This window comes from Equus asinus, chromosome 22 (genome assembly GCF_041296235.1).
Source record: "Equus asinus isolate D_3611 breed Donkey chromosome 22, EquAss-T2T_v2, whole genome shotgun sequence".
Lineage (NCBI taxonomy): Eukaryota > Metazoa > Chordata > Mammalia > Perissodactyla > Equidae > Equus > Equus asinus.
In genome coordinates, this window is record NC_091811.1 from 50,680,847 (window position 1) to 50,825,025 (window position 144,179).

At 39.9% G+C, this 144,179-nt stretch overlaps 7 protein-coding genes and 3 non-coding genes across 15 annotated transcripts in view; 5 read left to right on the forward strand and 5 right to left on the reverse strand.

Annotated features, from left to right (window-relative positions):
* The first annotated feature begins 18,671 nt into the window (after window positions 1-18,671).
* LOC106836866 (olfactory receptor 8S1-like) lies at window positions 18,672-19,607 on the forward strand. The gene has a single exon (XM_014850103.1). The coding sequence runs from the start codon at window positions 18,672-18,674 to the stop codon at window positions 19,605-19,607; it is 936 nt and encodes a 311-aa protein (XP_014705589.1).
* Window positions 19,608-35,067: 15,460 nt separating this feature from the next.
* On the forward strand, window positions 35,068-38,585 carry LOC106836865 (olfactory receptor 10C1-like). Its single transcript, XM_014850102.3, has 3 exons — window positions 35,068-35,183; window positions 35,827-36,633; window positions 38,423-38,585. The coding sequence occupies exons 1-3, from the start codon at window positions 35,068-35,070 to the stop codon at window positions 38,583-38,585; spliced, it is 1,086 nt and encodes a 361-aa protein (XP_014705588.3).
* A 5,005-nt stretch (window positions 38,586-43,590) lies between these two features.
* LOC106836864 (olfactory receptor 8S1-like) lies at window positions 43,591-46,271 on the forward strand. The gene is made up of 2 exons (XM_044756428.1): window positions 43,591-44,363; window positions 46,109-46,271. Exons 1-2 carry the CDS (start codon window positions 43,591-43,593, stop codon window positions 46,269-46,271), a joined length of 936 nt encoding a protein of 311 aa, XP_044612363.1.
* Window positions 46,272-51,622: 5,351 nt separating this feature from the next.
* Window positions 51,623-54,333, forward strand: LOC106836863 (olfactory receptor 8S1-like). The gene is made up of 2 exons (XM_014850100.3): window positions 51,623-52,395; window positions 54,171-54,333. The coding sequence occupies exons 1-2, from the start codon at window positions 51,623-51,625 to the stop codon at window positions 54,331-54,333; spliced, it is 936 nt and encodes a 311-aa protein (XP_014705586.2).
* Window positions 54,334-58,555: 4,222 nt separating this feature from the next.
* Window positions 58,556-92,650, reverse strand: LALBA (lactalbumin alpha). 2 transcript variants are annotated; one of them, XM_070494596.1, is made up of 4 exons: window positions 92,373-92,650; window positions 60,003-60,161; window positions 59,437-59,512; window positions 58,556-58,887 (listed from the first exon to the last, which is right to left on the reverse strand). In XM_070494596.1, exons 1-4 carry the CDS (start codon window positions 92,521-92,523, stop codon window positions 58,827-58,829), a joined length of 447 nt encoding a protein of 148 aa, XP_070350697.1. In that variant the 5' UTR covers window positions 92,524-92,650; the 3' UTR covers window positions 58,556-58,826. The 2 variants fall into 2 exon arrangements, with proteins under 2 accessions (XP_070350697.1, XP_014705618.3); XM_014850132.3 differs by lacking the exon at window positions 92,373-92,650 and adding an exon at window positions 60,491-60,773.
* A 13,615-nt stretch (window positions 92,651-106,265) lies between these two features.
* On the forward strand, window positions 106,266-110,283 carry LOC106836861 (lysozyme C, milk isozyme). Its single transcript, XM_014850098.3, has 4 exons — window positions 106,266-106,511; window positions 107,574-107,735; window positions 108,588-108,666; window positions 109,015-110,283. Exons 1-4 carry the CDS (start codon window positions 106,373-106,375, stop codon window positions 109,079-109,081), a joined length of 447 nt encoding a protein of 148 aa, XP_014705584.1. The 5' UTR covers window positions 106,266-106,372; the 3' UTR covers window positions 109,082-110,283.
* A 17,108-nt stretch (window positions 110,284-127,391) lies between these two features.
* KANSL2 (KAT8 regulatory NSL complex subunit 2) overlaps window positions 127,392-144,179 on the reverse strand; it is a 17,295-nt gene continuing 507 nt past the window's right edge. The window contains exons 2-10 of one of the 5 annotated variants that reach the window (XM_070494604.1): window positions 143,759-144,017; window positions 142,538-142,716; window positions 141,906-142,020; window positions 138,713-138,880; window positions 138,337-138,499; window positions 137,214-137,310; window positions 133,215-133,366; window positions 128,890-129,009; window positions 127,392-128,163 (exon numbers count right to left, since the gene is read on the reverse strand). In XM_070494604.1, coding sequence (XP_070350705.1) covers window positions 128,032-128,163; window positions 128,890-129,009; window positions 133,215-133,366; window positions 137,214-137,310; window positions 138,337-138,499; window positions 138,713-138,880; window positions 141,906-142,020; window positions 142,538-142,716; window positions 143,759-144,017 — 1,385 coding nt within the window. In that variant the 3' untranslated portion in view covers window positions 127,392-128,031. Of the gene's footprint in view, window positions 128,164-128,663; window positions 129,010-133,112; window positions 133,367-137,213; window positions 137,311-138,336; window positions 138,504-138,712; window positions 138,881-141,905; window positions 142,021-142,537; window positions 142,717-143,758; window positions 144,018-144,179 lie in introns of those variants that run through there. The other 4 variants (XM_070494602.1, XM_014850037.3, XM_014850036.3 and 1 more) reach the window with 4 other exon arrangements.
* Window positions 128,387-128,523, reverse strand: LOC123280037 (small nucleolar RNA SNORA2/SNORA34 family). The gene has a single exon (XR_006518547.1). It is a non-coding gene; the product is annotated as a small nucleolar RNA SNORA2/SNORA34 family (small nucleolar RNA).
* Window positions 129,822-129,954, reverse strand: LOC123280036 (small nucleolar RNA SNORA2/SNORA34 family). The gene has a single exon (XR_006518546.1). It is a non-coding gene; the product is annotated as a small nucleolar RNA SNORA2/SNORA34 family (small nucleolar RNA).
* On the reverse strand, window positions 136,991-137,125 carry LOC123280035 (small nucleolar RNA SNORA2/SNORA34 family). The gene has a single exon (XR_006518545.1). It is a non-coding gene; the product is annotated as a small nucleolar RNA SNORA2/SNORA34 family (small nucleolar RNA).

Here is a 144,179-nt window from a genome sequence, read left to right on the forward strand (position 1 = left end):
GGCTAAGTTTCTATACAGACCTAAATGATAGCTTGAAAGAAAAATTATCAGATATAAAAAATAAAGTTGTATAGTTACACTCCTGAGACTACAGGTTAAAAAATTAATACACAGCTCATCAAGCAAAGATGAGATGGTACTTATGTCATGCAGAGGCATCTTGTATTTATGGCCAAGAGACAAAGATGATGAACTTTCTGGTGTGCCTACAGATTATCAAAAAAAATTTTCAGTCACTGAAATCACTGAACTCAGCTGACGTGCCTCCAGAAGCACTTGAAGATAACATGACCTCCTGATTTACAGTAGGAGAAAGTTGAATACACGTCTGTATTTTGGGATTAGGCAGCAGTCTTTTACTTTAACCAAAACTCATGGTCCCTTCACGTCCTTTGCTCTGGTATTTTTACTTGAATGACTGGACATATTGCTGAGCCTTTTTGTGCCTTGGTTTCCTAATCTATAAAATAGGGTTGGTAATATTACCTACCTTGTAGAATAGTTGTGTGGATTAAATTATATCCTTATAGGTTAAAAACCTAAAACAGTGCTTGACCCATAATAATTGTTAATAATTATTCACTATTTTTTAAAACTTCTTAAAGAACATTTGACCTTTCCCTTTACCCATTTTTGCCAATTATATTTAGATAAGTTTACCATTCATCAAATATTGACTACCTCTTCCCTCTACCTTTAGAATTGGAGTATGCTTTCCCACCCCCACTGAATTGGGCTTGGCCATATGGATTGCTTTGACCAACGAAATGGGAGCAGAAGTGACAGTGTGCAAGTTTTAGTAGAAATTTTAAGGCATGTGCCTTTCCATTCACTTCCTGAATGCTTACCCTCTGCCACAGAAATAACGTGCTCTGAATAGCTACCAATCCTTGAGCCTGGGTACCAGAATGAGAGACATATAGAACAGAACTGAATCTGACCCCAAATGGGCTCAGTCAAACCACAGCCAAGCCAAGATGGACACCATATTCATGAGTAGGAAAATATTGTTTGTTCTTAATTCACTGAGGGTTTGGGGTTATTTGCTGCCCCAGTGAAATCTGATAAATCTAATATTTTCTCCCCATCTGACCCCCAGTCCTAATGCTGTTTTAGCTCCAAAATCTCTTAAGGGCCAAATCCAATAGTCTTTTGAAATTTCTATCATTCCAAAGCTCTCAGCTGTATTTGACTGTGGTGATTAGTACTGCTCTTTGGTCCCTCCCTTAACGTTGGAGTTCTCCAAGGTTCTGTTCATTGTTTGTGGTTCACCTCATTCTACTCATTCTCAGTGAGTACTCACACCCATTCTTCTGGTTTAATTTCCAGCCTAATACCACAACCCACATCTCTAGATCAGACCCCTCCCTAGAGTTTACTTCTTTATCCATCTGGATACCAGATATCTCTCTCTTTACATTCCATTGACGCCTCAATTTCAACAAGTCTAAAATATATTATTTTCTCCCTTAAGCTAATTCTTGTATTATTTGGTATCTCAGTCATTGGTGACACCAATTACCCAGCACCCAAGCTTAAACCTAGTAGCAATCCTCTGCTTTTCTTTCTCCCTCACTTCCCACACCAACTATCAAGTCCTTCCAACTTTACCTTCTAAATAGTTCTTGAAACTACCCAGTCCTAATTGCCCCTACTCTAATCAAAAAAAATTCCTCTTTCTTCAATCTCTTCACCCTAGTCGTTCTCCTCCTGCTTTATATCCCCATACACAGCCAAGAGTATCAATTTATACACAAATCTGACTATGTCACTTTCCCTTGCTAAAGAATAAAGTTCAAGTCCCATCTTGCATCAAAGTAGTCCCTGTGATCTGACCAGCCTATCTTGGTACTCCCTACCTCATAATACATAATTCAAAAGAATGAACTTCTTCCAAGTGGCATGCAATATGATTAGTGCCATCTTATTTATGTTAAATAAAAAGATGTATACATTAATATATTCTTAAACATGTGAAGTGGAAATTAGTTTCAGAAACTACAAAACTCAAGCAAGCCAATGATTAGAAGGGACCTAATCTGTACATTACTCAGAAGCCTATGATGGGACCTTGTTCAAATTAAGTAAATATACTATAGCCTGAGTCAAATATATTCACTTTCTCTAACACTTAAACTGGAAGTCCTAGAATAATCTTTCACTGGGAAACACTAATGCAGTGAATAATTGTCATGGGAAAATGCCTAAATGAAGATGATGTGGTCCAGCTCAAATATAAGTTCTCTTCTTCCTGTGTCCCAGCTTTGTAATACCTTTTGTTTTTCACAAGATTTCAGTGTTTGGCTTTTCCTGGGATCATTTTTACAAGTGTCATTACAATAAACTTGCCATTACTTGAGTGAGGTTTATTCTCTGAAACCAAACTGACTGACTAGAACATGCTCACATAACTTGCTTTTGGATTTGAGCATGAAGACCTTAAGGTAAACTTCAATCTCCTTTCACTTGCCTTTAGCTTTTTTACACTCATTGCTTCAAGTAAAAGAAAAAGAAAGAAGTGCTGTAATTTTTGTTTCTCTAGTTGGGAAAGAATGTTCGCTAGATAAACTCACCTTCAGATTTGCCACTTACAGTTGTCTATTTGTATGACCTTAAAGGAGTCTATTGGCATGACAATTATCTATTTGCATAACCTTACCACTTACAATTATCTATATGCATGTCTATTTGCATTAAAATGAGTTGAATTTTAAAATTCTAAAATGCTAAAAGGCAAAAGAAAAAAAAGAAAAACAGCATTAAGAATTGGTCAAGTCACAGAAGGATCGAAACCATCCATCATATGTGAAATCTAAATTTAGCAGTAGACATATTAGGCAAAAGCACATTTACATAAATGGGCTTTTCAGTGATTTGTCTTGAGGAGAACAGGTTAGGGCCAATTTAATCCTGGGCTGTCCACATCCACTGACTGGTTCCTTATGCTCTGAAATATTCTCTTTTTCTGTAAATGTGTAAAAGCAGTATCAGTGGCAGTGGCAGTGGGGTGGAAGCCAGACTTCAGGGTGTTGAATAAGTAGGAAGTTACAAAATAAAGCAGTTAATTCAGATCACACTGTCAAGGAGTTTAGCATTAAGAGAATGAAAGAGGAAAGTAACAAGAAATGGTGTCAAAGTGAGGAATTATTGTTTTTCATAAGAAAAAGATTTAGATGATGTCAGCAACATGGCAGAGAGAGATATTCCCTTTGTCTCGCCCCCTCTGAATTACAACTAAATGGACATTCTTTGACCAACAGAGGATACCCACACAGCACAACAGGACAGTTGAGAGACCCACACAGCTATACATCTGAAGGTGGATGGACTGGAACCCCAGGAAGTAGTGGAGATAGATGAGTGCATTCTTCACCCTCCACAGCAGCAGCAAGCCAAGTCCTGAAGCCTCACATAGCAGCTAGCCAACACTAAGAGGAAGGAGAGACAGCCCATCTTGCGTGCAAATGCATTCCCAGCATACAGGAGCACCCACCCTGCTGTGGTGGCCCTGCCAGTGGAAACGCTCCCCACCAAGTGGCTGCAGCTCAGCCCCAGTGAAGGAGCCCTACACACCAAGCACGGTGGCCAGCTTGACTGTAAGAGGAGGCAGGGGCAGCCCTCCTGTGTGAATGCCTTCAGAGGGGTAGCCCAGCCTGTGAGAGCACCCACTGCACCCTGGCAACCCTGCCAGTGGGAATTCTCTCCATTGTGTTGCCAGGCTTTGACCCAGGGAAGGCGCCCCACCCACCAAGTACAGTGCTCAGCAAAACCACCAGCCAGCACAGTGCCAGCCCATACCTGTGCAACCCAAACACTGAGCACAGAGGCACAGAGACTCTGCCCCCAAGAGAGCAACACACCAAGCAGCTTTGGCCAGCCTGTACAGCCGTACCTGCACAACTTTCAGCAGATGGTGTGGGATCAGAAACACAGCTCCTTCTTCCTACCAGTGGTGACAGGTGGAATCTGAGACCTGACACTATCACAAATGCACTGGCAAAGGTTCAGTTCATCAAACACCATGAAAAACTACTATAACACTTCAGAGCAGAAGGAAAATGACAAGTCTCCAAAAACCAATCCCGAAGTCACAGAAATTTACAATCTAAACAACAGAGAATTCAAAATAGCTGTCATAAAGAAACTCAACATGTTACAAGAAAACTCAGAAAGTTCAATGAGAATAAAATTAAGGAGCAGAAGGAATACTTCACCAAAGAGATCAAAACCCTTTAAAAAGAAGAAAAAACAGAAATTCTGGATATGAAGAACACAATTAATGGGATAAAAAATTATCTAGATTCACACCACTTCCCAAAACTGAATCAAGAGGAAATAGAGAACCTGAATAGACCAATTACAAGTAAAGACATTGAGGCAGTAATCAAAAACCTCTCAAAACACAAAAGTCCCAGACAAGATGGTTTCTCTGGAGAATTCTACCAAACATTCAAAGTTTAATACCTGTTGCTCTCAAACAATTCCAAAAAACTGAAGAAGACAAATGCTTCCTAATTCATTCTATGAGACCAACATTACCCTGATAGCAAAATCAGACAAGGACAACACAAAGAAGTAAAATTACCAGCCAATATTGCTAATGAACATAGACATAAAAATCCTCAACAAAATATTGGCAAATCAAATACAGCAATACGTTAAAAGGATCATACACAATGATCAAGTGTATTTATACCAGGGACACAGGGGTGGTTCAACATCTGCAAATCAATCAGTGTGATATGCCACATTAACAAATAAGGAATAAAAATCACATGATTATCTCAATAGATGCAGAGAAAGCATTTGAAAAGATCCAACATCCATTTATGATAAAAACTCTAAGTGAAATGGGTATAGAAGGAAAGTACTTCGACATAATAAAGGCCATATATGACAAACCCACAGCCAGCACCATACTTAACAGAGAAAAACTGAAAGCCATCCCCCAGGAACAAAACAAGGGTGCCTACTCTTGCCACTCCTATTGAACATAGTACTGGAGGTTTTGGCCAGAGCAATTAGGCAAGAAAAAGAAATAAAAGGTATACAAATGAGAAAGGAAGAAGTGAAACTCTCAATCTTTGTGGATGACATGATTCAATTTACAGAAAACCCTAAAGAATCCACCAGAAAACTGTTAGAAATAATCAACAACTACAGCAAAGTTACAGGGTACAAAATAAACTTACAAAAATCAGTTGCATTTCTATATGCTAATAACAAACTAGCAGAAAGAGAACTCAAGAATACAATCTCATTTACAATTGCAACAAAAAAATAAAAAATTATCTAGGACTAAATTTAACCAAAGAAGTGAAAGACCTATACACTGAAAACTATAAGGCATTATTGAAAGATATTGAAGACATTAAGAAATGGAAAGATATTCCATGCTGATCAATTAGAAGAATAAACTTAGTTAAAATGTCCATACTACCTAAAGCAATGTACAGATTCAATGCAATCCCAATCAGAACCCCAATGACATTCTTCATAGAAATAGAACAAAAAATCCTAAAATTTATATGGAACAACAAAAGACCCAGAAAAGCCAAATCAATTCTGAGAAAAAAACACCAAAGCTGGAGGCATCACAATCCATGACATCAAAATATACTACAAAGCTATCGTAATCAAAACAGCATGGTCCTGGCACAAAAATAGACACACAGATCAATGGAACTGAATTGAAAGCACACAGAAATAAAACCACACATCCATGGACAGCTAATCTTTGACAAAGGAGCTGAGAACATACAATGGAGAAAAGAAAGTCTCTTCAATAACTGGTGTTGGGAAAACCAGACAGCCACATACAAAAGAATGAAAGTAGGCCATTATCTTACATCATACATGAGAATTAACTCAAAATGGATTAAAGACTTGAATGTAGGGCCTGAAACCATAAAACTCCTAGAAGAAAATATAGGCAGTACACTCTTTGACATCGGTCTTAGCAGCATCTTTTCAAATACCATGTCTACCCAGGCAAGGGAAACAAAAGAAAAAGTAAACAAATGGGACTACATCAGACTAAAAATCTTCTGCAAGGCAAAGGAAACCATGAACAAAATGAAAAGGCAACCCACCAACTGGGAGAAAATATTTGCAAATCATGTATCCAACAAGAAGTTAATTTCCAAAATACATAAAGAAATCATACAACTCAACAACAAAAAAACAAACAACCCAATCAAAAAATGCGCAGGGGATATGAACAGACATTTCCCAAAGAAGATACGCAGATGGCCAACAAGTGCATGAAAAGATGTTCAACATCACTAATTATTATGGAAGTGCAAATCAAAACTGCAATGAGATATCACCCGATACCTGTCAGAATGGCTATAATTACCAAGAGGATAAATAACAAATGCTGGAGAGGATGTGGAGAAAAGGGAGCCCTCATACACTGCTGGGGGAATGCAAAGTGGTGCAGGCACTATGGGAAACAGTATGGAGATTTCTCAAAAAATTAAAAAATAGAAACACCATATGATCTAGCTATCCCACTACTGGGTATTTATCCAAAGAATATGAAATCACCAATACAAAGAGATTTATGCTCCCCAATGTTCATTGCAGCATTATTCACAATAGCCAAGATGTGGAAGCAAACCAAGTACCCATCAATTGATGAATGGATAAAGAAGATGCGGTGTATATATACAATAGAATACTACTCAGCCATAAAAAAAGACAAAATCATCCCATTTGCAACAACATAGATGGACCTTGAGTGTATGATGTTAAGTGACATTAGTCAGACGATGAAAGACAAACACCACACGATTTCACTCATATGTGGAAGACAAACAAACACATGGATAAAGACAACAGATTAGTGGTTACCAGAGGGGAAGGAGGTGGAAGAGTGGGCAAAAGGCGTAAAGAGGCACATATGTATGGTGAAGGATAAAAACTAGACTCTTGTTAAAAAAAAAAAACTGGACTTTTGATTGTGAGCACGATGCAATCTATACAGAAACTGATAAATAATAATGTACACCTGAAATACACAAGTTTACAAACCATTATGACCTCGATAAAATAATTGGGAAAAAAGTTACCCTGGTAGACAAACATAAAAAAATAAGAGAAAACAATTTGGCCATATTTATGTATGTAGAGGGAAGGCAATGCAGAGGGAGAAATGAAGATAGGGAATTGAGAAGATCCAATGGAAAAACTGCCAAGGAAGCACTTCATTTTAGGCAGGTTAAGTTCAATCTCTGCTCCTAGACTAATCACTGTGACCAAGAGACTTGGGTGCTATGATTGTCTACACCCAGGTCGTGGGCCCATCAGAGAATGGAGGCTGGGCTACCACAATTCAGGTGCACTTAAGCCCACAGGGTGGAGGTCATCCCTAAAACATACCCTTTTTTATCTTCACTGTTTTGACCTTCCAACTGTTCTCATCCCTCCTCCCACTCGTACTGCACTTTGGTGGGTTCACAGTGTTCCCCTAAACCTCAGTTCCCAGTGTCATAACAGCCGACTTGAGCATTAATGTTGATAAGTCACCCAATAACCTGATCTCGAATTTCTATAATGTCTAACTCTTTCCCCTGTTGCTCAACTTGATTTCGGCATCACACTAATAAGGTGCAAGATCTGATCATTCATTTTATCTGAATGCTACCACCACTGTTATATTTAATCTCTGATTGTAATCTTCTCTTCTCCCAGCTTCTCGCTTTTTCATTTGCACTGTGGCTCTCTAAAAATTCTAGTTCTTCAGTCCATGCCTTCATTCTATCCATCACTCCATCACCATCAGAGCTTCATTTTACTTCTTTCTCCCCTGAACCCATGGTGCATCGTTTTAGCAACGCTCACGTCTGTGCCTTCAGTGTCTTGCCCATTTGTTCTTTCATTGCATTCACAAGCCCCACATACTTTCTCCGTTTCTATATCCAGGACATTAACTTCCCTGGAATTTGGTTTATGCTTCAAACATAGCTTGACCCTCAGAATTAATATCCTCCTCCCTCCTTAAAGCTAACAAGGAGATCATAGAATATGATGTTCCTTTACACTTGATGAAGAATAACTTAACCATTTCCTCCATGCCCAAAATTCTATCTATATCTGCACATAACTTAAATACTTACTTTCAGTGCCAGTAAAAAATTCCATAAGGACAACTTATATACCTGGATGGGTGCGTATGTGTGGGTGTGTGTGGGTGTGTATGCGTGTATGGATTGTGTGAATCTTTTACCACCTCCTCCTGGACCTTGTTTCACCATTGTTTACCATTTTATGCTACATTTTTACCTTCTTCTGCCCTATAGGGATAAACTGTATCTATAGGCATAAACATTTTTCCACAGGTATTAACAAGCTATTTTATCCTATCTTAAAAAATAAAATACTTATCCTTCCTCAACTCTATTGTCCTCAGCCTTATCTCTCTCCTATTTCTAAATTCCTGCTCATCCATTCATAAAATATTGATTTACCATCTAGGACTGTCAAGATATAAAGATAAATAAAGACACAGCTTCCGCCTTCAGGCAGACTGTCTAGTGGGAATAACAGATGTATAAACAGGTAACTATATCACAATAGTGTAATTTTGTTTTCAGACTGTGTACAGGGTACTGCTAGAACTCAGAGGATGGGTACCTAACACAATGTGGGTGAGGAACTTCAAAAAAAATTTACATAAATCGATGGACTTAAAGTAGTGCCTCCAGGTTCTTCAGTCTTTATCATTAGTAACTGATGGCAGTTTGACAGTATTGATGATCCTTTCTTTCTTTAGTAACTCTGGTTTTGGATCCTCTGGATGTCACTCCTAGATTGAAAGACAACTCCACCTCAGTCTATTTGAAGTTTCTACTTCCTTACCACCTCTATAAATGATGCTATTCCCACAATTCTGTCCTTGGGAAACTTCTCCTTCCATATACATTCTTTCCAGGCATTATTTTATTCACCACCATGGTTTTCCAATAACCCACATGCTTATGACTCCCTAATCTATATCTTTAGTCCAGACTAACTTCCTGACCAAGACATACACATCCTCCCAGATGTTATACACATATCTCAAATGCATCATATACAATATAGAGTATATTTATTAATATCTTTACATAACAAATATTTATGAAAATAACTACCATGAACCAAGCACTCCATGAAACCTATCCCCCATTATGTCATCCTCATGCATTTTTCTCGTTAATAAGTCTGAAACTCTCATAGTCCTTCTGTTTGTTGCATATGACTGGTGGTGTAAATTAAATTATGAGTACCTCAAAAATTTATTGCATGAAAATCATGCTTTGCCACCAACTGTCTCATCTGACAGAAGTCACTTTTTTTCATTTAAAATAAAGTGCTACACCAAATCAAATGTTTTCACACGTATTTTAGCCTTGACTATGTTATTTTTTAAATCTTACATAAAATTATAAAATAGTAATTAAAGTAGAATTTCTCTGCATTAACTGGGGGCTTGAGAAGATGTAGCCCCACTCTCTTGTGCCCCTCTTTTACCTACCTACCAATAAGGCTGCACGAAATCCCTACTGCTCCATCGGTGGTCCTTTCTCTCATGACCCAAGCATGTCTAGTCCTATCCTGCCAGAAATGCTAAGGACTCTTATCTTATTTACACTCATATTTTACAGGTGCAGTGCCAGCCAAGGATTAACATGTTCCAAACACCACAGAATCATACTACATTGGCCTTTATTACAAGGAGTAATGTTTGCTTCCCAGAATTGAGATATTTATTTGCTGGCACACCATCAGATATTAAGCAATCAGTTGAGTCTGGATTTAACATCTCTCAAAGGATGACATTTACAGGAAACTGAGAGAGACAAAAGGCTGCTGGTGAATGCCACAGGTGCACTTGCCTAGGGCCATCCTCCTGGCTGCCCCCGGGGAGGGGTGCCAACTGGAATAAAGAGTCAAATGGCACCACACAACTCAGGCCATACATGGGACATTACATCACTTCTGCCAAAGGATGGGTTGGGAGACCCCTATTCAGAGGTCCCAGCACAGATGTCTCCTTCTCCAAAAAGCCCTCCCTGATCCCTTCCAAAGTTGGCTATAAGTGGGTACTGGAAAATGTACTTAATTAAAAAGAAAAAAATACCTGGAACCACAAAGATTGGGGGCCCCAAAGGAGAGGATGCCTGCCCACCCACCAGGATGGATCCAACTTCCCATGACACTGTGGATGACTCCTGTCTGCCCCACCACTTGGTATCCAGCCCTCTTGGGGAGAGAAGTCTGTTGAGAATGACTGTGGTGATCACAACAATGTAGCAAATGCTTCCAGAACAGCACTGAACACCACACAGAACTGAGGCATCTTCATCCTCACAACAGCCCACCCACAGGCTTCTACTTCACAGCTTAGGAGACTGGAAGGCTGAGAAACGAGGTTGCCTGCCCAAAGTCACACAATCAGTCACATGACTAAAGTCACACAATTTGTCCCCAAGCCCAGGTCTTAACTACAACGTGCTACTGTGGTCAGGGCTGGAGAGGAGATTGTTCTGCCCCCAGCTCCAGCCATGCCTACTTTATGTGACCAGCCTGGGGCTGGGAGCAGAGAATTCAGGGTGAGCCATGCAAAGCCTTCCATCCCCCAAACACCCAGCGTAACTGTTACTGAACCAAGTAGGTTCTTTTCCTGGCAGAGTTAAAATCAGACTCTCGACCAGAAGTAGTGGTCACACAAAGTAGAACTTATTCACAGTAAATAGGAGGCCACACAGAATCATTTCCAAAGTCATGGAGTCTCCGAACAAAGGGAAGCAGGGACCTTTTATCTCGGATGGGGAATGAATATTCCACAGGGAGAGGGGGATATTCGCTTGTGCAGGCTTACGTGGAAAACATGCTTCCGCACACACTGCAGGTTATGGTAATAAGGCCTGAGCTCCTCCTGGAGAGGAGATCTTAGCATTAAAAGTGAGGCAAAGTGCCACAACTAGAAGGACCCACAACTAAAAATACACAACTACGTACCAGGGAACTTTGGGGGAAGAAGGAAAAATAAAATCTTTAAAAAAAAAAATGAGGCAAAGGTCATAGGCCACCATCTTGTGATGGGGCTTGGTCTGGTTCAGGGTGGTTGGTGATTGCATCTCTTAAACAGTTAAATGTTTCTAAACCCACCCTTGAGTTCCTCGGGGCAATTGGTGGGTTACATAACCACTAACTCTCAGCCCACACACACACACACACACACACACACAGGCGCACACACACAGTGGTTCCGGGAACCCTGCCCTCCCAGCTCCTGGCCCTCACTGTGATGGTGTGTTAGGGTTGATGGGGTCCCGGGCCTCACGCTGGGCAGGAATGCAGCTGTCATCATGCAGGGGTATCTGCCACCCATAATGGAGAGTGAGGCTGCCTGGAACTGGGGAGATGCATGTGTCCCTCAGTTCTGTCCTGTCTCTAGTTGCCCCCACATTGCCCCTCCTCCCTGTCCCCTGGGAAGCACTCACCATCTTGAAGATGTCTAGGAATAGTACATGGGCACATGAGAGGCAGAGCCATACGTGAGCATCCGCCCATAAGTCGAGGTCATGCCACCCAGGATTCAGGAGCCCCTGTGGACACAGAGAACAAGTGAGGTGAGTAGGACCCTCTCACTGCCCAACAATGTCCCTCCTGGCCCTGCCTTGGCCTGGCCCATATACCATGGTGAGCCACTGATGGTTCACAGAGGTGGTCTGGCAGGAGAGGGCAGCTCCACACAGGCCGTGGACTCCGTAGCATCTTTCACCACACCAAGGTAGCCTAGTGAGGAGGCAGGAGGTCAGGTTGGGTGGGCCTTTGCTTCACCATGCTCCTCCCAAGGCTTCCCATGGCCTCGAAGGTCACCTTTGTAGGGACCCTGAGAGACGCACACAGTCTGGCCCACGAGCTTGTTGTCTCTCCGCCCCTGGCCCCTACTCATGATATGCTGAGCTGGGGAAGGAGAACACCTCTAGTTCCCAAGGCCATACCCTCCCCTCACATGCTGTGCCCACAGCCAGAGCACCCTCAAATTCCCTCTTCACCTGCTCAACTCCTACCCTCCCCAAACCCCCACTCCCAGTGGGTTAGGAGCCTCCTCTGGGCTCCCTCCATGAGGCTGGGCTTTCCCATCACAGCCCTGACACTCTCAACTGTCACTGTGGGGTGGAGTCTGGTCTCCTGTGCACAGTGCACCCCACAGTGACAGGGCCAGCCCAGAGCAGATGCTCAGTGAATATGGACTGAACAACCAAGCTACTCCTCCCTCGGCCGAACACCCATCCTCCCCTAGACAGGCTCCCAGCTCCCATGCCATGCTGCCTGCTTCCATTTAGGAACAATTCCTAATTGAACGTGCTGGGCAGCCATCCCTCCCTCCTTCTGGTGACAATGTCTCAGTTTCTCTTTGGGGACTGCCACTCCCATGCCATTGTGGGCCTGTCAATCAAGAGGCCAGGACATCCTTTGGCCAACGAATGGGACTGGAAGGTGGTAGTCAGGAATTTAAACCCCTAGTGACACAAAAACTGCAAGCCACAGGAATTCATCATCCCATCAGCAGGATCCTGAAGAAACTACCCCCTGGTCCCAGCTACCCAGATCCCAGGCCTGATTTCATTTGTGATACCTGGTTCTATACAACTTTCCTACAAGTCCAACCTCAGGGCCTTTGCACTTGCTGTTCCCCCGAGATATTCACATGACTCTCTGTCCCTTCATTCAGATCCCTCCTCAAATGTCGCCTCCTCAAAGAGGCCTTTCTTTAGCCTCCTCAGTCTAAAGCACGAGCCCCATCACTCTCTCTCCTTATCCTGTTTTATTTTCCTTCATAGTGCTTGCCATCACCTCCTGTTGTACAATGTACGTATTTATCTCCAGAGTAGCTGTTCGAGGAGGACAGAGATTTTTGTCTTGTTCACTGCTGTTCTCCAGTGTCTGACACCTAACAGGGGCTCAATAAAACCAAATGAAAGAAAAAAAAGGATGACATTTAAAGATAATGCAATTGCCACGCAGGAGGACTTCAATGGATGAACAAGAACACATCTTGTTTATTCTAGGCTCTCCCATCTCTCCCAATGCCTGGCACCCACTTTTACCAAAGAAAGGGTGAATGAATACATGTTTCATTGATGTCTGCATCACTTGGGCTAATTTAAGGGTAACAAGTTCTCTGTGTTTGTTATTTCTATGCAAATTCCATTAAAGTGTTGATGACTCTTTTCGGCCTCAAATAAGAAATACAAATTTTTGATTTTAGACATTTCAAAAACCCATTGCATGGTTTATTGAAAAGAATTCATTATATACTTGAATTACTACTCTTTAAGAAACTCTTTTAAAAATTCATTATATGCTTAAAATAGAAACTCTAGAAACTTAAGGCTCAGTAATACTCCCAGGACGCAGTTATCTCCTCTCATTTAGTTATTATAGTGGACAATCTTGTAGAAATAAAGAAAATTCAAATGTACATTCAAAAATGACCTGGAGCTCAGTGATGTGTCACAGCTCAGCTCTCTTGACAATTCCTAAAGGGCATTCCGAGCCCCACGTTGCCACGAGGAAAATGTCCATTTTCCAGCAGATAAATTTTTCTTTAAATCTCTTGCTTATTCTCCTTTTTTTCAGCCTCCCAAGCCTAATAATAGTCTCCTCTCAGTTTTAAATATTTGTCTCCATTCAGAAACTTCCAATACCGCCCTGGAGAGAATCCCTGTGGCTCCTACTAAGTTAATTTTCTAGTTAACTGGAAACCATGTGGTTAGTGAGTCAGAGCTCAACTTCAGGCTGAGACTTCAGGGAATACACAGCAGTGGCCCGGCTTCCCCCAGGTGCCTGACCAAGCCCATGGCTGCCTAAGTACAGATGGCCTTCTGATTGGTTCTGTTAGATTGCTCTTTCTTTAAGTGATGCTCTTGAAAGAGTATTCAGAATCACAGAGGAAATAAATGAAGACAAGACACCTGACTGCACCTGAGATCACGTGAGAAGGTTTTAATGAAATACGTGTCTGTTGTTCCGAATACGAGCTTCTTTAGTGAGATTGTCCTTGTCTTCCCATATACATAGTGTCCTGCATTGCAGAACGATACCACTCTAAGTTAAGGTACTCAAGAGAATAATCCCGATCCTGTGATGTATCCAATGCTTTCAGAGCTTGAATTATACTAATTTTCTTCACTCATTGACAGCAAAGAGAAAAAGCTATGCACTCTGTGAAGAGTCAGATTCTTGTGACAGGAGTTATCTTATCGGGAGGTTTTAGCTCTGATGTGTCTACCAGTGATGGGAAAGACAGAACATGTGGAGCTGCCTCTTTCAAGAAAAACCAGGAGAACGGTAATTCTTCTCTAATGTTCTGGTGTTCCCCCTGTTTTTCTACCTGTAAAGTTCTGTGTATGTTTTAATCCTTCTGCCTACCCTCTCCCCAACCTCTACCTCCTGCCACTGCATGATCCATTCCATTCATCCTAAAACCTGAGGGTCCTGCTTCATCCATCCCTTGTCCCTTAGCTAGAGGTGGAAACGTCCTGCTTCTTGGCAGACCATCTTCCCGGATGGGACTCTGATATCTGTTTCTCCAAACAGTGCATTTGTACAAGGTGCCTTGGACACCTTCTCAGGAAGGTCTTTCTTCTCTCCCCGCTTAACGCTGAGGACAGTGACACTTTAAAGCCTAGGCATAAATCCTCTCATGCCTCAGGATCCTGAAAGGCTGCAGAAAGCTGATGCCTAGAATGAAATAAGGATATCAGAGATAGATACTAGATTGTTTGAGGTACTTATTTTCCCTCTTCTCAGTACTTCACTTAGGAGAACTGCAGTAGACTTTTTCCTGTTATTGAAATCATCCTCAGATATAGTCATCACTGAGATGTGAATAGTGCAAGGGAGCACAGCAGAGGACATCTCCGAGATTAATTTCAAGTGGATGAAGTTTGTCACTGGTCCTTCCTGAAGACTGATAGTCTTCTCCCCAGTTCAGATTCCTCTCCCACGCATCCAGGGTGCATCCAGGCTGAACATTACCCCTCAGCCCACTGGATCCCTCAAGTCACCTTGTCCAGCCTGACCTTCCACACACACCTTTCTCTCATTTCTTCATCCCAAAAACATCTTTAAGCAGCCAGTGTGCAAAGGCAAAGCAAAGGCAAAGCAAGGCACTTTGCCAGACACCTAAAGAATCTCTCATTTTGTGGAAACCTGCTGTCAAATGGCTGACCCCTTTGGGCAAGATCGGGTAACTAAGATATCTCCATCAGAGTTGTTCTTCTTAACTTTGGGATTGATCCTTAAGTAGGTGAAGTAAATCTGTGATTTTCTGCACTAACAGCTGAATTGGGAAAGACGCTTATTTTAGTGAGTCTCCTGAGAGCCATAAAATCACGAACATATCCAATATTCTGCTTCATCCCCTTGTAAGAGAAATTGATCAAATGACCAGATGTGCCATGGGTATGAAGTGTCTGCATTGGCAAAATGGTGACACAGGTGCTTATCTAAGACACTTCTGAAGTCCTCCTCTTACATCTTCTACCCCTCCATGATTGGTCTCCCTGTCTATCCCTTGAGTCTTTTCTTGCTCTTACCCCATATTCTAAATCTGGCATCAGTCTTTTCTACTTCAGGACTAGATGAAGCCAGTATCTTCCCTTCTCAAGAGTGATTGCAAGTTTGATTCATTTTTTTGCTTAACTGGTCTAGGACTTAAATGAGAAGATTTGTCCCTAGTTATTAAAGAAATCTCAGACATCAGTTGGAGGTGCTACTTAGGGATGGTGAGAGCAGAGGGAGATTCCTTTCTCTGTGATGACTTGAAAATCATGTGAGAGAAATACCTGCTGCCTTCATTCACACAAAACATGGATGTCAGACAAGACGGAAAATGATTCTCCACAAATGCTATGGTCTTCTTAAGATGAGAGCTTGAAGCCCTGTATCCAGGTCTCCTTTGTGACTGAAAGTGGAAGAGTAGAGGCAATTCAGGATAGCCACATCTACATATATTTTGAAACATCCAAATCTTTGGAAAGAATGACTTCCATTCATCATTGTACTTTGCTTGCATAGGTTCAAGATAAAGTGTTTGCTCTCAAAAGAATTTTCAATTTTATCCATGCAGGATCCTGAAGAATAACTTCTCCAACTGGTTATGCTTCACCATCTCTGGATCTAAGCTAACATCCTGCAGACACACAAAGGTGAACATTGCCCTATTGCTCCTGGAACACAGGTAACATAGACTTGGGTCTAAGACGGTCTTAAGCTGGGCTGATGGGTTTGTTAATGGGATCAGAATTTAAGTTTCTCTTGATATAAGTTAGCTCCTGGTCATAGATTCCTGGCTAGAAGGGTCAGAAACAGGGCTCTCTGAATCATCAAGATTAAATACTTTTGTGGGGATAAAAGCCTACCATAGGATCAGACTGTGGACTGACAGACAAAAACAGAATACTGGTAAATTAGCCTCAAAAAGTCCAGCTGAGGCAGGGATCTTCACATAGGACAATGACTTACTGTATAGTCCCAGAAATTAGGATTTAAAACAATTCTTAGTATCATCATTAACATAAATTGCTCATCATCTGGCCCTCTTATACACACAGCTGATACCTATAACAAGAGGATGCAAGAAAAGTTTTTCTAAAAACTATAAGAATTTTTACTCTGACCCTCATGGGACAATAAAAGAATAATGCATCCGGGGCCGGCCCCGTGGCCAAGTGGTTAAGTTCGCACGCTCCGCTGCAGGCGGCCCAGTGTTTCGTCGATTCGAATCCTGGGAACGGACATGGCACCGCTCACCAAGCAACGTTGAGGCGGCTTCCCACATGCCACAACTAGAAGGACCCACAACTAAGAATATACAACTATGTACCAGGGGACTTTGGGGAGAAAAAGGAAAAAAAAAAAGATTTAAAAAAAAAAAGAAGAAGAAGAATACATCCACAACATGAATGTAAGAAGCTTCTTTCAATGATGGCAAAAGTACACGTGGATTCTACAAAAATGAGACAGCATCAGAGGATGTTGCAGTGACATGAGACAGCATGCTCTGTGTACATAACAGCATCCTTGAAATTCAGCAGGAGTAGCCCACATGCAACATGGGTAGGCAACATGGTAACCTTGATGGACAACAATGTCAACAATACTGCTACCAGACATTAATGCTACTGGGGCCACTGGAGTGAAAGGATGAGATTGTGCTTAGAGTAGTCAAGATATCTTGTCTGAGGCACACGTGAGATACCATATAGAAGCTCCCAAAATAGTCTGAGAGGAATTTGAGAGGTAATGAGAAGTTAACGGGTGAGGACAGAGCCAGAGAAATGCTGATTTGTGATTGTTGTTGTTAAACTGTGGTCCATGTTGTCAAGAAGCTCATAGTCAGGAGAAGAAAACCCAGATAGATGTTTAACATGAGAAAATAAATAGAATTCAAACTATGACATAAGAACAGAGAGCTGTGGGTTAGAAGAGGGAGCAGTCAAGACAGCCTATAAGTAAATAAGCAGGATTATAGGTGACATTGTAAGGCCCATGAGAGTTTGGAATTAAGAGGAGGACATTTGAAGTGGAGAAGAAGGTGAGCAAGGTCACAAACACAAAAAGATCTTTCTGGTATCAAAAGCAGCCAAAATGGCTGAAAGGTTAAGGGCCAATGAGGAAGAACTGAATGTCAAAGAAAAGTCTTCCTTATTACTACGAACTAAGCCTAGACATTGGCCTGATAACTAGACAAAAACAATGTAATTTATTTCCTGTTTCTTCTACTTATTGTCAACATGACATTACAAAATATCCCTGAATATCAGACTTCTCACAAGTAAAATGGAGATAAAATTCCTTACCCCAGGGATAATAATTCCTGGTCAAGTCTCACAGAACTGCCTTGAAACAATTGAGATAGTGTTTAAGAAAGTGCTTATATTTAATGAAATCCTATTAAAGTTAAATGTGCTGTTTATGAAACAAGGAACAAGAACACATTATGACTCATGGGCCCCCAGCACTTTTGCCTTTCTAGGGCACTTTTCCATAAAAATAGATTAAAATTTATACTTTATGATTGTAGTCATAAAGACAAATATAATCCATTCTGTGTTATATTCATTATTTTCTCTGATCTTAAAATAAATAAAAACATTTTCATCAGCCACAGAAGAATTGTGGCCCTAGGCACTGTACCTACTGTGCCTCATGGGTACCAACTTTGGTAAGGAGCCATTGGATGATTTTGAGCAAAAAAATGATGTTTGAGAAATTGAAGAGAGCAGACTTAGAAAACCACAGCGGATATGTGTTAGAATTTTTAGGATATCTAGACAATAGGAAGAATGCAATAGCATCTAAATACTGTGAACATGTAGGTGAGCCAGAGGTACTCATTTTTCCAGTTAAATCCCCGTGGAAGAGGAATAGCATTCTCTGAAGTATGTGAAAACTGTGACTCAAACCTGTGATAACAAAACAGGATAAAAACTTACTGGGATACAGTGAGGGCAGCTTTGAGATGTCTGACCACAGCGTCCAGGCAGAGCAGGGAGAGATGGATGAGAAAAAAGGGTGATGCTGTGAAGGAGATAATGATATGAGAAGGACAATCATAGGAGATCTCACCTCTCGTTTTATTTTATTCCAGGGAAACATCCTCTACAATGGCCTTGAGGAACCACAGCATCATCACTGAGTTTATTCTCATTGGACTATCTGATGACCCCCACATCGAGGCTCTGCTCTTTGTGCTCTTCCTGGGGATTTACATTCTGACCATAATGGGGAACCTGACGATGCTGCTGGTGGTCAGGACTGATTCCCATCTCCATACACCTATGTATTTCTTCTTGAGTAATCTATCATTCCCAGACCTTTGCTTCTCTTCTGTCACTGTGCCCAAGCTACTGAAGGACCTCCTGTCTGAGAAGAAAACAATCTCAGTAGAGGGCTGTCTGACTCAGGTCTTCTTTGTGTTTATCACTGCGGGGACTGAAGCCTTTCTTCTCTCAGTGATGGCCTATGACCGCTATGTTGCCATCTGCCACCCGCTGCTTTATGGCCAACTGATGAGCAACCAGCTCTGTGTGAAGCTGGTGCTGGCCTCCTGGGGCCTGGCCTCTCTCAGTTCAGTCGTCATTGTGCTCTTGGCTATTAACCTGGACTTCTGTGAGGCCCAAACCGTACAGCACTACACCTGTGAGCTGCCCTCCCTCTTCCCTCTGTCTTGCTCTGATATCTCCATCAGTATTGACATCTTGATCTGCTCCATCTTACTGCATGGGTTTGGAACCTTCCTCCCAGTCTTCTTCTCTTATACTCGCATTGTTTCCACCATCCTGAGCATCAGCTCTACCACAGGCAGAAGCAAGGCCTTCTCCACCTGTTCCTCCCACCTCATTGCAGTGATCCTATTCGTTGGCTCAGGTTTGATTCGCTATCTGATGCCCACCTCTGGTTCCTCCCTAGATTTGCTCTCCTCTCTGCAATACAGTGCAGTCACACCCATGCTAAACCCCCTCATCTACAGCCTAAAAAACATGGAGGTGAAGGCAGCTGTGAAAAGGACATTGGGGAAATATCTGCAATATTTTAGGTAGTGAACAAGGAGATAGAATAGTAGGATATGAGTTTGTGTAGGCTATGAGTAAGTGTTTGAACTTAAGGTTGAATTCTGGATCACTAACTTGAAAGGAGCCCTGTACCACCCTCTGCCAGCTATAATGACAATTAAAAGTAAAATATATGAAATTATCGGGAGCTGGCCCTGTGGCCGAGTGGTTAAGTCTGTGCGCTCTGCTGCAGGCGGCCCAGTGTTTCGTTGGTTCGAATCCTGGGCACGGACATGGCACTGCTCATCAAACCACGCTGAGGCAGCGTCCCACATGCTACAACTAAAAGGACCCACAACGAAGAATATACAACTATGTACTGGGGGGCTTTGGGGAGAAAAAGGAAAAAATAAAATCTTAAAAAATATATATATATGAAATTATCTCTGGTTTATAACGGGTATATCTATGGTCTATTTTTTCTTCAACTCCCTCACATCACTACCACCACTTTCTTTCTAGAACTCATAGCTAAATGTTATATCTCCTGAATTAATCATTTATGTATCTAATCTTGTCACCCTTATTATTTTCATCTTTTCGATACACTTTGTTAAAGAGTTCATCCACTTCATTGTCCTCTATAGTATTTAGACTATTTTTATTACTTCTTTACTTATTTTTATTAAATATTATTTTTATTAAAGTCTTGAATCTATATTTATGAATTTTAACTTTTAAAACAAAATATGTTGACACCTCCGTGAAAGATCATAAGTTTATTTTACTTTAACAATCTTCCTCCTTCCGCTGCCACTTCAATCTGCTCCTCGCCTTCTTTCTTTTCTTACATTCTGAAACTTTTGTCCCTGGATATTATCAAAAAATTATTATCTTTTCATTATTTGACTTTAGAATCAATTATATTCCGGATTTTAATCATAATCTATAGTTATTTGGCTTCATTCTATGAATAAATAAATGTATTTAATATTCACTCCATCTCTTTCATAGCATGTTTTCACTTCCTCTTTTCCACAGGAGGGCATAAGAGTTAGATACTTGGTCTTAAGCACCCAGTTGCATGTGTTCATACCCTGGCTCTGCCCAAGCTTTATGACCCTGACAAATTACTTAACTTCTGTGCACCTCAGTTTCCTATATATAAAGTTGGGATAATAACAGTATCTACATCATATATTGTGAGAATCAGATGAAATGGTACATTAAGAACTAGAAAACTAATAGCCACCATTTGAGTGTTACCCATCATTGTTCATGAGTTCTGTATTTCATTCTGCTTTTATTTTGTTGTAATGTGCACTTATCTGGACTTTTTTAAGAAATGAATATTACGAAATAGTCCAAGACCTTGCATATCCGGTAATCTCTTTATTTTGACTCCACATATGAATGAAAACTTGCCTCATTATAGAATTTTGGGGTCCCATCTTTTTTCCTCTGTATATATTATATATTGTCATCTGGTGTCAATTGGTCTTCAGAAATGTAAGGACAGCATGACGTTTTGCTACAAACAAAAGGTGGAAAACAAAATGGCACCAAGAGAGCACAAAAACAGTAAAAAACAAAAAGAAAAGAAAAGTTTAAAAAAAGATATCAGAAAAATTTAATAAGTGTACACTGTAACAATAATGGAAATATAAACTCATGAATTAAAAGGAAAAGACTTTAAGATTGGACTATAAAAGCTATACGCTATGTACAAAATAAAGACCTCAAAGTGATTCATAAATGTTGAAAGTTTTTTCAAATTATTCAAATATCTAACCTAGAAAATGAATACAAAAGGAAAGCAGTTGTAAAGGTATAACTGTCAGCCAAAATTGAATTCAAAGTAAAAAAAAAATAGACAAAGAATTTAGCACAGTGGTCAAGCATGTAGTAAATGCTCAATAAATATTTTGCTAACTGAATGAATATAATTCTCAAATTTGGAAGTGTACAATCCACAATGACGTCTACAAGCCACAAAGAAGATATAATGATGTGAACCTTAACTGCTCAACTCACAGAGCGAAAATACTGTAGAAAATAATAAGGAAAATAAACAAATTTATAATAATTGTAAAACACTTTTATAGAGATTTTAGAGTTTTAAATTAAATAGACAAAACAAAAGCAATGGTAAGGAAAAACAGGATAATATAATTAACAATAATGTTCTAATAACATTATATCTAACTATACACCCTGCAAATCAGTGTCTATGGAACATTTGCAAAAATTGATCAAATAAAAAATTTCATAAAATTCCAAAAAGTAGAAATGCAACAAGTTAAATTCTCATTTCATGATGTGATAAAATTACAAATTCATAGCAGATGTACATCGAATAAACAGAAACCACAAAAAACATGATCATCTGGAAATTTTAAAATCTTCTACTAAAAATACTTGGACCAAAGAGGACCTCAAAACTGAAAATAAAAACTAACTAGAAATAGAAATAATGGACTACTGAGTATTAAAACATACATTGTATGACCAAAACTGAATTGAATTTAAGATGCATAGTCTTAACTACTTATATTACTGAACAGAAAATTTAAAAATAAAGTAATAATGAATAAATGATTCCAAATGTCAAGGCCAACAAAATTAACTTAAGAAAGGCAGCAGGATAAAAATGATAATATTAAAAGCAAAAAATTAATCAAGAAATAGAAAAACAGAATTGTCAGATAAACCATGCAGTATAAGAGCTGCGCATATATGCATGTGTGAGGTAATTTCATCTTTCCTTCTCTTCATCTAACAAAGATTATAGGTGTAATGTTACTGTTCACTTTACGTTCTTCTAAGTCATTTGGCAAAACTGAGAAGATTGCATTTCTTTGCGTTTGCTCTTTTCTCTCCACCCCCTCCCACTCCACAGTGTCAGAGAGAGTGTGTGAAAGATTCCAGAGCATGCCTGACACCGCAATCTTGTTATTCCAAACAAAGTCCTCTTGATTTTGGCCCCGTTTTCAGAAACTCTGTGCTCTGCTAGTCAGGAGGAAAATGAAGTCAATCTTCCATAAAGCAGATCCATTAAAAAGAAGAAGAAGAATGAAAAGATAAGGTACACAAATCTAATATCGTCTAACTATGACAAGTCCCTGGAATAAAGAACTGAGGAATAAGAGAAGAATCTTCCCAAAAATCAGAGGAGTTTCCTGGAAAAGACAAAAGAGATGATATTCACACTGAAAGGGTCCAATTAGTTCCCACACAATAAATGATAAGACTCACATCTAGATACAGCATTATAAAATTTCAGAAGGTCAAGGTTGAATAAAATGCAGAATGGATTGACTAGGAAACAGCATTAAGGAATTTTCTAAGCTGTCAACAAGAAATATAAATAAAATAAGAATATCAAGGGGAAAAAACTAATTTATGCATGAAAGTCATGGCTCAGTATGAAGCATACTAAAATGTAGCATGATTCTAAGAAATTGATAGACTATAAGAAAAATAATTAATTAGAACTTGATGCATACATATTCCCAAAAGCAGCACATATTTAGGACCACTGTCAGATGAAATCACACTCCTACACTTCAGTGAATAACATCGCCTCAGTCAGAACACGGCTTTCGGTTTTCAGTTCTCATAATCAATCCACAAGCGTGATGTAAATATTAAAATCCTAAACAATGCAAATAATGCAAACAATACAAATAATGATAAAGATATAACAGGAAAGGAGAAATGAAATGTAAGGAAAATAATTTCCTTATGTTGCACTACAGGAATAAAGACACAGTCTAAAACTAATAGAAGAAATACAGTTGAGCCAGACATTGTCTGTTTGTTCCTAATGGCATCTTTGGGCTTCTGAGTACCTCAAATCACAGAAACTAGAAGCTTGCAAACTACGTTTCCCAGACTCCTTTGCCAACTGAAGTTTTGGCCAGTGAGATGCACTCACGCAAGACCAAAGACCAAAAGGAGGCAGATGCTGTTGTTGTTCCTCACCACTGGAGGGCAGATGTGAATGTTTTGGAAGACAGCAAATGTTAGGTTTTACGGTTTCTAAACAAAAGTAATGGAGGGTAGAGACAAATTTGGCCTGGCAGATCGTATCTAGATTTCTACATCTACCATGTTCTTTGGAGACAGGCCCTGTGGACGGAACCCTTTGTTCCCTGTTTCCTGACTGTTGCTGTCACTGCTTGGGAGGCCTTGCTTCCGCGTTTTGCAGAGTTGAACTGAGTCTGGGCTGCTTTCCCAAGGGATGCCTCACCCCTGTGTATTTGTGTAAGTGACCCATGGAAAGTGTCTTAGCAAAGACGTTTTACAGAGTACCAAACTTTAAAATCTATCTTCTTTGAAATTAAAAGAAGCTCAGAACTAGACATGTAAATGATCTAATCAGCCATTCCTGGGATCAGTATGGGAGATCATTCACTTTGTGCCCAAGAAATAGAATGAGTAAGGGACACAAAAGGCAAATACACACACTGTATTTCTGCTAAAACAAGGGTTCTCAACTTCAGCATGCTTGATGTTTGGGACTGAATAATTCTTTGTTGTGGTGGGCTGTCCTGTGTATTGTAGGATGTTTAGCACCATCCCTGGCCTTTACTCACAGGACACTTGTAGAACCCCCCGCCAGTTGTGACAATCAAAAAAGGTCTCCTGACATTGACAAATGTCTCCTGGGGGGCAAAATTGACCCTAGTCGAGAATCACTGTGCTAGAGCATCTAACTTAAATTTCAACCTACTTTCCTACTCTTGTGAGCTAATCTAGGCCCTGAAAGAACTCCGGAAACTTATTTTACCCTTCTTCTCTGGAACCTGTGACTGAGTTGCTCAAAGGAGTCTTCTCCATTCTTCATTTCCTTTAGACCCAACCCTCTGTGGGTCCTCACGGCTTCTTCAGCTAAGAGACTCCCAAGACAGCCATACCTAGCTTACCACCCCTACTCCATGGAAAAGACTTGCAGTGCCACTCTCCCTTGAGGTCTAGAGTAAAGCAAGGTCCAAGGTCCTTGGCTTTGCTTGGCCCTCCTGATAGAGACACTCAAGCTACATGGAAAAAGAAAGATACTTTGATAGTTTGGTATCATTTGCTCCTCCACTGAAAGGTCCACATCTGCTGTGGTGGCCTTATTGTGTCTTGCATGGGTTATTGCTTCACCTCTGAACTCCTGGACCAGGGATGGGGTGAAAAGAGAGAGGGCCTTGACCTCCCTTTTATAGCTTATGTGACCCACACTGCTTTCTTAGCTATCCTGAGAGACTGTGGTAGTGATGTGAAAGAGCAAAAATTTTATCTCAAACAGATCCTATTTCAAACCCTTACTCAAGCATGTAACATCTGTGTGACCTCATATAAGTTATTTAATTTTCATGAGTTTCTTTTATCTCTAAAATGAGCATAATAATATACACATTTCTTGTGGATTTTATAAGGACTCAGTGATATCATGAACAAACCTAGGAACATATCTATTGTTCCTGGAACTACATATAATCAAAACATATATACAAACTGAGAGTAACTCACTTTTGGTAAATATTCACTGAGAATATACTGTGGATCCAGGAAATATGAGGTGTTCATTTCCCTGATGGTACACTGAGGAACCACCATGTGGTGGAGAATAAGTGCTTTGTTGATATCTACCATGTGGCATGGATGAGAGACAGATACTATAGCAGACAACCCAGCTGGGAGACTGGGAGCTTTAGAAAGGAGAGGTAGTGATGGAAGGAAATATCTCAGACTTCTAGGAGTTGATGATCTAACCATGGTGAAAGAACTGAAACAATTCAAAAACAGTGAGCAGTGTCCAAATGTCATTAATATGGAAAACATGCACTAAAGTGAAAGAAAAGAAGGGGAAGAGAAATCAGTCAACAAGAGCCTGAGATTTCAAATTCTGTTTACTGATTCACTGATTCATCTTTCAAGTTTATTTTAAACATCTAGAATGTGTGGGGCACTGTGCTTATTGACAGGCATTTAACACTGAAGAAGAAAAGTGTGCTGTGAGGGTTAATTCCAGCAGACCTGAATGAGTCTGAACTTCTTACTGAAATAAGAGACATATTTGAATGGCACTGATCCCTGGTCTAAGTATGAAACATATTGATTAATAGTATTGCTTTGTATTCAGAAGTCCAGTGTGAGTTTTGAGGTGGCCCATCCCAATGTGTCAACATTGTTTGTTGATGATAATGAGATTAATGATTTGCATCTGGTCTCAGTGAGCCCTCACAGAGGCCTCTGCTGTTGGGGCTGGTTGCATAGCAAGAATATGCTTACATGATCAACAGGTTGTAAGATCAGTCCAGGCTCCTTTTGGGCTCCCTGATTCCAAAGTGTTCCATGACCCTATCAGTGGATTTCTGATCTGAGAAAAACGTATGTCCTGATATGGCAGAGAGGATAATTGGAGCTTGTGCCAGCTCTCTCTGGATGCCTTGCTGTGAGACAGCATTTGCCTGTGAGGTTTACCTTTACCTGATGCTATTGCCATGTTTATCCTTTTCCTGCAATAATCATAGATCTGTAAGCATTGTTATTTGGGGCCCTGTGAGTGTCCTTTAATCATCAAACACTATCTTACTGCTGCCATTAGTTCAGTTGGTATCACAAGTGGGATTGGAAGTCCATGCCTACTCCAACTTATTTTTAGCTAAAAATATGGCTAAGCATTGTTTAGATACAAAAAGTATGATTCTGGTAAAGAGGGCGAAAGTGACTCACTGATGTCAGATGGTTGTCAAGACACCCTTGGTTTGAAGTAGCACATGCTTTGAAATCTGCTACTGATAATAAAACTTTCCAATGGAATCTGAAAATGATAAAACTCAAACCTTGGGATTTGGCAAAATGCATTAGCAGGAAACTTCAAACTGATGGCAGGTCCGCTAAAATTCAGTTCCGTGGTTGTTGCACTCAGTGTTAGCAAAAATAAAAGCTCAGAATCTCCTTTGGTTGAGCTTCATTTACCCTCTGGCCAGTAGATGAAGTTCCAGCCATGGAACCTGAGCAACCACAATGATAAATTGGCTACACCTGTGAGACCAATTACTATTAAAAAATGTAATTCAAGTGGGACAAGCTGACAATGGAGGGCAAGAAACATGAAAGTAAGGGAGTGTTGAGTGAAAGAATTGAGACTCTTGTAGCATGTTAAAAGCAGCTCCCTGATGAGCCGTTATTGAAACAGCTACTGAGAATTTTAGATCAAGGGGCAATGTCCTTGAACACTGCTGAGTGGAGGAGAACATTTGCTAGCTACTGAGGGAATGTTTGGACGCACTTTGGATCTTTGAATGGCTGCTACCTTTGCAGGGATGTTTTGTGGGGCAGCTACTAGCTTACTAGACTAGATCAAGGGGACGACCTCTCACATACCCACTTTTGTCTGAGCTCCTGGTTCCGATGTGTTTCACACACATATTTATGGTTTCTGATCAAGAGAGAAAGCACATGCTGGTATGGCCCTGCAGAGGGAAGGAAATTGAGCTCCATTCAGTCCTCTCTGGAGCCCTTGCTGTGAGGCAGCCCTTGGTTGTGATGCATATCCTTACTTTAAATCTGTTGCCAAATTATATCCTTTTCCTGCACATCATTGATTTGTAATCATTGTCATTTTAGATCCTTTGAGTCTTCTTTATCAATGGAACCCTGCCTGTCACCATTAGTACAAAAAAACCTCTTGCCTTCATGGAGTTTGAAGTTTAGTGGGAGCTGCATAGCAAGTATGGGATCAGCAAGGAGGTCCGGCATGGCTGGCAGGGCAAGTTTCTCATAAGCCTTAGGGAGAAATGGTTGGTCATTTAGACCTCTGCCATGAAGTCTGGATGAACTAGGATTATTTTTCCCTAAACCCATAAGCAAAGAGAACACTGGGGGTTTTGAAAAAAGGAGAAATTAGAAGACATCTGGGTTTGGGGAAATTTTATCTGGAGGAAGAATGCATTATAAGTCATTAAGGACTTGAATGAAGTTCTCATAAGAACTTGGAAGTAAAAGCAATAGATTTCTCTCTCTGAGCATTGAACAACAAAAACAACACTTAATACATTAGGCCAGTAATAGGCAAAATCAACTTAAGATACAACGTGATTGACCATTAATATATCCAGTGTGTTACTATATCTAAAAATGTAGAGTTGGAAGCTTGAATGTGTCCCATTGTACCTTCTAATCCCAAGTTTGAACTTCCTGGAGCTCCTGAACTGAGCTGCAGCTAGAGCCATCAAGCCGGGGATAGTAAGGCTCAGGCCCTCAGGCCCCTCTGTTAGGAGGAGTGTGTGCAGGCCTTTCTTTCCAGGGGCTGAACATGGATGTTCCTGGGAATATTAGCACTCAAGTGATGGACCTACAGGTGAAAGGTTAGTATTACTGCATGCGAATGTATCTTTCTGTCTGACTCCCAAGCATCTAAGCAAGAACTAAAACAAAGCTAAGTCTTCCTATCTTGAGGATGGGAAAGCATGAGGAGACTAGAGTGCAGAAGTAGGTACCTGAAAGTGAGACCAGCAACTTGCCCACTTCTACCCCACACGCACACAAGTGGAGATTCTGTTCTTTCCCGAGACTGCTGCCACTTAAGAAACTCAAACAGCCAGCCTTTGGCCACAATGAGCCAACCGAAACAATACAGAGAGACAATCAGGGAGATAAACATCAAGTAGAATAATCAGAACCACCTCATAAAAAATGTCAAAGGAGATAGACATGGCCCTAAACAACCAGCACAGAAAAAAAAAATAGTGAGGGCAGTTAAAGAGATTCAAATACAGTACAATTTTACATTCTGGAACCAAGAGCTATAATTTTCTCATTTAAAAACTCAGACTTCCAGTTTCAGCTCAGAGATATAGAGGGTTGGAAAGATATCACTCCCACTCTTACAACAAGAAAAAAGCTGGACAAACTGAAAATCAACAACTTATCTTAGACCATCAAAGAACTGTCACAGGGCAGATGGCCTACAATAATCTGGAGAGAAATGAGTGCCTGGAGGGAGACACAGGACCTGAGCACTTGCTTACCTTGGACAGAAGCTGCCTGGTGTCATATAAACTAGTAGGAAAATTAAACCAGAAATTTTGACAAATTGCTAGAGGCGGAATGTATGCTGATGTGAGACTGTGAGGCTTTCCCCATGGTGCTCACTGCAGTCAGGGAACAGCAGCCACTATCAAATTCTCCCAGGCCCAGGAGATAGGAGACTATCTCCTCTATGGAACAAAAGGTTTGTCCTGAAGCAGGAAATTCATCAAAGCCCATCTGAGCGCTCGTGCAGTCCCATTGCAGCCAGGGAAAAGGATTCAAAACCTTAGCCTGAGGAAATTGGTGAATATGGAAAGGCAAAGGTACAAAAGTATCCAAACAATTCTGAGAAAGAAGAACAAAACTGAACAAGTTACATTACCCAATTTCAGGACTTGTTATAAAGTTACAGTATTCAAGACAGTGTTGTATCTTCAAAAGGATAGCAAAGGACTAGACATGTAGATCAACGAAGCTGAGTGAAGAATCCAGAAATAGATCCACACAAATATGATTAACTGATTTTCGAAAGGTGCAGAGGAAGCTCAGTGGAGAAATGAAAGTCTTTTCAACAAGTAGTGGTAGAAGAATTGGATGATGTAGGGCAAATACAAATTAAAAATAAAAGGCTAATTCTCTCTGTTGAAAATAAGGGAGAGACTTCCCTCCTCCTACCCTTTTTCTTAGAGCATGCACTTTAGAAAACTTCTAAGTTCTTTCTGTGTCTCTTTGAAATGTATGTAAATCTTTTCAAAGGTTAAATAAGTCTCTTGTCAGCTTTACTATCCAATACCGTCTTTCTCAAGGACCATCTCTTTAAAATGTAATGATCAGAGAAGATAGCACCCGTCTCCCAGTTTCTGTGGAATGATGGGAGCCTAACCTCAGAGGGGCCTCACTCCAAGTTGCAAAACTGTCTCCTGTCCTAATGGTGTGAGAAGTTTGTTTTTCTTTGGATAAAGCCAATTAGCAAACACAAATGATCACCTCAATTACCAGGAAATCTAGAATGAGCATATGTATGGTAAATGGTGCTGTCAAGTTCTCTTACTTAAGGACTACTTATTGTTTATCATGAGAACATGTATGTAATGGGCTCTATCTGCTTGGCTATTGTGGTATAATGGTAAATAACACTTGATCCTCCTCCTAAATGCAGTGCTGGGCCTAAGAGAGATGACATTTATGAATGGAAATCAACTATACTTGGTCCACCAGGTTCTGTATTTGGAGGTGGTGTTTTTTTCCTGAATATCACATTTTCATCTGATTATTCATTTAAGCCACCAAAGGTTAGCTTCCACACCAGAATCTATCTCTGCAACATCACAGTCAGGGACTTATCTAATTAAAGACAACTGGAGTACCGCTTAGACTATTTCAAAGGTATTCCTAGAAGAAAACATAAGAATAAAGCTCCTTGACGTAGGTCTTGGTCATGATTTTTTGGATATGACACCTAAAGCACAAGCAACAAAATCAAAAGTAAACAAGTGGGACTACATCAAACTAAAAAGCTTCTGTGCAGAAAAAAATAACCATCAATAAAATGAAAAGACAACGTATAGAATGGGAAAAAATATTTGCAAACCATGTATCTGGTAAAGTGTAAATATCCAAAATCTACAAAGAACTCATACAACTCAATAGAAAAAAACAAATAATTCAATTAAAAAACAGGCAGAGGACCTGAATATATGCTTTTCCAAAAAAGATATATGAAAGGCAAAAAGATACATGAGAAGATGCTCAACATCACTAGTCATTAGGGAAACGCAAATTAAACCACAATGAGCTATCTCCTCACTCCCATTAGAATGGCCGCCACCAAAAAGACGAGAGATAATAAACGGATGTGGAAAAAAACGAAACCCTTGTGTACTGTTAGTGGGATTGTAAATTGGTACAGCCACTGTAGAAAACAGTATGAAGGTTCCTCAAAACATTAAAAATAGAACTACCATATAATCCAGCAGTTCCACTTCTGGGAATATATCCAAAGAAAACAAAAACACTAAGTCAAAGAGATATCTGCACTGCCATGTTCATAGCAGTATTATTTACAATAGCCAAGACATGGAAATAACTTGAGTGTTCATCAATGGATGAATGGATAAAGAAGTTGTGATAAATAGAATATTATCATACAGGAATATTTATTATATATTATAATGAATATGCACCATATACTATAATATTCAAGTAGAAGATTATTCAGCCATTAAAAAAATAAGGAAATTGGGGCTGGCTAAGTGGCACAGCAGTTAAGTTTGCATGTTCCACTTCTCGGAAGCCTGGGATTTGCCAGTTCAGATCCTGGGTGCTGACGTGGCACCGTTTGACAAAAGCCGTTTGACATGCTGTGGTAGGCATCCCATATATAAAGTAGAGGAAGATGGGCATAGATGTTAGCTCAGGGCCAGTCTTCCTCAGCAAAAAGAGGAGGATTGGCAGTAGATAGCTCAGGGCTAATCGTCCTAAAAAAAAAAAAAAGAGGAAATCTTACCATTTGCAATACCATGGATGGACCCTGAAAGCATTATGCTAAATAAAATAAGCCAGGCAGAGAAAGACAAATATTGTATGATCTCACTTATACATGAAATCTAAACAGTAAACATTTCTTTAAATTTTTAAAAAATAAACTCATAGAAAAAGAGATCAGACTTGTGGTTACCAGAGGCAGAGTGTGGGGGGAAGAGGAATTGGAGGAAGGTTGTCAAAGGTACAAAGTTCCAGTTATAAGATAAACAGGTGCTGGGAATATAATGTACAATATGATGACGACAGTTAATACTGCTGTATGTTGTACTGGAAAGTTGTTTTTAAAGGAGTAAATCCTAAGAGTTCTTATGACAAGGAGAAAATTTTTTTCTTTTTTCTTTTCTTCTTTCATTTTATAGTACCTATATGAGATGATGGATGTTAGCAAACCTATTGTGGTAATTATTTCATAATATATGTAAATTAAACCATCATGCTGTACACCTTAAACTTATATAGTGCTGTATGCCAATTATTTCTCATAAAACTGGAGGAGAAAATAATACTTTCAGTTTTTCAAAACAAAACAGAAGTCTAGATTTCATTTGGAATGCTTTACTTTCTCTGAGGAATAAAGAAAACATTTCTGTGAGCCAAGATTAGCCTGTAGGCCATTAATTGTGATATCTGCAAGAACATGCTACTACTTATACATAAATTATAGAACAAAAGGAAAAATGTATTTGATTCCGCAAACATTTCAAAATAGCTTATAACTTCTCTATTTTTTTCATAGACCAAAATTCATACCCTACGCTTCATTTCTATAACAAAAGTATCAGTTTTCCTTATTCCTGCTAATTGGAAAGATGTAATCTTCCTCCTTTCAAAGATCTCTCTCTCTCCCCCAGGAGCTGAATTCCATCCACTTTTTTCCTCAGATGTCTTATTTTATGAAAGTATATCCTCTCTGATCTATACCTTCAACCACTCTCTCAACTCAGCATAAGTATACTACATGAGATCTCTCCCATCTGGAAGGACAGCGGTAGGCACCGTGTGCACTCCCTGGGTGGCGGGCACTAGATTCATTGTCAAACTTTTTGAAAGAATGATCTTTACTTATTTCTCCAAGTTTTTCTTTGCTCTTTCATTCTTATTCTTAATTTCAGATCTATTGGAGAATAATTTACATATAAATGTCCTTTAATACTTATTCAAATGCAGTGGGGCTCCTGTCCCCACTACTCTTTTGAAACCACTCTTATAGATGCACCAATGAATTCATTTATTGCTAAATCCAAGAAGAACTTTCATTTTGTTCCAAACCTTCATTTCCTGCACACTGTATATTATTGATCAGCAGGTTAACATTACAACCATTTTCCTTCAAAATTGATGTACAATAGATGTATGTTAATCACAGAAGAATAAGAAAATAGAAAAAAAAAGAGTACAAGTTTGTAGTTGTAGATTAGTTATGTTTAAAACGCCTACTTGCTTTATGTACCAAAGTATATCAAAATGTATTTTGTGATGTACTGAAGGTCCTGAAGCCCACCAAATGTCACAGTGCATTTCAGCCTAATTCATTGTCTGAATTAAGTTATAAAAGTAGCCAAAGATGACTAGGAATTATGTCATTTGATTAAAACCAGATCTACTTCTGACTTTGTGGTTCAAGCTGCTGTGAAAAATGTTTTCCCTGTTACCTTTCTCAGTTTGTACTGAGAGGATTTCCTTTTACCCTTCGTAGCTCAGAGAGCCCTGATGTATCTTCTCAAACACAATAAACATGCTCCTGAAGGCAAAAGAAAAAGTCTACTGCAAGCTTCTTTTTGATGCTGGGAAGTTGGAGGCAATTTGGGTTAGTTAGAAAATCTATTTTAGGAAGACAAAGGTTAAGCTGGTACAGAAGAGGTCCCACAATACAAGGAATCAAACAAAATAAAAGATCATTTGTCTCTCAGGGCCAGAGATGTCTGGATGGCCCAGAGTGAAAGGCCCGAGTTCCTGCTATTCAGCTGCTTAGTGATTTCCTAGGGACTTACTCAATCAACAACCCTTCCACCCTCGCCCACAGCAAAGACTGATAATCGCCCTCCAGTACCTGCCCTTCCCTTCTACCTTTCAGTAATAGAGCTTTCCCACGTTTTAGAGACATGACTCTTCACGTAACGTAGAGACCACGTTTTTCAGCCCCAAGTGGTCAAAACTGGGCAACAATCAAGGAGCTGATAATTGTTGAAGCTGGGTGATGGATACAGAGGGGTTATTACACTATTCTTTCTACTTCTGTATATGCTTAAATTTGTCCATAATAAAAAGTTTATACCACAATTAAAATTTTGTTTTAGGGCCGGCCCAGTGACATAGTGGTTATGTCACTGTTCATGTGCTCCGCTTTGGTGCCGCAGGGTTGCAGGTTCAGAGCCTGGGTGCACAGCGACACATCGCTCATCAAGCCATGCTGTGGAGGCAACCCATATTCAAAGTACAGGAAGAATGGCAAAGATGTTAGGGCCAGTCTTCCTTAAGCAAAAAGGGGAGGATTGGTTGCAGATATTGCTCAGGGTCAATCTTCCTCACCAAAAGCATTAAAAAAATTGTTTTCAAGTTTTTCATATTTTTGGATTTTATTTAAATTGCAATGCATGAAAGAATTAACTCTGGATGATGATAAATTTTTATTTTCTTCCTTTATCATTAAAATATATTTAATATCTTTTGAAAACATCTTCAACATCTTTTTCATTTTTTACCTTGTTTTTTTTTTTTTTTTTAGATTTTTTTTTTTTAGATTTTTTTTTTTTTTCCTTTTTCTCCCCAAAGCCCCCCGGTACATAGTTGTATATTCTTCGTTGTGGGTCCTTCTAGTTGTGGCATGTGGGACGCTGCCTCAGCGTGGTTTGACGAGCATTGCCATGTCTGCGCCCAGGATTCGAACCAACGAAACACTGGGCCGCCTGCAGCGGAGCGCGCGAACTTAACCACTCGGCCACGGGGCCAGCCCCTTCATTTTTTACCTTTTATCATTATCTTATTTGTATAATCATAAATATGATTTAAAACATAAGAAAATGGGGATGAGAAGGACGGACAGAGAGAAGGATGAAGGGAGAGAGGATGGGAGGAAGGAAGGAAAGGAGGAAATTTCAAGCCTTACAACTCTATATTTTAATCATTAGACGTTATCAGCTACCCTAGGACCCCTCTTACATGATGCAACCCACTGAAACAAGAGTGATTCAGGAGAGGAATACTTAGCCCTGGAGAACTCATTCAGACTCAGAGCAGGCCTCCTGCTTAAGGGCTCTCCAGGGACATCTCACTCTCCAGGGTCTACACCTGAGATCAAGTCCCTCTGCCCATCGTTATTTGGAAGGCAGAGTCAAGAAGACGTCCCCTTTGACAGAAACACTATAGGGATATTTCCTTGCTCAGAAGTTCCACCCCTGCATCTTCTGAAGGAAGAACAAAGTTGAAGAAAGCCCGCAGAGCCCTAGACACATCTGTGGCTTTTGCTCCAGTGTTGGAAAGGATGCCATTCAGATATCCTCCAGTGAGAGCATCTCTTGTTGGCCTAGAGAGTCCACGTAAAGACAATTTCCTTTTCACTGAAATCCATAATCTCTTAAAACTATCCACTCAAGGAACCCATGAGTGTACAAGCCATGAACAGAGATCAGATCTTCATTTATCATCTTCCTGAGTTACTCATCATGGAGGAGGAAGGGGTGACCAATTTACCTTCCTCTGGTCTAGGCTAAACCCTGTAACTGTCCATTTTGCCAGGAGGCCTAGGTGGTTATTTTTATCTCTCCCCTTTTTTTTTATTTTGGCTGTTGCCATCCTTGTGATACACAAATGATAGTCCAGGTTCAAATTGGCTTTATCCAAATACACTGGTACCAACTCAGAGAACAGCAATCTTCATGGAATCTCCTGTTACTAGGATTACAGTGCCAACAGTACACGTTATAGATTCTCAGAAACCATGGAAGGGAAAGGCTTTGGAGTAACTGAAGTGCACAGCACTCACCTCCTTTGTGAAGTCTTCCTCCCATCCGCCTTCCATGAAACCAGCACACTTGCATGCCGCTTCTGCTTGAGGTAACACAGAAGGGGAAAGGGGGTTTCTATGTACTACCAGAGCTAGCCGAGGAAAACTTGCTCCCAATCTTTAGAATGTCTAACCTGGAAGGGATTGGAGAAACCATCTAATTTTCCCTGATTGGTTTGGGTTTTTCTAAATGAGAAACTCAAGTCACTTCCTCACAAACTTACAGTGGCAGAGAAAGGTCTTGCAACATCAGCAGGGGTCACAATACCTCTATCAATCATTCAACCATTCATCATGTCTGTAAGCCAGATGGCCAGCCAGAATGTCTATTGCTTATTTACTATACCAGTCAGCCCTCCTGCGATTTGAGCTCAGTTCCTTTTGGAACTGGAGAACAGCACTTCTCAGTGCTCTAGAGTCTGTTCCCAACTTCCTTCTCTTCCTTCTCCAGTCTGAATAATCTCTGTTCTCTTTTCTTTCCTTTCTAGGGCTGATGCTCTACACTCTTCCTTCTCACCTTCTCCACCTTAGCCATTAGGTTACCGCCTGAGCTGAGAAGGGCTGAACAGGTCTGATATAGCAGGGTTGCCTCTGCTACATAATCTCTCCTGGATCAGCCCAGAAGCTTTGCTCCTAATTCCCCATCCCCACGCATGCTTTGAGACTGATAACTCGTTTGAGCATTCTTGTCAGTTCTTGTCCCCCTGAGGGGAAATTTGAATGCTCCGTGGAAGTTGGCAACAGAACCACAGTCACTGCGTTTGTTCTCCTAGGACTATCCAACAACCCTCTGATCCAGGGAGTACTCTTCGTACTGTTCCTGGTGATCTACCTCCTGACCCTCACAGGGAACCTGCTGGTGCTGCTGGTGATCAGTACTGATTCCCATCTCCACTCTCCCATGTACTTCTTCCTGCGTCACCTCTCCTTCCTGGATGCTTTCTATTCCTCGATCATCGTGCCTAAACTGCTAGAGAATCTTCTTTCCAAGAAGAAGACTATATCTCTCCTTGAGTGTTTCACCCAGATCTCCTTGGTCATAATTTCTGGGGCCACTGAGGCTTGCCTCCTTGCAGTCATGGCCTATGACCGGTTCCAGGCTGTGTGCCACCCACTGCTGTACATGGTGGCTATGAACAGGAAGGTATGTACCGGCCTGGTGGGAGCCTCCTGGGCCATAGGAATTGGGACTGGCTTAGTTGACACTATCTTTCTGGCTCAGCAGCATTTCTGTGGCCCCAACCTTGTCCACAGTTTTGCCTGCGAAGCTCCCCCAGTGCTCCTGTTGGCCTGTTCTGACCCCTACATTAGCATCGCCTCCATCTTTACCACCATGATGGTCCTAGGCCTTGGAAATTTTGTCCTGCTGCTGGGCTCCTACACCCATATCATCACGACAGCCCTGGGGATCAACTCTGCTACGGGCCGGAACAAGATCTTCTCCACCTGCTCTTCTCATATTCTTGTGGTCACCATCTTTTATGGTTCTGGAGTTTTCAGGTATGTCATAATTTTCTTCCCTAATATAAACGTAGGATATTCCTCACCCTAGTGGCGGTGGTCTGTAGAACAGAGCATTGCAATGTCCCAGGAAAATAATTGTACTGAATTCAAAGGGCCTGGTTTCTAGTTCTGGCTCTGCTGTGCCCTAGCTAGCTGTGTGAATTATTAAAAAATTTATTTTCTTTATGAGCCTTCAATATCTAACTCTGAAAAATGAGCATAAATAAGCATAAATGAAGCATAAATGAGCATAAATGAAGTATTTCCTATTTTCATTCACCTATGATTTGGGAGTTCTCAAAAGGCAATCAGAGAGCTTTCAGAAGATTTTTATTCAATGCTAGACAAAAAAGTATAACGTCATCCTTAAAATAGATGCCATATTTCTCTCCTACAGGAAGAGGATGTATCTAAAGTGTATTTGTGTCATAACTATTTATTAGACACATACTATACAGCGGCTGCTTTACATGGTCAAGCTTAATTTTAGTGTGTATCGCACTGCAAGAGAAACTTGCTAACCTCTTTTTCAGGTAAGATCTCTGACTTATAGGAATAACCAGATATTTTCTCAAAGGTCCCAGAACAAGCTAGTAATGGAGACATAGTATAAACCAAGTCTCACTGACTTCAAACCTTACACTCTTTCCTACCGTGCTTCTCTCAAACATAAGCAGCTCTAGCTGATGCCTCCTCACAGCCTAGGACACAGAACAACTGATGGGCTGGGCTCTCTACTGGTGAGGTGAAGATGGAGTTGCACAAATTGCTCCATAGTTTTCTCACATGCTTGTTACGTGGAGAGAAGTTGGGGTGGGAAAGACTGATAAGGAATGGTCCAGGAGAGCTCACCTAAGACTTTAAACAAATCTTTTCGTCACCCTTTGTCTAAGTTTCCTCATATATAATAAGGAGACAATAAAATTTCTCCTACCTACGTCACAGAAATGTCAGGAGGGATAAATTAGATGATGAAGAATGACAGTAAAATAAATATCTTTTTTAAGCAAGCACACCAGAACCCACACAGAACATTCCAATGGTGACGGCACCAACAAACAAAAAGCAAATACAAAGTAAATGTAATGCTTCTTTGTGAAGTACTCCCAGTGACACTTAAACAATGCATCCAAAAATGTAATCTTACTATTTTGGATTCCTATCCTGTGCTCAACACATTTTTGTCTTCCACTTTATTCACCAAGCTTAGCTTCTTCATTAAGCCACAGAAAATGTACCTGAAAGGACTGATGTTTGTTCCACTAAGCATTATATAAATAATGTACTGTGATTCTGAGAGTAATTCCAGAGCCATAAATGTTGGGAACAATGACTTTATTGGACCAAGCATACAGTTTTGCAAGGGAATAATCATCACAAGATGAGAACATATTGTTGTATATATAGGGAAAAGGAGAGAGAAAAAATCCTGATATTATCGTCTTAACTATTAAGGAAAGATGCTTTGAAGACTATGAAATGGTACGGAAATGCATGAAACTACTATAAGTTCTATTCTAAGCCCTAGCACTTGATGTGCGGAAGGACTTTCTCTTTCCCATCATTTTCTGCATAAGATCACTCATATTTGGAGGTGTTTCAAGCCAGAAATGACTGACTTCTCACTGATCATACTGCCATTTCTAGATGCTGTCACCAATGATAGATGACTCAGCTCTAAGGACCCTCTTTGCAGAGTTTCTGGGATGGGACCGACCGTGGCTGCCAGCACTATTGTGGCCATTGTCTTGAGCTCAGTTTACTCCTTTGTGCCATTTCCTTCGAGGTACATGACTCCAGCATCCGGCTCAGCCCTGGAACACGTGCTCTCCGTGCAGTACAGTGTGGTGACCCCATTGCTAAACCCCCTCATCTACAGTCTGAAGAACCAGGAGGTGAAGGCAGCTCTGAGGAGGATGCTGGCCAGGAAGCCCAGGCTTACCTTCTAACCCAGGCTCTACTGCCTCCACACAACTAGAGGAAAAGTTGTGGGAAGGTTGAAGAGGCAAGAAGAGCTACTATCACTCAGCTGTCTCAGCATTCATTCTTTTCCAAAACAGAAGCCCTAGCTCCCCTGACTCCAGTGTCCTCCCCTTGTCAAGTAAGATGGGAAAACCTCCACAGGGGAGCTGACACCCATCCACAGGTGGTTCAGTCACCACACAAGAAAATCTTCACAAAAATAGTATGAAGGATGCTCAAAATATTTAAAAAATAGAACTATCATATGATCTAGCAATTCCTCTTCTGGAAATACATCCAAAGGAAACAAAACACTAACTCAGAAAGCTATCTGCACCCCCATGTTCATAGCAGCATTATTTACAGTAGCCAAGACATGGACACAACTTAAGTGTTCATTGATACTTGAACAGATAAAGAAGTTGTGATATACACAATGGAGTGTGATTCATTCATAAAAGATAAGGAAGTCCTACCATTTGCAATAACATAGATGGACCCTGAAGGCATCATGCTAAGTGAAATAAGTCAGACAGAGAAAGACAAATACCGTATGATCTCACTTACATGTGGAATCTAAAAACTACAAAATTTTTTAAATTTTTAAAAACTGAACTCATAGATAAAGACATCAGACTTGTGGGTACCAGAAGCAGAGGGTTAGGAGAGGGAGAATTGGAGGAAGGTAGTCAAAAGGTACAAATTTCCAGTTATAAGATAAATAAGTGCTATGGATGTAATGGGCAACATAACAACTATGCTTTGTACTGCTGTACGATATATAGGAAAGTTGTTAAAAGAGTAAATCCTTAGAGCTCCCATCACAAGAGAATTTTTTTTCTTTTTTCTTTTCTTATTTCTCTTCTCTTCATTGTACCCATATGAGATGATGGATGTTAGCAAACCTACTGTGGCAATTATTTCACAATGTATGTAAATCAAACCATCATGCTGTACACCCTAAACTTATACAGTGATGTATGTCAATTATTTCTCAATAAAACTGGGGGAAAAAGAATACTTTCAATTTTTCAAAACAAGAAAGAAGTCTCGAATTTATTTGGAATCCTCTTGTTTCTCTGAGGAATAAACAAAACATCTCTGTGAGCCAAGATTAGCCTGTAGGCCATTAATTGTAATATCTTCAAAAACAGGCTACTACTTTTACATAAATTACAGAACAAAAGGAAAAATGTATTTGATTCTGTAAACATTTCACAATAGCATATCACTTCTATATCTCTTTCACAGATCAAAAGCTATGCCCCACTTTCATTTCTACAACAAAAGTACCAGTTTTCTTCATTCTTGTTAATTGGAAAGAAGTACTCTTCCTGCTTTCAAAAACCTCTCTCTCCAACCAGGAGCTGGATTCCATCCACTTTTTTCCACAGAAATCTTATTTTAGCGAGTGCGTCCTCTCTCACCTATATCTTCAACGACTCTCTCAACTCAGCATAAGTGTGCTACATCCATTCTCTCCCATCTGGAAAAACAGCAGCAGCCACTGTGCGCCCTGCCTGGATCCCAGGCACCAGATTCACTGTCACACATTTTGAAAGAATGATCTTTATTTATTGCTCCAGGTTTTCTTTGCCTTTCAATTGTTTTTTTTTAATTTAGCTTTATTGGTGTTTAATTGACATATAAATGTCCTTTAATTCTTATTCAAATGCAGTGGGGCTCCTGTCCCCACTACTCTTTTAAAACCACTCTTATAGATGCACCAATAAATACATTGATTGCTAAATCCAATAAACAACTTTTCTTTTGCTGCAAACCTTCACCCCCTGTACACTGTATATTGTTCATCAGTAGGCTAACATTTCAATTACTTTCCTTCAAAATTAGTACACAATGGATATATGTTAATCACAGAAAAGTAAAAAAACAGAAAAAAAAGAGTAGAAGTTTATAGCTATAGATTAGTGGTGTTTAAAACACCTACTTACAATTCTTGCTTCTTTTGTGTATCAAAATATATTTTGCGATATACTAAAGGTCCTGAAGTCCACCAAATGTCACAGTGAATTTCAGCCTAATTCATTGTCTGAATTAAGTTATAAAAGTAGCCAAAGATGACTAGGAATTACATCATTTGTATTAAATCCAGATCTACTTCTGACTTTGTGGTTCAAGCTGCTGTGAAAAATGTTTTCCCTGTTACCTTTCTCAGTTTGTACTGAGAGGATTTCCTTTTACCCTTCGTAGCTCAGAGAGCCCTGATGTATCTTCTCAAACACAATAAACATGCTCCTGAAGGCAAAAGAAAAAGTCTACTGCAAACTTCTTTTTGGTGGTGGGAAGTTGGAGGCAATTTGGGTTAGTTAGAAAATCTATTTTAGGAAGACAAAGGCTAAGCTGGTACAGAAGAGGTCCCACAATACAAGGAATCAAACAAAATAAAAGATTATTTGTCTCTCAGGGCCAGAGATGTCTGGATGGCCCAGAGTGAAAGGCCTGAGTTCCTGCTATTCAGCTGCTTAGTGACTTCCTAGGGACTTCCTCAATCAACAACCCTTTGACCCTCACCCACGGCAAACACCGATAATTGCCCTCCAGTACCTGCCCTTCCCTTCTACCTTTCAGTAATAGAGCTTTCCCATATTTTAGACACATGACTCTTCATGTAATGTAGAAACCATATTTTTCATCCCCAAGTGGTCAAAGCTGGGCAACAGTCAAGGAGCTGATAATTGTTGAAGCTGGGTGACGGATACAGAGGGGTTATTACACTATTCTTTCAACTTCTGTCTATGCTTAAATTACCCACAATAAAAAATTTTTACCACAACTAAAATTTTGTTTTAGGGCTGGTCCAGTAGTGTAGTGGTTAAGCTCACGCACTCTGCTTCGGCGCCCCAACATCACGGCTTCAGAGCCTGGTGGTAGACCTACACATCACTCATCGAGCCATGCTGTGGAGGCACCCCACACAAAGTACAGGAGGATTGGCACAGATGTTACCTCAGGGCCAGTTTCTTCAAGCAAAAAGGAGAGTATTTGCAGCAGATGTTAGCCCAGGGCTAGTCTTCCTCCAAAAAAAAAAAATTTGATTTAAAGTTTTTAATCTATTTGGATTTTATTTAAATGGCAATACATAAAGAATTCATTCTGGATGATGATAAATTTTTATTTTCTTCCTTTATCATTAAAATATATTTAATATCTTTTGAAAATATCTTCAACATCTTTTTCATTTTTTATCTTTATCATTATCTTATTTTTATAATCAAGAATATGATTTAAAACATAAGAAAATGTGATGGAAGGGAAGGAGAGACAGTGGGGGAGAGGGAAGGAGACAGGGTGGGAAGGAGGAAGAAAAAGGGAACATTCCAAGCTTCAGAAGTAGGAAACTTTAGAACTCTGTATTTTTATCTTTAGAAATTATTGGCCACACTAGGGCTCCTCTTGTATGATGCAACCCACTGCAACAAGAGTGACACAGGGGAGGAATACTTAGCCCTGGAGAACTCATTCAGACTCAGAGCAGGCCTCCTGCTTAAGGGCTCTCCAGGGACCTCTCTCACACTCCAAGGTCTACACCTGAGATCAAGTCCCTCTGCCCATCGTTATTTGGAAAGCAGAGTCAAGAAGACTTCCCCTTGGACAGGAACACTATAGAGATATTTCCTTGCCCAGAAGTTCCACCCCTGCATCTTCTAAAGGAAGGACAAAGTTGAGGAAAGCCCACAGAGCCCTAGCCATATCTGTGGCTTTTGCCCCAGAGTTGGAAAGGATGCCATTCAGATATCCTCCACTGAGAGCATCTCTTGTTGGCCTAGGGAGTCCAAGTAAAGACAAATCTCCTTCTCATTTAAACCCATCTTCCCCTGAACTACCCACTCTTGGAACTCGTGAGTGCACAAGCCATGAATAGAGATCAGGTTCTCTTATATCATCTTCCTGAGTTACCCATCAAGGAGAAGTGAGGGTGACCACTTTACCTTCCTCTGGTCTAGGCTAAACCCTATAACTGTCCATTTCACCAGGTGGCCTAGGTGTTTTTTGATCGCTCCAATTTAATTTTTAGTTTGGCTATTGCCATCCTTTTGATACACAGATGATAGTCCAGGTTCAAAATGGCTTTATCCAAATACACTGATACCAACTCAGAGAACAGCACAGTCTTCATTGACTCTCATGTTACTGAGATTACAGTGCCAACAGTAGATGTTATAGATTCTCAGAAACCATGGAAGGGAAAGGCCTTGGAGTAACTGAAGTGCACAGCACTCACCTCCTTTGTGAAGTCTTCCTCCCATCCGCCTTCCATGAAACCAGCACATTGCGTGCCGCTTCTGCTTGAGGTAACACAGAAGAAGAAAGGGGGGTTCTGTTTACTACCAGTGCTACCCAAAGAAAGCTTGCCTCCAATCTTTAGAATGTCTAATCTGGAATGGATTGGAGAAATCATCTAGTTTTCCCTGATTGGTTTTGGGTTTTTCTAAATGAGAAACTCAAGTCACTTCCTCACAAACTTACAGTGGCAGAGAAAGGTCTTGCAACATCAGCAGGGGTCACAATACCTCTATCAATCACTCAAACATTCATGATGTCTGTAAGCCAAATGGTCAGCTAGAATGACTACTGCTAATTCACTAGACCAATCAGCCCTTCTGTGGTTTGAGCTCAGTTCCTTTTGGAAGTGGAGAACAGCACTTCTCAGTGCTCTAGAGTCTGTTCCCCACTTCCTTCTCTTCCTTCTCCAGTCTGAATAATCTCTGTTCTCTTTTCTTTCCTTTCTAGGGCTGATGCTCTACACTCTTCCTTCTCACCTTCTCCAGCTTGGCAAATAGGTTTCTGCCCTGAGACTGGAAGGGCTGAACAGGTCTGATACGGCAGGGTCACCTCTGCTACATAATCTGTCCTGGGTCAGCCCAGAAGCTTTGCTCCTAATGCCTCACCCCAAGGCATGCTTTGAGACTCATAACACATTTCAGCATTCTTGTCAGTCCTTGTCCCCCTGAGGGGAAACTTGAATGCTCCATGGAAGTTGGCAATAGAACCACAGTCACTGCGTTTGTTCTCCTAGGACTATCCAACAACCCTCTGATCCAGGGAGTACTCTTCGTACTGTTCCTGGTGATCTACCTCCTGACCCTCACAGGGAACCTGCTGGTGCTGCTGGTGATCAGTACTGATTCCCATCTCCACTCTCCCATGTACTTCTTCCTGCGTCACCTCTCCTTCCTGGATGCTTTCTATTCCTCGATCATCGTGCCTAAACTGCTAGAGAATCTTCTTTCCAAGAAGAAGACTATATCTCTCCTTGAGTGTTTCACTCAGATCTCCTTGGTCATAATTTCTGGGGCCACTGAGGCTTGCCTCCTTGCAGTCATGGCCTATGACCGGTTCCAGGCTGTGTGCCACCCACTGCTGTACATGGTGGCTATGAACAGGAAGGTATGTACTGGCCTGGTGGGAGCCTCCTGGGCCATAGGAATTGGGACTGGCTTAGTTGACACTATCTTTCTGGCTCAGCAGCATTTCTGTGGCCCCAACCTTGTCCACAGTTTTGCCTGCGAAGCTCCCCCAGTGCTCCTGTTGGCCTGTTCTGACCCCTACATTAGCATCGCCTCCATCTTTACCACCATGATGGTCCTAGGCCTTGGAAATTTTGTCCTGCTGCTGGGCTCCTACACCCGTATCATCACAACAGCCCTGGGGATCAACTCTGCTACGGGTCGGAACAAGATCTTCTCTACCTGCTCTTCTCATATTCTTGTGGTCACCATCTTTTATGGTTCTGGAATTTTCAGGTATGTCATACTACACTCCCCTATTATAAATGTAGGATATTCCTCACCCTAGTGGCATTAGTCTATAGAACAGAGCATTGCAAAGTCCCAGGAAAATAATTGTACTGGAATTCAGAGGGCCTGCATTCTAGTTCTGACTCTGCTGTGCACTAGCTGTGTGAATTATTAAAAAATCTATTTTCTTTATGAGGCTTCAATATCTAACTCTGAAAAATGAGCATAAATAAGCATAAATGAAGCATAAATGAGCATAAATGGAGTATTTCCTATTTTCATTCACCTATGATTTGGGAGTTCTCAAAAGGCAATCAGAGAGCTTTCAGAAGATTTTTATTCAATGCTAGACAAAAAAATATAAAATGTCATCCTTAAAACAGATGCCATATTTCTTTCCTGTTGGAAGAGGATGTATCCAAAGCATATTTGTGTCATAACTATTTATTAGACACATACTATACAGCGGCTGCTTTACATGGTCAAGCTTAATTTTAGTGTGTATCGCACTGCAAGAGAAACTTGCTAACCTCTTTTTCAGGTAAGATCTCTGACTTATAGGAATAACCAGGTATTTTCTCAAAGGTCCCAGAACAAGCTAGTAATGGAGACATAGTATAAACCAAGTCTCACTGACTTCAAACCTTACACTCTTTCCTACCGTGCTTCTCTCAAACATAAGCAGCTCTAGCTGATGCCTCCTCACAGCCTAGGACACAGAACAACTGATGGGCTGGGCTCTCTACTGGTGAGGTGAAGATGGAGTTGCACAAATTGCTCCATAGTTTTCTCACATGCTTGTTACGTGGAGAGAAGTTGGGGTGGGAAAGACTGATAAGGAATGGTCCAGGAGAGCTCACCTAAGACTTTAAACAAATCTTTTCGTCACCCTTTGTCTGAGTTTCCTCATATATAATAAGGAGACAATAAAATTTCTCCTACCTACGTCACAGAAATGTCAGGAGGGATAAATTAGATGATGAAGAATGACAGTAAAATAAATATCTTTTTTAAGCAAGCACACCAGAACCCACACAGAACATTCCAATGGTGACGGCACCAACAAACAAAAAGCAAATACAAAGTAAATGTAATGCTTCTTTGTGAAGTACTCCCAGTGACACTTAACAACATGCATCCAAAACTTATTCTTATTATTTTAGATTCGTTTCATGTGTTCCATACACTTTCATTTCCACTTTATTTACCAAGCTTGACTTCTTTTGAAGACCAAAGAAAATGCACCTGAAATGACGAATGTTTGTTCCACTAAGCATTATAATAATAAGGTGCTGTGATTCTGAGAGTAATTCCAGTCATAAATGTTGGGAACAATGACTTTATTGGATTAAGCATACAATTTTGCAAGGAATAATCATCACAAGATGAGAACAAATAGTTGTATATATAGGGAAAAGAAGAGAGAAAACCCTCATATTATCATCTTAACTATCAAGGAAAGATGCTATTATTAGCTCTATTCTAACCTGTAGCACTTGATGTGCGGAAGGACTTTCTCTTTCCCATCATTTTCTGCATAAGATCACTCATATTTGGAGGTGTTTCGAGGCAGAAGTGACTGACTTCTCACTGATCATACTGTCATTTCTAGATGCTGTCACCAATGATAGATGACTCAGCTCTAAGGACCCTCTTTGCAGAGTTTCTGGGATGGGACCGACCGTGGCTGCCAGCACTATTGTGGCCATTGTCTTGAGCTCAGTTTACTCCTTTGTGCCATTTCCTTCGAGGTACATGACTCCAGCATCCGGCTCAGCCCTGGAACACATGCTCTCCGTGCAGTACAGTGTGGTGACCCCATTGCTAAACCCCCTCATCTACAGTCTGAAGAACCAGGAGGTGAAGGCAGCTCTGAGGAGGATGCTGGCCAGGAAGCCCAGGCTTACCTTCTAACCCAGGCTCCATTGTTTCCGCATAACAGGAGGAAAAGTTGTGGGAAGGAAGAGGAGGCGAGAAGCACTATCATCACTCAGCTGTCTCAGCATTCTTTCATTCCAAAACAGAAGGGTTAGTTCCTCTGACCCCAAAGTCCTCCCCAAGTCAAATGAGATGGGAAAACCTCCACAGAGGGGATGACACCCATCCACAGGGGGTTCAGTCACCACACAAGAAAATCTTCACAAAAATAGTATGAAGCATCTCAAAAATTAAAAATTAGAACTATCATATGATCTGGCAATTCCACTTCTGGAAATATATCCAAAGGAAACGACAACACTAACTCAAAAAGCTATCTGCACCCCCCATGTTCATAGCAGCATTATTTACAGTAGCTAAGACATGGAAACAATTTAAGTATTCATTGATGATTGAAAAGATAAAGAAGTTGTGATATACACAATGGAGTGTGATTCACTCAATACAAAATGAGGAAATCCTACCATTTGCAACAACGTAGATGGACCCTGAAGGCATTATGCCAAGTGAAATAAGTCAGACAGAGAAAGACAAATATTGTATGATCTCACTTACATGTGGAATCTAAAAACTTAATTTTTAAAAAATAAACTCATAGAAAAAGAGATCAGACTTGTGGGTACCAGAAGCGGAGGGTGAGGAGAGGGAAAATTGGAGGAAGGTAGTCAAAAGGTACAAATTTCCAGTTATAAGATAAATAAGTGCTATGGATGTAATGGGCAACATAACAACTATGCTTTGTACTGCTGTACGATATATAGGAAAGTTGTTAAAAGAGTAAATCCTTAGAGTTCCCATCACAAGAGAATTTTTTTCCTTTTTCTTTTCTTCTCTTCTTTTCATTATATCTATATGAGATGATGGATGTTAGCAAACCTACTGTAGCAATTATTTCACAATGTATGTAAATCAAACCATCATGCTGTACTCCTTAAACTTATACAGTGATGTATGTCAATTATTTCTCAAAAAAACTGGGAGAAAAAAGAATAGTTTCAATTTTTCAAAACAAGACAGAAGTCTCGAATTTATTTGGAGTCCTCTACTTTCTCCGAGGAATAAACAAAACGTTTCTGTGAGCAAAGATTGGCCTGTGGGTCACTAATTGTGATATCTGCAAAAACATGCTACTACTACTTATATATAAGTTATAGAACAAAAGGAAAAATGTATTTGATTCTGTAAACATTTCACAATAGCATATCACTTCTATATCTCTTTCACAGATCAAATCCATACCTCTGTCTTCATTTCTGCAACAAAAGTACCAGTTTTCTTCCTTCTTGCTAACTGGAAAATAGTATTCTGCTTCCTTTCAAAGACCTATCTCTCCAGTCAGGAGCTGAATTCCATCCACTTTTTTCCTCAGAAATCTTATTTTATCATGTGTGTCCTCTCTCATCTAATATCTTCAACGACTCTCTCAACTCAGCATAAGTGTGCTACATCCATTCTCTCCCATCTGGAAAAACAGCAGCAGCCACTGTGCGCCCTGCCTGGATCCCAGGCACCAGATTCACTGTCACACATTTTGAAAGAATGATCCTTATTTATTTCTCCAGGTTTTCTTTGCCTTTCAATTGTTTTTTTTTAATTTAGCTTTATTGGTGTATAATGGACACATAAATGTCCTTTAATTCTTATTCAAATGCAGTGGGGCTCCTGTCCCCACTACTCTTTTAAAACCACTCTTATAGATGCACCGATGAACCCGTTGATTGCTAAATCCAATGAACAACTTTTACTTTGCCGCAAACCTTCACCCCCTGTACACTGTATATTGTTCATCAATAGGCTGACATTTCAATTACCTTCCTTCAAAATTAGTACACAATGGATATATGTTAATCACAGAAAAAATAAGAAAATAAAGGAAAAGAGTAGAAGCTTGTAGCTGTAGATTAGTTATGTTTAAAATGCCTGCTTGAAAGTCTTGCTTCTTTGGCATACCAAAATATATTTTGTGATGTACTGAAGGTCCTGAAGCCCACCAAATGTCACAGTGCATTTCAGCCTAACTCACTGTCTGAATTAAGTTATAAAAGTAGCCAAATTGACTAGGAATTGTGTCATTTGTAGTAAATCCAGATCTACTTCTGAGTTTGTGGTTCATGCTGCTGTGAAAATGTTTTCCCTGTTACCTTTCTCAGTTTGTACTGAGAGGATTTCCTTTTACCCTTCGTAGCTCAGAGAGCCCTGACGTATCATCTCTAACACAATAAACATGCTCCTGAAGGCAAAAGAAAAAGTCTATTGCAAGTTTCTTTTTGATGGTGGGAAGTTGGAAGCAATTTGGGTTAGTTAGAAAATTTATTTTAGGACGATAAAAGCTAAGCTGGTACAGAAGAGGTCCCACAATACAAGGAATCAAACAAAATAAAAGATCATTTGTCTCTCAGGGCCAGAGATGTCTGGATGGCCCAGAGTGAAAGGCCCGAGTTCCTGCTATTCAGCTGCTTAGTGATTTCCTAGGGACTTCCTCAATCAACAACCCTTCAACCCTCACCCACAGCAAAGACTGATAATTGCCCTCCAGTACCTGCCCTTCCCTTCTACCTTTCAGTAATAGAGCTTTCCCATGTTTTAGAGACATGACTCTTCATATAATGTAGAGACCACGTTTTTCATCCCGAAGTGGTCCAAGCTGGGCAACAATCAAGGAGCTGGTAATTGTTGGAAGCTGGGTGACAGATACAGAGGGATTATTGCACTATTCTTTCTACTTCTGTATGTGTTTAAATTTGCCCACAATAAAGAGTTTTTACCACAATTAAAATCTTTTTTTTTTTTTTTTTTGGTGGAAGATTAGCCCTGAGCTAACATCTGCTGCCAGTCCTCCTCTTTTTGCTGAGGAAGACTGGCCCTGAGCTAACATCCATGCCTGTCCTCCTCTCCTTCATACATGGGACGCCTACCACAACATGGCTTGCCAAGCAGTGCCATGTCCGCACCCGGGATCTGACCTGGTGAACCCCGAGCCACCAAAGTGGAACACGTGCACTTAACTGCTTCACCACCAGGTTGGCCCTTAAAATCTTTTTTTTAAGTTTTTAATCTACTTGGACTTTATTTAAATTGCAACAAATACAAGAATTCATTTTAGATAACATGATAAAATTTTGTTCTCTTTTATTATCTTTAAAATATCTTTAGGGGCCAGCCCTGTGGCCAAGTGGTTAAGTTCCCTCAGTCTGCTTTGGAGGAATGGGGTTTGCCTATTTGGATCCTGCACACGGACATACACACTGCTCATCAAGCCACGCTGTGGCCACATCCCACATAGAAGAACTGGAATGACTTACGACTAGGATGTACAACTATAAACTGGGGCTTTGGAGAAGACAAAAAAAAACAGAGGAAGATTGGCAACAGATGTTAGTTCAGAGCCAATCTTCCTTACCAAAAAACATTTAAAAAAAAAAAACAAGAAAGTCCAGTTGTCATCAAATATTATTTTTTAAAATCTTTAATTTCTTTCAAAATATCGTCAATATCATTTCCCATTTTTATATTTTATCATTATCTTATTTTCATAATCATAAATATTACTTAAAACATAAGAAAATGGGAAGGAAGGGAAGAACAGACAGAGGGAGGGAGGGAAGGAGGGAGGGAGGCAGGATAGAAAGAAGGAAGGAAAGGAGGAAATTCCAAGCCTTAGAACTAGGAAATCTTAGAACTCTATATTTTTATCTTTAGAAATTATTGGCCACCTTAGGACCTTTCTTGTATGATGCAACCCACTGAAACAAGAGTGACACAGGGGAAGAATACTTAGCCCTGGAGAACTCATTCAGACTCAGAGCAGGCCTCCTGCTTAAGGGCTCTCCAGGGACCTCTCTCACTCTCCAAGGTCTACACCTGAGATCAAGTCCCTCTGCCCATCGTTACGTGGAAGGCAGAGCCAAGAAGACTTCTCCTTGGACAGAAACACTATAGGGATATTTCCTTGCCCAGAAGTTCCACCCCTACATCTTCTAAAGGAAGGACAAAGTTGAAGAAAGCCCACAGAGCCCTAGATATAATTGTGGCTTTTGCCCCAGAGTTGGAAAGGATGCCATTCAGATATCCTCCAGCGAGAGCATCTCTTGTTGGCCTAGGGAGACCACGTAAAGACAATTTCCTTCTTATTCAAGTCCATCATCTCCTAACTACCCACCCTGGAAACCCGCAAGTATACAAGCCATGAACAGAGATCAGGTCCTCATTTATCATCTTCCTGAGTTGCCCATCAAGGAAGAGGGAGGGGTGACCACTTTACCTTCCTCTGGTCTAGACTAGAGGAAACCTAGAGTAGAGGTCTGGACTAGACTAGAATAGACCTATAACTGCCCATTTTAACATGTGTCCTAGGTGTGTTTTTATCTCTCCTCTTTTTTTTTATTTTGACAGTTGTCATCCTTGTGATAAACAGATGATAGTGCAGGTTAAAATTGGCTTGATCCAAATATACTGTTACCAACTCAGAGAATAGCACAGTCTTCATGGACTTTCGTGTTACTGAGATTACAGTGCCAACAGTAGATGTTACAGATTCACGGAAACCGTGGGATGGAAAGGCCTTGGAGTAACTGAAGTGCACAGCACTCACCTCCTTTGTGAAGGCTTCCTCCATGAAACCAGCACACTGATTGCATGCCGCTTCTGCTTGAGATAACACAGAAGGGGAAAGGGGGCTTCTATGTACTACCAGAGCTACCCGAGGAAAACTCGCCCCCAATCTTTAGAATGTCTGAGCTGGAACCGATTGAGGAAACCATCTAGTTTTCCCTGATTGGTTTTGGGTGTTTTTAAATGAGAAACTCAAGTGACTTCCTCACGCACTTACAGTGGCAGAAAAAGGTCTTGCAACATCAGCAGGGGTCACAATACCTCTATCAATCACTCAAATATTCATCATGTCTGTAAGCCAGATGGTCAGCTAGAATGTCTATTGCTAATTCACTATACCAGTCAGCCCTCCTGCGATTTGAGCTCAGTTCCTTTTGGAACTGGACAACGGCACTTCTCAGTGCTTTGGAGTGTGTACCAAACTTCTTTCCTTTCCTTCTCCAGTCTGAATCTATGTTCTCTTCTCTTTCTTTTCTAGGGCTGATGCTCTACACTCTTCCTTCTCACCTTCTCCAGCTTGGCAAATAATTTACTGCCCGAGCTTGAAGAGCTGAACAGGTCTGATACGGCAGGGTCGCCTCTGCTACATAATCTGTCCTGGGTCAGCCCAGAAGCTTTGCTCCTAATGCCTCACCCCAAGGTGTGCTCTGAGACTCATAACACATTTGAGCATTCTTGTCAGTTCTTGTCCCCCTGAGGGGAAACTTAAATACTCCATGGAAGTTGGCAATAGAACCACAGTCACTGCGTTTGTTCTCCTAGGACTATCCAACAACCCTCTGATCCAGGGAGTACTCTTCGTACTGTTCCTGGTGATCTACCTCCTGACCCTCACAGGGAACCTGCTGGTGCTGCTGGTGATCAGTACTGATTCCCATCTCCACTCTCCCATGTACTTCTTCCTGCGTCACCTCTCCTTCCTGGATGCTTTCTATTCCTCGATCATCGTGCCTGAACTGCTAGAGAACCTTCTTTCCAAAAAGAAGACAATATCTCTCCTTGAGTGTTTCACTCAGATTTCCTTGGTCATACTTTCTGGGGCTGCTGAAGCTTGCCTCCTTACAGTCATGGCCTATGACCGGTTCCAGGCTGTGTGCCACCCACTGCTGTACATAGTGGCTATGAACAGAAAGGTATGTACTGGCCTGGTGGGAGCCTCCTGGGCCATAGGAATGGGGACTGGCCTGGTTAACACCATCCTTCTGGCTCAGCAGCATTTCTGTGGCCCCAACCTGGTCCACAGTTTTGCCTGTGAGCTCCCCCCAGTGCTCCCGTTGGCCTGTTCTGACCCCCACATTAGTATCGCCACCATCCTGACCACCATGGTGGTTCTGGGCCTTGGCACCTTTGTCCTATCGCTGGGTTCCTATACCCGTATCATCACAACAGCCCTGAGGATCAACTCTGCCACGGGTCGAAGCAAGATCTTCTCCACCTGCTCTTCTCATTTTCTTGTTGTCACCATCTTTTATGGTTCAGGCATTTTCAGGTATGTCACACTATACCTCCTGAATGTAAATTTAGTATCTTCCTTGCCCTAAAGTGGCCTTGGTCTATAGAACAAGGCATTGCAAATCCCAGGAAAATAATTGTACTGAATTCAGAAGGCCTGGGTTCTAGTTCTGGCTCTGGTGTGGACTATCTTGTGAATTATAAGAAATCCATTTTCTTTCTGAGGTGTCAGTATTTAACTCTGAATAACGACCTATACAAGGACTAATGATTTTCCCACTTTCATTAATCTGTGATTTGGGAGTCCTTGAAAGGATATCAGAGAGTTTCAGTAGATTTTTATTCAGTGCTAGACAAAAAAATAAAACATATCATCCTTAAAATAGATGCCATCTTTCTTTCCTACTGGAAGAGGATGTATCCAAAGTTTATTTGTGTTATGACTATTTATTAGACAGCTACTATACAGCAGCTGCTTTACATGGTCAAGCTCAATTGAATGTATCACACCACAAGAGAAACTTGCTAACTCCATTTTCAGGTAAGAAACCTGAGTTACAGGAGTAACCAGGTATTTTCTCAAAGGTCCCAGAACAAGCTAGTAGTGGAGCCATAATATAAACGAAGTCTCACTGACTTCAAACCTTATGCTCTTTCCTACCATGCTTCTCTCATTCATAAGCAGCTCTAGCTGATGCCTCCTCACAGCCTAGGACACAGAATAACTGATGGGCTGGGCTCTCTACTGGTGAGGTGGAGATGGAGTTGCACAAATTGCCCCATAGTTTTCTCACATGCTTGTTACATAGAGAGAAGTTGGGGTGGGAAAGAATGATAAGGAATGGTCCAGGAGAGCTCACCTGAGCATGTGAACAAATCTCTTCATCTCTCTCTGTCTTAGTTTCCACATACGCCATAGGGAACAATAAGATTTCTCTTACCTACTTCACAGAAATCTTAGGAGGGTAAATTAGGTGATGAAGAATGACAGTAAAATAAATATCTTGTTTAATCAAGCACACCAGAACCCACAAACAACATTCCAATGATGATGACACCATTGCACAAAAGAAATAGTAATGTGTCTTTGGGAAATACTCCTAGTGACACTTAAGAAGATGCATCCAAAAACTTAATCTTATTATTTTGGATTCACATCTTGTGCTTAACACATTTTTATCTTCCAATTAACACATTTTTATCTCTCTCTTCATTTACCAAGCTTGGCTTCTTTTCTGATCAAAGAAACTGCACCTAAAAGGACTAATGTTTGTTCCACTAAGCCTTATAAAAATAATGTGTTGTGATTCTGAGGGTAATTCCAGAGCCATAAATTTTGGGAACAATGACATTCTTGGACTAAGCATACAGCTTTGCAAGGAATAATCATCACAAGATGAAAACATATAGTTGTATATATAAGGAAAAGAAGAGAAAAAATCCTCATATTATTGTCATAGCTATTAAGGAAAGACGCTTTCAAGAGTATGAATTGCTACAGAAATGCATGAAGCTATTATTAGTTCTATTCTAACCTGCAGCAGCTCATATGCTGCCGAATCCCCTTTTTCCTCAGGGCAGCTCCTATCACGTTCTGCATAAGATCACTCATGTTTGAAGGTGTTTGAAGGCGGAAACAACTGGCTTCTCGCTGATCAAACAGACATTTCTAGATGCTGCTACCAGTGATAGTCAACTCAGCTCTGAGGACCCTCTTTGCAGAGTCTCTGGGATGGGATGGACCGTGGCTGTCAACAGCATTGTGACCATTATCCTGAGCTCAGTTTACTCCTTTGTGCCATTCCCTTCAAGGTACATGACTCCAGCATCCGGCTCAGCCCTGGAGCAAGTGCTCTCCGTGCAGTACAGTGTGGTGACCCCATTGCTAAACCCCCTCATCTACAGTCTGAAGAACCAGGAGGTGAAGGCAGCTCTGAGGAGGATGCTGGCCAGGAAGCCCAGGCTTACCTTCTAACCCAGGCTCCATTGTTTCCGCATAACAGGAGGAAAAGTTGTGGGAAGGAAGAGGAGGCAAGAAGTGCTATCATCACTCAGCTGTCTCAGCATTCATTCTTTTCCAAAACAGAAGCCCTAGCTCCCCTGACTCCAGTGTCCTCCCCTTGTCAAGCAAGATGGGAAAACCTCCACAGGGGAGCTGACACCCATCCACAGGGGGTCCAGTCACCACACAAGAAAATCTTCACAAAAACAGTATGAAAGATCCTCAAAAAATTAAAAACTGGAACTATCATATGATCCAGCAATCCCACTTCTGGGAATATATCCAAAGGAAATGAAACAATAACTCAAAAAGCTATCTGCACCCCCATGTTCATAGCAGCATTATTTACAGTAGCCAAGACATGGACACAACCTAAGTGTCCATCGATGGATGAATAGATAAAGAAGTTGCAGCACAAATATAAAATGGAATATCAGGGCCTGGCCCGGTGGCCTAGCGGTTAAGTTCTCACATTTCACTTCTCAGGGGTCTGAGGTTCGCCGGTTCGGACCCCAGGTGCGGACATGGCACCGCTTGGCACGCCATGCTGTGGTAGGCGTCCCACGTATAAAGCAGAGGAAGATGGGCACGGATGTTAGCTCAGGGCCAGGCTTCCTCAGCAAAAAGAGGAGGACTGACAGTAGTTAGCTCAGGGCTAATCTTCCTCAAAAAAAAAAAAAATGGAATATCATTCATCCATAAACATGAGGAAATCCTACCATTTGCAACAACATGGATGAATCTTGAAGTGAAGTGTGGATGAATGCTGAGTGAAGTAAGTCAGACAGAGGAAGACAAATACTGTATAATCTCACTTACATGTGGAATCTAAAAAAAAATTAAATTTTTTTAAAAATACAATCATAGAAAAAGAGATCAGACTTGTGGTCACTAGAGGAGAGGGTGGTGGAAGGGAGAATTGGAGGAAGGTGGTCAAAATGTACAAAATTCCAGTTATAAGGTAAATAAATACTAGGGATGTAATGTACAACGTGATGGCTATAGTTAACACTGCTGTATGATATATAGGAAAGTTGTCAAGAGAGTAAATCCTGAGTTCTCATCACAAGGTGACATTTTTTTTTTATTCTTTGTTTTTTTTCCCGTTTCTTTTTTTCCTTTTCTTTTAAAGATTGGCACCTGAGCTAACATCTGTTGCCAATCTGTTTTTTCCCTTCTTCTTCTCCCCAAAGCCCCCCAGTACATAGTTGTATATTCTGGTTGTAGGTCCTTCTGGTTGTGCCATATAGGACACCACCTCAGCATGGCCTGATGAGTGGTGCCATGTCCATGCCCAGGATCCAAACTGGTGAAAACCTGGGCAGCCGAAGCAGAGCGCGCAAACTTAACCACTCAGCCACGGGACCGGCCCCCTCTTCTTTGTTTTTTTAATACTGTATCTATATGGATGATGGATGTTGGCTGAAACTATTGTGATAATCATTTCATAACATATGTAAATCAAACCGTATTGCTGTATACCTTAAACTTATACAGCAATGTATGTCAATTGTTTCTCAATAAAACTGGGGGGAAAAAGAACAGAAAATCCCCATGGCTTCACTGGCCATTTCTACTGCTATTGCTCTTTCCTCTCACTTCTGGTCCTTTCTTCCCCTACCTTTTCTGCCTCTCCCTCTCTTTCACTTCTGTCTGTGCACAAAGTGTAAATCAAGCTATTCAACCACTATCAAATATCCCACTGCATTCTGGGAGAACCCCATGATGGTACTGTGAGACCCAGCTCCTCCTTTGCTCCCATCCCAAAAAATCCCTGGCAAGATATGCAGCTTCATAATTTAGAAAGAAATGAAATGAAATAAATGTATCTCCCTTGTCTTTGTTCATATCAAGCAACACCTAAAGTAGAGCATAGCAAATAGTAAATCCTCAGTAACTATTTGTTGACAGATTAAGGAATGAATGAAGAAACAAATGATGGATCTATCTGAAGAGTTCTTTCTCTTACTTGATTCTAGGAAATGGGAGAAGGTGACTGTGCTCCTCTGAAATATAAGTCTTGAGAGTAAAATCCCTGTCAAATATCTTCTGTATCCCCAGTGCCTAGTATAGTCCAGTCACCTGATAGGCTCTCAATTACTGTGAAAAAAAATGAGTGAATGAGAGAGAAGGGACAGTGAAAGAAGAAACATATGAAAAGGAACATTTAATTTTATGCGTTAAAATTCCTGCCTTCACAACAACGCAGATGTCAGAGGAAAGTAGCATGGAGGAGAAATCAGGACAGAAAGAGAGAAAGAGAGTCCATATTGTTGGGCTCCGTGCTGAGTGCTCCTCACACAGAACTCCGTGAATGTGTGCACTCTGACTCCCCTGCCCTGAGCCTCCCCACCACCCACCTTAGCCTGGACCACTTCAGAACCCTGCCTGGTTCAAGACTTGCTCCAGGTCTAGAGGGGGAGAAGAAGTTGGAGAGAGTAGAACAAAGGCTCAGCTGCCATCTTATCTCCCATTCAGCTCCCAAGAAAGCTCTCAGGAAAAGAACAGAAGCAATTGCCTGTCTTGTTTTTATCCAAAGACCAAGAGGGCTGATCAGTCAAGATGAATTCTATGCCAGCTTCCTGGCTTCTCTCTGTTCTTGTCTTCTGACCTTCAGGCTAAGATCCTCTCTGAAAACAAATTTATTGTCAGTTTCCTTCAACAAAGTCCTCTGAAGATTATGGCCTCATATATTGTACACACACAGGTGAAATTTCCTGATCTTCTCTGTAACGTGAAGGCCAGGGTTATGGGGTTGAGAAAAACAGTCCCAGCTTTAGTTGCATTTCTGCTCTGGCCACTTGGTGGAGCTGGTCCCTTATATTTTCCAGAGCATGTGCCTTCCTGAGGGTGTAACTGAGGCAGGGTAATAAGTAAGAAGTAGATGTGTGAGATCAGCGGGAGGAATGGCCATCCAACTGTGCCCTGCCACACACACCCCCATACACAGGAGTTACTCCTAAAACCCTGTAGAATTGGGGGAAAGACTTCTGAGAAAGAGTTTGTTTTCGTTAAGGATAGGGGAGAAGTGACCTCTCCACCCCTTGCCTGGCCCTATAGGTCCCTAAATAGACCATAGAGCCTTCATTTGGGAGCTGGTCTCTTCATTGGGTGCTGAAACAAGAGAAGCATTGTCTGACTGCCTAAAGCCCCAGCAGGTATAGGGAGTGGAAGGAGTGTAATCAGCCTTACTAGACATCTTAGGAAGGCAGGAAGAAGAAGAATACAGGAATTAGAAGATAAATCAGCTAATTCAGAAATAGAGCAATTTAAATTGGAGTTTTGGAATGCTGGATTGTCAAAGCAAGAAGAGATTTCATAAAAACCACCTAGACCAAAACCCTCATTTTAAGATGGGGAAACTGAGGCACAGAGGATGAAGATGACTTGCCCAGGTTCAGACCATCACTGAGCAGCAGAAAAAGACTTTAGTACTTAAATTTCCTGAGTCTCCTTTTTTCACATTTCTCTTAATCATTAGAATAAGTAAGGTTCTGGAAACATCCTCCTTAAAAACAAGTGAAGCATGATCCAGGGTAAAGGGTGCAGGGTGCAGGTGTCCAGAGTCTTCAGTTGCTGAGCTAACTGTAAGGGTCCTCTGTTCTTGTCTCTGGCTTCCAGAGAGAGTTCTTCTCACAGCTCTTTATGAAGGGTATTCCTTTACCCTGAACCCCCTCAAGTCACCCATTTCAGATTCTTGGAGCCACTTGGTGTCCTTTGCCCACTCCACATCTCCACCTGTCAAAATCCCACCCACATTACAAAACCAGCTTAAATATCACTCCTTTCATGAATCCTTCCTTGATCCCTTTTCCCACAGCCCTCCCTCCCCAAATATAAACTATTTTTCCTCTTATGAATGTTCAGGGCACATTACTAACCTCTCTCATGATGCTTATGACATTGCTCCCTGTATTATATTTATTATTGTTTATCTTGTCTGTCCTTCTAGTCTTTGAGGGAAGAGACCCTTTTAGCCAACTTTGGATCCCCACTATAGTTCCTTGAATATGCCAGGTGGTCAATAAAAGTTTGTTGAATTGAAATGGTACAGAAAGTAACCTCCATCTTTGTTATAAGTTCAGCCTATTTCCTCTTCAGTAGAGATGAAAGGTGGCTATAACCTATGGCGTCAGTGTCCACTTACTCACCCTATTTCCTCCCTCTCCCTCCAGGAAGAAAATACAGCCAGCCACTCATAATCAGGCCCTTTATTCAGGACAGAAGTGGAATCCATTGTTGTAGTGAAAATGCCATTGGGGGCACTGAGCAAGGGTCAAAATTCCAGTGCACCAGTCATGCATCCCTGAAGAATAGTCCTCAAGTGTCCAGTGGTGTCATTATAGGGCCCAGGGCTTAGAGGCAAATTAGCTTCAAGCAGGTAGAAAGCAGAAAACTGAGGTAGCCTTAGGGAAGAGGAATTGCAGGAACATAAAGAAGGCAGAAGCAGCAAAGACAGGGGGCGTTCACAACTCCTCGCAGAGCCACTGTTCCAGCTTCTCAGAGCAGAGGGGCTTATGAGCCAACCTGATAATGGAAAAAGGAGACAGGGTAAGTTGGTTAACAGGATCTTATCTCAAACCCCCATCTAGCTTTATCCCCAGGTGGGCTGAGGTGGAAGAGTATGGATCAAAATTACAGAAAGACTTTCCTAGCCAGGTGGCAAGGTATATTTTTTTAAATCCATTTTTTAATGGATTTAATGGATAAATGGGCCATAGGGTCCATTCTTTAAAAACGAAGAAAATTGTAAGGCTAGAAAAGATGTGCAATGGTACCAAGGGCTTGCTTTGGGGTCTAGGACTAAAGAACTAATATTAGATGTTCAAGTCCAAGTGAAGGGAGGTCTGGAGCTCAGCCTTCTATTAGGGAACCCTTATAGGAAAATTGCTAAATAGGAATGTAATGAGGAAGGCTTTAAAATTGGAAACCTGAGTCTAATTGATGAGTTTTGTTTTGGAGACTACATTCTATATTAAATGACCAGGATATAGATAGAGGGGGGAGTGGAGCTGGGACTAAAGGGGTGAGAAGAAGGAGGGGAAGGAGAAAGTAGAAAATAGAATGGAGATTCACCAGTAGTCAATTCCTTCACTATCCAGGATCTTCTTGGCACACATCACGTCATCAGTAAGGTCATCATCCAGGAACTCTGGCGGAAGTCACAAAGAAAGGAATGAAAGAGCTAAGTATTACCCAGAAAGGTAATTGGTTTCCCTCTTCCCCGGATCTAGTAGGTCTGGTACTTCTCTGAAGTGGAGGTTTGTGCCTGTTGCCTTTCTATCTGTGAAAGCCAGTACAGTAATACCTCTCCCTAGGTAGGGACTCCCTTCACCTCTCTGGGGCGTCTCCAGAGGAATTATCAACTTCTTCAGATGACTTACTCTGAAAATGCAGGGTATCAGACTTCAAGATTCTCAGACAACTCAGATCATCTACTAGTGAACTTCAGGGGACTCTCTGCGGATTTGTTGATCATGAAAAATTCTAAAAACCTCTTACTCAGTACTGACAATTCAAGTCCCACAGTTGATGTGGAGTCCAAGGCAGTGAAGCCTGAGATGTGCTTGACACCAAAAAGGAGATAATCCCAGGGGTAGGCAACAGAAAAACAGAGGAACAGAGTAAAAGAAGCTACTCACTGTTACAGGAGATGCCACAGATGTTCCTGGATGGAAGGATCTGGTTGTCCCTGCACCACATTTTATTATTGATCTGGAAGAGTCCATATTCTGTTTTGCCGTTATTTTTAACTATGGTTTGTGTGTCATAACCACTGCTATGAAATATGGTACAGATCCCTGAAGGAAAGATGAGAAAGAGTTATCACAGAGATGTCCAGGCACAGCACAAATGAGAACTTGTATTCCTAGACAGAAAAAGACTGTTCGGCCAATCTCCAAATGTGATAAAGCACAAAGCATCTTGATGAGATGAAAAGAAGAGTTCTAAAAAGGGTCAAATAATGGCAGAAAGGAAAAACAGGAGAATAAATGTAATAAAAGAGTAAACAGATAAGCAGACAAGATAAGAGGATTATTAGACAATTCAATGAAAGTGAAGAAAAGAGAAGGAAAAGGAGGATAGGGGAGAGAAGCAGTTGAAGAAAGCGAGGCAGCAGGAAACTCACATTCAGGCAAAGTGACGCCTTTATAGCCATCCATGGATTTCAGCACCTGGGACAGCTCACATTTTGTAAATTGCTTGGCCTGGGTGGCAGAGAACAGGATGCCCACCAGGAGCAGTGAGGCGAAGGACATCATTTTGGCTGTCCCCAAGAACCTGAAATGGGGGCACCACTCAGCTTCACCTCCTTTTATTCTTGGAGAAAGCCTCAAGGGTTCTGGCACCAAGTCCTACATCCAGGAAGAGGATGAAGAAAGGCTGATTGTGCCAGCACAGAAACGGTGAGCCTGCCAGCTTCCTTCCGTAATTTCACCCCACTTTTATTTTCCCTCCTCCAATCTTTAGTCTGTACCAGGTATTGTTCTTTGTCCAGAGAGAGTTCCAAGCATGATCCAGTTTCCCATTTGGCATTGTTTATATCTTTGTTTCTTGTAAGGTTGGTTCTAGGAAGCAGGAAGTAGCCTACTTCAGGAACAAAGGAAGCCTCAGGGGTAACATGAACGAGGCAATCAGAACATATAATAAGGTTCCATGGCCAAGTTCCTCATCCCCCTAGAGACATACAGAATATGGAAAAGGAGTGTATGTCATCACATGCCATGGCCCCAGGATCAGAGCTTGCACTTGTCCAGCCAACCTAGGCATGGAACAAAGCCCAGGAGGAGTTCCTTGATATGGTGGTTCACAGCTGAGGGCTCAGGAATAGGGATAGAATATGGCAACATAGACGATGAGAATCAGATATAACTTGGATCCAGAGACTTCCTATTTCAGGAAGATGGAGAACTTGAAAAGTGTGTATGACAATATTTAGCTATCCTATGAGATATTGTCAGGATCCCCACCCCCAACCACCACTACCACTAAATAATCAGATACTATATTGACGTCGATTAAAAGATTGGTGCCAATAGCTGTTAGCCTCCTTCATGTCAGACTGCAATATCCTCTTTATCACAACCTCTAAACCTGATTTCTTATATTTCAGGGAATATCCATTCCAACCAAACTATTTAAGACCTCCAAACTGAAGGTATTGCAAACTGATATCCTACAACTCTTTGGAATCAAGGCAAACTCTTCTCAGTTTTATCCTGTTTTCTATACCATGGATAACCAGTATATGAAGTCGCATGAGTGAAATGAGTGTGGAGGATCTTGGTGTGCCAAAAGAGATAAGCAGAAGGTCCTGATAGCAAAGAGATACATGATCAGAAACACAGCAAAAGTGCTACATTGTGTTTCTCCTCCATTTCACCTAGAGGCATTGAAAGGGTGCATGAAGGACAGGAATAGGAATTCTATCACACTAAGCTAAGCAAGTATGGTTGAGAATATGTCTGGGAGTGAGAGATTGACCTTGAACCATGTGGGAGAGGGACAGATAAGAAAAACCAGTCCTCGAAATAAGCCAGACAGAGAAAGACACTGCATGATTTCACTCCTATGTGAAAGATAAACAAACACATGGATAAAGAGAACAGATTAGTGCTTGCAGAGGGGAAGGGGCTGAGGGGTGGGAGAAAAGGGTAGAGGGGCACATATGTATGGTGACAGATAAAAAGTAGACTACTGGTGGTGAGCACAATGCAGCTTATACAGAAATTGATAAATAATAATGTACACTCGAAATTATACAAAGTTATAAACCTTTATGATTTCAATACTGGAAAAAAATAAAATAAAAGCTAGTCCTGAGGACTACTCTTTCTAGTATTGGAGTCTAGTGTAAAACACCTTCTGTCCTGGGCTATGGGCTAAGTACCTGTGAAAGAATAAAATAGCAGGCCAGGGTATTAGGAACCACTGGGACTTTCTACATTTCCAGCCAAGTCAAAACTTAAGGCAGCAGCCTGCTTGCCTATAATTTGGTTGTACCTCTGCCTTTCCCTGTAAGCAATAAAAAGGAGTATCCAGGTCAGGAACCACAGTTAAGTGCAGAAAAGAAAATAAACGTGCCCCGGGCAAGAGGAACCATTATTTTCCTAGAAATGTTTGTAAAATAGCATGTCTGGGGGTCATCTGGAAAAGAAGATAGAAGATTCTAATGGGAACATTACAAACATTCAGAGCAAGATGTAGAATCTTGGAGATAGACCAAAGAAGGACAACAAACAAGGACCCCAGCACTGAAAGAGGAGCTGTATGGAAAGACGCGAGTACAGCTAATGGAGGAAACCTCCTGCCAAAATCTTCCTTGCCAGAGAGCTTTAGTCAGGGTGCTCTGCATGTAGACTGAGATCTGAGGCATTTACAACATACTGGATTTTTCAGAAATATGCTAGGAAGCTATGTCCATTCTTTCAAATGCTGTGGTAAAAATCAGGGTTTCTCAAACCAGTCCTTTTTGGAGAAATTCTAGAAATTATGGAATCAGAAGCACCTGATTCAAAACACATTTAGCAGAAGACATTCGAAACTAGTAGTTCGTAGGTGAGCATAGTTTATAGAGAAAGCCCAGGGCAACCATTTGGAGGGAAGACCCTTGGGACGGGCCACAATAATATTGATCATTACTTCTTACTGTGAATATACTCACCTTGTGCTACTTCCTCCCATAATTCGGGTAAATTATCACTAAACAGACAATGAAGCTAGATCTTGGACTTGAGACCCAAATTTCAGACAAATTTCCTCATTGAATTAGAAAGTTATTTAAAGCAAACAAGATTTGGAGAAGGAGTGCTTTCTATCAGCGCTTTCCTTTTTTGGTTGCTTGTGCAAAAGTCCTTGCAAAGTTACTTAGCACTGTGGGTTCACATTCTATATCCACACCAAAGGCCTACGCTCAATTTACATGGGAGTATTTTGAATTGTTTCTATAACTGCTTTTGTTGTTGTTGTTGTGTTGTTGTTTTGGGTTTGGAGGGGTTGGGGGTAGTTTTTAGTCTTTTTTATGAAAGTAACGGGTTTATAACATTATATAAATTTTAGATGTACATCATTATGTTTCAACTCCTGTGCAGGCTACATCGTGTTCACCACCAAAAGTCTAGTTTATAAATGCTTTTATGCTTAAATGAAGAATCGCTTTATTTTCGTGAATCGAGAATAGTATCAGCAAAAAATGCAAATATACAAATGTAAACCAAAACACATAAATTATTTTAAAATACACTAACTAAAATGAACTTGGCCTTCTTAATTGAATATTAGCTAAAACAAATTGATATGCATGTAATTTCCAAGAATGTTATGAAATTTCTATGCAAAACTCAATAGATAGCTTTTTTAATTTATTAAATGTCTATTTTTAAATAAACATGTATTTATATAATTATACATCAATACCTATGATAGAATCTACATCCTGCTTTTTGTTAATGTGGTACTTTTTTTCCTTTTCTGATTGGCTTCCCTCTCCCCTTCTCATTTCTTCTCTTCCACACATTGTCCATTAACTCATATTAACAGTCTACCATATATCCATCCATATTTTTGTCAATTGTTGTATTTTTATACACACATATTGTTTTGCTATTCATTTTAAAAAAATTTAATCCACCTGAAATTCCATCTGATTTCCTCTTCTGTTCAACTTGTCATATTTGTCTATTCTAACATAAATGTCTTGTTGATTTCATTTAGTGGTAGTGTAGTACTAACATTGTAGTACTAAGATGCCAATGGGACATTTGCTATGTTCTGATATCTGGTATGACAAGTCTTCCTTGTTATTCTCTTTTTTTTAGAAAATTAATCGAACTTTTAATTTTCAAAAATAATTTAAACCTACATAAAAGTTGTAAAAATATTATAATAAACTCACATATACAAATATTATAATAAACTCACATATGCCTTATACCCATAGATTCACCCACTGTCAACATTTTGCCAGATTTGTGCATTCTCTCTCATATTCTTTTTTTCTAGTTTTATTGCAATATAACCGACATACAACATTGTGTAAGTTTAAGGTGTACGATGTGATGATTTGATACATGTATGTATTATGAAATAATTACCATAATAAGGTTACTTAACACCTCCATCCCCTTACATAACTATCATTCATGTGGGTGCATGTGTGACGAGAACATTTAAGATCTACTGTCATAGCAACTTTCAAGTATGTAATATAGTATTATTAGTTAGAGTCACCATGCTGTACATTAAATTCTCCAGAAGATATTCATCTTGTAACTGAAGGTCTTACCCTTTGACCAACATCTTCACATTTCCCTACCCCCAACCCCTGGAAACCATCACTCTATTCTCTGTTTCTATGAGTTCGGTATTTTTAGTTCCACGTATGAGTGAGATCATATAGTAATTGTCTTTCCCTATCTGACATTTCCCTTAGGATAATGCCCTTAAGGACCACCTATGTTGTTGCAAGTGGTGGGATTTCCTTCTTTTTCAAGGCTGAATAATATTCCATTGTGTGTATATGTGTGTGTATATTTACCACATTTTCTTTATCCATTCATCCATTGATAGACACTTAGATTGTTTCCATATCTTGGCAATTGTGAATAATGCTGCAATAAAGAGATTTAGATATCTCTTCAAGATTGTGATTTCATTTCCTTTGGATATATACCCAGCAGTGGGATTGTTGGATCATATTATAGTTCTATTCTTAACTTTTTTGAGGAACTTCCATACTTTTTTCTCTACTGGGTGTACCAATTTACTTCCTACCAACAGTGCATAAGGGTTCCCTTTTCTCCACATTCTCACCAACATCTCTTGTCTTGCTGATAATAGTCATTCTAAGAGATGTGTGGTGATATCTCATTGTGGTTTCAATTTGCACTTCCTTGATGATTAGTAATGTTGAGCATCTTTTCACGTACCATTTGTATGTCTTCTTTGGAAAAATGTCTGTTCATGTCCTCTGCCCATTTTTTAATCAGATTATTTTGTTGAGTTTTTTGCTGTTTTTTGATTTTTTACTGTTGGGTTATATGAATCCTTTTTAATTTTTATTCTTTTTTTTTTTTTTGAGGAAGATTAGCCCAGGGCTAAGTACTGCCAATCTTCCTCTTTTTGCTGAGGAAGACTGGCCCTGAACTAACATTCATGCACATCTTCCTCTACTTTATACGTGGGACGCCTACCACAGCATGGCTTTTGCCACGTGGTGCCATGTCTGCACCCGGGATCCGAACCAGCGAACCCTGGGCCACAGAGAAGCAGAACATGCAAACTTAACTGCTGCGCCACCGGGCCAGCCCCTATATGAATCCTTTTTATATTTTTTATACTAACCCCTTATCAGTGTATGGTTTGCCAATATTTTCTCCTATTCTGTAGGTTGCCTTTTCATTTTGTTGATTGCTTCCTCTGCTGTGCAGAAGCTTTTTAGTTTAATGTGAACCCACTTGTTTATTTTTGCTTTTGTTGCTTGTGCTTTTGGTGTCATATCCAAAAAATCATTGCCAAGACCAATGTCAAGAAGCTTTTTCCCTATCTTTTCCACTAGGAGTTTTATCATTTCAGGTCTTACATTTATGTCCTTAATCCATTTCAAGTTAATATCTGTGACTGGTATAAGATTGGAGTCCAATTGACATTCTTTTGCAGGTGAATATCCAGTTTTCCTCTTACCACTCATTGAAGAGACTGTCCTTTTCCCATTGAGTATTCCAACTTACTTGTCAAAGATTAACTGACCAAATATGCATAGGTTTATGTCTGAGTTCTGTATTCTGTTCCATTGGTCTTTGTGTCTGTTTTATGCCTGTAACATACTGTTTTGACTCCTATAGCTTTGTAATAGAGTTTGAAATAAGGAAGTGCAATGCCTCTTGCTTTGTTCTTTCTCAGATTTTCCTAGGCTATTTGGGGTCTTTTGTGGTTCCATACAAATTTTAGCATTATTTATTGTATTTTTGTAAAAACTGCCATTGAAATATTGACAAAGATTACATTGAATCTGTAGATAACTTTGTGTAGTATGGATATTTTAACAATATGAATTCTTTCAATTCACTAACATAGGATATCTTTCCTTTTATTTGTGTCTTCAATTTCTTTCATCAGTGTCTTATAGTTTTCAGTGTACAGTTCTTTCACCTCCTTGGTTAAATTAATTTCTACGTATTTTATTATTTTTGATGCTATTGTGAATGGGATTGTTTTCTTTATTCCTTTTCAGATAATTCATTGTTAGTGTATAGAAATGCAACTGATTTTTGTATGTTGAGTTTGTGTCCTGCAACTTTACTGAATTCGTTTACTGGTTCTAGCGGTCTCTTGGCAGAGTCTTTAGGACTTTCTATATATGAGATGAGATCATCTGCAAACAGACTATTTTACTTCTTCCTTTCTGCTTGGAATTCGTTTTATTTCTTTTTCTTGCCTGATTGCTCTAGCTAGGACTTCCGGTACTATGTCGAATAGGAGTGGAGAGAGCGGTCTTGTTCCTGATCTTAGAGGAAAAGCTTTCAACCTTTCACCACTGAGTACGATGCTAGCTGTGGATTTGCATGGCCTTTATTATGTGAGAAATGTTCCTTCTATATTCTATATATTCTAATATTCTTCTTTTTCAAAATATGGTGACATTCCAATTTATTTTTTCATACAAATTTTAATATATTTCATCTAATTTCCACCAAAACCTGCTATCATTCAAATTAGAATTAACATAAAATATACACAGTAATTTTTAGAGAAGTAGCTTTTTATGATGTTAAATCTTTAATCTCAGAATATACCCATTTTTCTCTTTTCAGATCTTATTTTACATAATTCAGCAAGATATTATAGTGTTCTTCATACAGATTCAACCTTTTTTATTAAATTCATTCCTAAGTATATGACACTTTTTACTGTTAACGTGAATGAGATATTTTCTTCTTTCCATTTCTAGGTGTTTATAAGTAGTACAGAGAACAAGTACTTTTTTGTAAATATATCTTCTACATGGCCACCTCACAAAATATATTATAAATTCTAGTATACTTTTTACTAATATTTTAGGGTTTCTAAGTATATAATCATATCATCTCCAAAGTGATGGGGAAAGTCTCTTTTAGTTCTTTGGCTTCTAGCAAAGGGAAAGTCTCAGGAAAGCTATGTGCCTCCGCCATGGCTGAGGGCATAAAATAATTAACAACAACAATAATAGTAACCTTCTCTCATGCTAATATAAAACCATTGGCCTGTTCTCACTCAGGTCTGAAGTTTATGTTTACATATCGACATCCAGTCACGGACAGATTATAGTGGATGATACGATGCACAGAACAGACTCTCTCCACTCCTTACAGGATGAAAGCATTCATTCCCACAGCTGCTAGGAGGGTTATCTGCAGACATCATTCAACTGAATCCCTCTCTGAGAATCACTCTCAGAGGAAGAGAGCCCTTTTGCCTCAGAAGGGGATAATTCTGCATGGCCATCTCAGTTCCACAACTTCTTATAGGGTTGGCTGAGCACTTTGCTGTGACTACACCATAGTTCAACTTGTCCCTCTAACCAATCCTACTTCCTTCAGGTACCCATCTCCTCACACATACACACAGGTGTTGATTCCAAAAGCACTCTCCAATAAGCTTCTTGCATGTGAATTTCCATCTCAGAATCTGTTTCCTAGGCAACTTGATCCGTAACAAAAGATAATAATAACATCTAGTTTGTTATTGGTTAGATAATGAAAACTAAAACTACTGAAAACAGGAGCATGAAAGTCAGGCAATATTTAGAGTATTTCCTAAGGCCTTGTATTCTACAGAAGAATGGTTAAGATATTAACTAACTTTATTAAGAATGTATTAGTATGGGGCTGGCCCCGTGACCGAGTAGTTAAGTTCACCCGCTCTGCTGCAGGCGGCCCAGTGTTTCGTTGGTTCCAGTCCTGGGCGCGGACATGGCACTGCTCATCAAACCATGCTGAGGCAGCGTCCCACATGCCACAACTAGAAGGACTCACAACAAAAGAATATACAACTATGTACTGGGGGGCTTTGGGGAGAAAAAGGGAAAAAAAAAAGAGTGTATTAGTAAAATTTTCAAATCAACTAGTAAAAGAATGGAAATATAATATATAAATTTCAAACTCATACAGGAACAAAATAGAATAAGAAAATAACATACAAGCAAAAAATAGAATTATCAAAAAAGAATAAAACTAAAAAATAATAATAGATACATGGAAAATCCCCCAAATATTTTGAAATTAAAGAACACACTTCTAAGTAACCAACTTGTCAAAGAGATAAACTTAAGGGAATTTAAGAAATATTTTGAACTGATTGAAAATAAAAATATAATATTAAAATGTGTGGAATGCAGAAAGGAAGAAGTAAAATAGTCTGCTTGGAATTTCTATTGTTTTTTTTTTTTTCTGCTTTGTCTCCCCAAACTCCTCCTCCCTCCCACGCCGTACACAGTTGTATATCTTAGTTGCAGGTCCTTCTAGTTGTGGCAGGTGGGACGCCGCCTCAATGTGGCCTGACGAGCAGTGCCATGTCCGCTCCCAGGATCTGAACCCTGGGCCGCTGCAGCGGCGCGCACAAACTTAACCACTGGCCACGGAGCCGGCCCCAATGAGTTTCTATTCTTAAAGGAACTCTTACCACTTCTGAGTTGACAACAATGGGAGCTCTGACAGTTCAGCATTTCTTCTACTTAGGGTGACTTTACCACAGATTTTTAAATACTTTTGTTGCAGGAAAATTTATATACAATTAAATGCACTTATTTTAAGTATACAGTTTGACAAGTTTTGATAAATATATGCACCCATGTAACACCACAATCAAGATTTAGGACTCTTCTATCACTCCAAAAAGTTCCGTCATCTCCCTTGGCAGTCAGTGCCTCCTCCCTGACATCAGGTAGATTTTGAACTTATTTCTATAACAATTAATGAGCTTGGCATGTTCTAGAAATTCGCATAAATGGAATCATACAACATTATGTTTTATGCCTGGCTTCCTTTACTCAGTGGGATATTTTTTATATTCATCAATGATGCTACGTGTAACCACAGATCATTCCTTCTTATTACTGAGTAGTTTTTGGTTGCATGAATATACCACAATACATTTATCTATCCCTTGCCAGTGGACCTTTGAGTTGAGTTTTTTCCACTGTGGGTCTATATGAACAAGGCTGTTTTGTACATTTGAGTACAAGTCTCACTGTGAATATATGTTTTCATTTCTCTTGGATAAATACCTAGGAATGGAATTGATGTGTCATTTGGAAAATGTACAATTAATCTTATTTCTTTTAAGTCAAACTTTTGTCCAAAAAGGCTGAATTATTTTTGCATCCCCATCAATGATGTATGAGAGTTTCCATGGCTCCACATGATCACCAACACCTGGTATTATCAGTCTCTAATTTTAGCCACACTAGTGGGTATATAGTGATATCTCATCATAGTTTTAACTAATATTTGCTAATAAATATCTCTATATGTAACAACTGACCAATTCTAAATCTTCTTTTGTGAAGTTCCTATTCAAATCTTTTGTCCATTTTTTATTACATTGTCTTCTTATTATTAAGTTGGAAGAGTTCTTTGTGCGTACTAGATCAAGTTCTTTTTCAGATATATTTATTGTAAATATTTTCTCTGAATCTATGGCTTGCCTTTTCATTTTCTTACCAACGTGACTTGAAGAGCAGAAGATATTATTTTGATAAGGTCCAATTTATCATTTCTCTCTTTTATATTTAGTGCCTTTTATCTCCCAGCTAAGGAATCTTTGCCTGCATACTCCAAGTCACCAAGACTTTTCTCCTCTGTTTTCCTCTAGAAATGTTATCATTTTTTACTTTTAATTTAAATCTATAATACATTATGAGCTAATTTTTGTGTGTGGTTTGAGATGGGGTCAGGGTTTGATTTGGTTTCCTTTTTTTTCCTATATGGACAGTTTTTCTATAATGTGTTCTATAAATGTCTATATGGACAGTTTTTCTATAATGTGTTCTATAAATGTCTATATGGACAGTTTTTCTATAAGTTCTATACATGTATCCAGTTGTTCCAGGACATTTGCTGAAAAGACTAACTCCCTTCCCCCCATTAAATTACTTTGGCATCTTTGTCAAAAATCAGTTGAAAATTTATGTATTCATCTATTTCTACACTCTTACTTGCTCCATATACAATATATCCTTATGCCACTTTAACACTATTTTGTTTACAATAGCTTGATAATAAGCCTTGAGACCAGGTACAGTAGTTTTTCTAACTTCGTTTCCTTTTGCAAAATTTTTCCAGCTATTCTAGATCCTTTGAAATCCATGGAAATTTTATAATTCTCTTCTAATTTCTACCCAAAAAAAATATTAATGGAGTTTTCTATTTGAGATTTCATTACATCTGTATATCAGTTTGGGAAGAATTGACACATTAATAATATTGAATGTTCCAATCCATGAACATGGTATATTTCTCTCTTTATTTAGGTGTACTTCAATTTCAATGTTGTATAACTTTCAGTGTATAAATCTTGTCCACATTTTGTTATATTTATCCATATGTTTTTATGCTATTTTAAATGGCATTCTTAATTTTATTTTCCAATTGCTTATTGCTAATTAATAGACAAAAAGCTAACTTTGCATTCTGTTACGTTGTCAAACTCACTTATTAGTATTTCTGGTATTTCTTTGTAGTTTCCTTAGTATTTTCTATATACATGATCTCGTCATCTGCAAATAAAGATAGTAGTGTACTCAGAGTTTTTCTTATGATTGAGTGTTGAATTTTTCAAATGTTTTTTCTGCATTTATAATTTTTTTCCTCTGTTTTTAATGGGGTAAATAATGTTGATTGATTTTTAAACTTGCATTTCTGAAATAAACCACACTTGATCATGATATATGAGCATATTAATATATTGCTGGAATTAATTTGCTAAAATTTTGTTAAAGATTTTTGTCTATGGTCATGACGTATACTGACCTGTGACTTTCTGTTTCTATAATGTCTCTGTTAGGTTTTGATATTAGGATTATTCTGGTCCCACAAGACACATTAGGAAATGTTCCCTCCTCCTCTAGTTTCTGAGAGAGTTTCTGAAGGCTCAGTATTATTTCTTACTTAAAATTTTATAGAATTCACCAGTAAAACTATCTGGATTAGATCTGGATTATCTTTCAATATAAGCACTTAAAGATATAAAGCTCCTTCTAAGCACTTATTTAGCTGCATCACACAAATTTTGATATTAATATTATTAATATCATTTAACTCAAAATATTTTCTCATTTCCCCTGTAATTTCTTCCTTTACCCTTGGGGTATTTAACAGCATGTGGCCAGTGACTATAGTTAAAAATACTGTATTGCATATTTGAAAGTTGATAAGAAAGCAGATCATAAAAGTTCTTATCACAAGAAAAAACTTTGTAACTTTGTGTGGTAATGGATGTTAACTAGACATATTGTTGTGGCACTTTACAACACATACAAATACTGAATCATTGCGTTGTATACCCAAAACTAATATAATGCTGTATGTCAATTATATCTCAATTAAAAATATATGTTGCCTAAATTCTAAATATTTGGAGTTTTTCTAGATATTTAATTGCTATTGGTCTAATTTACTCCACTTGTGGTCAGAGAAAATACCTCTTTTTATATTGTATATCCACCAACATAGATTCATAATTACTTTTTATGCTTTTGAGTTTTAAGTTCTATATCAAATTTAAAAGTGATTTATGGACCTACATTACAGTAGTACAGGATTCTATATTTGTCTATATATTTACCTTTATCAGAGAGTTTTATATTTTCATATGGCTTTGTATATCTGTTTATCATCCTTTTGCTTCAACTTGGAGGACTTTCTTCAGTATTTCTTTTTTTTTTTAAGATTAGCACCTGAGCTGACAACTGTTGCCAATCTTCCTTTTCTCTCTCTTTTTTTTTTTTTTGCCTTTTCTCCCCAAATCACCCCCCCCCCCCGCCCCCAGCACACAGCTGTACACTCTACCTGTGGGTCCTTCTAGCAGGGGCTTGTGGGATGCCACCCCAACATGGCCTGATGAGTGGTGCCACGTCTGAGCCCAGGATCCGAATCAGCGAAACCCTGGGCCACTGAAGTGGAGCACACAAACCCAACCACTCGGCCACGGGGCCGGCCCTCTCTTCACCATTTCTTGTAAGGCAGATCTGGTGGCAATGAACTCCTTCACTTTTTGTTTATCTGGGGAAGTCTTAATTTCTCCTTCGTTTTTGAAGGACAGTTTTGCTGAATATAGTATTCTTGGTTGGCAGGGTTTTTTCTTTCACACTTTGAAAATATCATCCCACTCCCTCTATCCTGCAACGTTTCTGCTGAGAAATTGGCTGATCACCTAGTAGGAGCTCTCTTGCACATGACAAGTCACTTTTCTCTTGCTGATTTCAAGATTCTCTTGTCTGTGACTTTCGACAGTTTGATTATGATGTGTCTTAATGTAGGTCTCTTTAGGTTGATCTTAATTAGAGTTCTTTGAGCTTCTTGAAATTTTATGTCCATTACTCTCCTCAGATTTGGGAAGTTTTCAGCCATCATTTCTTCAAATAAGCTCTCTGCCCCTTTCTCTCTTTCTCCTCCTTCTGTGACTCCCATAATGTATATGTTGTTCCTCATGGTGATGTCCCATGTCTCCTAGGCTATCTTCATTTTTGCTCTTTTTTTCTTTTGGCTCCTCTGCCTCAGTGATTTCAAAATCTCTACCTTTAAGTTCACTGATTCTTTCTTCTGCGTAGTCAAGTTTTCTGTTGAGTCTCTCTAGTATATTTTTCAATTCAGTTATTGTGTTATTCAGTTCCAGAATTTCTGTTTGGTTCTTCTTCATAATTTCTCTCTTTGTTTATATTCTCATTTTGTTCAAGCATTCTCATTTTGTTGATTTCTTGACTTCATTTCTCTTTTAATTCATTGAGCATCCTTATGATGGTTATTTTGAATTCTTTCTCTAGTAATTCACATATCACCATTTCTTTAGGGTTGGCTTCTGGAGATTGTTTGTTTCTTTGAATGGCCGTGTTTTCCTGTTTCTTTTCATGCTGTATTATTTTCTTTTGGGACTTCAGTCTTTGAAAATTTAGCTCTCTCTCCCAGTCTTTGTGGTCTGGTTTCATACAAGGAGGACTTTCTCCAATCATTCCAGCTAGAGAATCTGGAGACCTCTCAAACCTCTTCTGGGAATGCACACTCTCTGGATTTGCACATGTAATCTCCTAATTAAAGAAGTTTGCCAGTTTCTCCTCAAGATCTCCTGTTTGTCTGCAATTCTTCAGCCTCTCTGGTCATAGAGAAAGTTGCAGTACTAGAGTTCCACCTAGTGTCTGTCTGTTGTACTACAAATTCTGGCCATGGGCCAAGCCACATTGACTGCCTTTGTTCTCAATCGCCCCCAACCTGACATCCCATTCCTGTCAGTGCTTACTTAGATTCAGGCAAGACAGAAAACAGTCCTTTGGTAACACCCCAAAAAGTCAGAACATTGGATATACTTTCCAATCTTTTCCCTCCCAAGGAAGAAGCCAGGAGTTACAGATTTCCTCCCAATCATGCCATGCCATGCCATGCTGAGAAGGGCTCTGGTGAGTGAATGTCAAGAATTTTCCTGCCAGATTTCAATGAGGTTGGCCTCAGGCTTGAACAACCTTATGTCATAATGTTTTTTTACATAAAATAGCCTTCACCACCTTCAGGCCAAAAATATTAACATTTGTTTTCTGTTTACCTATGTTTGGGGTCTTCTGGCCTCAAAAGATTAGATATAGCAATTTGTACCCACTTTCCAAAATACATCTAAACAATGTAAGCTTTCAAATCTCAGGTGCTCACTTTCACAAAACCACAAATGGCTTATTCCTAGAAACATTCACCATTCTTCCTCTGAGATAAGAAATGGACAATGCCCACCTCACAAGCATGACCCACCAAGTGGCAGCAGCTCAGCCCACACAAAGTGCCCCACCTGCTGAGCACAGCAGCACACAGGGCTCCCTGTGAGTGCAGCACCAGCCCATGTGAAACTGCCCCTCCAGCCTAGCACAGAAGCTCAGCCAGACTCACCTGCTGAGTGCAACCCACCCTGCAGCTGCTGCCAGCCTGCACAAATGCAAAGCGGCTCAACCAGCACAACTACCACACAGGGTGGGATCAGAAAACACTGCTCTTGCCCCTGCCCAGCAAGGCCAGTGGAATCTGGCCTGATACTACCACAAATGTGCCAGCAGAGGATCAATTCATCAAACATCATGAAGAACTACAGTAACACTGCCGAGCAGAAGGAAAATGACAAGTCTCCAGAAACCAAACGTTAAGCCACAGAAGATTACAATCTAAATAGCAGAGAATTCAAAATAGTTGTCATAAAGAAACTCAACAAGTTACAAGAAAACACAGAAAGACAGTTCAATGAGCTCAGGAATAAAATTAATGAACAGAAAAAATACTTCACTAAAGAGATTGAAGCCTTTAAAAAAAACTATACAGAAATTCTGGATATGAAGAATTCAATTAATGAGATAAAAAAATAATGTAGAAACCATAAAAAATAGAGCAGATCTTCTAGAGGACAGAATTAGTGAATTAGAGGACAGAAATAGGGAAATGCTTCAGGTGAAGGAGGAGAGAAAATTAAGATTTTTTTTAATGAAGAAATTCTTCAAGAAATATCTGACTCAGTTGGGAAAAGTAACAAGGATTATAGGTATTCCAGAAGGAGAAGAGAGGGAGAAAGGAGCAGAGGACTTGTTTAAAGAAATAAGAGCTGAGAACTTCCCAAACCTGAGGAAAGAACTGGACTTACAATTACATGAAGCCAATAGACTCATAATTACATCAGTGTAAAAAGATCTTCTCCCAGGTATATAATAGTAAAACTGTCAAAAGCCAGTGACAAATAGAAAATATTAATGGCAGCAAGGCAGAAGAAAATAACCTGCAAAGGAGCTCCTATCAGGCTTTCAGTGGATTTCTCAGCAGAAACCTTACAGGCCAAGAGAGAATGGAATGATATATTCAAAATACTGACAGACAAAAACTTTCAGCCAAGAATACTCTATCTAGTGAAATTATCCTTCAGGTATGACAGAGAAATAAAAGTTTTCCCAGATAAACAAAAGCTGATGGAGTTCATCATCACTAGACCTGCCTTAGAAGAAATGATGAAAGGAGACCTCCTACCTGAAACAAAAAGACAAAGGTTTACAAGGTTTTGAGCAAGGAGATAAATAGACAGACAAAATCAGAAAATTGTAGCTGTCTATCAGAACAGGTTAGCAAACACTTAACTATAACATAAAAGATGAAAGAAAGCATCAAAAATAACTACAAACACTTCAATTTAGTCACAAACTCATAACACAAAAAAGAATAATTTGTGACAACAATAACTCAGAATGGGAAGAGGAAAGGGATGGAACCTGCTTAGGCCAATAAAATGCTATCAGAAAATTGACTATCTCATCTATGAGATCTTTTATACAAACTTCACGCTAAACACTAAAAAAAATCAGAGCAGGGACACAAATGATAAATACAGAGAAAATTGAGGAACCCATAAGAGAAAACCAGCAAACTGAAATGTCAGTCAGAAAAACAAGGGAAGAGAAACAAGGGAAATATAGAACAACCAGAAACCAAGAAATAAAAGGCAGTATTAAGCCCTCATATATCAATAATCACTCTAGATGTAAATGGATTGAGTTCTCCAAACAAAAGACACAGAGTGGTTGGATGGATTAAAAAACAAGACCCAACAATATGTTACCTCCAGGAAACACATCTCTAAAGACAAACACAGGCTCAGAGTAAAGGGCTGGAAAATGATACTCCAAGTAAATGGCAAGCAAAAGAAAGCAGGTGTTGCCATATTTATATCAGACGAAGCAGATTTCAAGATAAAACAGGCAACGAGAGACAAAGAGGGGCAGTATATAATGATAAAATGGACATTCCACCAAGAGTACAAAAATCAATTGCATTTCTATGCACTAATAACAAACTCGCAGAAAGAGAAGTCAAGAATACAAACCCATTTACAATCACAACAAAAAGAATAAACTATCTAGGAATAAATTTACCCAAGGAGGTGAAAGACCTATACAATGAAAACTATAAGACATCATTGAAGAAATCAAAGAGATAAAGAAACAGAAAGAGAGTCCATGCTCATGGATTGGAAGAATAAACATACTTAAAACGTCCATATTACCTAAAGCGATATACAGATTTGATGCAATCCCTATCAGAATCCCAATGACATTCTTCACAGAAATAGAACAAAAACTCCTAAAATGTATATGGAACAACAAAAGACCCCAAATAGCCATAGCAATCCTGAGAAAAAAGAACAAAGCTGGAGGCATCACAATTCCTAACTTCAAAATATACTGCAAAACCATAGTAATCAAAACAGCCTTGTACTGGCAGAAAAACAGACACACAGATCAATGGGATAGAATTGAAATCCCAGAAATAAAACCACGCATCTATGGACAGCTAATCTTCAACAAAGGACCCAAGAACACACAATGGAGAAAGGAAAGTCTTCAACAAACGGTGTTGGGAAAACTGGACAGCCACGTGCAAAAGAATGAAAGTAGACAGTTATCTTACACCATACACAAAAATTAACTCAAATGGATTAAAGACTTGAATGTAAGACCTGAAACCATAAAACTCCTAGAAGAAAATATTGGCACTACACTCTTTGACATCTGTCTTAGCAGCATCGTTTCAACTACCATGTCTACTCAGGCAAGGGAAACAAAAGAAAAAATAAACAAATGGGACTACACCAGACTAAAAAGGTTCTGCAAAGCAAAGGAAACTATGACCAAAATGAAAAGGCAACTCTCCAACTGGGAGAAAATATTTGCAAATCACATATCCAACAAGAAGTCAATTTCCAAAATATATAAAGAAATCATACAACTCAACAAGAACAACAAAAATAACCTGATCAAAAAATGGGCAGAGGATATGAACAGAGATTTTTCCAAAGAAGAAATACAGATGGCCAACAGGTACATGAAAACATGTTCAACATCACTAATTATTAGGGAAATACAAATCAAAACTACAATGAAATATCACCCTACACCTGTCAGAATGGCTATAATTAACAAGAGAAAAATAAAAAATGTTGGAGAGGATGTGGATAAAAGGGAACCCACATACACTGCTGGTGGGAATGCAAACTTGTTCCGTCACTATGGAAAACAGTATGGAAATTTCTCAAAAAATTAAAAATAGAAATACCATGTAATCCAGCTATCTCACTACTGGGTATTTAGCCAAAGAACATGAAATCAACAATACAAAGAAATGTATGCACTTCTATGTTCATTGCAGCATCATTCACAATAGCCAAGACAGGGAAGCAACCCAAGTACTCATCAACAGATGAATAGATAAAGAATATGTGGTATATACATACAATGGAATACTACTCAGTCATATGTAGAAAATGCATATAGAAACTAGAAGGAAATATATTTCTAAATAAGAGTTATTTTAATGCATATGTGCTATTCACCTGTTTTTATTGCCATGATCCAAAATTAGTCTTGAAAGACAATTGGCCTGACATTACTTTCATGAAGGATGACATGGATGGTCAGTTATTCCAAAAGCCAAACTTTGTTTTTATTAAGTATCCTCCAACATTTTACTGGATTAAACTAACAGCCGTATTGAGAATATTAGTTCATGTAGTTATCTGCAAGCACATATTGCAACAAGTTTATCCTGCAGGGCTCACCAGGAAGTTTTACTCCTCCTAGTGAGTATTGTAAGAGTGCTTTCCTGAGACTTTGTTTGTTAATGGCTGAGGCCATTGTTTGATAACATCTATTTTATATTTTTTCCAGGATGAAATCTTGACAATCAATAGGAGCCAAATTAGGGTACATCTTGTGTAGATGTGTACATCTGTGGGTCTGTTCCATAATACTTATAATGAGGAGGTAGCAACTATCTAAAGATAGTTTTATGAACCAACTTGATCATATTTCCAGGCCAACTCATCACAGTTTTCTTCTTTTTCTTAATATCCTCTATTTACTCTTCTCCTCTATTATCCAAAGGCAAAACTGTGGAATGTCAGATTTGAATTCTGGCTCCACCGTTCACTAACAGTATGATCCTAGACAATGTACTTGACCTCTCTGTCCTATAGTTGCCCGATATACATAATTGTAGATAATGATAAAAACTACCTCCTATGATTCTTGTGAGGCTTCAATGAGATAATCTTGTAAAACTCTTATCAGAGTGCCTAGCACATAGGGACTATTTGATAAATGGTCTTTTTAGTTTTGTTATTTTCCTTTCTGGTTTTCACATCCTCCTCTTTATATCCTTTCCATTCATTCTTGATGCTTATATCAGTGAGTTGGGATGAGGGATATAAGAAGCCAGTCCTATTAAGGTGAATTTTTCCCCAGGCAGGATTTCTGCATTCAGGAAAGCCAGCTCTGGATGAAGGGGGTGTCTCATCAGGGTACTATAGACCCATCATCAAGGCATGGGTAACTGAAATTAGTAGCTAGATAACTCTGTTAACTCAATTTTGTTTTGTTCATTGCTATATACCTAGAGTCTAGAAAAGTGCCTGACAGGTCATAAATATTCAATAAATATTTCTTGAATTAATTAATGTCATGACACATTTTTATACAAAAGCATAACGTAATACCTAGAAAACAGCCTATAGATACTTCATTTCCACTTTAAACTCACAGATAACACCTCAGAAAAAGAGCTGAAATTAACACAAACTTTTAAGCACAAGCTGGATATTTTTATTACTACTATCATAAATTCCAAGTCGATAAACTCTGGCTTTCCCTTCTACCTAGAAAATGCTCTTCTTCTTCTCTTTCTCACCTGGCATCTCTGTCAGGCTCTTTACACAACCCAAGACCTAGGCAGCCGTATTTTATTCTCAGCTACTCCCTCTAAGAAAGTATGCTAATTACTGCCTTGCAGGTCACCTTTTCCTCATCCACGTCTTCCACTCTGCCTTCCACCTGTCAAGGTAAGACACTTGTCCAATTTCTTCCAGGAAGGGCCATCCTGGTCTGTTACTAGGAAAACCCAACCCTTGCCATGACCTGTGCTGTCATCCTCCTGACCTCGATCTGCTCTCTGCTTTCACGTGGAAGGAACTCAGTGCTACATTTCTGCAGCAGGGTTCCTTCTTCACATTTATCATTCAGCTGCATTTTACTATCCGCCTCCATTATCTCTTGAAGGGACCTGACCTAGTTTTATGTTAATCTGTGGTGTTAAACTATCAAACTAAACAGAACAAATTATCTACAGAATTCCATGGCAGTTTCCTCCTGCCTCCTCCCTGCTAAGAGATTAAAGCAGGACCCCAAGTCCTGACCCATGCCAGGGTAGAAACTGCTAATCTAGCCCTTAGAAGTCACACTCTAAATAATCCATCCCAGCTCTGCAAGAACAAATCACAGCATACTCACATTTCATCTTGGGGTTCTCTCTGAGCATCAGATATGTATTAACTAAGTTAATATTTGCTTAATAAATTATAAAGTATTACATAAATGTTGGTTTTAATTGTGGCTATTCTTATGTCTTTCCAGTCTTTCCCTATCTCTTAAGGAAGAGGTCATTAGATTTAAGTGAAACACTTGGATATGGTCCCTGGTGGACCAGAGCATTTCCCTGGAACGAAAACATAGATACAGCTGCTGCAGTTGGCTCCAAGCTACATTTCCTCCCCAGGGAGGTTCTTCTTCAACACCCACAAGGGAAGGAGGCTGTCCTGCTCTAGAAAAGGCAGTAGTGTCCATAGCAGCACATATAGAATAGGGACAACAGTCTTCTGTGGGTACCCTGGGGTAGGGAGAAGCCAGTAACATGGAGCCTCCACAGGAGAGAAGCAGAAAATCCACAGAGCTGTCAGCTGGCAGAAGAATTTAGTCCAGGGGTAAGACAACCAGGAGAGGAGTTGACTCCAAGCCCGAAGCAGGTCAGGCCCCCTCTCCACTGAATCTTAGTTTCTAGAGTTCCTCTGGGCTGATACTACTCTCTGCCTATAGAGAGGACGTCCTCCTATCCAACATAAACAAGTTCAGAAGAGAGCTTGCCATATTTTTTAAATGTCTTGTGTTTGTTCCAGGAGGTTCCAATGAATGGGGCCCATATTTGCCAACAAATTCCTGGAGGTTCTAGGAAGAAACTTCATTTCCCCTCCTCTGACCCTGTTCAGTGAGCCTCACCTTATTTTAATACCCAAAAAATCATGCTGTAAATAACAGTAGTTAGCCCTATAAGACTCACCTCTATAAAACCAGCACAGATAGGTGGGTGTGGGTTTTCCACCACCACCACTCCCTTGGTCATTGCTCTGCCCTCTGAGCTTCTGTGGGCTAACTATAATCCCTCTTCTTCATAAGAAGCCCAATATTTGAAAACAGCCATCATATCCTTCCATTAGTTTTGTCTTTTACATGTTAAACATTTCCACATTCTTCATATGTTCTTTATACTTCACAGTTCCCAAGTCCTAATTCACGATAGTCAACAAAAATCTCAAATCATTTTCACACAAATGGCTACTGAGTCAGGTCTTACCCTTCTTTTCAACTGATTGTTAAAGCCTGCATGCAGATTTTATATGTGCCCCCTGTTAAATTTCATCTTGTTCTTAGGCTAGCATTCCAAAAGACAGGATTATTTGGAACTATAATTCTGTCACCTATAATATTGGTTTTCCCTCTTTGTTTCATACCATCTGAAGTTTGATGAGCCATGCATATTTGCTGTGTCTACTGAAGTCACTGCTAAAAGAGGTGAAGAAGACAAGATCTACAAAACCTTCTCCTTTTCATTAGACATCTTTCTCCAGACTTTCAGAGAGTCATTGATGAATAATTTTGGTGTATAGTAGCCAAACTAAGAGTATTATCTTTAAGTTCACGGTCATTACCTTTTTTATGAAGCTTTACTGAAATTAATATGTCCTTTTTATACTCCTTTCTCCTGATCTACTAAATTATTAATACTACCAATATAGGACACTATGCAAGTTTTCACATTATCATCAGCATTATATAGCTCCTGATGATGTCTTTTTATGAGACTTTCAAGCGTTCTATAAAACATCTATCTAAGAATTTTACCAGAGTCCAGGTCAAATTCACTGATTAGCAAGAGCAATCATAACTTTTTTATCATAAGCATTTACTCAGAGTCCAGACTTGAGAAGTTTTGGGTCGATTCGCTGGTTGGTTTGGTTAGTATACCAGTTTCTTCCTTTGCTCCATCTCTCTGCTAACACCAGGTCCTATGCTACTCTCAATTCAAGTTTCTCCCTGGCTCTTTAAGAAGTCACTAGTGTGTAGAAGACAAAATATGTTCAAATATATATGAAAGTATTCTATTTGCTCTATGTCTATACTCCACATGTGACCAAATGTGTGTCTGCATGATGTAAGCCCAAAACCAGAGAGAAAAGTAGGACCAGGGAAGGAACACAAAAACCCTGTGTTCTTGCTGCCATCTGCTAATGTGAAATGTCACCTTTCTTAACTCCAAAAATGAGAAAACTCTATCTCAGGTTGGGCTTTCTGGTTTCTTCCTCCTACCATAGACACACACACACACAAACACACACACACACACACACACACACGCACACAAACCCCTCTTTGACTTCCATCTCCAACCTTAATCATAGTTCTTTCTCAAACTCTGAGTGACGATATTCCAGTATTACCTCAGTTATGGGAAGACCCAGAGATTCCTTCTCTATTTAGTGATCATTTAAATGCCTCTTACCCTAGCCCATTAATCGTCAGATGTTGCAATTTTTCTATGGCAACTTATTATTGGAAAATTATTGTAACTAATTCACTTATTTATTTATTCATTCATTCCAAAAGTACTTATCAACGTCTTCCTGTGTGCTTGCTGTCAGGGCAGCACTGCAAGAACTAAGAGAAGGAATCCTGTACCAATGTAGAAGTTTCTAAAGAACCCACAGTTAGGTGAGATAAGTCAAGCATTTGACTTGTACAGAGAATAAGGGCAGGAGAAACAAGAAAAAGAAAGTATCCCCAGCTTCTGACAAATGATTAGAGCCTGGGCAAAGTTTGAAAATGGCTTTACCAACAGTCACCCAGCTGCTTGTCCAAGGAGAAAGAATGGCTTCCCAGGGGAGTGGGATCTGAGTTAATTCAGATCTTTCTATATTGCATCTCTCATAGAGTAAATGATATAGGATTGCTTATCTGCATTTCCAAGTCTCACTTTCTTGGAAAAGGAAAATAGTCTGAGATGAGCAGCTGCCTGAGAGATATGCATGACCTCAGAGTAGGACCACCCCCGACCAGGTCATGGGCACTCCCCCAACCTTCCAGAATGGAACCAACCTTACCAGGTATGGTTCTCCTATTGATGCCCAGCCAGGATTGTCAGGTAAATAGCTCACTGCTAATTGGAAGAGCTCTATGCTGCTCTCTGATTCTGACATTTCTGTTGTTACGAAAGAATTTGGAAAAGCACTGTAGGATAGTAGACTATATGCAGGAGCTTTGGAGTCAAGCAAATCTGAGTTCAAATCATGACTCCACCATAATGACCTTGAATAAATGACAAACTCACTGGGTATTAGTTTCTCTTCTATAAACAGGAGACGGTAAGGCCTATCTCCAGTGCTTGCTGTGATGAATAAATGAATAAACGGAGCATAATGTGCGGTCATAACAGGATCTTGGTTAATACTAGTTACATTCCTCTTTTCTCTTGGGCCCAGATCTAGAGGAGGAAGCAGTCCAGTGGTGACAGCGAAAACCAGACCACCTGGCTGATCTTAGTGGGCTTCGGGGAGCTGCAACACTTGGGCTTCCTCCCCTTCATCTTCTTTCTGCCCATCTATGTGGTAACAGTCAGGGGCAATGTCCTCATTGCGCTGGCTGTAGCCTCTAGTCGGACTCTCCACATACCCATGTACTTCTTCCTCTGCCACTTCTCCCTCCTGGAGATTGGCTATACCTCCAACATCGTGCCTCAGTTGTTGCGGAGCTTCCTAGAAGGGAGGGAAGCCATCTTGCTGGTCAGCTGTCTGGTCCAGTTCTACATGTTTGCCTCGCTGGCTGCAACTGAGTGCCTCCTGCTCTCCGCCATGTCCTACGACTGTTACTTGGCCATCTGCCACCCCCTTCACTACCCTGCCCTGATGAGCACCTGTTTGTGTGGCTGCCTGGCTGCTGGAGCCTGGTTCAGTGGTTTCTCATTCTCCACCTTCACTCTGACCCTGGCGGCCCCTCTGCCCCTTTGCCCTGGTAGCAGAGAGATTGACCACTACTTTTGTGACTTTGCTCCAGTTACAGGGCTGTTCTGTGGGGATGTGGCAGCCATGTGGGGAGCTGGAGTGAGCATCTCAGGCTTCCTGATTGTGGCCCCCTTCCTATTAATTGTGGCATCCTATGCCTTCATCCTGAGGACTGTGCCACGAATACCCTCAGGCCATGGTAGAGAGAAGGCCTTCTCTACCTGTTCCTCCCACCTCAGTGTGGTCGGGGTGTTTCATGGCACCCTCATTGTAGTCTATGTAGCCCCAACAGACCACATGTCCCCCTTGCTCCGAAAGACCTTCTCTGTCTTCTACACTGTGTTCACCCCTATGGTCAACCCCATCATGTACAGCCTTAAGAACCAACAGGTAAATGGTGCCCTTCATAGGCTCTGGGGACAGCTCATCCCAAGACATACCCCACTGAGGGAAATGGGACAGCTATTGACTTCTTCCTGGATTCCAGCTTAGCCCCTTCCTCAAAGTCTAAAGGACCAGAGAGCACTGTGATGAAAAGACAGAGACTGTGGGATTGAAACTTTATCTCTCACAGAATGAAGTAACTTCATTTTTCCAGTTGCAATTGGGCAGGTATCAAAATACATGCTTGACACAGGGCCTAAATACCATAGACACTCCATAAATATTAGTTGAAAAAAATTAATGAATTAATCAATACTGAAAAGAATGTGAGAGGGAACAGAGCATAACATCAAGTGGGGAACATTTGCAGATTATTAATCCAAGGTGACAAGGACTGAGGTTGACAGATAGGGAAAGAGAGTTAAGGAGATGGTAATAAGAACCATTAAGAATTAAGATAATATCTCATAACATGCTTCAAATTAAATCTCAGAAACAGAGAAAGAAAACTCCACAACCTAAAGTCTGTAAAGTAGTGACGTAGGTAGTGGTGGGATATGAGCCACTCTCACTGCATATAGATAGCACTCCTCCTAGGGAAAGGAAGGGTCAGTTAGAGGGGAGGAAAGAACTCTATGCACTCATGCCTGTAGCCCAGAAGCCCAATTAGGCCACTGCTCTGGGTCTTCCCATTAGTCCTCCTATCATTGATATTGGACCAATAGGTAGTAGGGGAAAGGAAGGAGCCAATTAAATAAAGAAAGAAAAAAATAAATTGAACCCAATGAGAGGATTCTGAAATTTTACCTCTATCAAAGAATCTTCGAAGTCTTTTTAAAATGACACAAAAACATTTCTAATTTTTTTGTTTAATATATCAACAAGTTTCTCAACATGTGATATGTAAACCATCTATACCAGAATAATCTGGAGTTGTTGTTTACAAATGCAGATTTCTAGGCTCCTCACCAGACCTAAAAAATCAGAATCTCTAAAAATGGGGCCCAGGGATCAGCATTTAACAAATACCACAACTGATTCTCAGTGTAGGGAGAGGGCATGGTTTCCAGGGATGAGAGGGATGATAGTAGAAAAATAGAGCAAGAAAAAAGAAAATATAGTTACTCATGGATGTAAAGAGATGTAACCCTGAGTGGTGAGAATAAGATAGTTGTATGAAAAGGGTCAGTGAGAGGATCTGGAAGAAAGTAGAAAATCTGGAATAACAACTGCCCTATCTGGGTGGAATTGGAATATAGAATAAGAAAAAAAGAATATAAAATTTCCCTGTCTGGAATGTTGCTGGGGAAATGGGGAAGATCTAGGCTGTATCAGAGTTTTAAAAATGTCTCTGTGATATTTTTTATTTGCATTAAAATCAAAAGTGAAATCCTGTGTTGTGTGTGACAATGTCCTGGCGAGAGGACCAGGATAGAGTGAACAGGGAGCACATCAGTTTCCCTGAACAAAGAGCCCAGTGCGCTCCTCAGGATGCAGGACTCTCACCATGCCCAGAGGAGTTTGTTTACTCTCTATATGAGGGGCACTGAGAACAGGTAGGGATATGTAGGGAATGTCCAGGAGGCATTAGAGGTGTGGGTCCCAAGACCTGCACAAAGCATGTGGCTGCCTTTATGGTATTATTTCAAGGGTTTTGAGAAAGCTCCAAGACCTTCCCCTCACCTCACCACCTGAACCCCATAAGCAGTCCTCCGCCTACTCCTAAAGCCAGAAATTCTAATTTAAAGTGTCTTCATTTTAATCATAGGTCAAATGTACATAGTACTGTGGTATAGAGGAAAGAAGCAGACCTATCTATGTTTTGATCCCAGTTCTGCCACATGCTAGCTTAGGATAATTACTTAACCTCTTTGACTCTCAAATTCCTCATCTGTAATATGACAGGAATAATAATAACAATAATAATAATACATACATATATACATCCATACATATTTGTATGCATACTTTACAGGATTTTTGTGAAAATCAAATGAAAGACATATAATAAATTCCTCTATCTCTGTGCTTTTATTGGCCTATGACACACTTTAATAAACATTAGCTCTCCCCTCACCCTACCTCTCCTGAAGGAAAGTCAAGAGACAACCTCGCCCTTTGGTCACAACACCACTGAGGGCCAGCCTTTCCTTGAGTGGAACCCTGATTGCATATAAACATGAGGCACAGCTGCTCTTTCCTATTACCTGGCATAAAAGGACTGAGACAACATTGGGAGGATGACAGACCATAAGAAAACTGGTCCTAAGTAGACGAGAAACCCTGGAGGAAAGAGCCAGAGAAGGAAAGTAAAAAGGAGGAATGGGAAGGGAAGGATGAGGAAGGGGAAGAGAGAAGAGGGAAATGGAAATAGAAGCAGCAGCAGGATAATGGAAAGGGGAAAAAAGTAACAAATGGGAAAGATGATAAAGAAAAGTAGTAGAAGAAAAGGAGAAGAGAAGAATTTGGGAAGCCTTTCCCAGATTCCTCCACTTGGACCACACATTTATTTTCCTAATGAAAAGGAAACAGGTGTGTTTTTAATGGATTGTATAAAATTTTTGTTATTAATAGGACTTCTGCTCAATATTGCATTGTAAGTCCATGCTTTGTGATACCCCATTTACAGCAAGCACTTAACAGTAATTGAAAACATGCAAAAAGAGAAAATTTAAAAGGCATGTAATGGTTCAAAAGCAAGACAAATATCTCCACGAGCCACAAATGTAAGAAAATTGTTAATAAAAGCTGTGAGTAGGACTGAAGCTGAGGGCCTGCTGGATTCCGGGCTTAAGCAGTTACAGGCAGCTATGAGTTCAGCTCCTCCAGGTCAACAGAGACTAAAAGTGCTCCATCTACAGCAGGAGATAGAAGCTCCATCTAGAGCCAAAGTCACTTTAGAAATAAGGGACTGGAAACAGGGTCTCTTTTTCATTAAAAAGAAACGACAATAATAGCCTCAAGTAGAGGCTATTATTCTCCCAAACCCAGGTATATCTGGGTCTAGAAGTAACCAATCTCACTCCTGGCACTTTGAGACCATCACCAACTCCACTTTATTTTAAAGTCTCCTATTCCTTTGAGGTTTATATATTTTGGCCACATGCCTATGTCTCCCTTCAGTTACTCTCCCTCCTTCCTTGAGAATGCTGGCACTTGTTTTGTAGAATTTCTCTCCATCCAAAGATCTATTCCTATTCTGAGTTATTCAAACATCCATGAGCGTCCTATCCAAAACCTAGGCTCCGCAACCCGATAAGCATCTCCTCTGCTCTGCTTCAGTCACTCATCCCTATGGCCCCATCCTGTATCTTGCCATCACCCAGAAGTGCATCACCTCTGAAACTATAACCTCAGACATCTGCTATTCTCACCAACCTCTTATTCTTTCAGTTTATTTGCTCAATTGCTCCCAATACTACTGTTTCAATTCCATTGAGACATTCAGTCCATTGATAGTCACTTCTACTGTATTTCTATGTATTAGCTTCCTTCTGTCTTCACTTCTCTCCTTATCCAGATAAAATTCCACAGTCCAAAATATAAACCACTTTTCCAACATCTTCCATTACCTTGCCTCATTATCTTTCTGTCCACTTGCCTGGAAAAAATCTAACCCCAAATGCATAGTCTCATAGGTGCCTTTAGAGTAAAGATGAACCTCCTTAATATGACTTGGCCCCTGTATGCCTCTAGATATATGCAGACATATTTCTTACCACTCACAGTCTCATATCTATGCTTCAGTCATAATGATTATCTTTCATTTCCTTGAATTCACCAAACTCTCAGGCCTTTTCATATGCTTTTTGCTCTACCTGTAACAATTTCCCATCAACTATGCCCAGCTCTTGCATAAAAAGTGAGCAACAAAGATTTGTTGAGTTAATTTAATCAATGAAAGCACGAGTAGATAGATAGCTGGACCAATTATAAATAAGCTATGCCTACTATCCATCCCATCACATCTCCAAGTCAACATCATTTAATACCCTTTAACATGTACAGGCTTGCCAGTATTTCAAGAAGACCTACAGAGGCTTCCTTTTAGCACTACCACTATTACTCTTGTGCATTTTCTTAGAAAGTATTGATCTAGTTATAATTCTTCTTTCACAATGTCCATCCATCTATCTGAAACCAAGACCTTATGCTCCAATAATAATAATCAACTTTTTCTAAGTATATATATATATATCATGTCATTTGTGCTTCACAACAAACTGTGAGGCAGACATTATTGACACCATCTTATAGTTGAAGAAAACTAGACTCAGAAAGGTAAATTTAAGGCCATTAAGATGATAAGGAGTGAATCCAAGACTCAAAAACTCTGATCTTTTTTATCTCAAAGTCCATGTTCTTTTCATGATTAGCATTGTCATTCTTGGTCAAAAACAAAAGAGAGGAAGAGGAGAAAAGAGAAAGCACATGAACACAGGCATTACTTTTACGCTTGGATAACGAAAGTAGAAGAAACCAGATTTTTAGAGAACAAAGGAACAGAGAACGTTGGGAGGGAACAGAGAGCCAGAGAAAGATGACTGAGCAAGGACGAATTTGAGATAAGGAATGGATCCCCAGCAAGCCACACCGTGGGTTTCAGCACCAAGGACAGCACACATCCCACGGTTGTTGGGGGTTAGAGCAGAGAGCTTTATCTTCCCTGTTTGCGTTGGGAGAGTGTGAAAAGAGGTGAAGACATCTCCTTTAACCCCGAAAGGAAGTAGACAACAGGGAAGAGGAAGAGACCTGGCATTTTGACAGTGCCTGAGAGAGGAGGACATAAAGGCAAATCTTTGACCTGGCCTTGGACAACACCAACAAACTTTCCCAATCTAACTTCCTTTTTCTCTCCCCCGTGTCACCTGCTCTCTATCTCTTGGGATTCTGTGTGAATCCTTTATTCTTGGCCTAACCCCAGGGAGCCTTTGTTTTGGATAAGCGTTGAGGTTTTTATCAAGAACAAATCAATGAGGTATCACCTCACTCTGGTCAGAATGTCTATAATTAACAAGAACAAATCATTCCCCCAGGAAGTAAAGGAGCTGAAAAGGATGAGTAACAAGAGACAGAACATCCTATGATCAGGATATGCCCATGTCTGCACTCCATGGTCTTCTAGGACCTCCTGGTAAAACTCCTCATACCATCCTCCCACCAGCAGCATTTCCAACAAAGTCATCAAGTTTCCTAACAAGACAGAATAACCATTGTTCCAGAAAGTAGAGTTCCTGACTGATACATTAACCCCCAAAAGGTACACACCTGGAGTTTGCTCCAAATCATAATGCCTGCACATGAGACAAATCACAAAATTAGTGACCCTAGTTATATGTCCAAAGAGGACTTAGAGAAGAAAGAGCTATGAATCAGAGTCAGGGCAAGGTATAGAAACTAGACACAAAGATTGTAAGAAGTTAGACTCCTCAAGCTATGCTCAGTGCCAAAAATTCTACCATGAAGAAGGAGGCACTTCAAACAGGTACCAGCTAGATAACTATCCAACTTCTCTGGGGGATAGGCACTAGATCCCCCCAAAAGTGTTTTTATTCTAGTCCTGCCTCCTAACTTAAAGCCCTAGGCTTTGAGATGGAATGGAAATTCACACTGTGATCACACCTCTTAAATATGAGAATAACCTCATCATATCTCTAGAAGGTTAATTAGCTGGTGTTCTGGGCTGAATGTTTGTTTTCCCAAAATTCATATGCTGAAAGTCTAATCCTCAAGGTGATGGTATTTGGAGATGGGGCCTTTGGGAAGTAATTAGGTCATAAGGGTGGAGCTCTTATGATGGGATTAGTGCCCTTATAAGAAGAGACACTCCAGAGCTTTCTCTCTGTCTCTGTCTGTCTGTCTGTCTGTCTCTCTCTCTCTCTTCCTCCCCGCTCCCTTCCTCTCTCCATCCACCATGTGACCCAGAGAGAAGGTGGCCATTTGAAAACCAGGAAGAGAGCCCTCACCAGGAAGCAATTTGCCTGGCACCTTGATCTTGGACTTCTCAATCTCTAGAACTGTGAGAAATAAATTTCTATTGTTTAAGACACCCAGTGTACAGTATCTCATTATAGCAGCCCAAACTAAGACAGCTGGTGTACAGGAGTGATGGGCCTCAGGTATTCCTGAGAAAATTAAAACAATCTATGAGCTAATCCTCTAGGATGGTCTGACCACTACAAAACTTCTCTCTGGAACAAGGGTGGGAAGGTACAGAAGAGGGAATAATAATAGCTTATATTTTCTATGTGCTTACTATGTGTAGGCACTGTTCTCAGTGCTTTGTATTAACTCATTTAATCTTCACAATAACCCGATAAAGTAGGTACAATTATCATCTCCATTTTACAAATAGTAAAAGTGAAGCATAAAGAGATAGAGTGATCTCCTCAAGGTCACACATCAACAAGTATCAGAGCTTAGATTTTGACCCAGAAGGCTGACTCCAGAGTCTATGCTCTCCACCATTACACTCCAGCTGGTTGTAACCAACAGAGTAATTCCCAGAGTAGTAAGTCTCACCCTATGAGACCCAAGGCCCTATTTTAAATTCAAAAATTGAATAATTTCCTCTTTATTACTCTGAAATTAAATTCACAGGTAATATACCCTAGCGTCACACATAATCTCATTAAAATTAACATAATGCACTAAATGCCAAATAAGAAAGAAATAAAATGGAAATAATTCATTATAAAATAATACGTATTTTAGTAGAAATGCTTGGATACAACCACACCAGAAGACATAATATAATATAGTAGTTGGATGTAAGACTCCAAGACACAGAACCATTGTGAGTGTAGTAGCTGCAAACACAGATGAATACAGATGTGTCACATTGGCAACTCAAGAATCATAAGCAACATTGCCAACGATGATAGGATTTCCTGAAATGATAAATAACCTTGTTAAAGTTCCAAACAAAACAAAGTACAATTTCCTCTTGGTTTACACGATAGTTATATTCCTAGAAAATTCAGTGTATATTAATTCCATGAAAAAAAATTCTTTGTGTTAGGCTTAATTAATCCTTAATAGGCTTTATACCTACATGAATTTCCACCAAGAGATTTTTTTAAAGTCAAGCAGGACACAGAAAAATTCTTCAGAATATAGTATTGTTCTGTACATTGAAAGATAGATAGACCCCACTCCCCAAGTACTAGTAGCTCCCTCTAATCACTGTGACAACCAAAAATGCCTCTACACATTCCAAAATTGCCTCCTGGGAGTCGTATCATCACCTTGTGAATCACAGCCCTAAAGCCTGTAACTTCCAGACCTCAAACAGTGACGCCAGACTTGAATCCTCCAGGGAGAGGCTGGTGTTCTCCCCTGGAGACAGGTGCAACTTTAAACCTCTTGACCCATCAAGACAGGTAAAGTTTCTGAGAAGAAGCTGTGGTGGGAAACCAGAGTACCTAGTTTAGATGTGTCTCCACTTACACTTCAAAAAGAAAAGTTTCCAAGGATTCTTAGATCTGAGAAACTAATGTCTTCTTAAAAGAGGAGAGACACCCAGGGGGAGGCTATATGTGAACTTCAGGAAATTAACCAAGGGTCACCTTCTGTCAAAGAACTACACGTGGCCTGCAAACAAAGAGAGAAAAGATGCAGGGCAGAATTGAGAACAACTTTCTGATGCCAGAAGGGTACATTAAATGCTTTGAGCCATTGGACACATACAAGAAAGACCCAAACAACATTTACTACTCAAAATTAGTTGGTCACCATCCATGTAGATGAGAACTCTATGGAAGAAACTCAGCCTTGAATCTGGGGAGAAAGAACCGTATTGGGAAATTTTCATACAGACAAACCTCAAATCACATCCCTGCCTGGTAGTCCACCAGAAGAACCCGAAGACAGGAAATAAATAACTGGATTATAACCAGCCTTCTGGGTTTCTCCAAATGAATGGTCCAAATTTAAGGAATGTGCTCTGCTGGGGCCTATGGATTTACATATTTTGGATATTCTGGGACAGTCTCAATTTTATATGGTTTAGTTCTTGTCAAAAATGAGGATGTGTTAAATGTGCAACGAAACATAATTTCATTTTTAAAAATTTACAACACTTTACATGTAAATAAATATACAAATAAGAAAATAAAACTTTGTCAGACCATAAGTTCTGGTTTGGGACTTAGAAAGTGTGGTCTCTATACCTCCAGGGCACTAGACTTGGGACAATGAGGGCTCTGTCCTCTCTAAGTGCACATGATCATTTTTTTAAGAGGTTGGGCTTAATTTCAACTTACACTTTAGAAGAAACACCAGCTGGCTCTTAGGACCCCTGATCTGACACACAACAGGGCTGGTGGTAGTCCTGGAAGCTCTTCTTTCCACAACCACTCTCATTTCTTCATCTTCAGTCCAATTCAGTAACATTACTAGGACACTCCCATTCATTGCAATTACTACTTTGGATCTGAGGTAAAGACAGAGAACAGGTTGACCCTCAAGATTTTGGAATACTTTACTGGTACATGATTCCTGCTGGAACTATGGGACCAGGCTGGACACAGCCAAAAGCTAGATTCAGAGAAGGATATTCTGCCAAAGATTTTAGAGAGAGATCCTGACATATCAAAAACCCTCCAATATTCCCTTTACCATAACCACCGAAATCTTATAATTTATCCACTCGACAAATTTTTTGACCACTTAATATTATTATGTATGACTCTAGCTCTTCACAAGAATATAAGCATCCTAGGGGTGCGGATTTTTGTCTGATTTATTCACTGCTGTATCTCTGGTGCTTGGGACAGTGCTTGACACATAATAATCAAAAGTGTGATGGGATGTGTAAACTGAAAATCATTATGCCAATATTAACTTCCAATTATGATGAGTTAAGATAGATTCTGGTTTTGCTCTGGGGAAACACAGATACTTCTCCTTCCTCCCTAGTCTCTCCCTAGACATTTTCTGATGCTGCCCCATCTAACCAAGGATTCAGGCATAGAGCATCTCCATTCTATCCTCAGGTTCTATGTGTCCTCCCACCCTCCATGAAGTCCATATTGGTTGGGTCAGTTCAGGGGATGAGACCAGAGCAACTCTCCCATCCTCTGACACACAGGTGTCTGCACTAAGGTTACTGACTCAAAACTATCATGCTCTGTGATATGAGGCAATCCAGCCCTGGAATGCCATTATTAACACTACTTGATGCAAAGATGAAGTATATTCTGATCGTCTCCCTCCTTTGCTGCCTTCTTGCAGCCTATGAAGCCAAAATCTATAATAAATGTGACCTGACCAGAGACCTAATGGCCAGAAGTGTGAGGTCACTTGCACAAGCCAAGAGGATAGAAGAGACCCTGGAAAACTGTATGATCCCTTGAGCCACTCTCTCCTCTTCCCTCTCCTCATTCAGTTGATAAGTTTTTCTACTGCCTCCCTTTTTTCTGTTTTTCTACCTGTCTCAACTCACTGGCTGAAGACTCTCTTCCCATTCTGCATGCTTATGCCTCTCTCCCCAGGGATTTGCATGGTAGAATATTCAAGTGATGACGAAACCAATGAATTTTTTTATTATGCAATCTTCCAGATCAACAGTTGCAAGTGGCGCAGAAATAACACAGGCCCACAAAACGCCTCTGCAATGTTCCTTGCAGTTGTAAGGACTCCATACCTTTCTGAGACTTTGGGACTCCACACCTAGAGGTCTAGAATCTGACTTCAGACCTAGACTTGCAGCTCTAAGACTCACTCTGATTCTTTTTTTTTCCCCAGGTCAGGCAGGTGAAAGGTGGAAAGAACCAGAGAGCCTACTGCAAAAAAAAGGGGGGTGGGGGGGAGGAATGGATGCAGCAAAAGCAGCGTTGAGAGGGAAGTTTATAGTGATAAACTACATTAAGTAAGAGGAAAAATCTCAAATAAACTATCTAACTTTACATCTCAAAAGTATTGGTGAGGATGTGGAAAAACTGGAACTCTCATATACTGCAAGTGGTAGTGTATGTAGGTATAATCACTTTAGAAAACTGTTTGGAGCTTATCTACTAAAGCTGAACAATCTCTAATCCAAAATTCTTCTCCTACATATATATCTAACATATATGTATACATATGTTCACCAAAAGACACATACTAGAATGCCCATACCACCACTATCTATAATGGCCAAAAATGAAATTACCCAAATACCTATCAAGAATAGAATAGAGGATTCTGGGAAGACGGCAAAGTAGGAAACACCAAGAATTTGTCTCCCCACCTAGACAAAAATTGCACTGGTAGAATCTGACGTCACTGTTTTGGAATTCTAGAGTCTGTTTGAAGGCTTGTAACTTCCAGAGGAAGTGTTGAATGGTAAGCTGTGGTTAATTTCAGTCCATTTCAGCACTTAACATTGTAGCAGCTGCCTATCCCCTGCTCCCTAGCCCCAGGGCAGGCAGCCATGCAGTGTTCCAGCAGCAACTTGTGCTCAGTTTAAGAGACCCAGTGTGAGCAAAACAATCCTGTCCTCCAAATATCAGTTATCTGTGCTCTGGTCACTGATTGTTGCTTCTGACCACAAAGGTGAAGACAAAGAGGTCAGCAACCATTGTTGTTGTACCTCCCCCATTGTTGCAAGCCCCTCCCCCTCCAGGGGATTTAATGGGCCAGCAACTTCCCCTCTCCCACTTTTCTCTTGATCCGCCTTTGGGAGCCATACATTAATTACTAGGACATTCAAAAGAAACTGTATATATGGAGGAAATTAGAAAGCTACTCTGCATGCCCAGGGAAAGGTTCAGGCTCAGAAAAGACCTTAGGTTAACACCTCAGGCTAGCCACTGGCACAGAAACAGCCTACAACAATCAAAGCAAAAAAAAAATTGCAAAACCTGGAGAACAGGGGAGAATTTGATTTCCAGAGTTACTGTATTATAAGATTTAAATGTCCAGTTTACAGCAAAAAATTACAAGGCATACAAAGAATCAGGAAAGCATTGCTCATTCAAAGAAAAACATAAATTAACAGAAATTGTCCTAGTAAAAGACCTTTTGGCAGATTTACTAGACAAACACTTTAAAACAATTGTCTTAAAGATGCTCAAAGAACTAATGGAAAGTCTGCAAAAATTCAAGAACATGATGTATGACATGAAGTCAGCATCATGGCTGAATACAATGTCCTTCGTTCCTGTCTCCCCCAACAAAAATAACAATGTGGCATCATCCATGGACAGAATTGCTTTTGTGAAAGCTACAGGACCCAGAACCATACACGAAGTGACTCAAGAGAAGTCTCACCCACCCCTATGTCAGGCAATAGGCTTACGAACCTCAATTCTGACTTTGGATCCATGCAGTGGCCTGAGAACCAAGCTCCAGCCTCTCTCAGCCACAGTCTGGGACCCTGAAAACACTGTCCTAGACAATCAACCATAGGTGAGAGAGCCTTTGGGGAAGCCCGGGTTTCCACCAGAGAAGTTCCAGCACATCACTGGAGAAAAAAAAATACGAGTTTGGATGCATTGAGAAGTGTAAGAGGAACAGTTTGACTCTACCCAAATTACCCCTCCCCTAAGGTGGCACAACTTAGGTCCAAGAGAAATCTTCTTGTCCCCAATTTCTCTTACAGGGGGAAGTGAGAGTGTATGAGTAAGTGTCCAGCTTCCTCAGCTGCACATAATGCTGCCAAAATGGCTCATTTCTCTCTCACCATATCCAGAGTACTAAATCATGAGCTCTAACACTCAAGGTGGGGAGACTTGGGGAGTGGCAGGTAGGACTCTTAGAGGGCAGTAAAGGAATGTAGATCCTACAAGCTACATTGCCAACTCCATCAAGAAACCCACCCACTGGCAGCCACTATGGAAAACAGTATGGAGATTCCTCAAAAAATTAAAAATAGAACTACCATATGATTCAGCCATCCCACTACTGGGTATCTATCCAAAGAGCTTGAAGTCAGCAATCCCAAAAGTCCTATGTACCCCAATGTTCATTGCGGCATTATTTACAATGGCCAAGACATGGAAGCAACCTAAGTGCCCATCAACAGATGAATGGATAAAGAAGATGTGGTACATACATACAATGGAATACTACTCAGCTGCAAAACAGAACAAAATCATTCCATTTGCAATAACATGGATGGACCTTGAGGGAATTATGTTAAGTGAAATAAGCCAGCTAGAGAAGGATAATCTGTGTATGACTCCACTCATATGAGGAATTTAAAAATGTGGACTAAGAGAACAGTTTAGTGGATACCAGGGAAAAGGTGGGGTGGGGGGTGGGCACAAAGGGTGAAGTGGTGCACCTACAACACGAATGACAAACATTAATGTACAACTGAAATTTCACAAGATTGTAACCTATCATTAACTCAATAAAAAAAAAAAAAGAAAGAAACCCACCCACTGGGGACACTTCACCTGTGGATCCCCTCAACTGGCCCATAGGCACCCTAAGCACTCTGCATGCCTCACTCACACACACCCTTGTGGCCGTGTCCCTGTGTGCGCTCCCAATGGTGGCCACAAGAGCAAGCTTTGGCAGGCAGCCAGTGAACACACACAGACAGCCAGCCAGAATCTGCGTGCCATGGAGGAACCACAAACCTGAGTTTTAAGGCCACTACTGGGAAAACAAAAGGGAGACTGTCAGCATTTGGCCTAGTGCATTGCAGAATCAAGAAAAGGCATACAAGGTTAAAAATTCTGCCACAAGAGGAAGCAAGAAGCATGAAACAAGTGTATCAGTAGAAAGTCTGAAACAGACTCGGAATCCCTAGCAGGGATGATGGAAGGTATTTCTCTGCCTCAGGAAGTTATTAAAGACTGGAGGAAGTGACTTCTACTTCAAGTGTGAAGAAAGCAACACAAAACTTCAAGTAACATGAAAAATCAAAGAAATATGATACCACCAAAAGATCACAATAATACAGTAGTCCCTCCTTATCTACAGAGGATATGTTCCAAGACCCCCAGTGGATGCCTGAAACCACAAATAGTACCAAGCCCTATATATACTGTTTTTTCCTATACATACATACTTGAGGTATGACAGCAAAACTAGCACAAATTTCTTTCTCCTTCTTCACAATTTCATGGATAGAAGATTTGTTCTTACCATAGATCTTAGCAACCTCAGCATGCAATTTTTTTCTTTCCTTATTAAGTCAAGAACTTTCACCTTTTCACTTAAAGTAAGCACTGTACGGCTTCCCTTTGACATATACAAATTGCCAACCTCAGTACTCTTGTGCTTTGAGGCCATTATTAAGTAAAATAAGGGTTACTTGAACACAAGCACTGCAATATTGCAACAGTCAATCTGACAACCAAGACAGTTACTAAGTGACTCATGGGCAGGTACGACATACAGCATGGATATACTGGACAAAGGGATGATTCACATCCTGGGCAGGATGGTGGATGGTGTGAGATTTCATCACACTACTCAGAATGGTACACAATTAAAAACTTAGGAATTATTTCTGGAATTTTCCATTTAATATTTTCAGACCATCTTTGGCTTCAGGTAACTAAAGATACAGAGAGCAAAATCACAGATAAGGGGGGTCTACTGAATCCAAGTAACCAATCCAAAACACATGAAGATCTGAAATTTACTCAATAAAGAATTCAAAATAACTATTTTAAGGAAACTACATGAGCTACATGAAAATGCCAAAAGATAATTCAATGAAATCAGGAAAACAATAAACAAACAAAAGGGGAAGTTTAACAAAGATATATAAATCATACCAAAAGAACCAAACAGAAATTCTAGAGTTGAAGAATACAATGAATGAAATGAAAAATGGAACACAGAGCATCATCAGCATAATGAATAAAGCAGGAAGAAGGACCTGTGAGTTAGAAGACAGGAAATTTGATATAGTCCAGAACAAAGAAAAAGAATGAAGAAAGTCTATGTGATCTATGGGATACCATCGAAAGGATCAATGTGCAAATTATTGGAATTCCAGAAGGAGAAAAGACAGTAGGGAACAGGAAACTTATTTAAAGAAATAATGGCTGAGAATTTCCCAATCTGGGGAGAGATTTGGACATTCAAGTTTATGAAGCTCATATGTAACCAAACAAACTCAACTTAAAGACGTCCTCTCCAAGACACATTATGATAAAACTGTCAAAAATCAACCATAAAGAGAATCTCAGGAGCAGCAAGAGAAAAGAAGATTGTAACTTACAAGGAAACTCATAAAGCTATCAGTGGATTTTAAGCAGAAAACCTACAGGCCAGGAGAGAGTGGGATGATATATTCAAAATGCTGAAAGAAAAACACTGCCAAGCAAGAATATTATATTCAGCAAACTAATCCTTCAGAAAAGAAGGAGAGATAAAGACTTTCCTACACACACAAAAGCTGAAGGTGTTTATCACCATTAAATCTTTCTTGCAAGAAATTCTGAAAGGAGTTCTTCAAGCTGAAATGAAAAAACTAATTAGTAACATGAAAATTTACAACACACTGATAAAGGTAAATATATGGTCAAAGTAAGATTACTCTAATACTGTAATATGATTATGTTAACCACTTAACTATAGTATAAAGATTTAACGACAAAAGTATTAAAAATAACTAGAGCTACAATAATCTGTTCCATTATACACAATATAAATTACATACACAATATAAGAAGAGGTAAATTGTGACATCAAAAATACAAAATGGGGAATAAAAGGATAGTTTTGTATGCAAAGTTAAGTTTATATCAGTGTAAAATAGACTGTTATAAGATGTTTTAAGTAAGCCTCATGGTAACCACAAAGCAAAAACCTACAGTAGATACACAAAAGATAAAGAGAATGGAATTAAAGCATGAATTCACAGAGAAGACAGCAACAGAGGAAGAAGAGAAAAGGAAAACTACAAAAACACTAGAAAACAATTAAAAAGATGGCATTAGCATGTCTTTACCTATCAATATTACTCTAAATGGAAATGGATTGAATTCTCTAATCAAAAAGCATAGAGTGGCTCGATGAGTAAAAAAAAAACAACACTTGTCTATAGGCTTCATACAAGAATCTCACTTCATCTTCAGGGACACACATAGGCTCAAAGTGAAGGAAGGGAAGTGGAAAACAATATTCCATACAAGTAGAAACCAAAAGAGAGCAGAAATAGTTATACTTATATCATACAGAATAGACTTTAAGCCAAAACTGTAACAAAAAAAAAAAGAAAGTCATTAATAAGGATAAAAGGGTCAATTCGTCAAGAAGACATACCACTAGTAAATATGTATGCACTCAACGTCAGAGCACCTAAATATATAAAGCAAATACTAACAGAAATGAAGGAAGAAATAGACAACAATGCAATAATAGTAGGGGACTTTAACATCCCACTTTCAATAATGAATAGATCATTCAGACAGAAAAGAAATAAGGAAACATTGGACTTGAACTGTACTTTAGACCAAATGAACCTAACAGACATATATAGAACATTTCGTCCAACAACAGCAGAACACACATTCTTCTCAAGCACACATGGAACATAAATCCACAATAAATCATATGATAGGTCTCAAAATGAGCCTTAGTAAATTTAGGAAGATTAAAATCATACCAAGTATCTTTTCCAACCACAACAGTATAAAACTAGAAATCAATAACAGGTGAAAACCTGGAGAATTCACAAATATGTGGAAATTAAACAATACATTCCTGAACAACAAGTGGCTCAAAGAAGATACCAAAAGGGAGACAAAAAATGTCTCGAAATAAGTGAAAATGTAAACACAACATACCAAAACCTTGGGGATACAAAAAAAAAGTGGTGCTTAGAGGGAAGTTTATAACAATAAAAGCCTACATTAAGAAAAAAGAAGGCCTGGCCCCATGGCTGAGTAGTTAAGTTCGCAGGCTCCACTTTGGTGGCCCAGGGTTTTACCGGTTTGGATCCTGGGTGCAGACATGGCACTGCTTGTCAAGCCATGCTGAGGCAGCATCCCACATAGCACAACCAGAGGCACTCACAACTAGGATACACAACTATGTACTGGGGGGGCTTTAGGGAGAAGAAAAGAAAAGGATTGGCAACAGATGTTAGCTCAGGTGCCAATCTTTAAAAAAAAAAGAAAAGAAAAAAGAAAAATCTCAAATAAAAAATTTAACTTTACACCTCAAGTAACTAGAAAAAGATAAACAAAGTAAGCCCAAAATCAGGATAAGGAAAAATATAACAAAGAGCAGAGCAGAAATAAGTGAAATTGAGAACAGAAGAACAAAAGAAAAGATCAATGAAATGAAGAGCTGGTTTTTTTAAAAGATAGTAAAAATTGACAAAACTTTAGAATAACTGAGAAAAATGAGAGGAGATTCAAATAAATAAAATTAGAAGTGATAAAAGAGTCATTACAACTGATATCACAGAAATACTAATGATCATAAGAGACTACTATGAATAATTATAAGCCAATAAATTGGACAATCTAGAAGAAATGAGTAAGTTCCTGGAAACATACAACCTACAAAGGCTGAATCATGATGTAATAGAAAATGTGAACAGATAAATAACAAGTAAGGAGATTGAATCACTAAATAAAAATCTCCCAATAAAAAAAAGCCCAGGACCAGATAGTTTCCCAAGTGAGTTCTACCAAATATTTAAAGAAGCATTAACACCAATCTTTCTCAACTCTTTCAAAAAATTGAAGAGGAGAGAATACTCCCAAACTTGTTTTATGAGGCCAGCATTATCCTGATACCAAAGCCAGATAAGGACACTGCAAGAAGAGAAAACTACAGGCCAATATCCCTGAAGCATGTAGATGCAAAAATTCTCAACAAAATAATAACAAACTGAATTCCACAGCACTTTAAAAAGATCATATCATGATCAACTGGGATTTATGCCTGGGATGCAAGAATGGTTCAATACATGCAAACCAAAAAATGTGTGTTTTGTGTCCATCTCAGTCTATTGATAGTGATACTGTTGGCTAGAAATGCACAGGGGCACTCACCTAGGACCATACTACTTGTGGTGAGCCCCCAAAGACATTTCTCCAATCAGAGCCAGTGTTGTGGCTGGACCAGCCCCTGTTGTTGCAAGATGTACCTCAACAATAACCATCAGGGAACTTTGAAAAAACAAGGTTTATTACTCACAGATCCTGGAGGGTACCCAGAACACCTGGGGCCACACAGTGAGATCACAAGGAGAGAGAGAGAGTATCAACCTGGGTTTCTGTCTTTATTGGGCTCAAGGGTGGGGTGGCTAGGGTTTCAAGGGTTCATTCTTTATTAGTGAACTTAATACGTAAGAATGAGAATTAAAGCATGGGAAAGTAAAAGCAAGGTTACCCAAGTAGTCAGTTATCTAGGTTACCCAGGGGTTTCTAAAAGGGGAACTTGATGAGTGGGGCAGCCCAGCTCTTTATCTAATTATGTAGCTTCTTTTAAAGAAGAAATCACAAGAGAAATTTAAAAATACTTAAAGATAAATGAAAATAACAACACAACATACCAAAACTTATGGGACACAGTGAAAGGGGGAAATTTATAGCTATAAACACATAAAAAAAAGAAAGATCTCAAATCAACAATCTAACTTTACAACTTAAAAACTAGAAAAGAAGAACAAACTAAACTCAAAGCTAGCAGAAGGAAGAAAATAATAAAGATTAGAGTACAGATAAAAGAAATAGAGAATACAAAAACGACAGAGAAAATCAATGAAACCAAAAGTTGGTTCTTGAGAAGATCAACAAAATTGACAAAGCTTTACCTATATGGACTGAGAAAAAGAGAGAATACTCAAATTACTAAAATCAGAAATGAAAGTGGAAACATTGCTATCAATTCTACAGAAATAAAAAAGGATTGTAAGAGAGTATGATGAAAACAACCGTACACCAACAAATTGGATAAGCTTGATGAAATGGACAAATTTCCAGAAATACCAAACCTACCAAGAACACTTCCTAATTCATTCTATGAGGCCAGAGACAATAAAAAGAAAGAAAGAAAGAAAACCATAGACCAATATCTTTATGAACATTGGTATAAAAATCCCCAATAAAATACTAACAGACCAAATTCAGCAGCATGTTAAAAGATTATACAGCATGACCAAGTGGATTTACTCCTGAAATGCAAGGATGGCTGGACATATGTAAATCAATCAATTAATATACCACATTAACAAAATGGACAAAAAACACAATTATCTCAATTGATGCAGAAAAAAGTTTTCAACGAAATTTAACACACTTTCATGATAAAATACTCACCAACTAGGAATAGAAGAAAACTACCTCAATGTAATAATAGCCGTATAGGAAAAACCCACAGCAAACATCATACTCAATGGTGAAAGGCTGAAAGCTTTTCCTCTAAGATCAGGAACAAGGCAAGGACGCCTGCTTTTGTCACTTCTATTCAACATAGTCTAGAAGTCCTGACCAGAACAATTAGGAAAGAAAAAGAAATAAAAGGCATCCAGATTGGAAAGGAAGAAGTAAAATTATCTCTCTTCACAGATAATATGATTTTATATACACAAAACTCTAAAGATTATACACGCAAAAAAAAAATATCTGTTAGAACTAATAAGTGAATTCAGTAAAGTAGCAGAATACAAAGTCAATACACAAAATTAAGTTGCATCTCTATACACTAAAAATAATCAGAAAAGGAAATTACAAAATTCCATTTACTAAAGCATCGAAACAAAATACTTAAGAATTAACTTAAAAAAAATTAACTTAACCAAGGAGATAAAAGACTTACATTTTTGAAAACTGCAAAACATTGCTGAAAGAAATTAAAGATAAAAAGAAATGGAAACACACCCCATGTTCATGGATTGGAAGACTTAATATTGTTAAGATGTCACGCTTTCCAAAGCAATTTACGGATTCATTGTAATCCCTATTATAATCCCAATGACTTTTTTGCTAAAATCGAGAAATCTATCCTAAAACTCATATGGAGTCTCAAGGCACCCCAAAAAGCCAAAACAGTCTTGCAAAAGAAGAAAGCTGCAGGGCCGGCCTGGTGGCGCAGCAGTTAAGTTTGCACGTTCTGTTTCTCCGCGGCCCAGGGCTTGCCGGTTGGGATCCTGGGTACGGACGTGGCACCGCTTGGCCAAAGCCATGCTGTGGTAGGCGTCCCACGTATAAAGTGGAGGAAGATGGGCATGGATGTTAGCTCAGGGCCAGTCTTCTTCAGCAAAAAGAGGAGGATTGGCAGTAGTTAGCTCAGGGCTAATCTTCCTCAAAAAACAGAAGAAGAAGAAGGAGAAAGCTGCAGGATTCACACTTCTTGATTTCAAAACTTAATGCAAAGCCACAGCAATCAAAACAGTGTGGCACTGGCATAAAGACAGACATATAGACCGATACAATAGAATAGAAAGATGAGAAATAAATCCTCACACACATGATCAAGTAATTTTTGACCAGGGTGCCAAGACCATTGCTATGGTCTGAATGTTGTATCCCCCTAAAATTCATATGTTGGAATCCTAACCCCCAAGGTGAAGGTATTGGGAGGTGGGGTCTTTAGGAGGTGATTGGGTCATAGGGGCAAAGCCTTCATGAATGGGATTAGTGCCCTTATAAAAGAGGTCCCACAGAGATCCCTCACCTCTTCCACCATGTGAGGTTACAGAGAAAAGATGACCAGATAGGAAGCAGGCTCTCACCAACAGCAAATCTGCCAGATCCTTGATCTCAGACTTCCTAGACTCCAGAATAGTGAGAAATAAATGTCTGTTGTTCATAAGCTACCAGTTATTTTTTTATAGCAGCCTGAATGGACTAAGATACCATTCAATGGATAAAGGACAGTCTTTTCTTCTAGGGATCTAATGTACAGTATCGTGATTATAGTTAACAGTGTTGTATTATATACTTGAAAGTTGCTAAGAGAGTAGATCTTAAATGTTCTTGACACAAAAAAGAAACAGTAATTATATGAGTGATGGAGATGTTAACTAACTCTACTGTGGTAATCATTTGCAATATATGTGTATCAAATCATCACGTTTTACACCTTAAATTTACACAATGTATATGTCAACTATATCTCAATAAAGCTAGAAAAAAGGACAGCCTTTTTGACAAATAGTTCTGGGAAAATGATATCCACATGCAAAATAATGAAGCTGGACCCTTACCTAACACTATATACAAAAATTAAGTCAACATAGATCAAAGACTTAAATGTAAGACCTAAACCTATAAAACTCTTAAGAAAACATAGGACAATACAGAGCAATTTCCCCACAAGCCTAAAGAGGCCATTGGTATAAGAATATAGCATTCTCCCCAAATTTCTGCTGTATGTTAGACAGCTCCACTTGTGTGGTTCTATCACTCCCTTTGAGCATTTGCTTATTCACACTTAGCAGAAAACATAAAAGACAGAAGAGCAAGTGCTCTCTGGCACAAGAACAAAACAATGCCTTTTGAGGTCTTCAGCTCATGACTATTTCTTGCTCACTCTCTGGCCTTCGGGCTCTGAGCCCTGCTTCTTGGTGAAGACCTATGATATCCATATGTCCCTGGCAGCCTATACAACCTTCTACATCTCAACATCTTACCTGTTAAATATGTCACAGGTGCCAAAGCCAGCATCTCCCATACCCTGTATTAGCCAGATTCCTATTAAGTTTGGCCCTGTTGCTGCCTATGTTCCCTGTATCAAAGAGTAAGGTCCAAAGGCAGAATACCCAATTATTCAAGGAATAAGGAAGCTCAGAAGATACCAGTAGATTATCAGAACTGCCTTGCTAACACAGACTCATTAGCCAACCACCAAAATTATCTCCAACAAGTTCCTAGGAAAAGTATTTCTAGTGCCTGACATAGTGACTGACCCAATAAATGTTTGTTGGAATGATGAAGGGAAGGGAGAGAGGGAGGGAGGAAGGGATGGAGGGAGGAAAGGAGGTAGGTTTCCCACAAGATTAACCTCACAAAGTTAAGCATGTCACTTAATCAGTGCTTCCAAACATTAATGTGCCCATGAATCAACTGGGAATCTTGTTAAAACACAGATTCTGATTCAGTAGGTTTTGGGTGGGGCCTGAGATTTGGCACTTCTGACAAGCTTCCAAGTGATACTAATACTGCTGGTCCATGGAACATACTTCTGGTAGCAAAGATCTAAATAACTCTACATACCATAATGAAGAGACATTTCAGAGAATGGAATGGTGGACCTCAGGATGTCATACATTTCTCACCACTGTACCATCTCAACAGATGTATGATGGGTAATTTTATTTGTCAACTTGACTGGGCCATTGGGTGCCCAGATATTTGGTTAAATATTATTTCTAGGTATGTCTCTAAGAGTGTTTCTGAATTGGTAGACTCCTATTTGAATTGGTAGACTGAGTAAAGCAGATTGCCCTCCCCATTGTGGATGGGCCTCATCCAATCTGTTGAAGGCCTGAATAGAATAAAAAGCTGAGTAAGAAAGAACTCTTTCTGTCTAACTGCCTTCTCCTGCCTTCAGACTAGGATTCAGATTGGAACGTACATCATCAGCTCTCCTGGTTCTCAGATTCAGACTTGTCCTGGAACTTAGACCATTGATTCTCCTGTGTTTGGACTTCTCCATGAGTGCACGAGCCAATTACTTGTAATAAATAAATAAACACATGCATACATACACGCATACTTACACACAAACACACACAACCTATTGGTTCTGTTTCTCTGGAAAACTGTAATATAAGATATTTGACGATCAGTGATCACAGATATTAGAGATAGATCTGATGACTTCTTTTAGATGTAGAGATATTATTAACTTAGCCTCTAGTGATCTCCTATTCAACCAATGCTTTACTGTTTGCAGGCACCAGAAGATCCTCAATCCCTCCAAACTCAGTGATGCCCGTCTAGATTGAGTGGGAAAATACCTTCAGCCAAGCACAGATAATGAGCCAAAGTTCAGCAGAGCATACAGGGACAACCCGCTTTGGGGACATTAGAACAAAAGCATGAGCCTTGAAAATCACACTTCTTTCTCTTGCCAACTCCCTTCTCTCCCCATTTCCCCCCTCCATGCATTAGCCCAAGTCCAGGACCCTCCCCCCAACCGAGACTTTATTCCTGGTACCATTCTTGGTTACATCCCCTTCCCTGAAGTTCACACTGGCTGGACCAGTTTGGAGAATTAGCCTTGGGCAGCCAAGTCTTTCTTCCTGGCACAGATACCAGCACTATTGCCTACTCAGAGACACCTTTGTGCCAGGAGGGTATAAGAGATCACAGTGTCCTGGACATAACAGTCTTGGGTTCCACTAGCTTCAGAAATGAGGTCCACTCTGATCATCTCCCTCCTCAGCTGCTTCTTTGCAGTTTACGAGGCCAAAGTCTTCTCCAAGTGTGAGCTGGCCCACAAGCTAAAGGCCCAGGAAATGGATGGTTTTGGTGGCTACAGCCTGGCAAACTGTGAGTATGAACTACTCATCCATCCATCTTTTCTGTCTCTTCCCAAAGAGGCCCTCTTTCCCAAACCAGCCATCTCTCCCCTTTCACCTCATAATTTCCTCACTTGTCAGGACTCTCTCCCACTCCCCTGAGTGCTCTTCCTGTCTCTGCCCTCTCTGCTCTATCTTTCTTATCTGGTTCTCCTTTTCTCTCTCTCTCCATCAGGGATTATCTTATCTATAACAGACTTTCTTCTGCTTCTCCCCAAAATCGCCTTCCCACCCAATGGTCTGGGATATTTCCTTGGACATACCCAGAGACTAACCTATTTCCTTTTTTGCTGCCATCACCTTTGCTTTCACCTGCATCCTTTTCAGTGCAGGTCTCTGGAGCACAATAGATGCTGCATCCCATCCTCTCCTCTACCCTTTTGTCTGCCAAAAAATAACCCACATCTGCTAAGTTTGCTTAAAGGTTGTTCTACCAGTGTCACAAGGGAGTTAGATGGGGATTGTGAGAACAGAAGGTGAGGCAATGGCAAGGTTGCAAGAAGGACTGAGAATCTCAGTCACCCATCTCATTGGTGAGAATACATGAAGCTATTTCAATTTCCCTTAAATATCTTTATTTTCTCCATGCCAAACCTACTCTTTCCTGTCACCCACAAGGATGGTCTTTCTGGACCTCCTTCCTAGGATTCTCCTCTACTACCTCTCCACCTCTTCCCTTGCATATCCCTTGGGATATAGAGCAAAAGTGAATATATACAGCAAGAGTGGATATTTGGCTGGGAGATCAGGCTGAAAAGATAAACTGGAGAACAGACTGTGGTTGACTGATTATTGGGCATTCCAAATGTGTTTATTTAATAAATTGTTATTACACACTTACTATGGACTAACTATTGCTTAGTTCTTGGAATACACAATGGATTATCAATGACCTCTAATGTTTAGGATTCCATAGTTTTTCATCTCAGTCTTAATGGACTTTCATATCTGGTAGCTCTAGTACAGCACAAGTTGCATCTCATCATGGAGCACTCTCCCTTTCTATCCACACATTTTGTTCTCTCCCACACAGGGGTCTGCATGGCTGAGTATGAGAGTAACTTCAACACCCGGGCCTTTAATGGAAAAAATGCCAATGGCAGTAGTGACTATGGGCTCTTCCAGCTGAACAACAAGTGGTGGTGCAAAGATAACAAGCGTTCTTCATCAAATGCCTGCAACATAATGTGCAGCAGTAAGGACTCTCTCCCCTCTAAGGGATGGGTGGGGTGGTGGCAGGTAAAATAGGTGCAAAATTGAATGCACTACTCCCTAACACCTGACCTTCGGTCTGTGCTGGGGAAGCTAAGTATAGGGACTAAAAGGGCCCTGAACAGTCCTCACACTAAAACAGGATTCCACAGAGATCCTCCTGCCAAAAAAGAGGAAGAGAGATACACTGACCCATGACTGAGCCTCACCTTCATGGGTCCCCACCCCTCAAGACATGTTATACTGTTCCTGGTACACTCCTGGCACACCACTGCATCACCATTGCACATACCCACTCACAGCACTCTGGACATACTAAGCGGTTTCCTGAAAACAAAGGCTCTCCCTGGTACATCAGGTCCTGGATGGTCTCTGGAAGGAACAGAGCTCAGAGAGAGATTCTAAGCAAAGGCAAGAAATCCCAGGCAAAATGGAAGCCAAGCCCAAAGAAGGGCTCTACAGATAAAGGGTTCATGAATCCCAAGGCTCAGTTTCCTCTAAGAATTCCCCCTCAAGAAATGATTGATTATTAAAACAGGAAAAGGGGGGCTGGCCCCATGGCCAAATGGTTAAGTTCGTGCGCTCGACTTCGGCGGCCCAGGGTTTTGCCGGTTCGGGTCACGGGCACAGACGTGGCACCATTCATCAAGCCATGCTGAGGCGGCATCCCACATGCCACAACTAGAAGGACCCACAACTAAAAAAGAAAATATACAACTATGTACCGGGGGTCTTTGGGGAGAAAAAAGGAAAAATCTTTTTAAAAAGTTAAATAAATAAAAATAAAACGGGAAAAGGGATTTTTCCCTCCCCACTCATCTACTTTTTCTTTCAGAACTTTTGGATGATAACATCGATGATGACATCAGCTGTGCCAAGAGGGTTGTGAGAGATCCTAAAGGGATGTCTGCCTGGTAAGTGGAACATGAAGGACAGAGACCAGTCATTCTGCCAGAGGTGGGCCCAGACAGTATCTGGGATGCTGATGTAAGCCATATCTTTGCTGTAGGAATTTCCCTGGGCTTTGTAAGGAGTTGAGACTGTTTCCCTGCTGTGAAAAGAGGCAGAACACTATTGTGATGCATGCACCCCAGGCATCGCTGCAGTACCAACCCACATGTGTCTTAGATGGACAAGCCCTCCTGGGACTCTCCCACAGCATAAACTGACTTCAGCCTGAAGGCCCTATATTCTCTCTCAGCTGAGCCCCTTACAGACTCCTGCCCCTGCCTCTGATCTATGCTTTATTTCTCTTTCTTTAGGAAGGCCTGGGTAAAACACTGCAAAGACAAGGATTTGTCCGAATACCTGGCTAGCTGTAACCTGTGAGACTGTCCTTGAACGTGGTCCCTGGAGAAGATGGCCCAGAAGGCAAGGCAATTCCTCAAGGTTCTTGGAAGCTTTGAATCTTCCCCAATCTCTGCCTCCAGAATAAAAATTAATCAAGTTCAGCTGTAGCATGTTTAAGGGCTGGGGTATGATGGACGCTTGCTACATGATAGAGACAGCTGGAAATCCTGTTCTTTCCAAGCTCACCACTGAAGTTTTCCATGTCTCCTCTGGAAAGATAGTTAAGGAAAATCCTTGTTTGAGAACTTTTTGAGGCTAAAATTGACAGCTGACTATAGCATGATAGATGTCAGCTCTTATGATGCCAGCTGTTATGAAATTCATTTAGTAGAGATGGCTAATATTATTCTCCATCCAGGAAGGAAAGTTCATGATGAAACAGAAGAAAATTGTGGGAGAGATTTGGTTGAGACATGGGGAATTAGCAGAATATCAGGATGATTATGTTGGCTGGGGTAAATAACTATAGCACTCTAACAGAGTCCACAAAATATGGTGCTCACACAACAATCCAAGATGGGTAGACAGGCTCCTTTGTCCCAGACAGACATTCTGAAACCTAGATTCTTTCCATCTTGCGTCTCCACCAACCTCTACAGCAGTGTTACTCAAAGTGTGCCAGCATTAACATCACCTGGGAGCTTGTTAGAAATGCAAATTCTTGGGCTGACTACAGACCTATTGAATCCTTGCCTTTAATCTGTTTTAATGAGCTCTCCAGGTGATCCTTATGCATAGACAATTTTGAGAAGCAGTGCCCTAGGGCATTGTCCTCACCCACACAGACAAAGCTGGATTGAAGGCACTCCATGCCTCAATTTTCAGGAAGGGGAATAAGTCTGGAGAAACACACACACAATGTTTTAAGGTCCAGGCCTGGAAGAGGCACATTTCACTTCCATTTATACTCCAAAGATAGAAATTTAATCACAAGCCATTCCTAGCTTCAAAGGAGCCTGGGGAATGTAGTCCCCAGCTAGGCAGCCAGGTGTCCTGCTACAAAACTATTACTGTGGCAAAGGGGAGAATGGATTTCGGTGGACAGCTAGGAGTTTCTGCCATAGTAATTAACAAATCACTTAATAAAGTGAATGATAATCACTTACATTCCTAGAGAGTAAATGTTTCATTGAACAAGTGTACTTCCCAGGATATAACCATATAAAAGTATTTTTGTGCCCCACCATCCCTTGAAATTTATTGTGTGAGGTACGTTCTTCTCCTGCCTCTGAACAAAAACTCAGGCAAGTACCATGACTTTTCCGGTCACCCTCAGTTAATGAAACCACACCAACGCCATGCAAGGAGTCCTCTCCTCTCTCCAGCTCTTTTTTGGCCTCTCTGACATCTTTTATAGACTGACAATGGAAGATCAACCAAAGATACAAAAACATACTTCCACAATCTCCTTTTGTAAATATTCGTAGTCTTGCATTTCCCTTTGAAATGTAGCATCTATTGTCTTGAGGCCTCTGCTGAAAGGAAGACAAAAAGAGTTTTCCATTTAACCTCCTGATACAATGTCTGTTAGAATAGATTACAAAGTACTTTTGAAGACTAGATCTTATTTGACCACACTCCATGTGTGATAGAAAGCAGGACACTGAGGTCTCTTTCTCTGATTGCCACTGTCACTGCCTTGCTGCTCCTGCAGCTGCCACCTTCCAGTTAGCGAGCTCTCTGAATGGATATCATCATTTCTGCTGCTGCTGCTGCTGCTACAGCTGCTGGCTGGACTCCTTTCCTGGTCTGGCTGGCATCACCATGGCTGAGCCCCAGTTGAAGCTTCCCAGATAGGAGAAGAAAGGAATGGACGAACAGAAGAGTAAAGTGAAGAGAAAATAAAGAGAGGCCAGCTTATATTCTGGCACCAACATTACACAGCTTCTTAATAGAGCTAATTCTCCCCCAATTTTTCTGGAGGAAGTTCTCTGCACCTCCACATTCCAGGAGGCAGCAAGCTGGGTTCTCACAATCCAAGAACCCTGTCCTTTCCTGTGGTAGAGTGAATTATGATTCCCAGTTCCTTACCCTCCTCCCTCTGTCATGTGATCTTCCAGAGCACTACAGTGGACAGAGTATATTTCCTCACCACATGGATGTTGAGCTTGGCCATGTGACTTGCTTTGCCAATGGAATGATAGCAGATGTGACACAAGCAGAAACTAAAAATGTGCTTGCACAGTTTTGTTTCGCTTCTTGCGCTTCTGCGATTTCCAGAAGAGAGCATGCCCCAGGTGTCCACTGTCCCCCCACCCTTACCTGGGCCCCAGAATGAAACATGTGGAACAGACTTGAACCCAGCCCAAATCCTGGCTTCTAAAGTAGAGTCCCCTCCCCACTCCACTCCACCAACAATCCGCCAGACCCAGGAGCAAGAAAAATAAATGCTGTTGTAAGCAACTGAGTTTTGGGGTGGTTTATGACAATGCAAAAAAAAAACAAAACTGACTAATACTCTTCCCCACCCCCGTAACTTCTCAGAGTCACTCCCTTCACTCTTCACCACAAATCCTACCCCCAATTAGATTACTAGCAAGGCTCTACTGTGAGGATGCAGATTCTGTACCTCTGATAGCTTTGCATTATATTTAGTTACAATATGTTTACTGAACCAATTCTTTGTGGTTGGTTGTCCAGAAAAGGGATTTCGATGGAGGCCCTGACCTTTGTCATATTACAATCCCAGGGAGGGAACCTAAAGTCCCCACCAAGAATAATCCAACCAGTAACTAATATAAATGAGTCCTTAAACAAAATCTAATGTAGCTCCTTTCCTCTCTCTACATAAAATCAATATTGAGTGTTTGTACATTTTTTGTAAATGTTGGTTTTATTCACTCCTAGAAATACAACATTGTTCTTTTTAATCCTATAAAAATCAACTTAAAAAAATCAACTCAAGAATAACTGAGGTAAAGAAAACAAAATGAGAAGACACATACTACCAGACAAAAACATTTATTACAAAGCTGTAGTACTTATGATAGTGTGGTGTTGGTGCCAAAATAGGCAAATAGATTAGTGAAACACAATGGTGACTCTCACAAATATGGTCAGCTGATAGGACAAAGGGAGTTCCGTATTGCAATGGGGAAAGGATGCTATTTTCAGTAAATGGTGCAGAATCACCTCGCTATCCATATGGCTGCTCTTGTTATCTTTATTCATCTCAGAGCTCTCTGTAGTATTAGAAGAGCAGGGAGCAGACACATGTCTGTGATTCTAACCAGGTGTGAACTTTTCTGCTCATTTAATAAATAAAGATTTAAAAACCAAAAGCAGCAAAAGAGGTAACAGCAGACTTTTTCCATCATCCCAAAATCTAGATATAAATTGGACTTTGAAATACTTCACCTCAGAGCTACTAAATCAAGCAAAACTCTTCCTTTTTTTTCTTTCTTTCTTTCTTTTTTTTTTTTTTTTTTTTTGGCTACACCAAAGGAGCAAGCCCAGAGGGCAGCTGCACTAGAAAGAAAAAGAAAGGCAAGCAATCATTTCACACTATAACAGAGCAGATCCCAGGGTCAAGAACAGCCACCAACGGAGTCAGAAAAGTTCTCTCTGGATGAGAAAAATTCATACCGCACACAGTTAATGCTTTGATCTTGTACTGTATCATTTTATTCAAAACCAATAAGCTTCCTTTCTTTTATTAAGATTATGATAGTTAACAACCTTGTGAAATTACAGTTGTACATCATTATTAGTCATGTTGTAGGTACACCACTTCACCCCTAGTGCCCTCCCCCCACCCCCCCTTTCCCCTGGTAACCACCGATCAGTTCTCTTTGTCTATATGTTAACTACCACCTATGAGCGGAGTCATACAGAGTTCGTCTTTCTCTGTCTGGCTTCCAATAAGCTTCCTTTTATCTAGAAAAAGGAGATCGGGTTGGTTGTTTGCATTTTCAGAAGTCCTTATTTGAGCAATACTGACCTCACAGCTCAAGAGGAGGGAAAGAAAAGCTTGGACGTCAGGGTGACAGACCCCTCTGATGACTGCCGTCAAGAATAAGGGAACTCAGAACAGACACTTCATGAAAGAAGATAAATGGATGGCAAATAAGCACCTGACAAAAGATGCTCAACACTAGTAATCATTAGGGTAAAGTTAATTAAAACCACAATGAGATACCACTACACACCCATTAGTATGGCTAAAATTAAAAAAGACTGACCATACCAAGTGTTGAAGGAATGAACTCCCAAACACTGCTCATGGGAATGTAAAATAGTGAAACCACTTTGGAAAACAACTTCTCAGTTCGATCCAGCCATTCCTCTCCTGTGTATTCACCCAAGAATAAAGGAAATAAATGTCCACACAAACGTATGCACACAAGTGTTTATAAAAGCTTTATTTGTAACAGCGAAAATCTGGAAATAAGCCAAATGTCTATCAGCATATAAATGAAGAAACAAACTGTGACATTTCCACATACAGGTATACTACTCAACAATAAACAGGAACAAACTATTGATACATACAATAACAGGATTGAAGCTCAAAATAATTATGCTAAAAGAAGCCAGACCAAAAAAAGAGTATGTACTGCCTAATTCCATTTATATAAAACCCTAAAAAATGCAAACTAACCTACAGTGACAGAAAGCAGATCAGTGGTTGCTTTGGGATGGGGCATAGGAGGATTGGGAGGGGGAGACCACACAGGGACACAAGGACAGTTTTCAGGGGAATGGATACATTTACTATCTTTATTGTGGTGACAGTTTCATGGGTTTATACCTCTGTCAAAATTTATCAAATTATATACTTTAAATATGTGCAGTTCAGGGCTGGCCCTGTGGCACAGTGGTTAAGTTCGGTGTGCTCAACTTCAGCAGCCCAGGTTCACGGGCTCAGTTCCCCAGCATGGACCTATACCACTCCTTAGCCATGCTGTGGCAGTGACCCACATATAAAGTGGAAGAAGATTGGTACAGATGTCAGCTCAGGGCTAATCTTCCTCAAGTGAAAAAAGAGGAAGACTGGCAACAGATGTTAGCTCAGGGCTAATCTTCCTCAGCAAAAAAATATACATATATGTGCAGTTTATTGTATATCAATTACTCCTCAATAAAGCTGTTTAAAACAATAAAACTGGTAAGGGTCAACCATGAGCAAGACAATAAGATATAAATCTCAAAACTTCACTCTGCCTAAAAGGAAAGAGGTTCAACTAAAATTTAGAGCTATATCCAATGCATGTGGGATAAATGCATTACAAGCATACAGACTCATATAGGGCTCCATGTAAAGTGATCCTACTTGTGAGTCTATTTGAATTCTTACAGCAGCTCTGACACTAACTACTTGGTGTTATGGGTTGAACTGTGTCCCCCAAGAAAAGAAATGTTGACGGCCTAACTCCCAGTACCTCAGAACATGACTCTATTTGGAAATAGAGTCATTGCAGATGTAATTAGTTAAGATGAGGTCATACTGAAGTAGGGTGGGCCCCTAAGCCAATATGACTGGTGTCCTTATACGAAGACAGCCATGTGAAAACACAGAGAGACACAGGGAAGAAACAACACATGACAATGAGAAAGGATTGGAGCTATGAAACTGCAAGTCAAGGAATGCCAAAAATCACTGGCAAACCACGGGAAGCTAGGAGGAGGCAAGGAAGGTTCTTCCCCACAGCCCTCAGAAGGAGCACGGTCCTTCCAACACCTTGATTGCAGACTTCCGGCCTCCAGGATTGTGAGCTAATAACTTTCCATTGTTTTAAGCCACCCAGGTTGTAGCACTTTGTCCCAGCAGCCCTAGGAACCTAACACACTTGGTGTTACTGGTAAGTCGGTGATATTTCTGGGTCTTTGTTTCCATACTTTTTACATAAGAGGGTTGGACTAGATTATATACAAAATTCCTTGGGCAAATTAGTTAATCTCTTATGCCTTGACTTCCTCATCCATAAAATGGAGGTAAATATATAACCGTGCCTGGCACTAAGTAAGCGTAAGCCAGTGGAGGAAGCACTAGTAAGAGCAGCAGGAATTCTTCCAGTTCTGGCAATCTATGGTGTATGGATATGGGATTTTAGGTATCCCATGAATTCTGAGAAATAGGACACAGGAGGAGAACCACCCTATAATTTTGGGGTGAGGGTGGAGTAAGGAGTGGAACAAGGAGAAAGAAGCCCTAAATCGCTGTGACAAAGGGGCAGACACAGGCAGGGGAGCATCCTTAGAGCAATAGGTCCTCACACCCCCTCGCACCCCTCTAATGCTTTACACTTCACAGTAAGCCCACCTCAACCCTGGCTGAGCCCTTCCAGGAATGAGAACCCTCTCCCGCATCCAGGTTCCTGCTGCTAAGTGGCTCACCCAGCGGTGACTCACCTCCACCCAGTCTGATCATGGTGCCGGCATCACCCACTTTTATTTAGTTTTTCTACTGATATTTATTGAATGCAGATATAGTCTAGACACTATGTAGAGGCGGGGATACAGCAGTGAGTAAAACAGAAACAGTCCCTATTACTACAGTTCTAGAGTCTAAAAGGGGAGACAAACATTAAATAAACACTTTCACAAACACTCATACATTACAATGGTGAGGGTGTTAAGAAGGCGAAGACAGAGAGAACCCATCCCAGTGGTCAGGGTAAGCCTCCCTGGGAAAGTAAGGTGAGACCTGCAGGATAAGTGGGAGTTAACCAAGAATGAGGGAGTTGAAGAGAAGTTGGAGAGAACGCTCCAGGCAAAGGGAAGGCATGTGCAAAAGCCCTGAAGCAGAAGGGAGTCCGGCACACTTGTGGAACAGAAGCAAGTCAAGAGAGGCAAGGCTGGGGGCTGGCCCCGTGGCCGAGTGGTTAAGTTCGCTCGCTCCGCTGCAGGCGGCCCAGTGTTTCGTTGGTTCGAATCCTGGGCGCAGACATGGCACTGCTCGTCAAACCACGCTGAGGCAGCGTCCCACATGCCACAACTAGAAGGACCCACGATGAAGAATATACAACTATGTACTGGGGGGCTTTGGGGAGAAAAAGGAAAAAATAAAATCTTTAAAAAAAAAAAGAGAGAGAGGCAAGGCTAGAGAGGCAGGCTGGAGACAGACCGTGCAGCCACTGTAGTCCACAGCAAGGAATCTGGTCCTTATCCTAAATCCAAGGGGGAGTTACTGAAGGGTTTTAAAGCAAAGGAGTAATATAATAAGATTTGTATTTTCCGAAGATTACCCAGGTGGCAGTGTGAAATATAGGCGAGAAGGGGGTAGTTGTGGCCATAAGGGGATAAGTGAGAGGTACTGGAGTCTTGCCGGTGAGACATGGTGCAGTGTTGTGAATCAGGGTGGCTGCAGACTTCGTAACAAGTGGATAGAGAAATGTGTTCATGAAGTTTGATCTGGTGCCTGAGACCTCATCCATCATGGGTTCTGTTTCTCCTATACACTCCCACCTCACTGCTTTCTTTCCCTCTCTTCTCCTCTTTACACTCTACCTCACTTCTGCCCCCTTCTTCTCATCTTTCCCTTACTCTCTCCCTGAGCTTGGGCAGATTCCCCTAGCTAGAGGTTCCTTCAGCAGTACTGAAAAGATTCGCACGCTGACTCCCTAGTGCCCTCTAGTGCTCATAACTCGTCACTGCACCCTTGTCAGCTTTTTGGGAACTTTGACCAGAAAGCAGACAGAATCCCGCCTGAAGGCAGACACTTCCTCAGATTACAGTAAAACTGACTTGCACCACGTTTCAGCTTTGCATCCAACACTTTTTCTTCAGCTGAGCAGACAGTGACAGGCAGATAATCCTAAAAATTTAATTTAACAAATATTTATGATCATTCGCTATATACACAGCTACCAAGAATTCATTAACTACAGAATAAGGCCAATGCCATCACAGTTCTGGCACAATGTAGAGAATCAATAATTTTCATTAAACAAGGAGATAGCAGCCAAAGTGCATGAGTAATTAGCATTCAAACAACCAGTCAGTGATAAAATGGAGGTTTAAAAAAAAAAGAATCTGTCTAGTTTGGAACAGGCAGGGGTCAAGAAGCTAGAAAGTCTTCTTGAGGGAGATGAGATTTTAAAATAGCGCATATGTAAGTCCAGGTCCTCCAAAAAGCAGATGCCAAGATGGGAGTAAATGTGCAGGAGATCTATGAGGGGAAAATGGGAAGGAGCTAAAGAAGACTAGGAGAGCCATCAGACTACAAAGAATGTCTGAGTCTTGTAAAGGAGAGGAGAAAGGAAAGAAGCCTAGGTGGAAGCATCCTAGAGTGCAGTGCAATTCTACACGTTTGGCAAGGTCGATGGAGAGTCCATGAGCCAAGGTGGTTCATCAGAGGAGCCCGAGTCTCCCAGAAATAGGCCTGCCTCAGTATCTCGGCCACACATAGTCATTGGCTGGAGCAGGCTGTGGGAAGCATGGTCTCGGTGTGAACAAGGTGCTGGTGGCAGGAAGGAAAAAGGAGGGTAGCTGAGAGAACTAAACCACAGAATTTGCGCAGGTCATTTTAGCATTTGCCTCCAAGGAGATCCCTGACAACAGGGAGCAGACATCAGGGAAGGAGGAGAAGCTGCATCAAGTGAAGCTGATGGAAAAAGAGGTAAGACTTGGGGTTTTAGAAGACTCAGAGCTCTGGAATGAGGATGTGGGAAGCGAAGGGAACCAATTCCCTCTCACAGTAGAGTATGAGTACCAAAAGGGCAGGGACAATCTACCCATCTGGGTATCCCAAGAGCCAGCATACCTGGTAGTAGGTGCTCAACAAATACATTCAGGTTACATTCTAGGTTCATTTATCTATCAATTAAGGCTCAAATACAAGGCAAATGAGAAGTAGGTGATAGAGTAAAAGTGTGAAAGGAAGGAAATAAAGTCATGAATAGGACACACATATGCTTTAGGTAGTAGGTGGAAGCAAAATGAGGTAGCTCACAAGACTTGTACATGGGGGAAATGACCGACCTTGGAGAAAATAACCAAAAAACAGATCCATCATGGACCAGAGAAGACATGTGCAAAGTTACTCGAAAAATATAGAATGGCCTCAGGGCAAGGTGTGACTACAACATTTATTGAAGTTATTAACATTTGGTTTTGAGTTTGTTTTGGACAGACTTAGCATGACCTTTTGGAGTCCTAGGCAAACGCAGATAAGACACCACCCTCACTTGCAAAATCTTAGGATATTACATTGCTGTATAACAGTTGCGGGGCAAAGAAAACAGTACATGGTCCAAAGTGCCCATTTTTTAACAAACACACTTTAGTTGCATAAAATCCCATTCCCATAACATCATTTTAACCCTTTTCCTATCACCATGGCATTCAAGGGCATAAGCCTGACATTGCAACCTTCACACCTTATTTAGAGTCTCTTGTCAAAGTTGCTTCCCTAGCTATTTCTTGTAATCTCTGGGCATCTTAAGACATTCTGCTCCATATCTTGGCATGTGGGAATTCACTCCACACATCAACAAATCAGAAGAACACCATAGAGCTGAGCTATGAACTAGGGAAAGGTAAGGGGATGAGCATTCTAAAACAAGAGTACAGATTGCCACTAGGTCGTGTTTAAGAGATAATGCAAACGTTTGTACATACATTTTTTTAAATAGAAGAACAAATCATAAATTTATATAATGATTACCTATAAGGTGAGGGAGAGATAGACAAGAAAGGCAAGGGATAGAAGTTAGACTTCTTTAAATAGACTTTGTTTTACACTTTTGACTATAGAACCATGTAACACTTTATATAATGATAAAATAACTAATTTTTTTTTCTGGCTTTTTTTTTCTTTAGGAAGATTAGCCCTGAGCTAACTGCTGCCAATCCTCCTCTTTTTTTTTGCTGAGGAAGACTGGCCCTGAGCTAACACCCGTGCCCATCTTCCTCTACTTTATATGTGGGACGCCTACCACAGCATGGTGTGCCAAGTGGTGCCATGTCCGCACCCAGGATCCAAAATGGCGAACCCCAGGCCGCCGAAGCAAAATGTGCACATTTAACCGCTGCACCACTGGGCCGGCCCCTAATTTTTTATTTTATTTTAATTGCAGTAACATTGGATTATAACATTATATAGCTTTCAGACATACATCGCAATATATTTTGAATTCTGTGTAGATTACATCATGGTCACCACCCAAAAACTAATTATAGTGCATCCCCTCACATGTGAGCCTCATCACCCCTTTTGCCCTCCACCCTCTTCCCCTATGGTAACCACCAATTCAATCTCCATTGCTATGTGTAAAATAACTAATTTTTAAGCAACCCCTAAAAATATAAAATAAAATAAAAGCACCTAGGTGTTATCTACTTGGTAAAATAATCATACAAGAAGGAACTGTTCCAAAGTGACTTTAAAACAGAGTAATTTTACTGAATATCCCTAGTGGGATGTACCCAAAGGAAAAAGATCAGCAAAAATGTCTTCACTGTTTTCAGTAATCATATTCTGGTGATAGTGTTGATACTGTTTTTCTGAAACTTTTGTGTTTACAAAGTATAATAAAATAAATGTACAATTAGGTTATATACTAATTCTGTCATCCTTGGTGTCCTTGAGAACGGAGATGGCCAACATGGGGGGAAAAATGTACAGATGTAAGACAGAAGAGGTTAAGTTGAAATCCTTTAATCCTGAATTTGAGTTAGAAATGTCATGTGAAATTGCATTATTTATTTTTGAAAATAGAGAAAAAGAAATACTTCCTATCTCTGTTCACTGAAAAGCTCTAGAAACAACGACCAATCCAGTAGCCATGGGCATTCCCTAGCACTCAGTCTGTGCACCACCACCTCCTGCTAAAAAGGAATGAGGCCTCCTTGTAGAAAAGAGTGATTCTGGGTTTAGAGGAGGAAATGAATAAGATAAGCCTAAACCATCTTGGCATATAAATAGCAAAGAAACTATCAAAGACTACTGAGATCACATCAAAATGACTCAGAAGTCAATTTAAAGAACATCCCTCTGGCCAAAGATAGGACAACTTAAGTATTAATCAGAATTTTAACTGTAATGGACTAAAATACATCAAAAATACTTAATCTGTAAGTCCATAATTATAATTTTTAAAACTCTAGTTGATTACTTTTAGAGGTTCCTAATGACCTAACTTGTTATTTTGAAAAATAATAAACTAAAAAGGGGACTTAAGCATTTATCCTGCCTTTCCTATGCAAACTGTACCAGTGGAAAATCAAATAGTAGATAAGGGGAAATTTCTCTTCATAGAAGCTTTCCAGATAAGAAGTAAAGAAGAAATAACGTTAGAATATCATTATTTCACAACTCCTAATGAATCAGAAGATCTAGGATTGAGCTATCAAATGGCTGCTACAATCACAAAAAGAGAGACAAGAGACATTATGTACCTGATAGAAGAAGAAAATACAACCTATGAAGCGGATTTAATGAATAACGAACCTGAATGTGATCAAGCTTCTGGACCCAACTGCCAATTTGCAGAAAATACAGATGACAGAACAACATGTTAAACTACACTATGAAGATGCAATCACCTAAATCCAGACTGAAAATTCTATAGGACATCTATTTTCTTTCACAACAACAACATAATTAGGAGAAGAAGAGAAAAAGAGTGACCTATAGAGTAAAAGAAACTTATAAGATATATCAACTAATCATAACGTGTGACCTTTAAATGGATTCTGATTCAAATAATCAACATATATAAACACACATACACATAGCACAGTGAATCTCAAAAAGGATATATAAGCATCTTAGATCTTAAAAGAAGCCCCAGTGGATATGGCTGGAGATAAACTGATGAACTCTAATGGAATAACAGCAATGGAAGCCAGAAAACAGTCCTGAGAAAAAATTGCCAAGCCTAGAATCCTATGCCCAGCAAAAATATCCTTCAAGAATAAAGTCAAGGGGCCGGCTCCGTGGCCGAGTGGTTAAGCTCACGTGCTCCGCTGCGGCAGCCCAGGATTCAGATCCTGGACGCGGACATGGCAATGCTCATCAGGCCACGTTGAGGAGGCGTCCCACATCCCACAACTAGAAGGATCTGCAACTAAGATATACAACTGTGTACCAGGGGGGTTTGGGAAATAAAGCAGAAAAAAAAAAAGGAAGATTGGCAACAGTTGTTAGCCTAGGTGCCAATCTTAAAAAAAAAAAAAAGAAGAAAGTCAAAATAAAGAAAAATTCACACAGAAACTGAAAATGATCTAAAGGCTTCAGTTAAAACAACAACTATTAGACTGGATTAAAAAAGTAAATCCAACTATATTCTGTTTACAAGACCAACATTGAAAACAAAAATACAGAAAAGTTGAATCAAAAATGACGGTAAAAAGAAATACATGCAAACACTAGTTAAAAGAAAGCCAGTATACATATATTAATATCTGGCCAAATATACTGTAAGGCAAAAGCATTTTTAGATATGAAAATAATAGATTTGAGGTAGGAAGAAATAATAAAGATAAAAGCACAATTAATAAAATAGAAAACAAAAATCTAATAGAAAAGAACTCAACCCAAAGTTGGTTAGTCTTAGTAAAGACAAACGAAATTGATAAACATATGGAGAGGTGAAAAACAAAAGAGAGGATGCACTGATAACCAATAACAGGAATGAAAAAAAGAGAATCATTAAATATGATTCAGTCCTCAGAGATAAGATTATATTATTAAATTATATTAAGATTATATTATATATATTATATATATTAAGATTATATAATTAAATTATCAACTTTGTAATAAATTTGAAGATTTATGTGATATGGGAAAATTCCTAGAAAAAATATAACTTACCAAAACTGATACAAGAAGAAACAGTAAATTTTAACAATCATGTACCATTAAATAAATTGAATCAGAAAATAAAACTCCAGGGGACGGCTCCATGGCCGAGTGGTTAAGTTTGTGTGCTCCGCTTCGGCGGCCCAGGGTTTCGCCTGTTCAGATCCTGGGCACAGACATAGCACTGCTCATCAAGCCATGCTGAGGTGGCATCCCACATGCCACAACCAGAAGGACTCACAGCTAAAAATATACAACTATGTATCGGGGGTGCTTTGGGGAGAAAAAGAAAAAAACTTTTTTAAATCTTAAAAAAAAAAAAAACTCCAGCCCCATAGGGTTCCATAGGCAAGTTCTACTAAATATCCAAAGAAGAAACAATTCTAATCTTACACAAACTATTCCAAAAAATGGAAAGAGATGATAGAAGTCCAATTCATTTTATGAGGGTAGCATAACAATTATAGCAAAACAAGAAAGGAAATTTGATAAAATAAATCAGGAATGCATAAAAAATAATAAATCATAACTAGTTGGGTTTATACAAGGAATGCAGGATGTGTTTGAAATTAGAAATAAACCTATGTCTTTCAACATATCAGACATTAAAGAAGAAAAATCATAACCATCTCTATAGATGCAAGATTTTTCTGATACAATTCAATATTGATATGTGATTTTTTTTAACTTAGCAAACCAGGAATAGAAAGGAAATTTGTTAACCTCATAGTTTGGTCATTGGGTGGATGGTATGCCATTCACCAAGCTGTGAAACACAGGTAGAAGAGGTGTAAAGGACATTCAGGTAGCTATAGCTAATCAGCAGCAGGGATATAAGACTGGGCAAGGGGATGGAAGTCATTTTCAAACTGTACTCCTCAGTTATCTGCCCACCACTCCCATCCCTACATCTTTGACTCAGCTTTGACTCAGCCGAAGATGTTGGGGCTCCTAAGTAACATAAGCCAGGTGGGCAGCACTTAACTGCCAAAAGTCAAGGGACCACAATTATTGTCAAAACACAACTACTGTCAGAGGGCAGCCAAGTAGGCTGACCCACAGGGAGTTATGGAGATGGTTAATAGAATATAACATCCCTAGAGATAAACTAGATGGGAAGCTACGAGGGTGCTGCTTTAACATCCACAATCAGAAGAAGAATGGAGGGACAGGAGACTCACAGTTGTCACCCTAATAAAAAGTTACAATCCTCTCGCTCAGTTCACAGACCTGGACCACCTTTCAGATTTAGAACCCAGCAACTGAAGAGATGGTCAGTCAGGTCCGTAGGAGGGAGTACCCTGCACCACTATGACTGCTATATATTGAGTCCTTCAATCCTTCCCCATTTACTTGGGTGACTATACACTGGGGAAAAGGGAATACTCATGTAACTGAAAGTTTGGTCTCTGAACACGATGCCAATCCAAATAACGAGAACAGTCTTGGGTAAAAAGGAAAAAGACAGCTTTACCTTCTTTGCCAGGCAGAGGGAGCAAAGCAAGGGCTAGTGCTTCAAAAGTTGCTATCGCCTCATTAAGAAACGGGTAGGAGTTTTTATTTGGGGTTTTAGGTAAGGGAAGGGGTCATGTCGCTTTGGCCAGCGTTTCCCATCAGTCTGCATTTGGCCCTGTGAGGCTACCCGCAGGTGGCTGTCCTTGGCTGGTTGTCTCTGCGGCAGACAGTGGATTCTGGTGCCGGGAAGCCGAGGAGTTGGGCCTGGGAAGCTTCAGTTTCTTGATATTCTCTGGACATCAGCTTTCCTGTGATAACTTCAAGGACCTGTGATTAGCCACTTTAGTGGGAGCCCAGCGTGAGGCCACCTGGGCTTTAACAATTTGTAACTTCTGTTCAGAGTAAAGCTCAGGGAGTCAAAGGTTAAAGAAACATATATTTACATATGAATGTAACTAAAGCAGCAGGGAGCTGGGAATGTGTGCTTTCAGTTTTAACCCCACAAGTGCTGGGTTCACCGTAGGAGAACCGATACTAAGGCTGGTATTAAGAGCCTATAACACTCAGTCCCTTCAAGGATTAGTGAACACAGGTCTGAGTTGACACTGATACCCAGAAACCTGAAGTATCATCATGGTCCTGCATTATACTGGAGGCCCTTCCATCTGCTTACTGAAGGTGGGTACCCATAAGACCAGCTGGAGGAGAAAAAAATAAGCCTGGTTTATAGATGGGGGGGGGGGCTCAGTTTGTGTGTGCAAACCATAAATTGTTGGCAGCTGCACTGCAGCCAAATGTAGGGGCAGCCTTGGGGAAAAACTTCTCAGTAGGTGAAGATGTAAGCAGTCCACTTGGTCATCCACTTTCTGTGGAAGGAGAAATGGCCTGAGGTGAGAATATACAGATTGCTGAGAGTGGCCAATGGCCTGGGCAGCTGGTCAGGAAACTGGAAGAAAAGGGACTAGAAGAACACACACAAAGAGGGTGAGGTAGAGACATGTGACTAGACATGAGAATGCACATGAAATGTGAAGATTTTTTTCTATCACTTACTAATGCCCACCAGAAAGCATCCTCCACCGAAAAGGCCCTGAATAACCAAGTGGACAAAATAACTTGGTCAGTTGATGTTAGCCACCCTTCATCATCAGCCACCTTAGAACTAGGATAGGCACACAAACGAAGTAGACACAGCGACAGATGGAAGCTATGCTGACAGACTCCTACTTACCAACAACTCCTACTTACTAACTAGCTACTGCCCCCTCCAAATGTCTAACTGGCCAACAAAGGACCGACACTGAGCCCCTGATATGGCACTACTCCTCAACCACACCAACCATCTTCTCAGTAGTAAGTAGAACAGGCCCTTTCCCTCCTAGGAGAGCGAATGGTACATCCTCACAGGGATGCTTATTCCAGGTACGGGTTTTGCCTTTCCTGCTCAGAGGACCTGAGCCAGCACCACAGACATGAAATTCTATGAACATAGCATCTAACCAAGGAATCCACTGCACAGAAAAGGAGGGATCTACTGGTTATAGCACATACTGCACCATCCAGAAGCAGTTGGCCTTGGAGGAAATACTTTGCAAGGAGAGGTGCCATACTTCAAGACACAGTATTACGCACTAAATTAGAGATCTCTATAAAGTGCTAGGTTCCACTGGGAAGAATAATGGGTTCAGGACCAAGGGATGGAAGCAGAGTAGCCCTACTTATCACACTCAACGACCCACTGGGGTATTTCCACCTCACAATTTTAGGCTCTGCCAAGTTAGGGGTCTTGGTTCCAAAGAGGGGAGCACTCTTGCCAGGGGACATAGCAAGAAACTGGTTGAACTATAAGCTACAGCTGCCACCAGGACACTTTCAACTCGGCATTCAGGAACTAGCAGGAAAGGAGCCTCTGTTGTGGCAGGATTCTTTTATGCAACAGTTGGAGAACCCAGGTCATCAACTTGGGTGCTGTAGTAGTTTTCTGCTGCTGCCATAACCAATTACCACAAACTTAGTGGCTTCAAACGACATAAATGTATTATCTTACAATTCTACAGGTCAGAAGCCCAGTACAGGTCTCACCAGACTGAAAACAACCTGCTAGTATGGCCAGGTTGTCCTCCTTTCTGTTGGCTCTACAGGAGCCCATTTCCTACTCATTCAGGTGTTGGCAAAGTTCAGTCTCATGCAACACAAGACTGAGGTCTAATTCTTTGCTGGCTGTCAGTTGGGGACTGCACTCAGCAACTGGAGACCTCTACGACCCCTGTACACAGTCCCCCACATCTCAGAACCAATACTGAATCTTTCTAAAGTGTTGTTTCTCTGATCACAGCAGGTAAGGCTCTCTACTTTTAAGGACTCATGTGGTTACACTGGGCCCACCTCAACAATCCAAGATACTCTTCCCATCTCAAAGCCCTTAACCACATCCACACAGTTCTTTTTGCCAAGGAAACATGTTCACAGGACCCAGGAATGCAGGATATGGACTACTCATTTTAGGAAATGACTATTCTACCACAGGTGCATCTTGGTACTCCATTGCCCAACTGTAACTGAACATGTCCAGCAACCCTGGCCTGAGAAGGGCATGATTACCAAAGGCTCAAGATTCCTCAGGAATGACTTAGGTTCACACTACCAGGTAAGCTACCAAGACATACCAACGTGATAACAAAGGATGAAGGGAACTCAGAATGTTTATTGGAAGATGAGTACAAGCTGTGGCCCCAAGACAAACTGCAGCAACACAGTTGACCCTAGTGGCCATGCAGGTATGCCACCCAAATCTCCTTTCAAGAGAATTAACCACAAACTCTTAACTCATAGCCTCCAAATTCCTCACCTTTGGATCTACCAAGGTGTCACACTTCCCTCAGGCTGCTACCAATGACTGAGCACAACAGGGGTACTGGGTCATTTCAACTCTAACAGGGAACCTCTGCTTAGGGACTCCATCAACCAGACTTTCTTGGAGATATGGTGCAGCCCAAGACTCTTCCTACCAAATCCTCATGTTTGCCTGTGCCTAACAGAAGCCAAGACCTTAGAGAAGAGTGGTAGCTATACATGGCCTTCTCAAAACTCACCATTGCTGGATTTGCCACCTTGAAGGTCTATCAGAATTTCTGGGTGCTAAGAATGCAGAATCCTTGGCTTCCACTCCCCCCTCCAAAGAAAAGCGCTCATAGGCCTGTTAATTTACAGAACAATCACCCTGGTGATGTGGACAATGCTAGTGGTTTGTAGATTACTTAAAACAATGGGAAGAGGATATTCTAATCTCTAATCCTGTTCCAGGAGCAGGTATGTTCTTGTTTACAGCTGCATAAGAAGTAATGTTTGTCTTTGTGGACAAAGTCTAACAAGCATTAGACAAGAAAGGAATGGATACCACAAACTGAAAAAGAGTATACTGAAAGCCTTGTTAAAAGTGATCTCAGGAGTTCACCTGATGGGCCTTCTGAGTTACTTCTGACCACATGTAAACTAAAGCCAAGATGATGGTGTTAACGGTATAAACCCTTCCCTGTTCCTCAGTTCAGTTCTTATAGAAGGTAATCTTTTGACTTCCTTGTCAAAATGCATTATACCAATGGATAACTTCTATCATAGGTAATTTAATTTAACTGAACCTCTATCTTAACCCTACCCTTAGAATCAGCATCAAAATGATCTGGACAACTTATACCTATCTCTGTGATCCAGCATCAGGCCCAATTTCTCTGGACGTTTTACATATATATATATATTGCTAGCACTTGAGAATTTTGAGATGATAATCAGGCATTAACGGTAAGAAAGAAATGGGAGTAGGAGTAGGGGTCACAGAGAGGAAGGTAGAAAAAGATATTTGGAACTGGTAGGCTTTAATAAGGAAGTCCCACCCTTTTCCATTTACTTCTTATAGGTTTTTATCTTATCTTCTAATCCAAAACCAAAATAGGTGACTGAAAATGTATTTACTCCTTGGAATGGAAGTGTATCTGTCCTGTTTTCCCTTTCCCATCAGAGATAGCTTCCTGAGGACCCAAAAAAATAGATGTATACTCTCAAACACAAACAAAACATGCATTCAAGTGATTGTTTTACATTTTCATAACATTTTAACATTTAATAGAAACTATATACAATAATTTTTTATTTTAATATTACATAAGATAGCCACTACAGATATTTACATAAGTTAGAAGCAAGATGGATGGTTAAGGAGGGCCCAGTCCTGTGGGCTATTTTCTTAGAGGTTATAGGTCAGAGTTCATTGGGGGGAGAGGTTCAGATTAACCAATTAGGTGAGAGGCGAGAAAAGGCTAAACTGCAGGCTGTTAGATAGAGATAACTGGATATTGAGACCATCAATATTCCAAGGGTACACAGCTCCCAGCTAAACACCTATGCGGATTTGTTCCAAGACCTGGGAAATCCCATTACAAAGATGTCTCTCCCCTTAGGCACAGTCCCAAATACTACCAATCCCAGCAGCTCTGACAAGAATCACCTTTCTCTCTAGAGCTTCCTTGCCCAGCATGGGAAGACACCCACAACTTTTAGACACTATCGGTCCCTTCCCCCAGTATTTGGTTTGTTTGACTATAGCACACAATAACCCAGGGGAAAAACAAGGTAGTCTGGGTTGTCCTTTAGTGAGAGATAGTCACAAATACTGGTTTAAAGAATGGGAAATTCAAATCCTCCAAAGTCAAATGGTTCCCAAAACAAACTATCAACTGATAGAAGTGGGTTCTGGCTTCCCATCTGCAGTAGCCACTCCACTCTGAGGCAGTGATACAGAGGCTTTCTCAGAATTTCGAGATCCCTGCGATCTGCACCCATCTCCAGCCATCTGCATCTGGCCCTGTTAAAACAAAGTCACTTAGGTTACAAATCTACTCACTGTGGGCTGAAGCATGAATCTGACTTATCAATGCCCATGTACAGGAGCAGTAAGAACAAGACAACAGACATAAAATAATGCTGGGTCGCTGCTCATCCCCATACTTAACTATCCCTGACCCTTGGAGTCAGAAGTTACTGCTTGCAGCATTCCTGAGGCACTCCCAACAGGAGGGGGAGCTGTGGGATGTTTCTTCCAAATGAAATAGCCACTCTCTGCTGAGGTTCCAGAACAGCCAACAGATCATGGGAAGACAGTCCTTTGGGCCTCTGCTCGAAACCAACAGCTATAGCATAACTGCTGGTCTTCAGTCAGGGCCACCGGTATCCCACCCCAAGTCTCAGAAAAGAAGCCAAATCATATAACTTGCCCTTACTCTATGATGGAAACAAGTGCTGAACTCACCCTTTTTTAAGGAACAATTTACCTAGATTCCTCATCTCAACATTTTCTAGTTAACTAAACAAATTTGTGTCCTGCTCTCTGAGATATATGTGAACCAGGGCCATTAGGGTGTTCTCTCTAAGGGTCCACCAGGAGAAGTGCCACCTGGAGGCACCTTTACAGTCTAATTGTGATGACAATCCCACTCCCTGGGAGTACATGCTAGCCAGAACCAACAGGGAATACTCTGCCTGGCTGGGTCACTACATGAGGGAAGCCTGGCTGGGGCTGTTCTTCACTTGCCAAAATATCCACTGGGCCTTCAGCAATTTCTTTGACTGAATGATCTTCAAGGGTTAGTGACGGATCAAAAAGTAAGGGTGAAGGAGGGCACTGCATACCGTCACCCACAACATCCAAGTCCTAGGAAAAGAAAGAAAAAGCCTATCAGCAATACCAAGGGAACAATAAGCTAAAATTGGCATATTTTTCAGCAAACCTCAAAGCAATTCTCCCATACTTCCCTCATCCCTTGCCTACTTTTAATCAAAATGAGATTTTCCTAGAATGTCCAACAAATGGGATAAGATCCAAAAGCACCAAGAATTTTTTCTTGCTGCTGAGTATAAAGCACAGACCACTATAGCAGCTTAAAAAAGTATATTTTTTAAGTAGGAAAACTTAGAGACAGAAAGTACTAATAGTAGCCACCAGGGGCTGGGGGGAGAGGGGAAGTGAGAGTTATAGTTTAATTGGTACAGAGTCTAGAGTCTCTTTTTGGGCTGACGGAAAAGTTCTAGAAACAGAATGATAATGGTCGCACGATATTATGAATATACTTAACATCACTGAATTGTACATTTAAAAATGGTTATAATGATAAATATTATTACAAATATTTTACCATAATAAAGAAATATTTATTAAAAGCATATTCCCTCTAAGACTAACTGTAGTGAACATCTAAGTTCATCAGTGGTAAATCTAATATGGACAATCAGTATAATTACAAATTAAAATGAAATATTGCCTTAAAAGACTGGACAATATGAGACTGCTTGATTAATGTCCTAACAGCCACAAAGCAAGCCAGTGAGCAAGAGAGAGAGAGGGAAAAAGGAGAGAAAGGACAAAAAATTCAAAGTCCCTCTGAATGGCTAAGAAATACTATTTTAGGTTCTTAAACCTAACACAGTCCAATTGCTCTCTTAAAAAAAGACATTATATTCTACAGTCTATGTTTCTTCCAATTGAACTGGCCATTCCACTGGGGTACTGAATGGCCAACAGACCACAGGAAGACATTGCTCTTGGCTCCTGTTTGAAACCAACAGCTACAGCAAACCACTGGTCTTGATTCAGGGCCCAAAGTATTGCAAGAGCTCAATGTGTCAAAATGACTTTCAGGGCATCACTTTCTAAGAGTCTACTGCTAAACTCTCCTTCCCAAGAGTGAAAAATACCCAAGGGTTTGTACTCCCCTATGCCCGATACACTTTACAGAGGCTCCATGTTTCCAGCAATTGAGCTTCAGGAGAAGCTTAGTTCTATGCTTTTAAATAAGTCTAAGAGTGTGAAACGCTTTCCCTTTCTTTGGTGTTAATCACCAAAAAGGAGAATCACATCTTCACAATAATTAAGGTAAAGAAAAGAATATAGTTAAAGAACATACTGGATTTAAAGCTGCTCTATTTAGGCAGAAACATAGGATAGTCAGCTACCTATAGTCCATTTCATATGTGTTAGAAACTTCTGTACTATCCACAGAAACTAGTGTTCTCACATGATTAAGACTATGAACTGCTTTCTCCAATTCTTTTACTATGCACAACTATTATACAAGCAATTAACTTGAAATTTAGAAGAACCCATTTAAGTAGTGAGGCAAAAGGTTTCCAAGTCTCAAGATGACAACGGTATAGAAATGTTTTTAAAGGAAAATAGAGACTGAAAAGGCTTTTCACACATATTCAGTGTTGTCTGTTACAGGAATTAAAATTGAGAAAAGGAACCTAAAATAAGAAAGGAAAAAAGGATCAGCAGAAATGCCTATCATAGCAAGCATATTTAAACACATAAGCATGAGAACACAAAGACAGAATCCACATTTTGTTCTGATCTCAAAAAGAAAGCTCAAAAACCACACACACACAAACAGCAAGCAAGGTCAAAGTAACAGGATTAAGGTACTACATTGTTCCTTGCCAAAACATCCTTGGATCAAAGCACAGAAAACAGGCAAGTGTAATATCCAGAATGAAAGGCTGAATTTTTACCCATACTAATATCAGATACCTGGTGCTCCCATAAGTTACCAGAACTTAATAAGAAATGATATCTAAGGCAGAACATAAGTAACAAGTTAAGACTGCTTGGTGAAATTCATATAATTAAGAAATGATTTTTTCCCAACAAAATTTCCTATTAATAAATATATCCAGAATTTGTGGGAAGACAAAAACTTTCTAAAACTGGATTTTCTTTCAACATTTTCTGGAGAATTTTTACCTCCAAAGATTAAGAATAAAACTATACTTTTTAATGACCAATGTGGTTTATCAAAAGTACATTAATATGAACATAATAGATGATCAAGTACTAACATCTGATTGTTCATCATTTTTAAACCTCTAACAACAAAGGTCCATCTTAAAAACCCACTGGATCCTCAAAAATAAGGTTCCTTCTCATACATTCATGCCACAAATAAGGATTAACAGATTTGAAAATATATTTTTAAATATTTTTTAATTAAGATTCCTTAAATGTCAGTTTTCACCTACGACCACATCTTATAATATCTAATATTTTGTGTTATCTCTAAAGAGCAAGAGAAATGCTTCTAGAAATTAACAGACAAAATAAAAGTAACCTAGTACATCTACATAAAACACACATGCTAGTTTCTATATATATACATTAAAATCTGAAGAAAGTTTGGCTATGTAGTGCTTATAGGTTATTTTTTAGATCCTATGCAGTGGCTCTAAGCATTAACTAAGTTAAAAAAATAGCACTTTTCTGGGGTTTCTTCACATGTAAAATAAAGGGAAGTGGACAAAAATCTGTCTTTATCATTCCAGGACTATCTATTCATTTATTCTCTTCAACAAAATCACATTGGAAAAGTTTGGGAAAGCACTGGAGTATATAATCTCGAAGGTCCCTGTCTAGTTCTCATATTCTACAATCTGTGTGAAAGAAACTTTTTAAAAAGCAAATATAATCAAGATTATAATAAAAATTCTAATTTTATTATAATGAAGAAATGAAAATCAAAAGTTTAATAAGACTATAGACAGTATATAACCAAAAGAAAAAAGTGGAAAGAATACAAAAAAAAAAATTGGAATCAGTTTATTCTTTTTTTGGAGGAAGATTAGCGCTGAGCTAACTGCTGCCAATCCTCCTCATTTTGCTGAGGAAGACTGGCCCTGAGCTAACATCCATGCCCATCTTCCTCTACTTTATAAGTGGGATGCCTACCATAGCATGGTTTGCCAAGCAGTGCCATGTCCACACCCAGGATACGAACCAGCAAAGCCCAGGCCGCCAAAGCGGAATATGCACAATTAACCGCTGCGCCACTGGGCTGGCCCCAAAATCAGTTTATTCTTAATGCCACTTTTTCAGCTATAACTCTGTCTGGATATATCTTTTTTAATGAGCAATATTCCTGAGGCCACCCAAGCCTTGCTTCTACCTTTAGCAAACAATCTTGCAACCTATACTGAATTTTCCATTTAGATTTGTCACTTCAAACATGTCATAGTTATATACAAGACACTTTTATTATGAAATTCAGAAGATTTATCTTCAGAATAAATAATGAAGACCCTCATCCAGAAGGTTAAAGATTAAGCAAAGTGCCAAGACAGATGGAATGTCAATTGATCCCTAGTCAAATAGTAGGGTAGTGCTAATTAGGAAAACAAATGAAATCAGAGATGAGTTTATGGGCTGGGACCAATCAAGGAACAAGCTGAAAAAGGTAGTGTACATACTTAAAAGGTGGTAAAGTAAATACTTAGGGAGATCACTGTTGTTCTAGTCTGTTCACAAGAGACTCCATAATAACATATCAAAAGTGAAACACAGCCAGAGTTAAGTTTAGAGTCGTTTCTTAGGAGACTCATTAATCTGAAAATGAAAACCCTTACTACAGGGTCAAAGCACAAGTTTACACTGTCAAGAACAGATATCAGAATTTGTTGGTATTATTAAGATTCTAGCGAATCACTCACCTTGCGGATGGTACCACATTTCCTGGCTACACAAAATGCAACCATAATCTTGACTTTCCAATTTCTCTTAGTTTACAATTTCCCTTATTCCCACAGAAAAAGAAAAACTTCTGCAAATTTAAACTGTCTCTAAGTCAACATGTTAACATAGAAATATAACCGTACATATATCATTTCAAAAACTTTTATCAACTCTCCTGACCACAAAACTAACCTATTCTTACCATTAATAAATAAGGCCTTGCCTCAAGGGCCAACCAGAGCAGAGCTTCTCTAACTTACATCACTGAACTCCAGAGGTAAACTCTCAGTGGGCTGAAGCTCAGCAGCACTCAAGTACAGATCCATGGGGCCGGCTTCCAGATCGTCTGGCACAGACAGTACCTGCTCGGGCTTATACATCTGAGGAGGCAACTGGAAATGCAGTGGGCAGCAGGGATCCTCAGAGAGGCTTACAGGAACCGGTTTGTTGCAGGGTACCTCTTCAGACCCCTGGCAGCATTTGAAGAGAACCTGATTCGTGTCCTGACAAATATCTGTAGAAAAACGGTCAAGGGAAATAAAATGGATCTATCGGAGGTACAAAAGAGAAGAGTTGTCTGCCACGTAAAACTCAAAGTCTGGACTACACGAGATAATTGGTTACATTTGATGCAGAACCAAATGCAGTGAGCAATTTTTAAAGTTATTTCTCAAAATAAGGTCTAAATTCACTAGCATCTAATCGTACCTCTATCAGAAACTTAAAACTAGTCCCCAACCTGTTTCAGAATCCTAGCTATTTAAAATAGAGACACTAACTTGTTCTCCCTTATGAGGGTCAAACACAAAATATTTGAAAACACAGCACTAAGTAAACAGCAATTAACAATCCTAGGAATCTACACCTATTCAGAAGAAACATGTCACCGCAAATGCAAAAAGCTTGCAGGAGCCCCCTACCAACCCTTCTCCTCCAAGAGGCAAGACATACAATCTTGTTTCTATTCTCTTAAGCAGACTGGTAAAAAGTTAGCAAAAACTTTTTGAACCTTGTTTCTAAACTGTTTACATAATAAATTTGTTTAAGGTAGCAGGGGACTGGGGAAAATAGAAGCTCTAATAATAGTAACTAGGTATCACATTCTGACAGAAAATAAAAATAAATCTCCATTCCTCCTCCCGTTTTTTAGGGGGAGGTGGTGGTAGTGCAGAGGAGTTCTGTTAGGATCCCAAAGAGAAAGGGAAGGAGATAATTTTGCTTATAAGGGCCCAGGGAAGGAAATACTCCAGGAACGCTCCAGGAGCTCTAACTTCTGATAAGGGTAGAAGCAGACAAGGGCTATATTTCCAAGTTGGCAAAGCTCTGCAGGATGAATCAAAATTGAAATCATGATTAGATAAAATAACAAAATTTCAGTTCAAGTTACTCTACAAAATACATTTTATTCGAGTGTTACCATTTCTTGAAATCTTAACTACATGGTTATTTTCCCTAGATTAATAGACAACTACTATCTCAAATTTGGGCTTATTTTTAAACCAGAAAGCACAATTTTCTATAAACTGACTGTACCCAGGATTATGGAATTATGGGTACTTTTTATCTCCAAAATTTTAAGGTAATTTTTAAAAATTAAAAACTATAATGTACCTTATAATTTTTAAACCAAATAAAACTTCTTGAATAAAGCCATTTCTTTCAATCAATTCTTGGAAACTGCTAAACTCTAAGGCAGGGTTTCACAACCTTGACACTACTGACATTATGGGCTGTCCTATGCATGTCAGGATGTTTAGCAGCATTCCGGCCTTCTACCCACTAGCTGCCAGTTAGCACCTCCACCCTCAGTTATGAGACAAGCAAAAATGTCTCCACACATTGCCAAACGGGACAAAATGGCCCCCATTTGAGAACCACTACTCTAAAAACAGTAAATAGTACAAAATAAACAAATACATATTGAATGAAAATGAAAGACCAAATGACCAAACATGAATCTAATGGGAATAATCAGATTTGCAGTCTCTGTGCTTAAGAAAATCTAAACAATCTCTAACGAGTGTAAGAGTAAGAAGCCCAAACATATTTATTAATATTTAAAGTGTTAATCCGTTAAATGTTTTAATAGAAACTTTTTCATAGAATTCAAAGGACTTCAACAAGTCTCTTATTAATTTAATACCACAATATCTTAGAAAAACCCTCCCCCCCCATCCTCTGCCACCCCCTTTCCTTTCAAATGGGGACAAAAGAGACAAAGAGAAGGGAATGGTTGACCTACAACTAGCGTCTGGGTCCTTCACTTTCAGTCCAGTGCTGTCTCCATTAGACCAGAGTAAAGAGTTAACAGGTCACCAATGGCAGTCGCATCTTTCTCTGGGATAAGGACTTAAGGAAGGGTAAGTGACTAGGCAACTACGGAGTGGAAAGGAAAAGAGCATAAAAGAAAAAATACTTCCTTTCTCTTTTCAAATACATTTCATTTCCGACTTCGCTTTTTAAAATATTAATATTCTCATATATTGAGTATAGTACTATAAGAAAAGTCTAAAATAGTCTTTAATATCTATAAATTGGGGGTTTTGCCTTATAAAGTAATTCAAGCTCACTGAAGAAAACCTCAAAAGTTCTATAAAGCAGAGGAAAAAGAGACATTCATAACTCCACCATCCATAAAGTCACAGCTCTATTACATTCTCTCCCAGTATTTTGTTCCATGTAGTTAAAACATACTCCACAGAATTCCATATCCTATTTTTGTCACCATCAAACATCTTCCTATGTCATCCGTAAATTTTGTTAAATGTTTAATGCTTGAACATATTCCACATTATGTTGTATCACAATTCTTTTCTATTCCTCTCTGAAAATTTTAAAGCTGTCTCCAATTGGAGGAATTTCATGAAAAAATATTAATCTTCATTTGATTATCTCCGTAAAATAAATTCCCAGAGGTGACATTACCAAAGAATATGAATATAGTCTAACTGCTTTCTAAAAAGCTTGCATCACTTTATATTCCCACTGGCAGTGTTGAGAAGAGCCCACTTCACCATACCCTCACCAACTTCTGAAATTCACACTCATTAAATATCATATGTATACAAGTATCAAATTTATAGACTTAAAAAAATTTCCTTGTTTTATTTCCTATTTCATTTATTTGGAGTGAAGATAAACTTTTCAACTATCAGCCACTTCTAGTTTTTCTTTCCCCTCCCCAAGCCCCAGTACATAGTCATGTATTCTAGTTCGAAGTCCTTCTAGTTCTTCTATGTGATCCACCACCACAGCACAGCGACTGACAGGTGAGTGGTGTGGTTCTGTGCCAGGGAACCAAACCCAGGCAACCAAAGCAGTGAGTGCCAAACTTTAACCACTAGGCCATCAAGGCTGGCTCAGTCCCTTCTATTTTTAATCTCTCCACAGACAGCTTTTAGCCCAATTACATTTTGAGCATTTATCTTTAGTTTTTAATTACTTTGCACAAGCATTTTCTATATTAAGGACAGTAATCCTTTATCACATATTTATTGCAATAATTAATAAATTGGTAAAATATTTAATAAATAGAAAAAAATCAGTTTTCCTTTCAAAACACCAAGAAAAGGTTCTCCTCTTCATATTAAAGAAAATACATTTTACTTTCCAAATACTTTACATCTCTTGCTAGGCAAATGAAATCCAGCAAGATTTATGCCTTTCATATAGTGAGGATCATCATATTTAACAGGTGTTTTTACCGTGAAAGTTAACGTTTTCAATGTCCGTAAGAAAACTGCACTTTCACAATCCAATAAACAACCCAAAAAGTTTTGCAGCCCAATAGTAAATGTAGTCCCATAGCAAAATTAAGAGATGCTACAATGGTTCAAAGGCAAATTAATTGGGGAGGAATCAATCCATTTTCGGAAACACTAAGTTTTCAATCTGAATTAGGTCTAACAACTACAAGTTAGAGCCCTAACCACACAAAAGGATAATACTTGAAGGAAGCTCACAGTTTAGAACCGTCCCATTATTTTTGATGGAAAACCCAGTGATTTTATTGCTATTAACTGGATTTAACAGTATTACAATTCTAATGAACAAGTTAAATGAGGGATCTCTGTATTTTGGAATCCCAGTATAAACCGACTACGAATAAACATTAGCCCACATCTATCACCAATGACTCAGATGTTTCTTTCTAATGAATTGACCACTACATTTCAAGTTCTGAAATGGTCAACAGACCATAGAAAGACATTTCTTTAGGCTCCTGCTTGAAACCAACAGCTTCAGCAAACTGCTGGCCTTGATTCAGGGCCAAAGGAAAACAAAGACCTTCGATGAAGCAAACACAGAGAAGCCCACTAGCTTTCAGTCTAGCTAGCAAACTGAACAGAGTAAAAAGATACGGGTAAGGCAGTGTCTGGTCATTGGAAGAGACTGATTCGAACAACGAACATCATCCACAAAGGCCAAGCATCTCTGACTGGAACGAGTGGTATGGGCCTAAAATGGAGAAAACAGATAAATCAAAACAAACAAACCCACAAACGAATATACAACCACTTATCTATGAGAATACTCAAGTTACAATACATAAGAAAGGTATATCCTTAAAGACCAGAAACTTCAACATTTAACAAATTTATTCACCAATACTATGCCAAAGGAAAAATAATTTAAAACCTCATGTCCAAATAATGAGTCAACCCTAACTCAAAATACACCTGTCATGGGGGCCAGCCCCGCAGCCCAGTTGTTGACTTCACTCACTCCACTTCGGCGGCACAGGGTTTCACCGGTTCGGATCCTGGGCACGGACATTGCACCGCTCATCAAGCCATGCTGAGGCAGCGTCCCACATGCCACAACTAGAAGGACCCACAACTAAAAATACACAACTATGTACCAGGGGGCTTTGGGGAGAAAAAGGAAAAATACAATCTGAAAAAAAAAATACACCTCTCTATATTAGAAAAGTGTGATATAGCCTAATGGTTTTCAAACCACTTCGTCTTTTAACAGAACTCTTTTAAATTTTAATCTTACATGGAGCCTCAACAAATAGAGATAAAAAATGGTATTCTCAAGTCAGACTTGAGAAACAAACTTAAGAACTATCACTGAACTCTGCTTCCTATCAACCTTACCTCTGACATCCATTGCTCCTATTAGTCTACCTTTCTTCCCATCTTCTAAAACCAGATTCCCAAGCAACTTAGGTCAACCCTGTGTCCATTTCTGAACGGAAAAATTAACAAACCAAAGAATTTAGAAATCTCTGGTAATCCCTCAATTTGCAGATGAGAACAGAAGCGCAGAGAAGTTATCAGTGCAGGCAAAGAACTAGTCAGAAGGGAACTGAGGCTAGAACCCATGTCCCTGGACTTCCAGATAAGTGCTCTTTTCAACATACCCCATGTCCAGTAAGTCAGATTTCAGAGCTAAGACTGTGCAACAGTGTTTTGACGAGTACCCTAACTTCCTAAATAAAGCAAAGGTATACATCTTAGAGGTATGCACACAAATTACCTGTTGGGCGGCACCATCTGTTGCCAGCATTCTGCGTTCCTTCAGCTGCCTATGTAGTAAGGCTTCCACTCCATAGCGCTGACGATACCTCCGAAGACATTTTAGACGCTTTAAGTTCTCTCGTTCTTTGGCCAAAAGTCCCTCTGGGCCAGTCAGAAGACTACTACCTGGAGAGTCACAACAGTCAAGATGCTATTCACTGAGCAACCAGTCAAGGATGCTTTTCCAAATTAACAAGAAGTAAATAGGGAAATCTGTGGCCATAAGACAGCCAGTTTCAAAACCAAATTCTCCTCCACTCAAGGCACCAAGACAGAAATAAGTCTAACTACTACCAAATTCAACCCACAACAGCTTGTTGGACTTGGCATAAAACTTGCCTAGAGCTTCATGTTCCACTTTGCGATTATGTAAGTAACGTCGTTTCTTCTCTTTGAGCAGATGCTGAAGTCGTTTAAACTGATCAATGTACAAAGACTGCAAACGAATTAGCTTTTCACGCATAATCAGGGCCACTTCTTCTGCTGTATAGACACCAGCATGTCTGGAATAAAATAGAGAATTCAGCAAAGAAAAAAAAGCACAAGAATAAAACCCAAGCTTAAAAGGAGAAAAAGGTAGAGGTTAGACCTAAATTTGTTATTTAACAAGTAATCAGTGCTGAGATAATCACCTTATTAAACAGGAATATTTTCACACAGCCATTTTAGTATTCAAATTTTCTTATTAAAAAACAAAACAAAAAAGAAAATCTCCAAGAATGGATACTAATATATGATCTTACAATAATGGGGAAGAGGAAATGTTTCATTACACTTCCTAGTTATTTGCATTATGTTTAAAAAGAAGTAAAGACAGGGGCCAGGCCAGTAGCATAGTGATTAAGTTCGCACACCGTTTCAGTGGCCCAGGGTTCACAGGTTCGGATCCCGGGTATGGACCTACTCACTGCTCATTAAGCCATGCTGTGGGGGCATCCCACATATAGAGGAAGATTGGCACAGATGTTTAGCTCAATCAAAAAGAGGAAGATTGGCAACAGATTTTAGCTCAGGGCCAATCTTCCTCACCAAAAAAAAAAAAGAATAAAACCAGCAATTTACAGAAACGACAAATCTAAGACTATCAAAAAATGTGAAAGTTTTAAAAATATCTAAGGTCCAAACAAGGTGACTACGTTCCATTTTCAGGAAAATGGCGATATCTGCATTAATATGTCTGAAACTCTAAAATACTGAAGCCTTAACCTAATATCAAGTTTATTAAAATGAAATTAATTTTATTGTATCCTGTCAGAAGAGAATTTAACCAATGGTCTAAGGACTAGAATTTATAAATGGGAAGCCACTATAATCAGAATTTACTACAAATCATTTGGGGGATAAGAAGGGAGAAGGGGTATGTGTGAGCGCCCTGACTAATATGAATGCCTAGTTTATGGGACAAATGGGTCATTTATTTAAAGAGAGATGCTCCAGACATTCACAGCTAGTTATTAAAATCATGCACTAACTCCCCTTGCCCTGATGTGCACAAATATAAGTCAAGGTTTTATTATTAGAATTCATGTTCAAAAAAGAGTCACCTTATACTCCATTAAATAGTGTCTCTTATTAAAGGGCATTCTCCCAACTTTCTTTATTTTGATAACAATGAAGAAGACTCACTAAGTTGAATTGATCTTTACCAAAACAGGCTCTGGATGCTTGTAGAGGTCATATGATAAAACTTAAAAAGACAAAGAAAGATTTAACAATTACTCTTAAGCTAAAACTTCACCAGTGCTGGATGCTGCTATAAATGAGCTTTTAAAGATTACTTTTTACAAGGCAATTAAGTAAATGGTTACTTTGAGGGAAATCACACATAAATACCTACAAAGGGGGAAAACACTATGCCAATAGTAATTCTAGTTAGAATAAAATCTCTAATGACGTCATCATAAACAATACAAAAAGCACCCTGCCTGAAACAAGTGAAGATATATGCTGTAAATTGTTAACGATTCAAAAAGTGGTCCCAGTGATAACAAAAACACTGGCACCAAAGACGAAAATTCTTAATTAAAAGAATTTCATTAAATAAACACTTGTATTAAATATAACAAGATAGCAGTATGTAATCAGATTAATAAACTAAGTATTATAAGCAGACATTTAACAACTCCATTTTAAATCCCTAAAAATGCATATATTTTAGCGAGCCATAATTTTTTTGGATAATCTCACTGGGAGAACTAAGGAAAGTCTGATATTTAGTTGCCTAATAGTTGAACATATCTGGGTCTTTAGTTTCCTCTTTGAATGTTCCTTTTAGGAGAAATTGACATCAATTACGTATTCCTTTTAACATTTATGCTTCTCATAAAATTAACTGGTATTTTGGTTTATACAGCACTCTCCCGTAAGTTAGATTAGCATGAATGTGTCCCCTAGACTGATCCACTCTGGGTTACTAATGACAAAAACAAGTTTCTGCACCTTTAAAGCTGAGTGTTTACCACACCAAAAGACAGTGTCTTTGTGACCCTACAGAGCATACACCTCTTCAAAGCAGCAAGTCTGGCATTTCTAGCAGCACAGTGGGGAAAAAAAAAGACTATGTTTGGTGTAAAGTTACTACTGTGAGAGAATCCTGCTAGAAAACAAACATTCCTTCTCAAACTACTTGGTCCAAGACTTTCCAAACAAGTGCTTCCTGACCACACTGAGAATACTCAATAGAAACAGATGAAATCATTCTACTCAGAAAATGTAACCCTAAATGACTTCTTATAAACTCAGAATCCTAGATAATGAAGAAAATGCTATTCTGAGAATTTAAGTCCAACACAGTCAAGTCTAGAAAGTCATTACGCCTCTCACAATATACAGTACTTCTACCTTAACTGTCAGTGGGAAGTGTCAAGAGACAGAAGGCAGAAAGAAAACAACCCAGTAAACTCAAACCATAAGACACAGAAATATGAGACTTTGGAGTGGCAATATTTTTCATGTTTCTACAATCCTAAGGGGATTGTGGGTTAAGGGAAGAGCAGAACCTCAGTAAGATACACTTAGGCTCATTACTCTCTTCTAGGTTTCTAAATCAGTTTCTCTTAGGTATGAAACCAAAGGAAACTCTTGAACATCTTTTTATTTTTCTTGAAAAAAAAAAAAACCATAAAATGTATCTTTGCAAAAAAGTAGTTATTCAAATACAATCACTTTACTATTCTTGAGGTTTAAGCCAAGAACCCATTCACATAAAAACTGACCTAAGCATTTCTAAACCCACCTCCCAACTCCTATATCCAAGAAATTTCCTATTTTCTCCCCTAGTTGCTCAAGTGTAAAATCTGATGTCCAAAAATTTTCCCAAATCAGAAGACTTCTAAAAAAGAATCAAATCATGCCTTGAAGGTGGTGATGAACCATGACACTTCAATATACAGAAGCTGTTACTGCTCACAAATAGCTAAGCTATCTTCAATCCTCCCAAGTTATTGATCTATTAATGGTATGCAGTACTACATTCCACATACTAACTACATAAAATACTTAAAAGCCTTATGTGGAGTTACAACTTACTTTAGGGGATCTTCTTGATCACTGTCTATGCTATCAGCTTCACTGTCAGGATCACCTCTCCATGTCTGATCCACAGTGATGGGTTCCTGTTCCCCATCACTCCAGCTGTCTTCATCTGAGGCAAGGAAGGGAGAGCAGCCATTAAGACTTCCCACCTCTGTAACTCCACCACACAAAACTAGATTACTTAACACATCGACCCAAATCTTAATTTTAAAAAAACTTAGTTCAAAGGCACTGGCAAATAAAAACAGCTTAAAAAAAGACAACCCAGGTAAGATTATTTATAACATAAATGAGTTAACCATGCCCTCAAAAGCACAGAAAGGGCAACTCAAAATTATTGTTTCCTGAAGTTACCTAGTTACCCTACCTAGCAAAGATGATAAGTATAAAAACAGCAATGAAGAAAACAGTCCTAAACTCAGGAAAGTAAACCTAAGCACACACTACTTCAAACTGAAAAGAACTGGTGAACAACATAGCAATCCTGCAATTCTGACCCAATTGCCAACGAATTAGCAATAATATTGTATTATCAAGTGCCATGTAAGTTCAAGGCACTGTGCTAAACCAAAATAAGTGGTTAATGTTCTTCCTCCTTTTTCATTCTAGGAGAGAATGATCCTTACCCAGAATTCGACTGGCTTCACTGCGACTACTTTCTGGAGTCTGAGACCCCAGCTCTGTCTTAGCATATGAGCTCAGCTGGCACAAGAGTGTTTCACCCATAGGCCCTGGATTGGTCTTCTTCACTTGAGCATGAAGTGCCAGAGCATTCCTACGGGCATGTTCAGCACAGAAGGACACCCTAAGGAGACAAAATATTAACGTTTTATACTCAGATAGGTTCCCTCTTTCAAGAGTTTGATGATTTTCATAGACACCGATCTTTAGATCATTTTTAGGAAATTAAAATGACTATTAACTTCATTTATAAATTAAAAAGGCCAGTGAGGGGGCCGGCCCGCGGCCCACTGGTTAAGTTCACGCGCTCTGCCTGCTTCGGCAGCCCAGGGTTTCACCAGTTCGAATCCTGGGCACAGACATGGCATCGCTCGTCAGGCCATGCTGAGGAGGCACCCCACATGCCACAGCTAGAAAGACCCACAACTGAAAATGCACAACTGTGTTCCGGGGGGCTTTGGGGAGAAAAAGGAAAAAATAAAATCTTTAAAAAAAGAAAAGGCCAGTGAGGCAGAGTAATTTAACTGGCCCACTGTCAACTCATTTGGGTATTGCTAAAGTTAATACAGGTGGCATAATCTAATGCTCTATCCATCAAACAAAACATTCCAACTATAAAAATGCTGACATCATCTCACACAAATCAAAGAAATCCAGTTTCATCTTTCAAAAGTGGTTCTGGAAGGCAACTCTACATTTTACTTCAATATCAATCCATTGTATATAATAAGATGTGGGACACAGTTTTAAAACCAAAAGACATACGCAGATCTATCTAGCCAAGTTATGTTCCTGCACGGATATCTTTGCTTATATGATGACAGCTATGAAACCTTTCCCAGAAAAACACACATAACACACAATTTTGCAAAGTTCAGAAACGGCCAAAAGAGCCAGGGACTCCCAGGGGTTAAGACTAACCTAGAATATCTCTTCATTTTACAGATAAAAGATCCAAAGAGATGAACTAAGTGCCCCACCTGGAAGTCTCCTTGCAGTTTTCCACCGTTTTAAGATTTTTTTCATTTTCCAAGGATATATCCATATCCCCAATTTTTACAAGCACAGCACCTAAAAACTCAGGCAGCTCCGCCCAAGCCCACATCATATCACATTCCCCTCTCACTTTAAAAGTACAAACGACATAGCTATCTATGCATATATACCCATCTTTCTTCTCAGGCTTTGGGGCAGCACTGGGACATCTTTTTCCATTCTTCGTCGATATGTAACTACACTGCTTGAAGGGCGCATTCTTGTCTTCAAGGATATGCTTAATGCAAAACTCCTGGCCCTCCAGACGAGGTTGCGAGCATGGGCGATGAGTGAACGAACAAGACAGGGGCTCCTGAGACCTGGGCACTGGGGTGATCCTCCCCCGATTGGTCGGCAAGACGTGGATCCGAATCCTGTTCATACCAAAACCTGGAGGGTCACACAAAAGATCAAAAAGCTCTTACCCTTCCCGAAAATTCCTGCTCCGCGATATCCGGGCAGAGCGAGGGTAGCCGCTAAAGGGCAGACCGAAGTCACGCTCCGTAGCTCCCCCCACCTCCCGCCCAGGTCCCCTCTGGCACGAGTGGATTC

Coding starts and splice junctions, on each gene's coding strand:
- LOC106836866 (XM_014850103.1), top strand. CDS start 18,672: ATGGCCTTGAGGAACCACAGCATCATCACTGAGTTTATTCTCATTGGA.
- LOC106836865 (XM_014850102.3), top strand. CDS start 35,068: ATGGAAGGGAAAGGCTTTGGAGTAACTGAAGTGCACAGCACTCACCTC. Junction 35,184..35,826: donor GCATGCCGCTTCTGCTTGAG/GTAACACAGAAG, acceptor CATTCTTGTCAG/TTCTTGTCCCCCTGAGGGGA. Junction 36,634..38,422: donor TATGGTTCTGGAGTTTTCAG/GTATGTCATAAT, acceptor ATTTCCTTCGAG/GTACATGACTCCAGCATCCG.
- LOC106836864 (XM_044756428.1), top strand. CDS start 43,591: ATGGAAGTTGGCAATAGAACCACAGTCACTGCGTTTGTTCTCCTAGGA. Junction 44,364..46,108: donor TATGGTTCTGGAATTTTCAG/GTATGTCATACT, acceptor ATTTCCTTCGAG/GTACATGACTCCAGCATCCG.
- LOC106836863 (XM_014850100.3), top strand. CDS start 51,623: ATGGAAGTTGGCAATAGAACCACAGTCACTGCGTTTGTTCTCCTAGGA. Junction 52,396..54,170: donor TATGGTTCAGGCATTTTCAG/GTATGTCACACT, acceptor ATTCCCTTCAAG/GTACATGACTCCAGCATCCG.
- LALBA (XM_070494596.1), bottom strand. CDS start 92,523: ATGAATGGGAGTGTCCTAGTAATGTTACTGAATTGGACTGAAGATGAA. Junction 59,513..60,002: donor CTGTGGCATCTCCTGTAACA/GTGAGTAGCTTC, acceptor GACTTCCGCCAG/AGTTCCTGGATGATGACCTT. Junction 58,888..59,436: donor AGTGAAGGAATTGACTACTG/GTGAATCTCCAT, acceptor TTCCATTATCAG/GTTGGCTCATAAGCCCCTCT.
- LOC106836861 (XM_014850098.3), top strand. CDS start 106,373: ATGAGGTCCACTCTGATCATCTCCCTCCTCAGCTGCTTCTTTGCAGTT. Junction 107,736..108,587: donor CTGCAACATAATGTGCAGCA/GTAAGGACTCTC, acceptor TTTTTCTTTCAG/AACTTTTGGATGATAACATC. Junction 108,667..109,014: donor CCTAAAGGGATGTCTGCCTG/GTAAGTGGAACA, acceptor CTCTTTCTTTAG/GAAGGCCTGGGTAAAACACT.